Source organism: Macrobrachium nipponense, chromosome 32, assembly GCF_015104395.2.
Source record: "Macrobrachium nipponense isolate FS-2020 chromosome 32, ASM1510439v2, whole genome shotgun sequence".
Classification (NCBI taxonomy): Eukaryota; Metazoa; Arthropoda; class Malacostraca; order Decapoda; family Palaemonidae; genus Macrobrachium; species Macrobrachium nipponense.
This window is the reverse complement of record NC_061094.1, coordinates 38,902,154-39,024,322: the sequence shown is the minus strand read 5'-3', so window position 1 is coordinate 39,024,322 and position 122,169 is coordinate 38,902,154. Positions and strand designations below refer to the sequence as shown.

At 37.5% G+C, this 122,169-nt stretch overlaps 1 protein-coding gene across 3 annotated transcripts; it reads left to right on the top strand.

Annotated features, from left to right (window-relative positions):
- Positions 1-1,743: 1,743 nt before the first annotated feature.
- LOC135207354 (breast cancer type 1 susceptibility protein homolog) lies at positions 1,744-64,000 on the top strand. 3 transcript variants are annotated; one of them, XM_064239082.1, is made up of 14 exons: positions 1,744-2,109; positions 6,451-6,556; positions 29,317-29,537; positions 33,833-34,033; positions 34,459-37,753; positions 39,296-39,442; positions 43,052-45,033; positions 49,510-49,637; positions 49,754-49,829; positions 49,979-50,144; positions 54,086-54,386; positions 56,087-56,221; positions 59,485-59,599; positions 63,150-64,000. In XM_064239082.1, exons 2-14 carry the CDS (start codon positions 6,486-6,488, stop codon positions 63,338-63,340), a joined length of 7,029 nt encoding a protein of 2,342 aa, XP_064095152.1. In that variant the 5' UTR covers positions 1,744-2,109; positions 6,451-6,485; the 3' UTR covers positions 63,341-64,000. The 3 variants fall into 3 exon arrangements, with proteins under 3 accessions (XP_064095152.1, XP_064095151.1, XP_064095153.1); XM_064239081.1 differs by having other exon boundaries at positions 49,507-49,637; XM_064239083.1 differs by lacking the exons at positions 54,086-54,386; positions 56,087-56,221; positions 59,485-59,599; positions 63,150-64,000 and adding an exon at positions 50,401-50,482 and having other exon boundaries at positions 49,507-49,637.
- Positions 64,001-122,169: the final 58,169 nt, after the last annotated feature.

Sequence of the window (122,169 nt, the reverse complement as noted above, 5' to 3'; positions counted from 1 at the left end):
TATATATATATATATATATATATATATATATGTATATATATATATATATACATAAATAAGCACACACGTACATATATATATTACCCAACCCACTCTCACAAACACACCATATAGGCATATAATAATCCAATATATATCTTATTATTAAATTACTATTATTATACTATATATATCTATTGTATAATATATAACGGTAATATATAATATAAATTAAATATACTTAATATCTTATGATATATAATATATTATAATGTATATATATATACGGATATATAATATATAAATATATTATATATATATATTATATATTATATCTATATATTATATTAATATAATATATACACACACACACACAACATCTTAATAAATATATATAATTATATATATATATATAATTATAATATATATATAATATATTAACACAAACACACCACCACATATATTTTTATATATATATTATTAATATATATATATATATATAATATATATAATATAATATATATTATAATATACCCCCCTCCCTATCAATATAGCAGGAAGCCAGGTACTATGTCGTACCCTCTGTAAATGGGGATACAATCCACAATGAAGAAAATTCCTCTTGTAGTTTAAAATATATATTACTTGTATAGGTTCTTGTTCACTTTAGTGAACAAGACCACAGTTGATGGGCATAAGCTTTAATCCTTATACAAGTAATATATATTTAAACTACAAGAGGAATTTACTTCATTGTGGATTGTATCCCCATATATATATATATATATATATATAATATATATTATATATATATATGATATATATATATATATAAACATACATATGTGTGTGTGTGTGTCTGTATATATGTATATATTTAAGAGATGCTACCCTGAGTCTGCTGTTATGAATATAGCAGCGACTATGTTCAAAATAAGTAAAGAGAAACCTCTTCGGATGTGGCAATGTTAATTAAAAAAATCCCCCATGAATACTAATGCAACACTCAAGGACGTGTCATGAGTGCACCAAAGTCGCTCGGTAGTGGTAGGAAATCTTAATATAAATGGTGACCAGATTTCGTAAGTAAACTGAAGTATTCGTACTCAATCTTATACAATATTTTGCGGTCTTATCTCATTTCAGAATTTTTGTATCTCGGGAAAGAAATAATCATTGTGGTTTATTACTCTAAACACGTCATCCACGACAATGGCAGCGAAGCAAAAAAGACTGCTGTAACCACCTAATTACTTCAACTTGTGGCTTAGCAATAATCTCATCCTTCATCATCTTATTTGAAGGGCTCGCTAAATGACTCATAATTTTATGGAACAAAATCGTAAGGCGGGGCAGTGTTATGTAATTTGCACGAGGTAAACAAAACGCCCTTTTATTCTACTCAGATGAACGAGGACGTCGTAGTCGAGTACTGACGCACGGCCGCCTTGGGAATGTCATCGTTTATTATAAATAGGATTCAAACACATGTTGATGAATTATTTAAATTTATTTTGTGTTTAAATGGAATGGTGTGTGATGACTAGGGGCCATTTAAGCGTTGCCGAGTTCACAAATATCGGCGTTTATTATAAAATGAAATTCAAACACACGTCGATAAATGCTTTAAATTTATTCTAAATTAGAAATGAATGTCATATGATGATTATGAGCTATTTAAATGTTGCAGAGTTCGCAATTTTGCAACAAAACTGAGGAGCAATACAACACTTGCAACAGATAATTCTGCTCAGTGGTATATCGCCAAGGGTTACAAACATTGAATGCTCCGGCGTATTTTACGGCCAATTATTTTCAATGATTTACAGTTAAGCCGATTGCTTTTCATGTTGAATGGTCGAGATACAGTAAACAAATTACCGGTGAGGGCGGGGAACATGAAAAATGTGAGATGTATGAGCTGTGTCCTTAATACGGCTGCGTATTGTATCAGCTGATCGTGATTGTTGACCATCTTCGTTGCAGCGGAGATTATGAAATTTTTGGCGGGAAGCAATTATTATTATTTCTCCTCGGCTGTGGCTGCACATAACCAGGCTGTGCGAAGTGAATAAGAAACACGGCTTTGACTGTCGTTGAGAGGATTCCTCAGGGCTTGCAGTTATTCAGGTAAGCTGAACCAAACACGTCTCGGGGGTTCATGTCCTGCCACCAGGTGACATGTCGGCAGCAGGAAGTTCTGTGGTAGCTGTTGATGTCCGATTGATGTTGCCGCTCGGCCTCGGCTGTGTGGCTCTGTGTTTCTTTCACATTAACCCTTAATGAGTTTGTTTAATATTCGGATGATGTGAAGCGGATGCAGAGTTAGGGAGACATGGCTGGACGTGAGAAATCCGATCGTAAAAACGGGTCAAAGCAGACCTTACCTTCCCAACCTAACTTAAGGCCCGTACGGTTTAGTCAGTCAGCTTATAATACATTCTAGGCTAAACAAGGCCAAAGCCTATGGATTGGATTGCCATCCTACAACTTTAGGCCTGGATAATCCTATCCATAGGTTAGCCTAATCCCATCTTATGTTCAAGGGTAGAATACCGAATGGCCAGCCTAAACCGTAGCACGACCCCCTTCCTGAAAAAGTACTTTAACACTTCCTGTAACCCAAGACATTAGTCAAGACCAAGCATCCGTTGAAGCAGCACCTCAAGACTACTACCTACTTCCCTCTTGAAGTAAGTTTTTTTCTCCCAAGTCACAAATGAAGGCTATAGGTAGGTAGGATTTCTACTCCTAGAATGGGCCTGTAGGCCAATTTAGTCAAGCTTATAACAACAATGAATTTTGGCAACTGTATGGTACGATAGGCATAACAAGTCTAGCCAAGACCAGGAGCGTTGACCAAACTGCCACATGCGGTGCACTGTAGGCATTACTTAAAGTTCTTTTGTTCCTTTTACTGTATCCCCTTCATATTCTCTTTCTTCATCTTACTTTCCACCCTCTCCTAACACTTGATTCAAAGTAGTGCAACTGAGAGATTTTCCTCCTGTTACACTTTTCAGACCTTTTACTGTTAATATCCATTTCAGCACTGAATGACCTCATAGGTCCCAGTGCTTGGTCTTCAACCTAAATTCTACATTCAACTCAACTCATTGACCAAACTGTAGTCGAATGCTGACAGCTGTGGGTAATAGAATATGAGAAATGAAAGTTCTGAATTAAAGGTGTCCACTGATAAACACAGTTGTAAAAGGGTTGCTTTCAGGATTGATTAGGCTCGACAGCCCGGCGGTTGTTCTCGAGTTTAAGGTGGATTCTTGTAACTTGATGCATCTTCAGAGCTTAGAAAGTTAAACTGGCTAAGCCTATCATAAGAGCAGTCAGTGTGGAAGTCAGGTTTTGTTTGGTTGTCAGCGTTGAAAAGATAGGTATTAAGGCAACAAACTGCTAGGAGTTGGAACTGTGTATTGTTAGAAGAGAACACAGTTTTTAAAATTTGTACATGTATCTATAGCTAGTACCTACATCATAAAATAGGACTGGGTGATCAGATTATACCTAAATAGAATCCTTTTTGAGATAAGTGTGTAAATTCCTAGAACTTCTATAATTAACAATGCGTTATTGAACAGTGGTTTTTCTGCTGATTTTGTGGAGAGGGCCAAAGTTTAAGTTTTCTCAGTCGGCTTCATTAGCCTAAAATAGGCAAATGGCAACTTATAGGCCAGGTGACATGTGTATCAAAGAAGTTGGTTATTCTGATTATAACCAAAATTATCTTTGATTTGTAGTACTATGGGTTGCTGTAAAAGCTGATAACTGCTGAACTTAACATAGTCACCGATAACTGTAGAAAATACACAAAATAGTTTTTGGCTCTTAACAAGGCTTAAAGTTAAGATTAATCACTGTAAACAGACAAAATTTGTCTTTTTCGCAGCTTGCAATAATAGAATAAGACTCAATAGCAGGCAGGGATGTGCATTACCCCTGCAGGGCAGACACATGAACCATTAGCAGTTATGACAAATGATCGTCATAAGCCATACCTCTCTCATACATTACCATGCCAGGGAAGATGCATGTGAGTTGGCACATCAGAGTGGCTCATATTAGGAGGAGTCATTTTAGCTCAAAGATAGAGAGAATATAGGCTCAAGCCTAGATTGCATCAGTCTTTCTTCCAATCATTATTCAGCACTATATATCTAGTCTGATTGTTCATGTCCAGTCTGACAGTGCGCACCAAGATATAGTACTGCTGTATTAGCCTCACTTATGGGGGATAACAACTTTTGCTCTTGGGTAGGCTATCTGTTAGGACCCAAAGTTGTATCTTCAGAACTCCTCCAGGCAGAGTAGGAACAGAGAGATTGTTTGGCTCATTATGTTTAATGACCTCAGGAGGTAACCTCAGTCCCTTTGTTGAGACCATGTCATCTTTAGACCTGTCTTTTTGATTGCCGTGTTAGCTACTTGCTTGTGGCATCTTGGATCAGGTTAACAACCACTGCCACTGTTGAGTCCATGTTGTCAATAGAGTGCACTCTAGCATCTGATTTGGAGGTGACACATTTCTTCTGCTCTCCCTTTTTAACAATTGGGCGTGAATGGTTAAGCTGTTACATGAACCCATCAATTTACAGGTGCCCGAACCAGGTCCCTCTGAACAATGGTTAAGCCGTTACATGAACCCATCAATTTACAGGTGACCCAGATACCAGGTACCCTCTGACATGGGTAATTTATTTTTTTCTTTTATTTTCACACCTCACTCAACTGCATAGTTCCTGATGCTGAAGGATAAAGTGCTTTGTGACACCATATACCACCAGTTACCTACCATGTTGCCGAGTTTCAGCGACTGATTCCAGCTCATGTCAGGCAATACTCATACCTAAAGGACTGTGGTTTGTACACAAGAAAAATTCGAATTGTTATAAACTTGTGGTTTTGCACTGATATGGAATCACTGAAAACCTCACAAGAAGAATGAATAATCCATTGGTATACACTATTCACAAGACACTTATTAGAGCGCAATAAGTCCACAATTTCAGAAAACCAACAAAATTTACATGATGTGAAACAGGGTAATTTAACTTCATGCCCAGTTGACATACTGAAAATGAGGATTACAGTAATTGTAAAGGTAAGGATACCCTATACTGAATGGAAGAATAAAGTTAAAATGTAATGAATAATGAAAGTGAAATACACAACACCTCAACATACTACAAAAGAAACACCACTCCTAATGAAGTTGTTGGTAACAGTGAACAATGGTAATTTTAGGGTTATGATCAAGTTTATTAATGAAGATTGAATGGCAACAAGAAGGTCCTCACAGCACTGACAAAATGATAAGGGAAAACATTCGCTGTGATTATTTAATCAACCATCATAAGATAACTATTGAAAGCCTAATGGAAATAAAGTCATGAAATATAAAAGTTATACAATGTAAGTGCTTGAGTAGTCAACTCTCGAAGGAAGGTGTCATTTGCTTGATGCAAGGAACGAGCAAGATGCCTTCCTTACCACAAAGGCACTATCAAAGGGATACCTGGCCAGGTGAATAGTTCATATTTTTTTCTTGAATGTGTCTAAGGAGCTCCTGACTGTAGTCAGGCAGTTACACTTAGAAGTAAGAGAAGTAGCTGTTGTTACCATTTCAAGGCAGCAACTAGTTTCAGCCCCACCTTCCTTGTTGAAAAGGTTATGTAACACACATGGACTAGGTAATTTGATTGTAACTACAATAAGTGTGTACCTTTCACAAGCAACAAAAGTCCAGAATTATTTGCATTTTCTGTTTTTACACCTATATCTTTTCCTCCTCCTCTTTGATATCTCCAAGGAGACTAAATGAAAGATAGGTTGACTTGACTACACTGCCATCTGTTGGTGAGCTATCATAACCCCATCTGGTGATGTATATCAAAAGTATTATAAGTTAACTGTTAGTAGCTTAATATATCTTAAATTATATTAGTTACTGATTGAATTTCACTATAACAAAGTACTTGTAAACAGAAAATGTACTTGAAGTGGTTATTTTTAAGAATAATAATTTGTTGTCATATTCATTTTCATCCCTCTCATATAGTGTTTTTGATGTGTATTCATATTGAATTTTTATAAAAAAAAAAAAAGTCCCTGAATTATGACGTGTAGGTTCTCTACCATCAGATGTAAGGTGGAAGACCATTTATACAGTATGTATTAGCTTTCATATAGTGTATAGTATATATAACTCATCAAAAATTATTTTTGCATTTTTTTTCATATTTATAGTATGCACATTTATATTCATGGTTTTGCTTGTTCATAAATAGTATATTAGGTTTTATATGCAAAGCTATTTTAGTTGCTCTAAAGAAAATTTATCCATTAATGTCGATAGACAAGAGCTGAACTCAGGTTTGGGAGTATGTATCAGTTACTCTATTAAATAGAAGTTTTCATGGAAGTTGTTCTAATTTAATTCATATTTTTCTCTTGTAGATACATTATTGTGAGAGGAATGGTGGAAAGTCAAGATGGAGGACCGCCTAAACCAGATGAATGCCGTCATGCAGTCAATGCAGAAAACATTGGAATGCAATATATGGTAATATATTTTTGTTTGCTTGTATTCTTGGGACAACACAATTAGGTATTGTTTCCTAGACAAAAGTTTTGAGGCTCTCGTAGAAGTATGTTTTCCTTGTGTCTCTATTGGTATTTCTGTTACTGGTTCAATTTATATATGAAAGGGTGGTTGTTTATCCTTTGTTAATTCTTTTTTATCCTTTCATCATGGAGAATCATAGTGTCTGTATAGTAATTTCATTTATGAATAGATTAGTGAGTGTGGGCTATGACCAGTAAAAAATTAGAAATAAAAATAGTACTTTTGCTATTGCCTATTGGGACCAAAAAGAAAGGTAGACATTCTTATAAGTACCACTTATCATGCTCATGTACTTAACACCAGTAATTTTTGCTTTTTTAAACTACAGTATGTTTTACTTTATTTGATCTAAGATCTTATAGGAAATTTTGCCCATTATGATATTTTTATCCTAAACAACCTCATGTTTTTGGAAGAAAATACAGTTTTGCCTTAAGTGATCTAGTGATCTGATTTTCCCAAGTTAGCCTTAATTGCTTGATTAATGATTTCACTTTAGCAAAAAGCATGCACCCAAATTGGTTCCTGAGGATGAGAGAGGACAACTCAACACCAGAATCAGTATACAGTTGGCTGTACATATATAATAGAGTTGCTCCACTATGAACAAAAAAGTAAAGTTAGGTTGCACTCCAAGTAATCATAATCCTCCTACCCATCAGCCTTGGATCCAAATGTAGTTGAATGCCTTACATTTCAAGTACAGTATCAAGCATACAAGAAGAGGGAAAAAACAAAAGTAAATATAAATTTATGCTAACATAATGTTTTCAGTCCAGGAAAAGTCATCAGCTACTCTTCTCTCCCCCCACCTTGGGGACATTTGTTCCTACGCGGTATACTAACCATTGGTCCTTTACAATAGGAATTACTTAAGGTGGAGCCTGGACGTGGCCGCTGAGCTTTTAACAAGGCAGTGCAGTAGTTAACTAACCGTCCGGTTGTTGGTTATGCCAAGACTGGGGTTGAGTGTTTAATTTGCTTTCAGCCGTCGTCGAGTGAGGACGTACCTCTGCGCTCTCTGCCCGACTGTCTTAGCTGAACTTCGCTGTTTGCCGGTGGGAAATTTCTTGTTTGTTCTCTTTTTATTCTTTGCTGCTTTTGACGGTTTGCTTGAGTATCATGGATTCTCAGCAGTCCCTTGATTTGCAGCCCCTGTTGCTGTCTGCTCCTGTTAGGCATTGCCTGGGAGTAGACGGTAAGAGTTGTAATAGGTTTCGCTCCCTGGCCGAAGTGGACCCCCATTTGATATGTGCTTTGTGCCAGGGAGTGGATTGTGATGGAGTTATTACTTGTGTGGAGTGTTCCTTGTGGTCTGCTGCTTAGCAGGAGAAGTTCGCTTGCAGGAGGCGCTATGTAAGGAGACCTAAAGCCCTGGTGGGGATTGTTTCGCCCCCTTCCACTCCTGTTAGGGATCCTTCTGCCTCGTTCTTGCCCCCACATGACCGACCTACGTTCGCTTCTATCCTTATGGGGGAAGCTTCTCTCCCCTTGCCCTTCTGACGAGTCGGGGGCGAGGGGGGAGCTTTTGCGGCAACTTCAAGGGATGCTCTTAAGGGGATCTCTTCCTGCCCCGAAGGTCCTTTTTCAGATCAGGGATCAACCCCACCCTTAACCCGACTGTTCCCCCTGCAGGTATTATGCCCAGGTTAGACCAGGCCTGGGTCTCCCTGGGCCTCGGGGTCCCCCTTGGTGCCAGCGCTGCTCGCTCATCTGATCCATACCCCGACCAGCGCTGCCACCCACTCTGTCTCCACCCCTACTAATCTCTACCATGTCCCAGCCCTGCTACTTGGCTCCCCCGCACCTGGTCTGGTCCCACCACCCGACGAACATCTCGGCTTCCACGAGTGGCGGGCATCAACTGCCTTCCTTTACTCCCTATATGATGCTGCCCCCTGGGTTCCTGCCATCCCTGGTGTCGCCAGAGGTTAGGGCTTTGCCGGCCCTGCCGAGGATGGGACCTGTCCACTCATAGTTTTCTCTGGACCACTTCCTGAACCCCGCCTCACCTGCTGGACCTGCTGTTGTTCCCGGACCGGCTGCTGTTCCTGATCCTGAGCCCCACTCTGGACCTGCCGCTGATGTTCCCTGGAGTGCCCTTGTTTTGTTCTTGGAGAAGGTCTCAAAGAAGTTGCATAGGAAGAGAGGAAGAAAGGTGTCATCATCTTCCTCTTCGGAGTCATCTTCGTCCTCATCTTTCCCTTCATCTTCGTCTGCCTCCTCCTCCCCTTCTCCTCCGAAGGTTGCTCGACCTAAGAAGGAGAAGGTCGCCTCTTCCCCCCCAAGAAGCCTTGTGCTGAAATTTCTAAGGTTCTGCTCTCCTCCTCTGGGAGGAAGGCAGTTGGCTCTCTTGTCGGCTCTCCCTCTCCTTCGGGAAAGAGAACCGAGGGTCTGCCTTCCGAGGCCAGAGCCTTGGCGGCCGTTGGAGAACGAACCACGGTTCGCACTCCAACTCTGAGTTCTGATGGCGCTGACGGAGGAACCGGAGCCATGTCAGGGTGTCTTTCGCGAGTAACTCCGAGTGTGCTGCCTCTCAAAGGGGGTACCACATCCACTGGTGGTGGCACGAAACGAGAGAAGGGATCGAGCCACGGCCTGAACCCTCCTACGAAGACCAAGACTGGCTCTTCGTCAGGAGCCAAGACCGTTGCACCTCCCACGTCGGAAGGAGCAATGGGGGAGACGAAGATGTCCCCTGTTCAGTCCTCTTCATCAGGGGCTTCGGCCTCGAAGAGCACTGTGACGTGTCGTGGGGGGGATGCACGTTCTCAGCAGGTGGGGGACCGGGTCTGCTGATCACAAGAAGACCGTGGCTCCCACCAGCACTGCTGCAGAGCAGAGAGAACAGTCGCATTCTCCTCGGGAGTCCGCATTGTTGGAACGATCGCGGTTTCCTAGACATACGTCCTTGTCATCACAGTGGGTTGGTGCAGGGGCGTGGCTCACCCCACCTGGCAGTACCGCTGCTAGGAGGAGTGATGGCGTCTGATCCATCTCTCCCATTCCTTCTACTTTCTCGGGATACGCTGGGAGGGGCGAGGTGAATGGTAGGAACCCTGTAGAATTTTCTCCATGGGATTCGGCGCCGGTGGCCTACGTTCCCGGAGTCCTAGAACCCCAACGATCGTACGCCAAAGTCATTGAGTATGCATCTAAGAGGTCTGGTTTGGTTCCTCCTGATGGAGGAGCAGATCAGGAAGACTGATCCCTTGAAGGACTTGGGCCTTTACCAAGGGACTCGGACACCCCCGAGATGCAGAGGATGCTCGCAGAGATCGTTGCGCTGATCCGTCAGCACAATGATCTCGGGGGAAGCAGCCGCGACATCTTTGGGAGATTGTCCCTCCCGTCTCGAATCCTTTTGGGGTCCCAAGAAGAAGCCCAAGGCTTCGACGGGACTCCCTTGGTCATCTTTGGCTAATGGAGTACTGGGTCAAGTGAATGATCTTGTCTCAGGACAGGAGAATTCTCTTCAGTCCAGCCGTTCGGACCGGTTGCTCCCCCCTCCTCTACCTCGCCAGAGGCGCTTCTTCGCACCGACAGACAGGCCTCTACTGACCAAGCAGGTTGACCCGGACCTGGTTTGCCTCTGTTCGGGTATGTCTCCAACACCTGACTGCAGAGAACATCTCTCTCTCGCAGCAGGAGGCAGTGACGTTGGAAACCACCGCCATTGCAGCTTTCCAAGCAGTCTCCTGGTTGGACCTGTGGTCTTTCACAGTGTCCAAAGTCGCGGCTTCTTCTGGGGCCATCACCATCGGCTTTGGGAGACTGTGCCAGTCTGGGGGTAGGGCAGTTACCTACCTGGCCCACCAAACTGCAAACCTGTGGGCGAGCCTGGTACGTAAGAGGTGCGACACCACCCTCTCCCGAGTATCCAGGTCTCTGCTCCGAGTTGGTCTTTGCCTTACGTAATGGACCGTTGCTGGGATCTGCTTCTCTCTTCAATAGAGAGCAAGTAGATGCTGCAGTGGACAAGCGTCGGGACGAGGATAAGGACCGGCTTGTCCACCAGGCAGTAGTGAAAGCCTCTGCGCCTTCGCATCCTGCTGCGACCTGACCTACGAGTCAGGCTAGCACTTCCTCGGCTCCCAAAAAGACTTCTACTTCGAAGGGAGCCAGGGGGACATCCCAGCCTTCTTCTTCCACCTCCAAGTCCGAGACTTCCCGTCCTTTTCGTAACGATTTCCACTCAGGACGAGGAAGGAAGGGGAAGAAGAAGTCCAAAGGGAAACGCTAGGGCCGGCGTTCCCCTCTAGCTGCTGCCACTGGTGGGGGAGTGCCTATCGAGCCACTGGGCAACTTGGCAGTGATACGGAGCGGTGACCTGGGTAGTGGATGTCCTTAGGGAGGGCTATCTACTCCCCTAGAGTCTCCGCCACCCCTTACCAACCATCCGGTCCGGCTTTGATCCTACTTAGTTGGATCAGAGAGGCATCAAACATTACTGCAGGAAGTGCAAGCAATGTTGCAGAAGGGCACTATAGAAGTCATGTTGGATGGGTCTCCGGGCTTTTACAGTCGAATCTTTTGCATAGAGAAGGCTTCGGGGGGGATGGAGACTGGTCATAGACCTCTCTCCCCTGAACCGATTCGTTTCGCCAGACTCAGTTCAAGATGGAAACAGCACTCTCAGTGCTGGCTTCTATCAGGGAGAATGACTTTATGCTTACGGTAGATCTGAAGGGTGCATTTTTATACATTCAACTTCCCTGCCAGATATATACTTAGCTATAGACTCCGTCGTCTCCGACAGAATTTCAAATTTCGCGGCACACGCTACAGGTAGGTCAGGTGATCTACCGCCCTGCCCTGGGTGGCAGGACTAGGAACCATCCCCGTTTTCTAATCAGAATTCTTCTGTCGCCCGGACCATCAACATTGTTGTTGGTTCCTCTCGATTGGTTTTTCTTTTTTCACCGGCAATTGATCTTCTTGACCGACTTTTGGTGACGTATCTGGATTGTTGGATTGGCATACGCTTTTGTGGACTGTTTTGTGGACTTGGTTTTGGAATTTTCTTTAATAATGTCTGACTCTGGTATGGTTGTGAGACGTTGTGTGAATGTAGGCTGTAAGGTGAGGTTGCCGAAAGCTTCGGTAGACCCTCACACGGTATGCAAGAGGTGCAGGGAGTATGAATGTTCTTTTACTAATACTTGTAAGGAATGTGAGAACTTGAGTGAGAACGAATGGAAGAATCTAACTAATTATTTAAAAAAGTTAGAAAGAGAAAGAGTGAGGAAGGCTTCTCATAGAAGTTTAAGTAGTTCTAGATCTGAACTAATTCCAAGCTTGGGATCTTCCCCAAGGGTAAGTATTGCTACTTCTCCTTCCATTGCAGCCCCTTCTCCTATTGCAGAACCTGTAGATCCAGCAAAAGAACTTGCGGATCTAAAAGCAGCCTTCAAGTTGATGGAAAACAAAATGGCTGCCATACAAGGTAAGGCTAGTGAGTTTTCCAGTGGAACAGGTGATATGAGTGTCCCCAGTGTAGTGGAGGGGGCCATCTGGTCGGCTCAGCAACGCTCCTAGGTCTAGACCTCTTCCAAGCTCACATGCCCATAGGAGGGAACGGAAATGTCGAAAACGGCCGAAATGGAGGTTGTGGAGAATCCCCACCGATCAGGGTGGTTCCCTTCGGCGGTTTCTGTGACACCCCAGACTGCCAAGGACCGCTATTGTAAAAGCGTCCTACGTGAGTGTTTCTCGTCGTCGGGATCTTCATCACTGAGACGTGATTGGAGAGATTCAGATCGATCTCGGCCTCTCAAGAGGAGTTGGAAGGCTCCGAATATTGACTCGAGCCCTGAAAACTTCCCTGAGGAGTCTCCATCGGGAGTGAAGAAGGCAAGAAGAGCCATTCTTTCAACTAGAGTGAGAAGGAGGCAGGAGGTGGAGGCTATGGACTCCTCCCCTCCTCCTTCCCCTCCTCCCGAAGAGGATAAAGAGGAGGCTACAAAGAGGTTCATGATGGCGATGCAGGAACAGATTTGTCGTTTGTAGGAGTCCCTGTCAAAGGAGCCTCCTAGAAGGAAAGACACTTCCCTTCCTATTAAAAGATCCTCCAGACGTCATTGGAGGTATCTGCCTCCAGGGGATCGATACTCCTACTCGAGGTGAGGTTTCCGTAACGAACCTGGATGAAACGATCAGACGTCTGGCACCGGCCAGGAGTGAGGAGTCACCCAGGAGGCAGGAGCCAAGAGCCAGGAGTGAGGAGTCAACCAGGAGGCAGGAGCCCAGAGCCAGGAGTGTAGAGGCATCCAGGCAAGAGGCAGGAGCCAGGAGGCAAGAGCAGGAGGCAAGAGGCAGGAGCCAAAGGCAGGAGCAGGAGCCAAGAGGCAGGAGCCAGGAGGCAGGAGTCCGGAGTCAGGAGGCAGGAGTCAGGAGTCAGGAGGCAGGAGTCAGGAGGCAAGAGTCAAGAGCCAGGAGGCAAGAGTCGGGGACTCGTTCCTGGAGGTTATGACTCTTCTCCAAATAGGAGCTCCTCTCCTTCAGAACATAGGAGGTCTTGGAAGGACTCTCCCTCCAAACGTGAACTTTCTCCTTCGTCTGATCGAGGGTTAGACGAGTTGTCTGATGACGAACCTCCTGCTAATGAGGGACTTTCTAGTTATAAAGTCTTAGCCTCATTACTACTTCAAGAGTTTGGAGATTCTCTTAGTCCGGCGGCTCCTCCTTCTCCTCGTTCGCTCTTTTCGAGCTCAGCTACGGCAAAATCGTCGGCCTTTTTAAAAATGAAGCCTGCGATATCTATGAAGAAGGCACTCCATTCTTTAGATTCTTGGATGGACAAGAAGAAGGAGTTAGGAAAGACGGTATTCTGCATGCCTCCTTCCAGATTGCACGGGAAGAGAGGTATTTGGTATGGGACAGGAGAGACTATGGGTCTCTCTACCTGCCTCTGCAGATGCCGACTTTTCCAATTTAGTGGAGGCCTCTAGACGTCACTCCTTAGGATCGGTCAGAGCGACGTGGAGCACTTCAGAGTTGAACCACTTTCTAAAGGGACTTTTTGTCACTTTAGAGGTGTTCAATTTTCTGGATTGGTCACTCGGAGTTCTGGCCAACAAATCTAAGGATCCGGAGTTTCTGAAAAACCCAGAAATTCTCCATAGCGTCCTGTCCTGCATGGACAAGGCAGTACAGGACGGTTCGGGTGAAGTGGCTTCCCTTTTTGGTGCTGGTCTCCTGAAAAAGAGATCAGTTTATGGATCCCTATTATCGAAAGGGGTTTCTCCGAGCCAGAGGACTGCCTTACTGTTCGCTCCTCTATCAGATCATCTGTTTCCATTCAGTTAGTGAAGGATATATCTCGCTCGCTAACTGAGAAGGCGACACAAGACCTACTAACGCAAACGTCCAAGAAAGGACGCCCTGTAGGTCGACGGTTAAGAAGGAATCTCGTCCTCCTCAGCAGCCCTTTCGTGGAGGTGCAGCGGCTCGTCCCCCTGCCAGAAAGAAGAGCTCTGAAAAGAGAGGAAGGTCTTCATTTAGACCCCTTCAAGAAAAATCAAAGTGACTTGTTGCTCCTCCAAGCACCAGTGTGGGCGCCAGACTCCTGAACTTTGCAGGAGTATGGGCAAAAAGGGGAGCCGACCCTTGGTCAGTGTCGGTCCTGAAGAAGGGATATGTAATCCCCTTCGACGACAGCCCGCCCCTAACATCTACGCCTCGGGAACTGTCAGCGAGGTACAGAGACCCGTTAATGAGAAAGACTCTCCTTCAAATGGTGGAGCAAATGTGGGAAAAAGAGGCCATCGAACTTGTGCAGGATCCACACTCCCCGGGATTTTACAATCGCCTTTTTCTAGTACCAAAGGCATCGGGGGGGTGGAGGCCAGTTCTGGACGTAAGCGCTCTGAATCGCTTCGTACAGAAAAAAGAAGTTTCGCATGGAAACGTCCGCCTCTGTAATGTCGGCTCTTCGTCCAGGAGATTGGATGGTCTCTCTGGACCTGCAAGACGCATATTTCCACGTTCCCATTCACCATTTGTCAAAGAAATATCTTCGCTTTGTAATAGGAGACAAGATCTTTCAGTTCAGGGCTCTGTGCTTCGGTCTGTCTACAGCCCCACAAGTATTCACCAACCTGATGGCGAATGTAGCAAGATGGCTTCACCTAGAGGGGATAAACATCTCCCTCTACTTGGACGACTGGCTGATCAGGGCCAAGTCGAAGATTCAGTGCTTGGAGGACTTAGAAGTAACAAGGAACATGATAGATTCGCTAGGGTTGCTCGTCAACCTCGAGAAGTCACAACTGATCCCCAGCCAGAACTTGGTCTATCTGGGGATTCAGATGGATTCTCGGGGTTTTCGGGTATATCCTTCGCGAGAAAGAATCGCTCGAGGTTTGTCGAGAATCTCGAGCTTCTTAGAGAGAAAGAAACAGCTCAGCGAGGGATTACCTGAGCCTTTTAGGGACCCTGTCCTCATTGGAAAAGTTCTTCTCGCTAGGGAGACTTCACCTTCGCCCTCTTCAGTTTTTCCTCAAAGAGGTGTGGAGTTGGAAGACGGGTCAACTCTCGGACATCTTCCAACTTCCACAAGATGTAAAAGATCATCTGTAGTGGTGGATCCCTCCACTTCAAAAGAACGAAGGCGTATCGCTTGCTCTGCAGAACCCAGACCAAGTGTTATTTACCGACGCTTCGGAGTCGGGATGGGGGAGCAACGCTAGGACAAGGGAGGTGTCAGGCACCTGGACAAAGGAACAGGTGTCCTGGCACATCAATTGCAAGGAACTTGTGGCCATACACCTAGCCTTAAAGTTCTTCGAAGAGATAGTCAGAGACGGGGTGTGATACAGATAAACTCGGACAACACCACGGCTCTGGCTTACATACGCAAGCAAGGAGGCACGCACTCTTTCTCCTCTATCAGTTGACAAGAAACCTGTTAACCTGGACGGAAGAAAGAGGCATATCTCTCCTCACAAGGTTTGTTCAAGGGATCAAGAATGTGAGAGCGGACAGACTGAGCAGGAGAAATCAGGTCCTTCCCACAGAATGGACTCTACACGAAGAAGTGTGTCGAAGTCTTTGGTCCCTGTGGGGGAGACCTCACATAGACCTGTTTGCGACGTTCCTCTCCAAAAGAATAGAGATCTTTTGCTCTCTAGTGGAAGATCCGAGAGCCTTCGCAATAGACGCGTTTCTCATGGATTGGTCGGGTGTGGACGCATACGCCTTTTCCCCGTTCAAATCCTGGGGGAAGTGCTCAGGAAGTTCGTAGCTTCGAAGAGCACGAAGTTGACACTCATAGCCCCATTTTGGCCAGCCCAGGAATGGTTCACGGAGGTACTGGAGTGGATAGTGGACTTCCCCAGATCGCTTCCAAACAGACACGATCTACTCAGACAACCCCACTTCGAGAGGTTTCATCACAACCTCCCAGGTCTCGCTCTGACTGCCTTTCGACTATCGAAAGACTTGTCAGAGCGAGAGGCTTTTCTCGCAAGGCTGCGGGCTCTATCGCTAGAGCCCGCAGAGCTTCGACGAGAAGAGATACCAGTCAAAGTGGGAAGTCTTTAGGAGGTGGTGTAAGGGTCAGAAGCTGTCCTCCTCCAGTACCTCTATAGTGAATATTGCCGATTTCCTCCTCTTTCTGAGAGAGGAATCACACCTATCTGTCTCGACAATAAAAGGATACAGAAGCATGCTGTCTTCAGTATTCAGGAATCGAGGCCTGGACATTGCTAACGACAAAGATCTACACGATCTAATTAGATCTTTTGAGACTTCGAAAGCAGCTACTCCTAGAACACCTAGTTGGAATCTAGACGTGGTCCTGAAATTCCATTTCATCGGATAAATTCGAGCCTTTACATCTGGCGTCCTTCCGCGACGTCACTAGGAAATGCTTGTTCCTGGTGGCTCTCGCTACAGCCAAGAGGACGAGCGAATTACACGCTCTGGATTCCACGGTGGGGTTCAAAGGAGATGCTGCCATCTGTTCTTTCCAGACAATGTTTCTGGCAAAGAACGAAAACCCGTCAAAACCTTGGCCCAGAAGTTTTGAGGTAAAAGGCCTATCTAACCTGGTAGGCAGAGAGATAGAGAGATCTCTCTGTCCAGTGAGAGCTCTTAAATACTATTTAGAGAGGAAGAGGACAGATGGGAGCTTGTCAACAAGGTCTTTGGTGTGCGGTGAAGAACCCCAAAAGACTCATGTCCAAGAACTGCGCACCTTTTCTTTGTGAGAAGCGTTATTACGGACGCTCACAAGAACTGCTCGGAGGAATCCTTCGGTCTTCTAAAGGTCAAGACTCATGAAGTGAGGGCAGTAGCAACGTCCTTGGCGTTCCAAAAGAATATGTCTCTAAAGAATATCATTGAGACTACATATTGGAGGTGCAATTCAGTGTTTGCATCTCATTATCTGAAGGATGTGAGAGTGACCTATGAGAAGTGCTTCTCGCTAGGTCCTTTTGTATCAGCAGATACAGTACTGGGTCTTGGAGCAAAGACTGATCCTTAATTTTGTGTTTTTATCGTACATAAACCCTCTTGTCAGATATGTGCTTGGTTTTCTATTAGCAAGCTCACTACTGTCGCACGGGAGCAGAGTGTCCATTGGCTGGGTAGGGGATCAAGGGTACTGTATGACTAGTAGGGGAGTACAAAATTTTTTTTGTATATTTTGTTAATGAAAGTGTAATTATGTTTCGAGTTTTTGGTTGTTTGTAAGGAGTTCGGGGATAACTCCTTACAATCTTAGAACTAACATGGATGTTAGGATCAGGTGATCGGGATCGGTTTTGTGCTCCTTGAACAAGGTGTATTGTCATGTTAGTGGAATAGCACCCAATGACAAAGGCCTTTAGGCTCTGCCGAGTAAGTGGATAAGACCCCATTGGCAGACCCACAAGAACTCTTAGCCATAGATCAATATCTCGCTGAGGCTCTTGAGGCTAAGCAGACTCCAAGGCAGTAGCCGCGAAGTCTTCAGCCTAATAAGGTAGGAACCAAGGTTTATTAATACCTACAACATATGTTGTTTACCTGTCTATTTCAGTTGTTAGCTGTCTCTTACCCACCACCAATGGGTGCTAATCAGCTAAGTATATATCTGGCAGGGAAGTTGAATGTATAAAAATGATATTGTCATGTTACAATAAAGTTTTATACATACTTACCTGACAGATATATACGATTAATGGCCCACCCAGCCTCCCCGCAGGAGACAGGTGGAAGAGAAGAATTCTGATTAGAAAACGGGGATGGTTCCTAGTCCTGCCACCCAGGGCAGGGCGGTAGATCACCTGACCTACCTGTAGCGTGTGCCGCGAAATTTGAAATTCTGTCGGAGACGACGGAGTCTATAGCTAAGTATATATCTGTCAGGTAAGTATGTATAAAACTTTATTGTAACATGACAATATCATATTTCCAAATACCCATCCACAGGTCTTCCCGCAAGTACCTCCACTTCGTCTTGAGGGGGACGATCTACCAGTTCAAGGCTCTATGCTTTGGATCGTCGACCGCTCCCCAGGTGTTCACGAGAGTGTTCACCTTGGTTTCGGCTTGGGCACATTGGAACGGGATACGTCTTTTGAGGTATCTCGACGATTGGCTGGTCCTGGCGAGCTCTTGCTCACAGTTGCTACAGGAGAGGGATCGACTCCTCGAGTTTTGTCGGAATCTCGTGATCCTGATAAACCTGGAGAAGTCAGATCTTGAATCCAAGCAGAGGACATTGTATCTGGGCATGCTAATAGATACGGTAGCAGCTAGAGTCTTCCCCTCGGACTCTAGTATCAGCAAGTTCAGAGAGGTAGCACGATGGTTCCTGTCAAGACAGGAACAACCTGCCCGGCTTTGGCAAGTCGTGATCGGTCACCTGTCGTCCTTGGAGAAGCTGGTCCCTCACGGTCGGCTACACCTGCGGTCTCTTCAGTGGAGACTCTGGGACATTTGGTCCCAGTTACGAGATCCTCAGTCTCTCCTTGTTCCTCTTTCACAGGAGGTAAGGGAGGACTTGGATTGGTGGACAGACGACAGGAACCTCACAGTAGGAGTGGATCTGACCACTCCCCCTCCGGCCATGCTCCTGTTCTCGGATGCATCGAATGAGGGGTGGGTCACACACCTGGAGGAGTTGCTGACTGCAGGTGTGTGGAACAATTGCAACAAGCACCTTCACATCGACGTTCTCAAACTCAGGGCAGCCTTCCTGGCTCTTCAAGAGTTTCGGGAACGACTGATGGGGCACTCGGTGGTGTTGGTGAGCCACAACACCATGGTAGTGGCATATATCAACAAGCAAGGGGGACTTGTCTCCCTTGAGCTCCATAGGTTGACGATGCAGGTGCACGAGTGGGCCTTGGCTCATGCAGTGGAGCTGTCAGGCAGATACATTCCGGGCAAGAGGAATGTAGTGGCAGACAAGCTCAGCCGCCAGAATTAGGTGGTGGGAATCAAGTGGTCCCTACACCACGATGTAGTGGCAAGGCTCCTCAGCCTATGGGGGTGTCCAGTCTTAGACTTGTTCACCACCCGGTACAACAGGAAGGTGGAGATCTTCTGTTCGGTTGTACTGGACCTGTGGGCGGCTGCAGGAGATGCATTCCAACATCCATGGGACAACCTGGAAGCGTACGCCTTTCCCCCGTTCTGCCTGATCACCGTGGCATGGCCTGCGGTCTCAGCCATACGTAGAACGGTACCATCCAGCAGTGGAGTCCCTGTGTCTTCACGCTCGGTTATCCACCATCTCTTGTAAGCGAGAAGCTTTTCGCGACGAGCAGCCACAGATGGCTGGATACCTCGGGAAGCCCTCTGTGGCTGTTTACCAGGGGAAATGGGCCATCTTCTGTGGTTTGTGTCGTAGACGTGGTATCTCTCTGATCAGAGCCACTATTCAGCAGGTCATGGACTTCCTAGTCTACCTTCGTCGAGAGAAGCTCCTCTCTGTTTCAGTGGTAAAAGGCTATAGGGCTGCCCTAGCCTTAGTCCTCAAGCTGAAAGGGACAGATATCTCTTCTTCTTTTGAGATTTCTCTCGTGAGGAGCTTCAAGAGGTCTTGCCCACCCAGGGACCTCAGGTCCCCTGCATGGGATGTGACTCGTGTTGCAGAGCCTGACTCGTGCCCCGTACAAGCCACTCCGAGGGTCATCGTCAGATAGGGATCTGACCCTCAAGACCGTCTTTACTGGCCCTGGCATCAGCGAAGAGAGTAGGCAAACTTCATGGCCTTTCCTTTGATGTTAAACATACGAGAGGGTGGGGATCGGTAATGTTAGAATTTTTCCTGGAACTAATAGCGAAGACTCAGAATCCTGCAGTCCCTGACACCCGATTCGAGTCCTTCTCCATCCCCTTTCTCAATGACTTCGTTGATAATGATCCAGATGAGATGCTACTCCGTCCAGTTAGAGGGCTACGCGCTACCTGAGGAGGACTTGACATCTTTGGCCTGAGTGTCAACGACTTTTCGTTAACACTGGAGGCCCCAAGAAAGAGGTGTCCAAGAGCGCTATCTCTTTCTGGCTTCGTGAGACAATCAAGGAGGCGTATTCTGCTGCAGGCGACGACACTGGTGCCCTTCTTCAGATAGCTCACGAGGTCAGGGGTATTGCCCCTTCCCTTGCGTTCCGGAAGAACCTGTTGGTTCAACAGGTTTTAAAGGCGGGGGGTCTGGGCGCGCCAGACTACCTTCACCTCTCATTACCTTCGGGATGTTGCCCACAAGTCCTTGGACACCTTCTCCTTGGGACCAGTGGTGGCTGCTCAATAAGTTGTGTAGCATACAATTTACTTTAAAAAATTGTGATTTTTAAAATGTTAACAATATCAAACACTATACAGTTACACAGGAAAACTTATTTCCTTTGGAAATCACAGTGCAGGTGAACAAAATTCTTTTTCATAACGCATTCAGTTACTTTAAGTTCCTAGGAAATGGCTCAATACTGTAACCCACTGTGAAATTGAAAATGGCATAGGATAATGTGATATCAAGTAGATTGGAGTACTGCCGGGTATCCCCGTCAACACTGACCATTGCCATACTCTGCATAATGCAGGTGTCACTTTATTCAAGAAATTAGTTCCTCCTGGTTGGTTCCATGTGCAATATTTAGAGAACATGGTCATATAGCCTCCCAAGTACAAAAAGAAATTTGTATAATGGTGCTTACCAGGAGTGTGCAAACTCCCCAGATTTTGTTCAACAACTCCTCTTTAGTATGGTGAGATATTTTTCATGCAGACAGGCGAATGGCAATAAGCTCTCGTTCAGTTGATGATTAGTTTATGTGGGTTACTTATGAGAATTTTAAGGCATTCTTTTGTCATTTGACAGTTTTTTAACATTAATTACGTTGCCAGTCAGTAACCTTTACATTATTCAATATAACAATGGTTGCACACTGAAGGAACCTAGGAGTATCATTTCCCAGTGTTTGTGAACTCTTAAAATGGTCTCACCATCCTTTGATTTCCAGAGGAGCTTCCCTTTTGAGGCCATTCATGTACCCATGTTCAAAATGTTAAAAATGTTACCCACAAGGAAAACTGCTTACTTGGAATGTGATTTCCTTCAAACAGCTTTTAAGTGATCTGGAAACTTATGGTTTTCATTTTTAAGTTTACTTATGTATGTCAGACTGAATATAAGTGCTGTAATGTTAAAATGACTTATCAACCAACAGGCCCTAATAAGCCTCCCCAGGAAACTACTGGCAGTTCCTGGTTATTGGCAGGGGTTCCGTTCCGACGGCCTGATGATAAGCGAAAATCACCGATAACCAAAAATTGCTGATTTATAGCGCTTGTGGTGCTAATAACCAGTTAATGGGGCCTCTGTTAAGTATGTATTGTTGCTGATAATTGGAAATTAGTGCATTATGGCGCAGAAAATCAGTGATTTTTGGCACTTGGCAAGCTCCATAAAACTGGATCACCGATAACCGAGTCCGCTGATAACCGGGAAGTTCCTGTATTGAGTTTCAGATTTTTTTATTATTAAATGGAAGTTTCCTGCAATAGGTATAAAATTTTTACAATAGAATACACTGAAAATATTGATGAACTGGGCAAATTTCTTTATAGGCATTGTCTTCACCACTTTTCATTCAGTGTTTACTGAAATTTGGCCATTCTCTCAAAATATGTTAGCAGCACCAGAAGATTTGATACACTGGGGTCTTCCATTTGTACTAATGTTAAATGTGATAATTTTGCTCTCTCTCTCTCTCTCTCTCTCTCTCTCTCTCTCTCTCTCTCTCTCTCTCTCTCTCTTCTCTCCTCTCCTCTCTCTATCTCTCTCTCTCTCTCTCTCTCTCTCTCTCTCTCTCTCTCTCTCTCTCTCTCTCATTTCATGTAAAATTTCAAATAAAGGAGTTTCTATTGCAGAATGGCAGCTGGAAAGATGGTTGATGGTAGTGCATTCTGTGTACTGTAGTATAGTAGTAGAGTACTAGTAGATATCAGTCTTGAAAATATTGGTTTTGTACATGAACTTCCCTGTCAGATATATACTTAGCTATAGTCTCCGACGTTCCCGACAGAATTTCAAATCTCGCGGCACACGCGACAGGTAGGTCAAGTGGTCTACCTTACCCGCCGCTGGGTGGCGGGTGTACGAACCAATCCCCCTTGCTTGTCAGATTTTTCTCTGTCGCGGGAACGATAACAACTGTTGTCGGTTCCTCTCGATAGTTTTTCGATTCTCGCTTGCCTGGAGTTAATTTGGACTTCTTTTGGTGACGTATTCGCTTTGTTTGGCTTGGCATACGCTAATTGTGGACTGTTTTGATTTTGATTTTGATTTTCTTTAACGATGTCTGACCTAGATTCAGTAGCTAAAACTTCTGTTTTGTTTAGGGTTTGCGTGAATGAAGGATGTAAGGTGAGGTTGCCGAAAGCTTCGGTGGACCCTCACACGGTTTGCATGAAATGCAGGGGGAATGAATGTTCTTTTGCTAACCCTTGTAGTGAATGTAAGGTATTGAACGAAGAAGAATATAAGGCTCTCTCTTCTTATGTTAGGAAGTTTGAACGTGATAGAGTACGTAAGGCTTCCTCTAGAAGTTCTAGTAGGTCTAGAATGAGTGAGTTGGATGTGGATCCTATGACTAATGTAGAAGTAGAACCTTCTCTCCAAGTTGCAGCCCCTGCTCCCCGCACCGAAGCCGAAGATTCGTCTTCGGAGGCGGCGGCTCTAAGAGCCACGATTCTATCTATGGATCAGAAGATTCGTCAGTTGGAAGGTAAGGAGAGTGTTAGTGATCAGTGCAGTGTCCCCAGTGTTGTGGAGGGTGCGTCTGACCGGCTCCTTAGTGCCTCTAGGCCTAGACCCCTTCCAGACTCCCAGTTCCAGTGGAGTAGGAAAGTCGAAAGCCGCAAGAGGGCTAGGGAGAACCCCCACCGGTCAGGCGTCCCCTCGGCAGATCCTGAAGTACGCTCCCAGGCTGCCTCGGATCGCTACAAGAAGGAGCTCCTACGCTAATGCTTCTCCTCTTTGTTGTCTCCCTCTCCGAAGAGAGGTTGGAACTCCCCGGATGCGTCACGCCTGTTGAAGAGGGCTTGGAAGGCTCCCTGCAGTCCTTTGGCTTCTAGTCCGGAGGCTTTCCCGGAAGAATCGTCGGTGGAGGCGAAGAAACCCAAGAGATCCTGCGATCGTTCTTCTTCTCGCGCTCCTCGTTCTGCGCCTGCTTCCGAGGAAGAACAACAAGATTCTCCTACTAGAGTAACTCGTGGACTTAAGCTCAGATCACGGCGCTGGCAGATTCTCTAGCATTTAGATCACGTAGGAAGAAGGACGTTTCTCTTCCGATCAAGAGATCTAGGCGCTGCTCTTCAGAGGATCGTTCTCCTCTTTTTAGGCGGTCTCCTTCATATGGGGAGTTTTCGTATGAAGGTAGGGGCTCACATGAGCGCCCTCGCTCTCCTGGCTCTCTTTCAACTTCAAGGCGCCAAACTTCGGTCGGACGCTCTATGGAGAAAGAAGTTTTTTCTCCAGATTGGATTCCCGCTTCCGGTAAGCGCACTGCGCCTGCACATCACGCTATTTCTTCGACTCCCTCGCGTGGGACTTCTCCTCAGCAGCCTCAAGAACCTAGAAGGCGCCCTTATCCTAACAAGTAGGCGTTCTTCTTCCAGCAGCTCAAAACCTAGAAGGCGCCCTTCTACAAGTAGGCGTTCTTCTTCCAGATGTCGCTCTCCTCGAGTTTCGGATCGTGACTTCTCTCCTTACAGGCTTCAAGAGTCTGGTAGGAGCCGTGCGCCTGATAGGCGTCCTGCTGTTAGCTGCTCCCCGCAAGGTAGGCGCCAAGAGCCGACTGCACGTCGTTCTCCTAGTAGGCGCTCGTCTCTTTTAAGGCGTCCTACTCCTGATTATTCTCCTCGGGGCAGACAACAAGAGTCTTTCAAGCGCCCTTCTCCGTGTAGGCGCTCTCCCTCTTCTAGACGCTTTACTCCTGACCGTTCGTCTCTTGGTAGGCACCAGGAACCTCGCAAGCGCCCTTCTCCAGGTAGGCGCTCGTTAGCTTTGAAGCGCCCTTCTCCTGAATGTTATCCTCTCGTTAGAGGTCAAGAGTTTCGCAATCAGCCTTCTCCTAGTAGGCGCATTTCGCCTTCCAGTCAAACTTCCGTTGATCGTACTCAACTGGACAAGAATAGAGAGCCGCGCAAGCGCTCTGCTCCTGATAGGCGCTCTTCTCCTGGCAGCCGCTCGCCTCAGGATAGGTGCACAGAGTCCTGGTAGCGGCCGCTCGCCTCCTCGTAAATGCCCTGTGGATGTATCCAAGGATTCTCGGGGTAGGAGCCCTACCTCTCCTGCTGAGATTCCGTCTACCTCGAAGAGGGAGTCTCATTGTAGACAACCCAGATCTTCTCATCGTTCTCCAGTGGATGTGAACTCTTCTACGAGAAGGCGCTCTCCATCCTCTCGCTCAGCTCCTACTAGGATCCCTTCGTCACCTAAGGATCTTCCGCGCTCGCCTCGACAAGATGTCCTAGAAGGTTCGGATGAGGAACCGAACACTTCTGCTGCTGTGTCTTCTTACAAGAAGCTTACAGAGCTACTTTTGCAAGTTTTTGGGGATTCCCTTACTCCTACGGCTCCTCCTCCTCACTCACTTTTTTCAACGGCGAAGACAGCGAAGAGTTCTTCTTGTGTGAGGATGAAGCCAACTCTTTCAATGAAGAAGGCACTGAGGAGTTTTGGTTCCTGGATGGCTTCCAAAGAAGAAGCGGGGAAAACGATGTTCGCTTTTCCTCCTTCGAAGTTATCAGGACGCGCTGGTTTCTGGTACGAAACAGGAGAGTCCTTAGGATTGGGTCTACCGTCTTCGGCTGATTCGGATTTTTCGGCGCTGGTAGATTCTACGAGGAGAGCTGCCCTTAACTCTGCAAAGATGACTTGGGCAATGAATGAAGTAGATCACATGCTGAAAGGCATGTTCAGAGTGCTGGAGGTATTTAACTTCCTTGATTGGTCGTTGGGAGTCCTAGCCAAGAAAATTGAAGTGCCAGAGTCCTTTTCTCCAGAAGATCTCATGTGTGTTTTGTCTTGTATGGACAAGTCGGTAAGAGACGGAGCGAGTGAAATCGCCTCCCTGTATGGGGCCGGGATCGTGAAGAAGAGGTCCGTTTATTGTTCCTTCTTAACGAAGTCTGTCTCTCACGCCGAGAGGTCTTCTTTGCTGTTTGCTCCTCTGTCCGCTCAGTTGTTCCCTAAACATCTAGTGCAGGACATTTCGAGATCGCTTTCGGCTAAAGCCACCCAGGACCTTTTGGCACAGTCGGCAAGAAAACCTCGCCCTTCCTTCCCTACCAAGGCTAAGAAGGAAAAGTCAAGTGTTTGAGAACCCTTTCGAGGGGCTTCTTCATCAAGAACCTCTACGTTTAGAGGTCGTAGACCTTCAAGAAGGGGTAAGACTTTCGCCAAGTCAGTTAAAGCCCCCAAATAACTTGCAAGTCCTTCAAACAACAGTGGGCGCCAGACTTTTAGAATTTGCAGAAGTCTGGGCCCAGAAAGGAGCGGATCCTTGGACCCTTTCAATTTTGAGGAGAGGTTACCTCATCCCTTTCGTCGCAAGACCTCCCTTGACGACCACCCCAAGGGAGCTGACGGCCAGGTACAGAGACCCCATCATGAATCAAGCTCTTCATCTAGCAGTAGATCAGATGCTGGAGAAGGGGGCTATCGAACTAGTGACAGACCATCGTTCATCGGGCTTCTACAACCGCCTTTTCCTAGTTCCGAAGTCCTCAGGGGGATGGAGACCGGTGTTGGACGTAAGCGCCCTGAACTTCTTCGTAGAAAAGAAGAAGTTCATGATGGAAACACCTTCATCAGTGCTGGCAGCACTTTGTCCAGGGGACTGGATGGTTTCCTTGGATTTACAGGACGCTTACTTCCACGTACCGATCCATCCTTCCTCGAGGAAGTTTCTCAGATTCATGATGGGGGGGAAAATTTTTCAGTTCAGGGCTCTGTGTTTCGGCCTCTCGACGGCCCCTCAAGTGTTCACGGGGATCTTGAGAAATGTAGCTCAATGGCTTCATTTGAAAGGGGTGAGGATATCCATGTACCTCGACGATTGGCTGATAAGGGCCAATTCAGAAGATCGTTGTTTGAAGGACTTACAAGTAACACTAGAATTGACGAAGGCGTTGGGACTTCTCGTCAATTTCAAGAAGTCGTCACTAATTCCCGAACAAGAGTGTGTGTATCTCGGGATACAGATGAACTCTCTGAGTTTTCGGGCTTTTCCCTCTCAGGAAAGGATAGCCCGAGGATTCGAGAGAGTAAACAACCTTCTTAGGGAAAGAAGTATGCACAGTGAGGGAGTGGATGAGTCTGCTGGGGACGCTCTCCTCGCTGGAGCAATTCGTTTCCCTAGGAAGGTTGCACCTGAGACCGCTCCAATTCTTTCTTCATCGGAATTGGAGTCGTCGTTCTCAGGATTTGACGTTCTCCCTGTCGTTATCCCAGGACGTCAAGTAACATCTCTTATGGTGGACAGATCCCAACCTCTTTGCGAAGGGACTGTCTCTTCAATCCCAGACCCCCAACCTGGTGTTGTTCTCAGACGCGTTGGACATGGGGTGGGGGGCGACTCTGGGATCCAGCGAAGTGTCAGGTACCTGGGTGGGGGACCAGGTAACCTGGCACATCAACAGAAAGGAGTTGATGGCTGTGTGGTTGGCTTTGAAAGCTTTCGAGCCCGAAGTCAGAAGATCGGTAGTGCAGGTCAACGCGGACAACACTACAGCTCTGGCATATATCAGGAAACGGGGGGACGCATTCCTTCTCCCTGTACGAGACAGCAAGAGACCTTCTTCTGTGGGCAGAAGAAAGGGGAATCAAGCTTCTCACCAGGTTCGTGCAGGGAGAAAGGAATATAAGAGCAGATCTCCTCAGCAGGAAAGATCAGGTCCTTCCCACAGAGTGGACCCTTCATTTGGATGTATGCCAGAGCCTGTGGAAGTTATGGGGCAGGCCACACATAGACCTCTTTGCCACGTTGAAGAACAAGAGACTGGATCCTTACTGCTCTCCGATATCGGATCCAGAGGCATTAGCAATAGATGCTCTTCTTCTAGACTGGAGCGGACTCGACGTCTACGCGTTTCCCCCCTTCAAGATCCTGGGGCTAACCATCAAGAAATTCAACGAGAATGATCTTAATCGCTCCCTTTTGGCCGGCCCAAGAATGGTTCACAGAGGTACTGGAATGGTTAGTGGACCTTCCAAGATCGCTCCCGCTAAGGAGCGATCTACTCAGACAACCCCACTTCGACAGGTACCACAAAAATCTCCTCGCTCTCAGTCTGACTGGCTTCAGACTGTCCAAAGTCTGGTCAGAGCAAAAGGCTTTTCAGCAACAGCTGCTAAAGCAATCGCAACAGCGAGGAGACCTTCCACCTTGCGTGTATACCAGTCAAAGTGGGATGTCTTCAGACGATGGTGCAAGAGAAAGAACATTTCCTCTTCCAGTACCTCTGTGACCCAAATTGCGGATTTCCTAATCTTTCTCAAAGAAGAGTGTCATCTTGTTGTGTCAGCTATTAAGGGATACCGCAGTATGTTGGCGGCGGTATTTCGGCGTAGAGGCTTAAATATCTCCGATGATAAGGACCTGCATGATCTTATTAGATCATTTGAAACCATTAAGCGTCCTCATGTTGTACCGAACTGGAATCTAGACGTAGTTCTACAATTCCTTGCATTGTCTAGATTCGAACCTCCTGGCTCAGCCTCTTTCAAGGACCTGACGAAGAAGGCTCTCTTCCTTTTGGCCCTAGCTACAGCTAAGAGGGTGAGTGAGCTCCAAGCTATTGAGGGCAAGGTCGGGTTTAAGGAAGATTCTATGGTGTGTTCGTTTCTTCCAGGGTTTCTTGCAAAGAATGAAAACCCAGCACGTCCTTGGCCCAGGAGCTTTGAAGTTCGTGGTTTATCTTTTCTGGTAGGGGAAGAGCCTGAAAGAACTCTTTGCCCTATGAGAATTATGAAGTATTACCTTAAGAGGAAGGAACAACTTAAGGCTAATCAAGATGTGCTTTGGTGCTCTGTAAAGGACCCCACTCGGCCCATGTCGAAAAATGCTCTTTCCTTCTTCCTGAGAAGTATTATTACAGAGGCACATGTTGCCTGTAAGGAAGAGTATTTTAAACTACTGAAAGTGAAAGCTCACGAGGTGAGAGCCATTGCAACTTCGCTTGCATTCAAGAAAAATATGTCTGTGCGGAACTTGATGGAGGCGACTTTTTGGAGATGCCAATCGGTTTTCGCAAACCACTACCTACGTGATGTAAAAATCACGTATGATAAATGCTTCGCCTTGGGCCCTTTCGCATCGGCGGATTCGGTGCTGGGGCAGGGAGCTGAAACTTATCCTGTGTAAATTTTTTATGTTACCCTATATTTTGTATTTGTGTTTTTGGTTGTCTGAAAGAGGTTGCAGGAGGTACCTCTTTTTGTCGTAATATTAACCCTTTGTATTTTGGTTAGGTGGTCTGGTGGGTTTTGGCTCCTTGCAGGGGTAGTGGTAAGGATCTGTTATGTAAGCGGACAAGGTCCCTTTAACAGGATCCGACTTGGATTCTACCACAATAGGGGATCACATATCCCAGTGGTAGATCCGAGAGTCTTTCAGCAACAGGTCACGTCCTAGCTGTAGCTCTCCAGGCAATGCAGACTCAGAGACAGTATCTATGAAGTCTTCATCCTGAAAAGGTGAGAACCAAGGTTTTTATATCCTACAACATTAGTTGTTTCCCGTCTTACCTGTATTATTTAGCTGTCTCTTACCCTCCACCAAGGGTGCCAATCAGCTAAGTATATATCTGACAGGGAAGTTCATGTACAAAAATGATATTGTTAAACTACAATAAAGTTTTGTACATACTTACCTGGCAGATATATACGATTAATGGCCCACCCAGCCTCTCCTCAGGAGACAGGTGGAAGAGAAAAATCTGACAAGCAAGGGGGATTGGTTCGTACACCCGCCACCCAGCGGCGGGTAAGGTAGACCACCTGACCTACCTGTCGCGTGTGCCGCGAGTTTGAAATTCTGTCGGGAACGTCGGAGACTATAGCTAAGTATATATCTGCCAGGTAAGTATGTACAAAACTTTATTGTAGTTTAACTATCATTTTTAGCAAACCAGTATGGTAGATGACTAAAGGTACATGGTATTTCAGATTTTAATTATGCATTTGTTTTCAGCTTAGACCTGTTAAACCAACCTCTCACTACCAAGTGTGGTCATTCATTCTGTACTGATTGCATTCACCAAGTGGTTAAAAATTCACGCAATGCAGCCCAGTGCCCTCTTTGTTTGCGTCATGTTACACGACGTTCGTTAGGGCACAATAGAAAGATTATTGAATTAGTGGCAGCTGTGAGGGATATTATAGCCAGCATTAAGAGGGACTGCTGTTTTGAAGGTAAGTGTGATTGGGAAAGTTTATTTGTCAACTGCAGTAAGTCATAGCCTCATTGATTCACTTCGTAAATCAAGGTTATATGATAATCCATTCAAGATTTGGCGTGATAATTTTTTTGTTTTTGTGTGTCAAGGATCTTGCTTTCAGTTACAATTCGCTGGAAAAATGGGAAAAAATAGTAAAGAACAACAACTCAAAAAATGTGACTAAGTATTTTAAAGGATAATCCTAGTTAAAAAAAAAAAACCTAGATTAGAATGCATTAAAATTAGTTATGGTTGATAATTATTATCATAGGTAAACAGGCTTGGCGTTCATCTAAAAATTTAAGTTATCTTGTACTGAATCATTACAAAAAGAAAGGGGAATTTTATATTCTACCATTTCTTAGGATGCTTGAAATTGTTAATGGATCATGAACTCTTTGTGGCTTTTGTGTGATCCATATATTTCCCTGAATATTTACCAGAAATCTTGAATTGATTTTTCATATTTCATTAAAAATGTTTTTGCCGGATTTTCCCTTTATGGTTTTAGTTGTGAAATGAGTTCTTTCCACTCTCCTCTGTCCTTTATACTTTCTGTCTAACATCTACCAGGTATATATATATATATGTCTTTATACTTTTGTTTAGATCTATTCTTGGGCCATCCTACATCATTGTTCAGCGATTATTGTATCTACTGTTTTTTATATAATTAACTCACCAAGTAATTACATAGCTCTAGTTTCATCTCGCACGGCTGCTAAAATTTTGAAATTTGTGGTATCGCTTCTTTTATTTTTTGTAGGTGACTAGCCCTGTCCACTTTCAGGGAAAGAGGAACAACTCAGCAAAGAGCTTCAATTTGTAGCTGTCAGCTTGCGACTGGGGTTTAGTTGTGAGAAGTTATGGGGCCATTGATGAATTGGTTGCATTTGACAACATTCCCAAGGGTTGCTTGAGAGAGAGAGAGAGAGAGACACTGGTTGTTTCGTCTGTTTTCTTGTTGGATTGTTTGCGTTTGTTGGAAATGATAGGAAGGGTCTTGGATGTTTTGCGTATTTATTATATTGTATTTTTGTTTATTATTGTTAAGATAGCATGGGGAAGGTTGTGCCTTTGTGCCTGTTTTTTTTTTTTTTTTTTTTTATTTTTTTTTTTTTTTTTTTGAGAGAGATTTTTTTTTTTTTTGAGAGAGAGAGAGAGAGAGAGAGAGAGAGAGAGAGAGAGAGAGAGAGAGGGTGTGAATGATGAATGGGTGGTTGACGTGTGAACTGCTTGTTTGGTAGGCGTTTTGGCTCGTTGAGTGGTTCGGTCGCAGAGCATTTGGAGACAGTCAGGAGCAGTCAGTCAATGAAGGCATTCAGAGTGAGAAGTAGTCAGTCAGTACAGTCTGTGTGCATTTCACATAAGTTTTGGGTGTTCAGTAACTGAGTTCTGTTGTGCTTGTGTCCATCTGTGGTTTAGTTGGTGAGCTATTTGTCATGTCTGATGTTTGTGAATTGGTGTGTAGTCTTGGTGCTTGTTTGGTGTTTTTTTGTGTTGGTATTCAGCAGTTTGTTGGTGACAGTTGGTTTGGTGTTTGGCAGTTTGCTAGTGGTAGTGGAGTTTGTTTTTCGATGGCTATACCGCATTGAAAGCACAGCTTCTTGCCCTGATTGCGTCGAGTTTCCTGGTGATTAAATGTGTTTGAGATTTTGTTTTTTGCCTTGCTGAACCAAGTGTCCTATTAATAATAAAAGTAGCGTAAAGGGGAAAGTGTGGCTGGGGGAAATTTGTAAGCCAGGATTGGTTAACGTAAATGTGGGGAGGTCTTGCTTGCTTGTTTAGCTTGTGATCCCGCCGCAAAGTCAGCTTTTTTTTTTTTTATTCTGTCGCTTTTCCTGTTAATGGTTCTTCCAATTGGTGAAGTATCTTTGCATTTGGTAGCCTTTGGCACAATAAGCAAATGTTAGGTTTTCATTTTGAGACAGTTTCACAGATGTAAGACTTTTTTTTCAAGTTTGGAGGCAATTTTTCCTTGATTATGACTTTTTGGATAGTTGACTTGTTTGAATGTTAGTAGTATTGACTGTAGGGGCCAAGTGTATTCTGTAGATTTGACATGTAATGAGTGTAGGGACTGTGATAGTAGGAAGTGGAAGGTGTTAAAGTCACATTTAGCTAAGCTGGAATGAGACAGGAAAAGAAAGTGCAGCTGTTAGAGCCGATAGCAAGACTTTAGCTAGTCAGGACCACTAACTGTCATAGTGTTGTTAGTTTTCCTATTATCTCTACTCCTGTTCTTATTGTGTCTCCCATTCCCAATCCTCTAGTTATATCACCGCCTTTACCTGGCTCCCACCGTTCCAACCCAACCCCATTGCCAGTCTCAAATCAAGGTTTGACTACTATGGCCCAGTTAGGGGCATCTTTCAGTCAATGGACAAAGTGAATGATAGGAGTGCCAGTGAAATGTTAGTGGACAAGGTGGTTACTTGTCCTGCCGATTCTCCTAGGCAAAGGTTACTGTCATACTCTCTTAAACCTGGGAGGAGTCATACTGGAACCCCAAGGGAGGTTGGTGGGAACTGCCCACAGGTAGTCGCCCCTCAGTCGAGCCTGTTGTTATGTCCCAGGTTACGACAGACAGCCATTGGAAAGGCATCTATATGAAAGTGTGTCATCTGTCCAAGAGCTCATTTTTCTGCATCACATTTTCAAACCATCTCAGTTTTTTAGGTTTTATTTTTCAGCTACTGAACACCACATCCTTGTCCGTACTATAATCGTCCTACCCACTCTTGACAATAATCTTAGTGTTCCATAATCACACCTTTTCATAATGTCTTGTATTTTTTTTTCATTTTCAGTACTGTAGTACTCATGTTTCCACTGCATAAAGTAGTATAAGCCTTGTGTATGCACAACAGTCTTTACTCTGTCCACTAATGAGATTCATTTTTCAATAATTTAGCCATCCCTTTCCATCTTATCCAGGCAGCTACCCTTTCAGTTCCTGCTACAGTCCAACTAAACCTTTCATATATACCCAGGAAGAAAAGGAGTGATCATTCAGTCAGCTGTGTTAACTTTATAAAGTTAGGCTATCTGTCGATTCTTCTCCTTCAGCAATTTTCTGGGGTTATGACAAGCATTTCTTTCCATTTTTGCTTTTGATGCCTGCATGTGGTTCAGTTACCTTCAACTCAGAGGGAGATATGCTTCATGTCTTCCCTTGGAACCTGGTACCAAATGATTTGGGCTTCATACTCTGGAGCTTCTCCCAGGTTCTGTGAGGTCAGTGTCTCTGTTGGATGCTAGATGCTGATTCCTCACAGCAGTGGCCAAGTAAAAGGTGACTTTGACTCTTTCCCTTCTGATTCTGTGTCCTTAGAGCAGGCACTCCAGTTTTCTAGCACAGCAGAGCTATTTTCCTTCTTGTTCAGTATACACATTAGGTGAATCATCTAGCCCTTATTCAGTTATAACTATTGATGTTTGGTATTGAGGTTAGGGTTCTTACAGACAGGCAGACTTCCTCTTTTCCAAGCATAAGATCCCTGCAGACCTTTGAACTTTTCCCTGGTCCCTATGTTCATTGCTGAAGCAGTTGTGTAGCTACCCAAATTTAACTTTTTGCATAAGATGGTATCTCACCTAAGGTTGATGGTGGGCTTAGATTTGTGAAGCAGGTGTAATGGATGGCTGGTCTCTTTCCCTCCTTTTTCTTTTGATACACATAACTAGGAAGCTTGCATTTCCAGGTGACAATTGGCCATCTTATCAATCTCTCACCATAAGCACAAACCGTATGGGATAAAGAGAAAATAAGTACTCTCATGTTCTGATTTCCTTTAGAACAATATGAGGCAATTTCAGTGAGAAAAACCTCTCATTTAAAGAGTAAGTCTTATGTATTAAGAATGAAGATTTGTACTCTCATAGGAACAAATTGCTATTTTTAGGATAATTTGTATTTATTGATATACAAACCATCCCCATATTTGTCCCTGTTTGTTGAAGAAAAATATGAGGTTGAAACACCCTATCACCTGCCTGCCATTACTGATCTATATTCTTAACCACCTTCAGTGATTGAAGCAAATTTTGCTAAGGTCAGTTCATGTGAAAAACTTATGGTTTGTATGCCTAGGAAAAATGCAGTTTTATCTTGAAAAATTCAATATTTTCTTTGTAATTGCTTCCTCTGAAGATATGAGCTATACAAGGCAATATTTTAACTTAAAGATAGAATTAATTTTTTAAAACAAAGATAGAATTAATTTTTTAAAACTCAAATATTTTAAAATAATTCTCGTTTTCATTCAGTCACCCCATCAAAATACAGACCAAGAAGGCAGCCAGTGATACCTTGTGAGGAAGATGACTCAGAAAATGAAGAGAATGATGAACCCAGGCGTGGGATGAGAAAAAGAGCAGTAACAAGCCACTACAATCCAGAAGTTTATGTCCCTAAACCAAGGGCTAAACCTGCTAAACAGAGAATTTTAGCCTCCAGTAGTGGTGAAGGTAAGATGTGAACTTTTTAATTCAGTGTTAGATCATTTTGACTAAGTAATTTTAATGTGGAGGCTATATCCTGCAGCTTTATTTATTCCTAGTATAAGCTACATTCTCTCTGTGTAAAGAATCTATTAGCTTGTGATTACCATAAGTATTAGTTTGGTTAGGAGTAGTAGCTGTAGAAACATTAAGAGTTGATCTATGTCATTTTGACATAGAGCCTCGTACTAACCATGGACATAAAAGAGTAGAGGAGAATGCTGAATATTAGGAGAATTTTGAGAAGTAGAGTAGATTGTCAACATCAAATTCATGTGCGTAATGGTAATTTCTAAAATTGATTTTAATTTCCTAAATTTAAAATAAATTTTTCAACTACTTTCTACATTGCATGATGAAATGTACTAATATAAACTTTATCTACATTTCAGAGTTAAACCTTTGTATAGATGGCAAAACTGAAATGACAGCTGTTAATGCAGCACCATTGCATGGAGAGACAACCCTTCATAGTTACATAACCCAAGAGCATTCTTATTCATCTCCTACTAAACAGGAACCACATGAAAGGTCAGCACAGATTAAAGGAAGTCAGCCTGGTAAATCTAAAGGGAAAGTTGCATCAAGAGGGAAATCAAGATCTCTGGCTGTGAAATCAGGAAAAGTTGTAACCAAACCAATTCACACTTACATGAATAAGGTTAACGATGATGATCACATTTCTGCAAGTCAGCAAGCTGACAATAAAATGGACTTCAATGAAGCAGTCTTGAATGGTGGAGAAGGAACATCAGCTTCCCTAGGGTGTAAATTAGATCATGAAACAAGCACTGACAAAGTCGAGAAATGGCTCAATAACAGTAGGGAAGTGGGTTTTCGTATTGGTCTTAAGCAGTCCTCTGATTCCATGTTTGTTCCTAGTTCTGAAGGTTCGCAGTCCCTTCATGTAATTGAAGACCAGAAGGCTGTGAAATCATCAGCAGCATTATCATTATCATCCTTAAAAGTGCTAGATGGCACAAGTAGCTCAGATAGCAAAGTAATTAAAGGTAAAGCTCCTTGTGATATACATGTTGGTGCATCTGACTCTGCAAATGATAGTGGGCACACTTCATCACATTCCAAAATGCCTAAATTTTTTAAATCAAAAGGAAAAAACATATTTGATGCAGATGACAAAGACTTTGATAAAAATGACTTTCAGAAATTTGATGTTGATGATATAGAAACAGTAATATTTGAAACAAGAAATCAATTTAAAGGGACACCTGATGACCCTTATAAGTTTATTCCAAGCCAGAAAACTCCAAAACAGAAAGTACAGTCAAAGAGAGGAAGAGTTACAAGGTTTAAAGCTCGGGGAAGTTTGAATATTACCAGAGGAAGAATGAGGGTGCGTGGTCAGGGTACTAGAGCTTCGGTGCCAGGGGTTATGGAAGATCGTAGGGATTCAGTAGCTGACTTTGGTTTGCAGAGTAGTACTGTTTCACATACTCAAAGTACACCTGCTGTCAAGGGAAAGAATCCTGTACAGGAGTTGAATGTCAGTATTATAAAAAAACCTGATGTTACAATAAATCAGAAAGGTCCACGTGAATCTACAATTGTTTGTACAAGAGACGATGATGATGATGATGACTATTATGGTATACCAGATAGTTGCCCTGTCAATACCAAGGATGAATTTGATGAAATGGTTAGTGATGTTAAAGAGAAAACTTTAAGTATTAGAGAGGAAAATGATCCCACTAATCTTCAGAATGATGAGGAGGAAGAGAACCTGTTATTTATCACTCCTGCCCAAGGAACAGGGGATTCTGAAGCCAAGGATGGTGCTTTACCAGATGTAGGTAAAGCGGAATGTTTAGCTGAGAGCATGCAGATGAAAGAAGGTACAAAACGCAATAAATCTAAAATTACTGAAAGTAAGAAAACCATAGTGGCAAATAAGAGCAGTAAACTATCAAAGTCGAAGAAGGAAAGTTCAGATTCTGAAAGCAGTAACCATAGCAACAAGAGCAATGTTGCTCAAAAAATGTCCAAAGCTGTGAAAGCCAGAGAGGAAATAGAAGCTATTAAGGCCCTGTTTGATGAAGTTGATGAACATCAGCTAAGCACAGTGTCAATTGATGAAGATGAAAAACAAAGAAAAATTAAAGACACAGCAAAAGATCATAAGCTGAGGCAAGATATATCTTGGCATAATCAAACTTTAGAAAATACTGAATTGAATAAGACAATAACAGAGAAAAAAACTGTACCCATGCCTCCGCCAAAAGCCCCCTTACGAAGTAGAAAAGTCAAATTCCTCCCTGATTTGTCAAAAACGCATCCAGTTCCAAGTACTTCTCATGGAAATGAATTATCTACTTCATCTAAATCTGTCACATCTGCATCAGCATGTGTTGCCAAATCCTCAAGAGGTAGAGGCTTAAATAAGCCTTCAGTTAAGACAAATGTTCGCTATGGTTCTGAAGCAAAGCAGAAGATCTTGGAGCCAAATAAGATTCAAGCTGTTTCCATAAACATTAAGGACACAAAATCCCCTGGGTGGTCACATGTCACAGGAGCCCAGAAGGATCTCAAAACACGTCATACTAGCCTCAATATAACTGGGGGAGAGCAGCGGAATGAAAGTGATACAAAATCTGAAAGTGTGACACACAATCACACTTCTTATATCCCTAGTTCATTGGAGACCAATTTAATAATTGATGATCAGACTCAAGAAAATGACATAGAACATTTACAGTCATCTCAGAGTAAAGTTGAACGTGCTAAAAAACTGAAGCGTATAGTACAACAACTGAGGGAAACTGAGGGTGATAGGGCAGAGGTACCCAAACTGTGTGAAGACAAAATTCCAGAATCCATCCAGGAACAAGTGCTGGATCAGCAGAATGATGTTGACAAAGAGGAAAGTGTTGAGAAGATACTTGTAAAAGAAAGAGAAATTGAACAGGAATCACAAGTTGGAAAGTCCTCAGCAAATTACCCAACAGAAACAGAACCGTTTGAGTGCTCTGACTTACCCATTGATCCTCCAGATCTAACACCATCTTGTATTACCAGTATTGGTAATACCCAACCAAAGAAAAGGAAAGCAGATGATGCTTCTTCAGAAGACATTCAAAGCAGACAAACAAAGAAGCCTTCAAAGTTGGCTAGGAAAACATTTGATCTTAGGGGAAAAAGAGACAATGGCAAAGATGTGGAAAAACATGTGAAAACAGCTAAAAATGGAGCATTGGGATCAGCTAGAATTTCAGCAAATTTGCCTCATAAAGATAGAGAAATATTAGTAACTGAATCTCCACTTTGTGCAGCAAACCCTCTTCAGAAAGAGAAAGCATTAGGAACAACATCTAAGCCTTGTGATGATAGTCAAGCAACCTCCATTAAAGATGTAACTAAACCAGCTTCAAGTGCTCCTTCAGAATTTCAGATTTCCCCAGCAGTTAGTGTTTCTTTAGAGGTACAACAATCTGCAGCAGTCAATGCCCCTTCCAGTTTTCGGCCTTCACCACTGTATCCAGATACTTTTCCAGAAAAACCACGACTTCCTCATCATACCATAAGCCCCAGCATGGCTTCAACATCTCGAGCAAGTCTTCCAGAGGAAGTAATTTTAGATTCTGCCTCAACCTCAACATCATCTCTGGGTATTCAAAGTTTCACTTCTCATGTAATCCCTTTCAAAAAAGTTGGAGCTTTAAGCACAAAAAGGTATGTGGTTGTTTTAAATTTTTCTCTTAAGGTTTCATTAATATTGGTTTCATATTGTAGGAAAAATTGCAAGTGTTGATAACATATTCATGAAATATATTAAATTGTGTTTGGAATACATATAAGGCTTGAATATTATATTAACATCATAAGAGAAAATCTGTTACAATTGCACTGTTTTTTTGCACATGAGTTGGATGGTTTCTATTTCATAGATGAAAAATTTGTGTCCATATAAATTCCAGACCTTAAACTTTGTGATTATGCAGTCCAGAAAGACTTAAAACTATTGTTAAAAAATGATCATTTACAACAAATTAAGCTTACATTCCACAAATTATATGAAGTTTGTGTAAAAGGACCCATATGTTGGACCCCTGCTTATATGAGCATAAAGAGAAATAAGGATGCTGATAAAGCAGCCAAAACTGCAGTTCTATAACCATAACAAATGTAACCATCCTAGTTAACCAAAAGTATAGGATGGAATACTACATGGAAATGTTAGTTTCAGCAGTTAGTTGGATTCATTGTTTACCAGAGTAACTAGAGCATATCACTTGAATCTGATATTTTTTGTTGATAATTAATATTTTTAATAATCATAGCCAAGTATTCAATGTAGGTGGATGTAACTTAAATGAAAATTTTTTAATTTTTTCAATAAAATGCTGTCTTTGTATTTACCCATATGAATGTTGATAAAGGAGGTTCATGCACATTCAGCTAGCTTGGTCAGATTTTAATCAATCCACTAGAATCTAGTTAAACATAGAGTACATAACTCAGTGAATAATCAAGGGTTTCGATAGTGGATGTCATCTTAACCTTAAAGAGCCGGGATAAAAACATCATATGCAATACCCCAGACTAGGCAAACGTGGAGCCTCATTTACAGGTAATTGTAAGTTTTACCAAGTTACAAATTTTTTCTAAATTATTTTATTTTATTTTGTAAAATTATAATTACACTCCACAAAATATCATAACAGATAAGAACTAAAATCAGTAACAAATTCTGAGTATATTTTTTGTAAAATATTTATGTAAATTTACTGAGATCGAAGTTGTAGTAACTTTTTGGATTATATTTCTTTGTACTTTTCTTTGCAAAATTACATTTATAACTGACATACTATCATAAATGATAAGAACTAAAACCAACAGCAACCCCTGGGTATATTTATGAGCAAATGTGTAAAAAGACATCATGTGAGAGAGAGGCAGTACATGCTCCTTTGAAATCAAGCTCGCAACTAACTCGAGATGCTTAGAATCGACGATCTAAGCCAGTTTGAAAGCCGCCATTAGTAAATATATGGGCTATTTAAATAATGGAACCTCTTTCCTGCCTGATTTCACCAAATTGATGGTGCATAATATTGTTAGTGACCAGAAGGTAATTTGTCCACCACTCTAAACCTGTTCTTGTTACTCATGTGAGGGTATCCATCCATTAAGGATTTAGGTGCAAAAATATTTAAAAATTGTAGGTAGTACATATATTCATTTATCTAGATGCATACATTTTTGTTTTTTCAGATGTGTCACAGCATCAGAAGAGGCTGCAAAACTTGAGTCATGTGGTAGTTTTGTTAAGGATCTGTGTCTTCATTCTGTCCCATGTGAAGTGTATCAAGTTCTTATGAAGTACATGAATTTATTGTTGACAGAAAAGGAGCGTCACAGGTAATCATGGAACACTATGCTTAATATTTTTTTAAGGTGTTCAGAGGTTATTTTGAAACCATTTCATGTTGCCATTTCCAGAATCATAACACTTGGATTTGAGTGTAAACTATACCTTTATAATCTCTGTCATTGTTCAAAAGTATATTCATAAGTAACTAGTGTTCTATTTGAAGTTATGAAAATATTTTAAATAATCATAAAGCAGAATAGCAAGGACCAACTGTTCATACTTGTGTGCCACTGACCCATCAGTTGGAGGCTGAAGCTGTCCACCTTATAGCTCTGATTGGATGGGAAGCGGGCATTCAGTAAACTGGTGATTTTGTATGAAAAGTACTGTTTTATGATGTAAAACTTGATATGTTTATAAATCTATCAGTTGTATAGAGCTTGAATAGTAATTTAGGTTGAAGGTGAATCCACTCATGAACAGATTAAATCAGGAACCAAGTGCCAAGAATTTATCATGGGATACTGCATGTAGGTGAGTATCCCAAAGAGTAAAGCATTTTTCACTTTTGAATATATCAATGGTGGAGCAAGGATCAACTAACACCCAGGTTAGACTTCATCATCATTTCAGCCTTCAAAAGTTCTGTATTGAATGTAGGCCTTCCCCAGGTTCCTCCACAGATTTCTATCCTCTGCTGCTCTGTGCCACTGTCATTTAAGTTGGTCTAAGTCATCTCGCCAGTGAGTGTTTTGTCTTCCTTGGTTTCTTGTGTATCATCGAGGCGTCCAGGTTGTTCGTGATGTCCATCTTTTGTCTGTCATCCTGGCAATGAACCCCCCCAGTTCCACTTGAGCTTACTGATGGTTTCTTGGGTTTCAAGGATATCCTTTACTTTAGTTTTTTGACATATCCATTTAGCTGTTTTTCTGTCCTTCCTTCCTAGATCTAACTTGGAAGGTGCTTATAACTCCAGAATACTGTCTCTTGAGAATGAAGGAGTGAGCAATGGAGTGATTAAGGGGAAGAAGACTGTATAATCTGTTTTGCTGGCAGTGAAACTAAGCATAACTGCGAATGGTTCCAATGCCTACAGTCCCATTCTATTGTATTGTGCAAGTATTCCAATGGGAAGAACATGCAAAAGTTGGTTGACGTTTTCATACACCTGAATTCGTGATGCATGTATGTTTCACATGAAGGGTAGGAAAGTTGAAAGGGCCATTTTCTTGTGTAGTCACTCTTCTTCATTGGCCTGCTTATTCTCTGGAAAGGCAGAGTATGCCAGAAGGATGACCTGCCGTAGCCTGGAGGAGGATACTCATTGATGTATTGACGAGGTTAAGTGCCAGTTGTCTGGGTCTTGTCCATGATGCCTTGTGACAAGAAAGTGAGCTTTTCAACCATGTTAAATTATCCACGAAGAGAAAGATTTCAGTGGCTTTAAGAACAAGAGGGACATTTGTTCTGGGTTCTGCCACCACTGGAGATCTAGTAGAAATGTTACCACATTTTTTCAAAATCAATATCTATAGCTATTTTCTCACTGTTCAAAATGGCTATATATGAGTTATAAGATGATGATAACTTAACCATGATAAACACTGACAAGTCTGGTGCATTTGTAGTTTTCAGTTGAGGGATTATTTAAAAAAAGAAAAGGAAAGTACAGTTAAATAAAAATCCCATAGGTGTACAGTTGAACCTCTTAAAACAGGCATTCTATGGTCCAGTAACTCCCGTGATTCGGCTTGAGTTTAAGTTCATTCCGCCGCTACCAGGGACGCGCCACATATTGTTTACAATCCAGGCAGCACAAATTATGCCATGTATCCTTTATTTATATGAAAATAGTTGTTAATAATGTAAACATGCAAACTCAAATATGTTTTTGATATTAACCTTGAAGAATAAATGTATTTTTTTTAAATATTCCACTTGAGAAGGCTCAACCAAGCCAAACCCTTTAACTTTTAATCAAAACAAAGAAACATTTGTCAGGCACAAATTCCGTACTCTGTATGTGCTTGAGATACAGTTTTGATAATTTCTTTTATGTAGCTGTATTTATCTATTTGATATGCCACTCATGAAATTATATGATGCTAGAGGCAAGAAGTGCAAGCATAAATCTTTATCCATACTAGAAAATCTTTATTTCATTAGTAATAGATGGCGCCGTGTGCTTTGTTTACGTTTTGACGGTGACAGAGACGGTGACATTCAAATGCACAGTTATCGCTGAAATTCATTCATTATTTTTTCATCTCTTTATCCTCTAAAATAAAAAATAAACTAATAGCGATAATTATGAAGCTACAAAATTTTGGATATGAAAGTCACTGATAATAATATGCAGATTCTGAGAAGTTTAGTACTGTAGTTAGACTTACAATTGGGTAGGCTAACTCAGGAATGTAGGCTAAATGTGCTAAAGTACACTATTTTAAAGAAAGTTATGCAGTATAAAGTTATAAAATGATGAAGTTAAAATATATGAGTAATAAGATAATAAAAAGCAGTGTCAGAACGTAGCTCGTAGTTGGCTAAGTCGGAAACTAGGCTATTTGTAGGTGGAATTACCTAAGGGCTTAATTTTTTATGGATTTATTCTATATTCCGGGATTTTCTGTGGTCCGGCAGTGGCCCGGTCCCAAGGTTTCTGTATTTAAGAGGTTCAACTGTAGTGAATTTTAATTTCAACCAAAAAATGAATCACCAAAGGGAGATGAAACTTATTTAAAATTTTTGCGTTCTTTTGCCAACTTTTCACATTTAGTATATGAATTCATTTACACAAACATGCAAGACAAAATTTCCACCATGCCAGTAATTATGTCTTGGCTCTCCTCATTACAGTTTATCAAAATACAGCAAAGCTTTGGTAATATTCTTAACCCACTGGTTGATACCATTTCAGATTAGTATAATAATGTAGACTTAATTACAGTACAGTAAATTGAATAATGTATTGACCGATGATGCTTTTAGGCTTGAATTTCTGTTAGATATGTTAAGAGTGCAGACAACAAGATATAGCTTGATATAATTGATTAAACTTTGTATAAGAAAAATGTGTAATTTTGATTTCAACAGGAAATATCACTCAAAATGTAAAATTCAAAATTGTATAAGTTAAAGATGTCATCAGACGAATGGCTGTGTTCAGCACCCAACTCTTAATTGGTAAGCAGTAAATGTCAAACTCTAGTCTCTCAAGTCTCATGATTATGGTGTTAAAAACAAGATTCAGTTACATTATTGTCTGTCAACTGAGCATCAGGAAAAGTTTTTGAAGCACAGGCTACAGGAAAGAGGATATTAGAGCCACAGAACATGTAGCTTTATTGTGGATCATAGATTGTGATGAATGAATTGTATATCTTTACATTCACGATTCTTGAAAGTTTGCACATAAGGAATGTGGATATTATTTTGATTTTGTATACAACCAGATGTGCCTACACAAGACAGATATGTAAGGTTGCAATTAGCTGTAAGATCAATGATGTCTGGTATTGTAAAAATACCCATTATTGTTATTTCAAACACTGCATCTTTCAAGTTTCCCATGTAATAGTTAGGTGTAGTATTTTATCCTATTATGACATGTTACTGAATTGATTTATGTGTTAATTGATAATTGTTCATTTCAGTGAATGCTGCAGTGGTAAGGTTGAGTTGTCTGGGAGAACTTGTTCTTTAGGATCTCAAGAACTGCCTAAAATGGGTTCTCATGAAAAACAAGTGATGGTCAAAGAGGATGTGAATGTTATGACTGAGAAAGGTGATGATGAAAATAATTCAGGGTGTGTAAATAATCATCCATATGATAGTGAAGTACCAAACAGTTGTGATACAGAGGAATTAGAAATGGCAATTCCATTACCAGTGTCAGGTATTGCCACTCGTTCAGCACGAGACAGGGGAAAGAGTAATATCATAAGACATTCTTTTGTAAAAGAGACGAGAGAGAAAAAGGAATTGAATGAAAAGATAGGTAGCAAGTCATTTTCTGCTACTGATTCATTGAAACCAAAGAGCACTGGTAGAGATAAGGAAAATGTGACTAATAACAGAAGGAGTACAAGAGACTCGCAATCAAGTCAGCCCACACTAAAAGTTAGTCAGAGCAAAGAAGATAAGTCTGGTTGTCATAAAGAAACTAGCCAGGATGAAAAAGAGGTAGTAGATCAGTGTGAAGCAGAATGGGGACAATTTGAAGAAGCAAGTGAACTTATGAAAACAGATGAACCTGATAACAATTGTATATCAGAAATTTCTAGTAGCATTGGTAATAAAAGTGTTAAGCCATCAAGTAGTACAAAAACCTCTTCCCAAGATAGTGAGAAATGTATAGAAAAAGAATTTGATCAAGTAGAAGATTGTGTACCTTCCAGCTGTGAAATTGATTGTAGTCAGCAATCAACAAGTCTCTTATCTGCAACTGATCTGAACAGCGTGAAATATAATCATGTTTCAAAAATTGAAGAAAAGTTACAAAAGCAAAATCCAAAGAATAAAGAAAGAAGTGCATCTCTCAAAATTAATGCTGATGTTGTAGATATAGAAAAAGAAAATTTAAAAAATAGGAGCAACTTGCAGTTAGCTATAAACAGACCCAAAAGGAGACCTCTGCAATCTGGGCTTCCTGATCTTCAAAACATTATGTCACAAGGTTTCAGAGATGCTAAGAGTCCAGTAAATGAGAAAATTGAAACATCTCAGCTTGGACAGTTGTCACAGACAGGTTCAAAACTCTTATCACAAAGACCCAGCAGTACCAAGTGTTTAGTTGTAAATGATGTAAATAGTTCAGGTAGATCAACAAGGGGAAATGCTCCACTTGATAATAAGTCTTCTAATTCCTTAGAAGACAGAGAATTGATTGCAAGTGGAAGTGCTTTAGAAGATGATGATAATTCTACACAGCGGAAATTTAAAAGAATTAAGAGGCCCGTGAGTAGCTCAAGCTCAGAAGATAGTGACTCTGAAAATATTACAGTAACACGTAAGAGAAAACTAAAAGTTGTCTCAAGTGGTAGCGACAGGTCATTTTCAGGTAAAAAAGCAAAAATTGATAGAAAGGGAGAAAAACAGGAAGGGCAACATATCCTTGATTCTGAGGAAATGACAGTCATGGAAAGATTTGATCAAAATGTATGGGAATATTTTGGACACCCTGACATGGACTTAATGGAGGGTAAAGAAAAAGGTCAAGAGTCACCAATAACCATAGAAGATGCATCACAATCAGATAAACATGTTGACCAACTTATTCCATCTGATGAAGATATTCCTAATACTGATGATGTAATGAGAAATGTTGAAGCAGATCTGGCCTTGATTAAAAAAATGCGCGAGAATAAAAATGATTCTCAAATAACAGTTGACTTATCCTCTCAGGTATCTGATCATTCCTCATTAAATGTTCCATCTCTGTCTGTGAATACAAAGAGCTTATTAAACAAAGCAGATGGGAATCTTTCAGTCGCAGAAAATCTTTTGGACTCTGAAGATGCCTTGTTACAGGATTTCTGCACCCCTGTTGTTAAAGGAAAAAAAATTTCTGTTAAAGCCACATTAAATAATGTGGAGAGGCCCAGCAAGTCTTTTAGTACCAGTACAGTAACCAAAGGTATGTCATTTGATTTGCCATATTTTCTTAGTATTTCACCCTGAAGCTTATTCTCTCTTTCCAAGTCACCAGTTTTCTTATACAAATATAAAAAACTTTTTTGGTAAACTAGCCTAATTGGAGTAACTTTAAAATGCCCTCTGTGTATGCACATTTCTTTGATTTTAAATAATCTTTTCACTTTGTCATTGTATGGTTTTGAGGTTTGCTTGCCGACTGCCTTTTATTCTTTATTATAATAATGGTGACGAATTATTGTAATTTTTCTAATATTACAATTTAGCACATTACTTAACCTTTTGTAGTTGTTTCCCCAGTAGACATTTGTTTCACTGTATTTATGCCTAGTGTTAATGATGGTAATACATAGAAATTCCTTGATACTGCTTTTGCCAATTTTGGCTCCAGGTATGCTAGTGTTGTGCATAAGTCTTCAAATTAGCAGTCAGTGTAGGTGACACTATTGGTAGGTTAGCTTCTGTTTTGTGAATACTTTTAATACCATTTATGGTTGATATCTATGATGGTGAGGTAAATAAGAATGCATTTTTGATATCCTTTATTACAAAAGGATTTACTATAGTTTTTCCTTCTCTTTCTCCATTTTTCTGTCAATAGTCCTGATGGGTTCTGGCACTTGGTCCTCAAGACCTAAATTTCATTATCAGTCAATCAATAATTCCATCTTTCTGTCTCAGTCACTTTTACTGTGCTATTTAAGTACGTTCTTACTTTTTAAAAGGGATTCTGGTCAAGCTTAATGCAAAGGTAGATCAACAAAGACTTTATGTTTATGAAGAAAGATTGTCCATCAGATGTTACATTTACCTTGTCTCTGTACACCCCCCCACATCTTAAAAGTTATTTCTTTAAAACTTGGTACAAAGGTGGATCATTTTGCATGTGTGCATGGAGGGAGATTGTTTGTGTTCAGTTATGCTTACATCCAAAGAGATTTCAATCAAACTTAATACATGGGTAGACCATTGTGCATAGGTGTGTATGAAGTTAGATCATCCCTCTGTCTGTCCATCAGTGTGTTTGTCACACGTGCCATGTCATTTTAATTTCTATGCTGTTGAAAGGATTTCAGGCAAACTTAGTACAAAGGTAGACATGCATCCATATGGTTGTCTGTCAGTTGGTTAGTGCATCTGTCTCGCTTACCTTGTCATCACAACTTGCACAATTGAAGAGTTCTCATTTAGACTTGGTACAAATGTAGCTGGAACATAATGAACAGTGTTGCATCAAGGAAAATCACCTGTTTGTCTCTCTGTCTGTCTGAATATGTTTGTCATGCTTCCTGTTTTATTACAACTCCTTTTACAAGGTTGAAATGATTTAATTAAAGCTAGGGATTTCAGTCAAAGTTGGCATCAAGGTTGAGCCTCATGCATAGTTGTGCATAAAGGAAGGGAGTATGTCTTATCTGTCCAATATTGTGTTCATCATGCGTAACTTGTTGCAGCCTATGCCACACAGTTGAAGGATTTTAGTCAAAATTGGTCAAAGGTAGACCATCATACATACAGATGTGCATGAAGGGAGATTGTCTGTCTGACTGTGTTTTCAGGGATAACAGGAAAGCTGAAAATTAAAAAAAAATTTATTTCCCAGACAAATAACTTTAAATACATTTACTCTATTTCTTTGATGGATCTAAATAAGGTTGTTGTACCATGTGAATTTCTTTTATTCCTGTAAAATTTACCAAACATTCATTTAGCAATAGATTTACCAATATGGCAAAGAATCAGTTTTGCTGTTATACCTGGTTGGTTTGGTAGGCCATCTATTTTTTACTTTCTCATGTGCAAGTAACTTGAGTTTTCTCATTTTCCAGTCATTCTTTGCTTTGCCACTATTATGAGAAGTTCTCTTGTCAGGGTGATGCCATTGGATTATGGTGTGCTGTTGAGTTTATATTGTTAGTGACTGTCATTATATTAGAGTTCAGTGAGTGCTCACACACACACACACACACACACACACACACACACACACACACACACACACACACACACACACACACACACATTTTGAAGGTTACATTGGCCAAACTTAAAGTTTAGAAGACATGTGTAAGGAGTGTGAAGGCTGGGATACAGAGAAATGAATGTTTTGATAAAACGTGAAGAAATTGTTTCAAGAGAGAGTAAATGCAGTTAGAGAAAGCAAGAATATTACTGCTAGTGTATGTGAGGATGATTAATGGAGGATCCTTTGCTAGTTAATAATCTTCCATTCTTTATGATCCCATAGCTTATTCCTTCTGCTCCTGCAAATTACTCTCTCTTAACTTTCCTAGGGTTCAATCTAATTTAACTAGGAATGTAGGTGTTCTTAGAAAATTATCTTGCAGATGGTTAATATAATAAAGGGAAATTTGAAAACTATTCACGGTAGTCTCTATCATAAGATGCATAGACTGTTTTGCATTCCACTTTGACAGCGCCTCAGTGGCGTGGTTGGTATGGTGTTGGTGTCCCACCTCGGTGGTCGCAAGTTCGATTCTCGGCCATTCCATTGAGGAGTGAGAGAAATGTATTTCTGGTGATAGAAGTTCACTCTTGATGTGGTTTGGAAGTCACGTAAAGCTGTTGGTCCTGTTGCTGATTAACCACTGGTTCCATGTAATGTAAAAACACCATACAAATAAACAAGCATTCCCCTTTGAGGGTGTGATAGATTCTGAAGACATACACTGAACCAAACATGCATGGTGTAGACTTGTGAGAAGAGTAACCATGGATAGGTCATAGCCTTTTGCATCCTTCCTTTACTCATTTCAGCTCGACTATTCAAGGGCAATAGGATAAGATCAGACTCACAGGCAAGTAGGTTCAGCAAAATCAGTCTCTTGATACTGTATTTCTTGATACTGTATTTCGAATTTGCCTTTGGATTTGGACATAGCATTCCTGGAGACAACTTGGAGAACTGATAGATGTGTTGTTGCTTCATTTGAATTGTTTGCTCATAGGTCTAGCTGTGGTAAACATAATAGGGAGAAGAAGAAGAATTTGCCTATTGATATGTAACTTTAAGTGGTAGAGGTAAGTCGGTTGTTTTTGATGAATGTACAACCGAATTTATGCACCTTCAGGATTTTGTCATTCAGTCAAGACATTGGCTAAGGAGTTGGAAGATTCTTCAGCTTCATTTTCTTGAAGGTTGATGCAATTATTTGACCTCTTTCAAATATAAAACAGCAAACAGCCTGTTATAACTGAGACAGACAACAACTGAGTCGGAAGATGAAGATGAACCATTCATGTCTATGCTTAGACAACTCATTAAGTGATATGATGCATTGTATCCACAACAGAATTTAGAACCTGCGGAATAAGATGACAGATGAACCCTCCTATTAGATTTTATGGAGCTGCTTGTAAGCAAATGGTCCATTTTGATGGCCAGGTCAGTTTTGGCCAGTCTCTGATTGCCTTTGTCAACTCGTTTGGTAGACTACTAGGTGGAAGTTATTCAATCAGTCAAGTTTTAGTGGTCATGGCTGAAATGGACCATTTCATTAAAATATTTTATTTAGAAATTTGGTCCTTTTTAGACTGGTATTTAGGAATGGTCACTAATAAACTTAAGGAAGTGGTATTCCAATTGTTACTGGACTTTGAGGATTTAGGAGGAGAAACATGGTTTTCTCAAGTTTGTAGATAAGATTCATAATGATGGAATCGGAGGGACAGTAAATTTTTTTTTAGAAATTTATCCTGAAGAGAAGGAAAGAATTGGGCGGAGAATTTGTAATGTTGCTTTTCAAGCTTTCTCCAGCCTTAAATTTTTTTTTTTCGTTTTACAAAAGGAGACCATATAAAACTTTTCACTCAGGCTTTTCTGAAAGATATTCCAGTAGAGGTTTCCAAAAGGAATACAAACAACTTGAGTGTTTTCATTTTTAAGCCAGACGTTTAAGGCTTCTAACCAAGAGAAGACATTTCTCCCCAAGTTATTTGACCTACTTGAAGAATTTTGACACAGTCCTCTTGTGCCTTTTCCCAGAAGAGAGGCCCTTTCAGTGTAGAAGTGCCTGTCGCTAATAGAAACGAATATAGAGGGAGTAAAGAATTGGGTGTGATTTTTTAAAATTTTTTAATATATATTTTGAAAGCATGTAGTACATGTCAGTGATAGAGGTGCACAGGAAAAGTTCAGTGAACATGTATCCTTTTTTGATAGTGTCTTCCCTTGTCCTCAAGGAGTTTTTTCCATGGTCTACCAGAGCTCCATGGCTACCTGGTAGACTATGAAAAGGTAATTCCTTGAGGACGAAACAAGCAACTACCAGAAGTATGTTTTTCCTATGTCAAAACCTGTTTTTTCTCTGACATATTCATGCATACTATAGATGAAATATATAAATGGTAGCAGCACTTAAAAGATTTAATAAAATTTTTTGTACAAATAATATCTTTCAAAACTGGTTCTGATTTACAGTACTATCTCTCAAAGCAGGATTTGACGCGCAAGTAATAGGAGAGTCAGATGAAGAAAGTGAAGGGGATTTGGATAATGTCAGTCATGGCAGTGCACATTCATCGCAGAGTGAGGCAATAAGCACTCAGAAACACAAACAAGTTCAGGTTTGTTTTTCAAGTCAGCTGTTGCAATAGAAGAAAAATAAATATGATTAATCTAATTTATATGGCCTATTTGATAAATAAGAATTGAAGATAATGTATTTTTTCCAAATTTACAGAGTGAGGTTGAGGTCTTAAAAGCACGAGTACGAGAATTGGAAGCTGAAATGAAAAAGAAATCCAATGAAAAGCAAAGTAAGTTCTTTCAGCAAAAGAGGTTCTCATAGTTAGTAAACTCAAAGAAGTGTGTTAATTCCTTTCATGCAATACCAAGGCTCAGTTAAGCATTGGGGAGCATTACTAGAAATGTTTTATGAGATGTAATATTTATATTTTGGGGTTAGTTTCAGATAAAAATTCAAAAGGATCAGAACAGCCAGTTAACCACAAGGAGACTAAGGATGACAAAGGTCATGAATCTGAGGAAGAATTGTTCTCAAGTCTTCCAGATTTTAACCCCTCAACAGAGCCATCTTTACCTCTAACTAATAAACCCAGCAGTTCAGTTAGGTAAGTAAGTGTGTTATGTATTGTAGACATTTTACTTTTCTGATGCAGTAAATCAGAAATGACTACATTTTTATAATAATTCTAGTAAATGATATTGAATGATGATTGCTTAATATAATTTTTAGCTGTTTTCTTTGTAGCCAGTAGTGTCATTTTTCCAAGGTTACATTTGTGTTTGAGGCATGGAGATGTAAAGACATGCTGTATTTTCATACAAGACTTTTTTTTTTTTCTTTATCAACTGTCCGTGAAATAGTTTTCATGAATATGAAAGAGACAAGTTATGTGTACCTGATTTACAGCACCAAAAGATGGCTTCTTGATGTAAGAGTTAAGTATTTTCAATTTTTCTTTCAAGAAATTTATATTTCATTACATTCTGTAAAGGTTCGTCATTTTTAGCAGTTGCACTTATAATGGCTAGATTCCATAGTCAAATTATCAGCTTCTCTCTTTTAGTTGAATTTTAGTAAAATTACGAGTTTGGGGAGGCTGAAAATGAAACTGTAAAGGGCACTTCTCTCATTCTAGGTAGCCTAAATTATAGTAACCCCTTTTGCTCTTGTATGATAAGTAATTATAATGATCTGGATTAGGTATGAATGAACTTGACCATACATCATAGAAAACCAAAGGAAAAATAATACTGAAATTAAGCATAGGTAACAGTTGTGTTGGCTTGCTTTTTAAATTTTTTTTTTATTGTAGACTATGAGTGCAAGATATACAGTTCAGCCTCAAATACAACTTAAAAGAAAACTTGGATCTAGTTCATAACGAGAGACTCTGAGTATGCACTGAAGCTTTTAAGGTTTCCCCATACTCTTCTTTTCAGGTTAAAAATTTTTTGATCAAAGATATATATTTACTGATACTTACTTACCATCTTTCTAATTAGAGCCAGTAGACTGTTTTAGTCTAAAATCAAATTGCTCCACTAGTAAAACTGCCTCCTCTTTGGATTAAACAAATGGTACAATATTATTAATAGGGCTTAGTTTTTCCAGACCTCTGAGTCTCAAGTAGACTCTTCTCGGGCTGGTTCTCAGGGATTAATCCTGAGAAAAAAAATTAAATGAATAAATAAATAAAAAAGAAAAAAAAATTAGGCTATTTGAGAAACCTGTCTTATTTAAAAATTTATGATGGTATTAATTGAAAAATCTATGCTTTCAGCAAGAATACTTTTTATTTTTGAATTCTGTAGATAAATAGATCTTTGCTGGGTCCAATTTTGGCACTCAATAAGTAAATGCTGTACTGTCATGGGTGTTTGATATCTGTTACATTTTATTGGGTCAGCATGTGGTGTTGACATTAAGTGACCATGCGAGAATTTTGTGTCCTATATGGAGCCTTGTTAGGATCACCTCTTTTGATCTTTCCTCCTGTGAGGATGTCCTCCATGCATACACTTCAGTTTTTGTGTTTTTAAATTTATTTGTTGTTGGCACTGAGGCCCGTTCTCTTTTCCAATCCCGGTAAATCAATGGTGTAACAGATGTTATCCAGTCTGACACTGGGGCATGTGTAATTGTTGGAGGGATAGTGCAGGCTGATTTGGCAGCTGAGTCTGCATTTTCATTTCCTTTTATTCCCATGTGTGTTGGGATCCAACATATTTCTGTTGATAATCTGGTTGGAGGAGTTGACGAATTTTTATTTGTATTTCCTGCACTATTTGGTTTACTGATTTATACTGTCTTATAGCATCTATAGCACTATGTGAGTCACTGAAAATAACAGAGACACTTGCTTTTGCCTCAGATATCATATCAAGAGCCATCTGTATGGCTTTGACTTCAGCAGTAAATACTTATGATATTAAAGGTAGGCTTTTTTTTTTATTAACATATTTTTCGAATATGCAGATGCTCTTACTCCAACATTATTTTTGGAGCCATCTGTATATACCATAAATTTGTTTCCTTATTCTTCTAATGTGCTCCAAAGCATGTTGGCGGTACATTTCTGTACTTGTCATTTGCTTTTTGAGTAGGTAAGACAGGGAGGTACATATCTTTATTCGATTTAAAATCCACAGTGGTGGCAATTCCATTGGTGGGTGAAAAATTGGATCCATGTTATACAAGTTTATTATGTATTTAGCTCTCTTTGGGAAAGAGCTAGTACTATTAACTGCTGTTACTGGATTACAGTTTAGAAAGCAGTCAGCTGCAGGAGACGATCCCGCTTGCATTGAAAGACCTTCGTATTATCATCAAATTACGGTGATGTTTTAAGGGCAACACACCTGCCTCTACCAGAAGCAAGCTTGTTGGTGACGATCGGAATGCTCCTGTGCACAATCGCACGCCTTCATGGTGCACTGCATCGAGAGTTTTTAATGCAGATTCTGAGATGGAAGAATATATTGGACAGCAGTAATCTATTATGGATAAGACTGTTGCCTTACATATCATTAATAAAATTTCTCGCTTTGCTCCCCAATTAGTGTGTGATAACTTTTTTAATATGGCAAGGGCTTTGATGCCCTTGGCTTTAATGTATTTGATGTACTCTTTCCAATTTGAATGTTGATCAAATATCACTCCTAGATACTTGATTTTTGTACAGAATTGTATTTCAGTGCTATAAAGGTGAAGTTTGTTTGTTTGGCTCTTCATCCATCTTTTGTCTTTGTAGAAGACAATTGCTTTTGTTTTATCAGTTGAAAATTAAAACCAACTGAATTTGTCCAACTACATATATTTGCAATGGCAGTACTGAGAACTCTCTGAGCATGTCTCAAATTACTACTCGTATAGTAAATAACAAAGTCATCAACATATAAATTGTTTTTTGCACCACTTGGTAAACTTATAGTAATGTCATTGATTGCTAAAGCAAACAATGTACAGCTCAAGACACTACCTTGAGGGAACAAATGGTACAAATTTGTTTACATTGAAAATAATAAATTTAAAACATCATAAACAATATGCAATAGAAAATATATGTAACAGCTCTGACTAGGCATTATACTCTGATGAGTCCTAATCTTTATATAACTAGCCCAAAAAATATACAAATATCCCTTGTCTAACAATAACAATGCTTCTGTTTTCACAGCAGGATTATATGCAATTGGATCAGCCATGTAAATGATTAGAGATATGTTACCACAGAAATTTGGAGTTTTCAGTGACTAGAAATGTTATGGAAACCTTTTGAAATTATAATGTGAAAAATACCCATGGTTAATTAACTATTTTCACTTGACAAATTATATATAGGTTGGAAAATAGTAGAAATATGTTGGATTCTGGCCCATGTAAGCATTAAAGAAACTGAAGAAGCCAATAAAGCAGCCAAAGCTGCAAATACTGTAAAATCAAATTAAAATATTCCTGTAAGTGTTATTAGAATATCTGTAAAATGTGTTAGAACCAATACAGTTGACTATATGGCCTAATGAACCAGGTAATAACAAATTAAAACATACTGAGCCTAATTTGGAATATGGAATTTATCATATCAAAAAGAAACAATATACAAAAGTAATTGTGACATCTTAGAAGTGGTCACTCTAATTTGGGGAAGGTGTTTTTATTGTCTGCTGTACATTTACTGGTATATTTAAGGACAACAAAGATGAGGAAATTAATAGATCATTAATACAAGATGGGAAATCAGGAGAAATTGGTCACTGCTGGTCAGAGTGGAGAGAACTCATTCATGTTCAACCTGGCAAATGTAATAATAAACCTTATTGATGATGCCTATACTTAGTATTTCATTTGTGTATGGTTGTGGATTCTTATTAAAAACAAATCTTGTGAATCATGAGATTTGTGAACAAGTAATTCTCATAAACTGCACTGATGTGTAAGAAAACAATTGGCTAATGCAAGAAATGACCTGTGTTGATATTGAGGTAGTATCAGATTATTTTATATTTTTTGCCTTAATTGGTAATTCTGTGTTCTTTTTGTATTCAGTTCCAGATCCACTGGAAAGGCTGTATGTCCACCTGTCCGGGAAGCTTATCATCTAGTTTGTACAGGTCTCAATTCAAATGAAATGTTGAAAGTAGATGAATTTATCAAGAGAGTAGCTACTGCTGGATCATCGTTAAAGAAATCATGGGCATCTAATGTCACACACGTGATTGTTAAAACTGATAAAGATATGCTTGCTCAGCGAACTCTCAAGTACCTTTATGGTGTGGCAGCTGGATGTTGGGTCATTTCATTACAGTGGGTGTTTGACTCGCTTTCTCTCAACAAAGTTTTACCAGAGGTTTGTGCTAAATATGTCTCCTTTTGTTTGTTTTGTTGGTTTTTTAGTGTTTACTTTTTATCCCTGTTTGCATTATATTATTTATAAAATTAAGTGTTGACTAAAGGTCAGCCAGTTTTGCAACACTACAATATACCACATGTTATCCTTTTCTATACATACATGAAACCTGTTTGTTTTATTCTTTTCTTCATTCATTATGATTTCTAGATATTTTAGTATTAGAACTAGAAAGACCAACTTGGTCATGATATATATATATATATATATATATATATATATATATATATATATATATATATATATATTAATATATTATACAGTATGTATATATGTATGTATAGATAGATAAATCATAGAGATGAGTGATTTTTGGTAGTTGCAGTACCAGAAAGACAAGAGTTGATGAATTTCACAGATGCCTGATGCTCTCTGCATGGCATTGGAGGTGGTGGTGGTGGTGGTTATGATAATTTGGTGATGATTAAAAGATGTGTATTACTTAGGGCAGTGGATACATGGGGAATTGTAAAGAACCAGTGAGATTTTGAAGAGTTGTGATTACAAAATGATGATTCATAGTTTGAATATGGTTGGAAGACCTTATTACCAATTATGGAATTCATTGAGTTGTGTCAAGTAGTTTGAAAATCAAGAACTTGAAGATTTAGAGGGTTTGGAAATATAGAGTGAAAAGTAGTAGATATGGAATTAGCATGACAGATCAGCAGTAAGGACAGAAAATAATTGAAAAAGTACATAGATGAAGACCTAGAAAGCACACAAGACAGAAGAGCGAGAGAAAACAATTGACGTGTAACCTCTTCAAGGAAAATGAGATGTAAAGTCATTGATGATAATTGGGATTACAAGGTAAACTAACTGTATGGCAGTAATTTTTTCAAGAGTGCTTAGGTCACTGCAAATGTTTTCCAAATATACATGCTGTAATCTTATGAACAGTTTAAAAAAAAATATGAGTGTTGATGTAAGTTCTGGACACTGTTGTGAGGTTTAAATGAAACAAAGAGTTGTATGTGGATCCGTAGATGTAGATGCTAAAACCCTTGAGCTCGTAAAACCTTGAATGATTGGGTACATGTGTTGACTAGGCTGTGAAGACTCTGGGGAAGCCATAATAAACCAAAACAATCACACAACACACTGAAAGAAAGAACATGGGCACAAAACAACCGGCTTGGAAGTAGAGCGAAAGCGCAAGTGTCTACTCTCCAAGGGGGTTAAGGAAAAGACTGGTGTGTCATGAGGTCCAGTGTGCAGTCTTTGACCAGCTATCACCTCGTACATGCAGGAGTTGCCAGATCTCACAGATTCCTTGTTTTTAAATCTTTGATTGTGGTAACTGGTTACCAGCTGGTGCTTGGAAAGTTATCATATTTTTAAGACCTCAGGTTTGTTAGCTATGAAAAATACAAATTGATTACAAATTTGTCATGTTATCAGCAAGACCACTTTGGCTGGATAAAGAGGTATTATAGATATTGTATATGAGGACCATAAAAAAAATATGTTCTGTTAATTATAGAACCAAAACTTTTCTATACATTTTTTAGTTTTTATTCTTTTCGATTGGTACATGGAGTTATCATATAGTGGAAGACTGCACAATTTTTTTAATACTACCGCACTGTAATATGTATAACATAAGTGTCTTTACAGTATAGGCTTTTTATTTTCAGATTGATTATGAAGTATTAGATTGCACTGGAGCTCCTGGACCACGTCGGAGTCGAACGTACTTTAAACCTATTTTTGAAAATTATGAGTTTTTCCTTAAACCTCCCTTTCTTGAAGTCTCTGTTGACCAACTCAAGGTATTGTCAAAGATAATATTCTAATGTAAAAATATTAATAATTTAAAGTGGGTAAACTGTATGGATGATATAACAGTTTGTTTATTCATAATTTTGACAAGATTGTGTCATATGTTAAATATGTCACAATATTTTATATACTTCATCACTGTCATGGAAAGTATAAAATTCAAAATATGAAATACAGTGAGTCAGTGGACAAAGTATCTTTTGATAATGGTCTTTAGTATTAATAGTTTGCATGAATTATTGACCTGCTTTTTTCATGAGTATATTGAAGTTAGGAATATAAATCAACATCTTTTTAAGTTAAAATTAAGTTTATTCTATGATACTGTATTTGATAGGATCACAGTTCTGCCCTTCCTTAATGTATCTTTGCTCTTCTTATTGTTGCATGGAACAGGTCAAGGCACAGAATGTTTTGTTGTAAAAAGTATAAGACCCTGCTACTGATAGAATAGTATTTGGTTTCTCTTTAGTGTCATCTATCCAGGGAAATTCCCCTGCAACAGCATCTATTGAGCTTTCCTCTGTAAATGTATTCCATTTAGCCTTTTCTATTTTTTTTAACGCTACTGTAAGGTTAGCAAATTGGAATAATTTAAAAATGATTGCTGGCAAATTGATCATTCATATATTCCCAATTAGAATCAGTGATTGCATCATAAATATGTAGATCATTGACTAATAAGATATTTGTACATGTTAGTTATCAGTGATTCAGGACAGGTTGAATACTGACTGATATACATCTAACCAGACAGGGTGATGAATATTCATGTTACCCAAAATTAAAAAGATGGAAAATGATGATCATTAGTGTAGGAGTAACATTTTCAAAAGAATTTGAAAGCGGCAATTAAAAAGAAAAAATTTTCTGTTTCACGTCAAAAATTAATTGTACTGTTACTTGTAGATTAAGTTACTTGGGAAATGATGTATGTGTGACATCTTTATTCGTACAATAGTAATGCACCACTATGACCCCCATTTCTGGGATTGTTAAGTGATATAAGGAATATTCCGTTCAGCAAGGATTTTTACAATTATCTAACAGATGGGAGAAATTTTGTTAACTTTTAATTCCACCCATTTCTTTGTATGTCCTTGGAATTCCATTGGGTGATTGATGGAAACTAAAGTTTAGTGTCCAGACCATTAACCCTTAAGAGCCAGGTTAAAAAAAAAAAGATATGCAACATCCTAGACTTGGCAAAATTTGAGGTCGGCCAGTTTAAGATAAAAACATATCAGTGGAAAGAGGAAGAGATGCAAATGCACGTGGTGTAAGAAAAAATTATATAAAAATTCTTCCTACCTTCCACATTAAGTAGAAAGTGACCATATGTACAACCCCTTTTTGGGTCTTTTACCAAGTTATACATGTCTTTTTTTTTTTTTAATTTTTTAAAAATTTTATTTTGTAAAATTACAATTACAGCTCACACAATATCAAAACAGATGACTAAAATCAGCAACAAATTCATATATATTTGTTGTACTGTAAAGTATTTTTTAGAAAATTTTTCATTTTTGGGTTATACATGTTTTTTCTAATATTACTTTGCACTTTTCTTTGCAAAAGTATGATTATATTTACTTACTATCATAAAAGATACAAACTAAAACCAACAACAACCTTGGGTATATTTATGAGCAAATAAGTAAAAAGATGTCATGGGAGTAAGAGAAGTGCAACATGCTCTCTTGAAGTCAAATCACAACTAAGATAAGGTTATAATCATAATTTTATCAGACTTCATTTAACATCTGTGACATTGACATTTTTTTAAATTATAGCTACCCAAACCAATCTACCCTCCCGCAATCTTAACTTGTCACAAACCCTACTTATCATTGTTGGTTTCAGTAACACATGAGCTGCCTGCAATCACTGATCTGAGCCAGTCTAAAAGTTGCCTAAGGTGAATTTATGGGCCATAGGAGTAATGGAACCTCTTTCCAGCCTGATTCCTCCAAATTGATGACACGTAATATTGATGCTCACCATGAGTGAATCAGCCCACTACTCAAAACCTGTTATGTATTGTTACTCATATGATACTATCTGTCCATTAAGGGTTAACACATGGTTTCTTTTGAATGACCGGGTTTCCTTTTTCCTGACATAAGTATAACTTTTTGTTAGCCAGAGCAGTAAATTTTTATTTACATGTAATTTTAAATATCCACACTTATTAATCCAGAACCATTATTATTGAATGGTATTTAGGCTCAAATGAGAGAACATATTCCTGCACAGTCAGATGTAAAACTGGCTGGTTTGGATTTTGTACAATTTCACATTTATTGTAGACTGCTTCATTGTTCTTTTGTACCTTGTATCATAATATTTTTAAAAATTCTTTTTTGTGCCAGTTTTTTCAGGATTTTTGTGAACACACTGAACTATCTGCACTGGAGTCTTACAGTAGAATAAAAGATATTGAAAGGTTAAATAGGTTTTAAAGAGTGTATTTGAAAGTCAGCAGAAGTGCTTGTTGTGAGATTTAGGGAGTGACAAAGATGAGATATAGTGGACAGTTGAAAAAGAATAAAAGTAACAAAGAGCCCAAGGCAACGGTCAGGTAGGAAAGGGGGTAGGGTTTACAAGGAGAAAGAAGGGAGGCCAAAATGCATCTGGCTATGGCAAAGCAGATGTAGGAAGAATGGAATCAGAATCATACAGCAGGGGAAAGAGGAAATGTTTGAATATGCAATGAATGAAGAAAGATGGAAAGGATGTCAGATGAGCAAAATATCAAGTCACAAAGAGAAGAATAATGGATTGATTAAGCAAGAATCTATGGATTAAAATAGAATGATTGTTAGTACTGTCATCATTGACATTTATTTTATTTAATCATGAAAGTACACTGTTATATGCAATAGATTTCCATCACCAGGGGTGTTTTGTTTCCATTGCTCTAAAGCTTTGGATATTTCCCGTCACTTGTATTTTTGTGTGAAACCACATAAATTTGAGAGGCTGTGGCATAACAACTTAATTGGACATACTGCTGCATTTTTTATATATTTCCACAGTATTGTAGATAATTTTCTTCTGTAAAGTACCCAGCTACTGTATTTTCTTTTCCTTTAACTTTCTTTTATTGCATGTGGGCTCTCTGTTTTGTTGAAAACTTGCTGTAGAAGCTGATTTACTTTATCCTTTCTTTTGTAAATATGCAGATTGCAGTTGGTAAAAAATTAAGGTAAAACAGTTATGGATGATTTTGAAATTGTTTTATTTCTAACAGGATCTACTTGAACTTTGTGGTGCAAGAATCATAAAGTCTCCAGGAGAATTCAGTCAGAACAAAAACGTAATGAAGTTAATTATTGTCCAGACAGATACTAAACATGATGTCCAAAGTAAGTTCTTTTAATGCTGTGCAAATGTATCATAAGCATAAAAGTTATTAAAAATATGAAGGGATTCAATTTTGTTCTGCTCATTTGTTTCAGTTTAGCCATTATATGATACTAAGGACTATTATGCATGATTTGATGATGGAATTCTTAAATAAAAGTAGAATCATTACCATCATTAATATTTTTGTAATGTTTTCTCATTTATGTTGAGATCCCATCTTGGAATTTGTTTTGAGACGTGGTGCTAATGAATATTTCATTGGTTATTGAATGATAATGTTAATGGCAACATCTGGGTTAAAGAATTAGCCAAGCTAACCTGAATTAACATTTGGCATTTGCATGATGCTTGTAATTTACAGATTGTGCTTGCCAATTGACCAGGTTTAATGAGTGAAAAACTGTATATGTAATCCAAGTGATTCTTTCGGAGTATAATTTTTTCTACTTGTATTCCGAGTAGGCAGTGCTAAAGTTACCTAACACATTGTCTGTAAGCCAACTTGAAAATCAGGGGTTAATAAGGATTGTTGAGGCTTATTACATTCTGTATTTTACTGAGGATGATCCCACTAAAGAAAACAATGCAGATGTAGAATTGTCTTTTATATAATAAATCACTGAAGCAGCTACGAAAGCTACCGAGGATAAGATAATAAACTCATGCTACTAAAACTGGTCAAATTGTGTCAATGACTTCACTAGATTTACCACAGAGCCTGTCAATTATTATTATTATTAATAGGGGTTAGTTTTTCCAGACCTCTGAGTCTCAAGTAGACTCTTCTCAGGCTGTGCAGCAAGAATACTTTTCATTTCCGAACTCCGCAGACAAATAGATCTTTGCTGGGTCCAATTTGGGCACTCAACAAGCAAATGCTGTACTGTCATGGGTGTTTGACATCTGTTACATTTCACTGGGTCAGCATGTGGTGTTGACATCAAGTGACCATGTGAGAATCTTGTGTGTCCTATATGGAGCCTTGCTAGGATCACCTCTTTTGATCTTTCCTCCTGTGAGGATGTCCTCCATGCATATACTTCAGTTTTTATGTTTTTAAGTTTATTTGTTGTTGGCACCGAGGCCCATTCTCCTTTCCAATCCTGGTAAATCAGTGTTTTAACAGATTTTACCCAGTCTGACACTGGGGCATGTGAAATTGTTGGAGGGATAGTGCAGGCTAATTTGGCAGCAGAGTCTGCATATTCATTTCCTTTTATTCCCACGTGTGCTGGGATCCAACATATTTCCATTGATATTCCTGATTGGAGGAGTTGATGAATTTTGATTTGAATTTCCTGTACTATTTGGTTTCCTGGTTTATACTGTCTTATTGCATCTGTAGCGCTACGCGAGTCACTGAAAATAACAGAGACACTTGCTTTTGCCTCAGATATCATATCTAGAGCCATCTGTATGGCTGTGACTTCAGCAGTAAATACTGATGATACTGAAGGTAGGCTTTTTTTAATTAACATATTTTTCGAATATGCAGATGCTCCTACTCCAACATTATTTTTGGAGCCGTCTGTACATACCATAAATTTGTCGCCTTTTCTTCTAATGTGCTCCAAAGCATGTTGGCGGTACATTTCCGTACTTGTCATTTGCTTTTTGAGTAGGTAAGACAGGGAGGTACATATCTTTACTCGATTTAAAATCCATGGTGGTGGCAATTCCATTGGTGGGTGAAAAATTGGATCCATATTATGTATGTTCATTATGTATCTAGCTCTTTTTGGGAAAGAGCTAGTACTATTAACTGCTGTTACTGGATTACAGTTTTGGAAGCAGTCAGCTGCAGGAGACGATCCCGCTGGCATTGAAAGACCTCTTTGTATTGTTATTAAATTACGGTGATGTTTTAAGGGCAAAACACCTGCCTCCACCAAAAGTGAGTTTGTTGGGGACGATCGGAATTGTGACAATGGCAAAGAAGGTGGATGAGGAAGGATTTCAAGATTTGGATATTGTGGAAAATCCAATATTTCATTTACCCCACTTGAATTGAGTTAACAGAAAGTGACATTTGAGCCAACCCAGATGGATAATGTACAAGATAAAGAGGACAAAGAAAAAGACAGTGCCATAAAACAAGTTTACATTAGATATCACAGCATCCCTCGAATGGACTTTATTATTTTGTCCCATCATTGATGCAAGAGCTGAAAGTGAAGGAAATGGTAGAAGATGCATTGCACCATTAAAATTAATATCCAAGGAAATGAGAAGGCAAAAAACAGTCAGACAGTAATCACAGTGTATTTCCTGAAGGTCAGACCCAAAATCCTAGCCCCTCCTATCATTCCCTGCCTAAATTCATGGAACATATAGACCTGCTACCCTTTGCCTTTTGTGCATGTTTTAAGAATAAATGGAATAACTGTAAGACAAGAACTGCACCAGTGTGTTTTTGTTGCATCTGCAAAATTACACTTTTAACTCAATCATGACAATTCAACAAGTAGTAACTTAGATCTAAAATTGTTCTTTTGGTCCCCATTAAGGATTTGTTGGCGATTTCCAGCCTAGATACCAAAACACTTGTAGGGCTCATGAAGTCGCCTCGTATTTAGGTAGTTGTATTTCACTTGTAAAAAAAAAGTAACTGGTTACTAAATCATATGACGGCTTAAAAAATTCAATGATTTCTCATATAGATAACATACCTGTCACTTTTACCTGAAGTGTCCTCTCAACCCTGCCAGTGTACAAAACTTTTATAAAGAGATGGCTTTTGGCAGGTTAAATATGACTTTCAAGAATGTTGCTTCATTTGCATTAGCTAACAATTCATCATGTAGTTTTGGCCGAATAGGCATAAAACTAGTAAATGTCAGTCTATGAAGTATGAAATAAAAAAAGTCTTTGTTTTATAAATTGTCCTCTTTTGTTTCCTGATGAATGTTGAGATACCTCATTGTTATACAAATGCAACATAATATTGACCTAGACTTTTGGTTAGTAAACTATAATTCTATCCAATAAATGGTTCATAATATTAACATTCATCCATCCATATAAGAATGGTGTTTTTAAAAGTAATGATTCTTGCCTCCAATGAATTCAATTGGAATTTTGACAATTTTCCTTAAATAACTACAAACCAGTTCCTCTATATTGGCTGCTCTATATCCTCCCCTACCAATTAGTTCATATAAGTACAAGATAAGAAAAGAAAACTTGTGGGTAAAGGAGGAATTTTCTCATTATTGTTAATACCTCACCTGCTAGTGACTTCTGCTTATCACTGATTAGTAATTTGGGCTTGATGTTTTCTCTTCAACTGGAGAAAACAGGGTTTTATAAGGGAAGGTTGTATTAATGCAACATAATTTAAATATTCTTTCTTTCCTCCTTGGTTTAGAATGAGTGTTGTTGAGTGACCATTTTGAATGTGTTTGAATAAAAAAAAGTTTACGAAAAAATATTAGTTTTTGGTATACAACTTGAGAATATTGAAAATATTTATTGATATAATACTATATAAGGAAATGGTTCTTGGTATTGAGTATTAATAGTTAACAATGTTTGTAATATTTGTTTCAGGTTATTTAACAAAATATCAGAAAGTTACCCTGGGACATGACTGGATCATCGAATGTGTTGGAATGCATTCTCATGTCTGCATTACCCCATTTGTGGTAGGAAACCCACGCAAGCACCACTTTGCATCTTCTGGAATTCCAGCAGCACTCTTGGAAGAAAGTCAGGAGTTATCATGTTCACAGGTACTTTAATGATATCTGTGATAAGGAGCATAAATAAATAATTGCCTTAATAGTGAGTTCTTGTGATACTAACAGTGGCAAAAGCTTTAGTCGTATTTTTGCTTTTGTATTTATAGCCTGATATGGAAGGCTGGAAACAGTGCAAGTCAAAATTTAGTCTTTTGATACACTATACAATAGGACTGTACTATTTATTTAAGTTTTGAAGATATAATCAGTGAAATTAAGCCTTATTTTAAAAGGTGAAGGTGCAGATAGTTATATATATATAGGGAGCATATCAGTGGAAGTAAGGCTGAAGAATCCATAGTGCTTGAAAAAGGATACAAGGATACCCTTCTTACAACTGCATAGGCAGCAGATATTCATATTGTTTTGTGTACATGTTGTAAATAATGGCAAAATTATTTATAGATATTTTAACCCTGTGTATTGAAGAATTTACTGTATTCCTTGTAAGTGTGAAGTTCAGATGTATACGGTAAAAGTTACTCATTTCTTTAGTTATTGATGTGTAGTATGTGATTTTCATTTTATATTCATACTTTATAAGGAATATTCTTACTTCTTTCTTTCCTTTTGCTTGTACATCTGTTCTGTCTTTGATAAGGAAAAATATATTTTGGTGTGTTTGCACAATATTGTGTTTTGAAAATGAGAGAGAAGGCTGGATATTTGGTAAGGGGTATACTCTAAAAGTTACTCATGAATCATTATTTATGTGTATAGAATTATGTCCTGCTCATATATTTTATAAGGAGAATTCTTATTGCTTTCTCTTTGCTTGTGCCCCTCTTCTTTCTAAGTCAGGATTTATTTTGGTGTGTATGGAATATTACTATTGTGGAATGAAATTTCACTGTACTACTATTAGCTACTGGAAATAATTATCTTTCATTTGTGTGAAAGTTTTTGTACACTTAGGCCCTTCTCATGACCATATATACAAAATTTCTTTTTGACTGTGTTAACTACCTCTATACTTTCTATCTTGATGACCAAAGATATTTTATGTAAAATTGTCATAATTACTCAAGTGTTCTTGAGTTTATTGTTTTGTGTTCAATGTGTTTAAGTGTGTACGTATTTGTTTTCGTGGTAAACTTTTCAGGATGGAAAGAATTTGTTTAGATGATTTACATAAACTGTAACCTTTCATTGTGTGAATTATTCAGATAACAGTAATTAAAGATTGGTTTTCAGTGCAAATTAATGTGAGAAGACTTTTTCGTAAATAACTTGTCCTGGAGCAGCTGTGAATTTAATTATAGTAATGGTGGAATAGCAGACAAATGAAACCTGAGGCAAACCTGAGGTGTTTGAACTTAATGAGGGAAATAAACTGAACTAGAAGTTTTATGGCCAAGGGAGAAGAGAGTAAAGGGAATGGTTGAATATTAAAAAACGAAATAAAATAAACCAAACAGCTGGGTTGTAGGGGATGTTATAATGGACTTTAGTACAGCTTACAGTGTGTTGTGTAAGGTACACTTGTTGGCAATATATAGGAAGATTTGTCAGTTGTAGATGTTGTTAGGCTTATGAACAGTTGTTTTCATTGTATGGGAATTTTTAAATGTGAATCCTCATGCCTAATTTCATGAGTCCAACATGGTGCTCAACAGTCTGGTTAAGACATCACGAAGTTAACAAACAGATTACTTTCCTTGCACGGTAATTTTCATACTCAATTAATCAACCTAAAATTAATTTTTTTTCTGGAGAATTTGTTTTCATATTTTATTCATCTTCTACAACACAAATGAATAGTACTAGATACATATTACTTTTTAAATGAGATTGAAAGTATGCTTCTTAAAGAAACAAAAAAATTGAAGGTAGTTGTGAGGCAGAACTGTTACAGTCATTTAGTTTGCAATACAAACAGATCTGCTACTACAGATTCCAGATCTGCTACTACAGATTCTAGAGATTTATTCATCATTTGTTGCTTTTTATTTATGTAGGTATCTGATTCTTTAACACTCAATCATTTCTATCATCAGTATTTAAGAAATGTGAATGGAGATTACTGTATCTCATATGTAAAATGCACAGTAATTACCATTTGAGGGATATGTACAGTACTTCTTAAAATCAGATTCACTGCACATTCATGGAAAGTATTTGTCAAAGGTTTTCTTGGGTAATGGCAATATAAAAAGATTGAAATCCCAAGAAAAAATCCGTAAAGCTTGGAAAACTTTTGTGAATTGGTAATTTTTTCTTGTCTTTTAATTTGAAAAGTAACAGTGTAAAAGAATAATTTTTTTGCATATGTTTTTGACAGGTTCTGAAAATCCTCCTCAGGATGTATGTTTCATATGCAGTGGTGTGGTTCAGGTGATATTTATACATGCAGCTTTGCTTAATTACCATATATGTACAGTTTGAAAGGAGTGAGTGGTCTTGTTTTTGTTGAAAAAAACTTTTATCAGCAGAAAGTGTTTTTAGGTGAATTTTGTAGGGAAAGGGCTTTCATATTTATTATCTTGCTGCTTGACCAAGTTAATATAGCCACTATATGTTTCCCTATTCATCTCAGAATGTCATCCCTTAGCATGGTTTTAAATAGGTGACAAATAACTTGGAAACTAAATGGGCATATCCAACAAGTAATGTATCAATATTTTTAAACAACTTCATGTGATTTTCTTTACACTTTATTATATAAAACACAGGTTTTGGAGTTAACAACTCAGCTGGATTATCTAATTATTTCAGCTTTTTTGTGAATCTTTGATTTTGTTGGGATTGTTAGCATGGATTTTTATATATGTACTAGTTTGATACACAGTTTTTCAAAACTTGAAGGGTTTGCTATGAAATACCTTAATTAATATTTTCATTGACTTCATAAAGCCCTGAATTGAATATTTACCAAGACTTGCCAGCAGCTATAATACAAGCCTTCTGCAACTTTTAAAATAACTCTGAACTTGCTTAGTTTAATCTTGGGTAATTTTTGGCAATATTTTCATTACTGTAAACTTTATAACAATGTATCATATTTCCAGACTCCAGGTGTGTGCTAAATGGTCTGTTCTTAAATGAGGTAATAATAAGCGTGGGATACAATTAAAGAAATTGCATTTCTGGTTAAGGTAAAAGATAGAATGGATGAAAAGCAAAAGCAGAAAAGAGGGCTCTTGGGGGATTTATTGGTATGATGCCAAAGATCTTTCCTACTGTGCACCCAGATCAAGTAATACAAGAGGATTTTTTTGGTTGGACTATGTTTCCTACATTTCCCAAATTGTCATTAATGATAATATATCAGTTAATATGTAGAATGAGGGTAAGATTAGAAGGCATGCATCTATGCTTATTGAATTCAATTATATATGATGTTGAGCAAGAAGGAAATTGGATTTGTTATAGGGCGTGATCTTAATGGATTGATTATTGACACTTGAGAGTTAAATGTAAATCCCATTAGTTCATCTCGGGTTAGCCAACTGTGATGAGTAGATGGTTTTATGTATGTAATGGAAATGGTTCCCAACAACACTAATGGTGCACCATTAGTAATACTGAAAGCTATTTGTAACATCCATTTGATTTACTGGTAGATGGCTGTCTATATTATTTTATGTATTCTCTTTGGTCTCCTCCCTCATAGTTGTCCGTCCCTTCTTGCAATTTGCAACTTATGAACAAATTCTGAGAGCTAACCTAATAAGGCCTGGTTAAACTCCATCTTAAAAATGATGTAAATATGGAAGGATGAATATGATATTATGGCATTCTGCATCACAATAGTAGCGCTTATTTGGCATTCTGCATCACAATAGTAAAACTATACTGATGTGCTAAACTGTCTCCAAATTGAATACTTATTTAATATGGATATTTGAAGGCAATCCCTTGAAGTGGTTCATTAGTGTTGTTTGCACATTAATTGTTTTTGTTTATTTGCTCATTTACCTATACAGTAATACTGTACGTATAAGAAAAATTCCTTTGTACTAGCCGTATGATAGTATAGAATTGGTCTTGTTAAATTAAGTGATAATAATAAGTCACCTAAGTTTAATTCAACCACCAAGTCACAGTTCTACACATACAGCTAGCTTGAAGGATTTTTTCTTAAGTGAAAATTGGAGCAATGAAAAAATAAAGGTTTGCAAGATTCTTAAATTTTTCGGTTTAGGGAATGATGTTTGGGAGATTAAAAATTTCATTTTAAAAATATGATGCTGAGCAATGTTTTAAGCATTGTTACTGCTTCTGTCTGTAGATTGCTTTTGCAATCTGCATTACTGTCAACATTGTTCCAGTACATGACACTGCCAGGTGCACTGCCCATTTTTATATTTTAGCACAGTAGCGTAAAAGTGATCATGAAATCTCAGTGATGGTTGGTGAAGGATATTTTTTCTTAATTTGTTTAACTAAGCCTCACCTTGAAAGTGAGTGTGTGTGTTGAAGGAACAATGCCGGTTTTTAGGCTATAACTTTTGTACAATATGGTATGTAATTTGTAATTGAATGCTAGTGCGATGATTACCTGAGGATGATTTTCACAAGACATTAATTTGAAGCCTTCACCGGTATTGTGTTACCAAGTTATGACAAACAAAATCTTATTTTTGGTAAGTTCTACAAGTCTTAACTCAATATGGTAAAGTTACATGTACAGGTATCATTCAACTTTTAATAACATCTGAAGTATTTTATCTTTTAACACCAGTTTTATGGAAAAGTCCTGAGAAAACTGAAGTAGATCCTACAAAACAAAAATGTCACATCTTTGGGATGTTTTGTACAAAGTTTTTGTGACTTTTGTTCAATGACATTGTATGCGTACTTAAAGAGGTCAAACTGAATTTTGTACTTTTTGTTTTAGCTGTAACTGGTTCAAATTATCCATTAATTTGTACCTATGTACCCCTACACAGTATTACATTTTTCAGTCTTTTTCTCCATTAATTTTGTTTTCATGTTTACCATTCCATTTTGTTGGACCAGTAGTGCCCTGAGGCAGTGTATTCTTAGTAGTGTGTTGTATCTTATTACTGTACATACTAGTGTATACATATGAATATTAAAATAACCATTTGTATATCTGTATATTTTGGGGCATAATTCTCTTTACTGTTCAGTTTTTAGTTTTCTTTGGAATCGGTGTATTTGTCATAAGAATTTGTGACGTTATATACTTATTATACTTCATGCTATTAAGGAAAGTGCCTCCCCTGTTGAAAATTAATGAAGATTTATGTATGTCAAATAACTTGAGTATATATAGACAATTTCTAATTCTTAGTTTACTTTTTACCCCTATGACATATACTTCATAGACTATGCCCTGACATTGTTGGGACCATTGGGAAACAGCAATGAAACTAGCATAACTATAATTTTCCATTCACACTGCCACTTCAACTGAGCTGGGTAGAACTGTTTCTCTGAAACTCCCATTTCCCTGTGTCCCCTTTTTCTGACAATAGATAATGAGGTTATCTGAATACATATACAGTAAGGTTTTCATTACCTGCTACATGGTTGATTAACAAATTCATGGTAGAATAACTTTGATTCCATAAAAATAGATAGAGTTGTTTACTGATGTTGGTGCTGCCTGAGTAATCATAGTTAAGATACCTGACAACTGAAAACGAACAACCAGTAAAAATAATGAGATATCTGGCAAAAGTCTGCTGGTTTGTGTGTATTTAATCATGCCCAAAGAATTAGACATGAATATGGTGTAAAACATGGAGTGAATTAAGATGAAAATATAAACGACAAAAAGAACTAGATGAAAAACCTCAAACTCAGAATTACGTCAGCCGATATTTGCAAAACTAATGGTCTTGACACTGAAGTCACTGAAGAGAGCCGTTTTTGATTTTAGCCAAGCAGAGTATTTTGTTGGTAGAGCACTCATATTAGAAGCTAAACTGGAACTCAGTGTAGGATACCATAACTCAAAAATTTAAAAGCAAAATAATTTTAACAGAAAACGAACAAACGGTAAAAATAAAGAAAAAGTGAAAGACTTGATGAAGAAAATAGTCCATCAAGAATATAGCAGTAGGGAGAATCCATGAGACTTAAAACCATAAATGAAACATGAGAATATAACCAAAGCATCATCGAAAGTGCCTCAGTGGCGTGTTTGGTATGGTGTTGGCGTCCCACTTCGGTGGTTGCGAGTTCGATTCTTGGCCATTTCATTGAGGAGTGAGAGATGTGTATTTCTGGTGATAGAAGTTCACTCTCGACGTGGTTTGGAAGTCTTGTAAAGTCATTGGTCCTGTTGCTGAATAACCAGTGGGTTCCATGCAACGTAAAAACACCATACAAACAAACAAAGCATCATTGGTGGATATGTATAGTAGAACAATGTATTTTCAATAAATCATTATAGCAAAAAGTTGCCTAATGATTATTACAACAAAAACAATAGCTACTACTGTAAAATATTTACAATGATCATATTAGGCCGAATAGGAAGACAGGCAGGTTTTAGAAGCAGGTATTCAACAATTGACCATATTCTTGTAATTAACCAGCTAAAGGAAAAATCAACAGATTGTAAACTGAGAAAGCTTTTGATTGTCAAAACTTCAGCAGTAATGAAAGCTTCAAAAGCAAGGAATAGATGAATCTTATGTTAGAACACTTGAAGATATCCTAACTTCATGAAGACAGAGAGAAATTTCCCATTGAGAAAGGAGTTAGACGGGGAGACTCCTTCTCCTAATTATTCACAGCATACCTAGAAGTTTTTAAGAATTGAGATTGGGAAAATGTAGGAGTTCACATTAATGGGGAATACCTTAACAACTTAAGACTTGCAGATGACATAGTTCTACTAAGTGAATCAAGAGAGGATTACAAAAGATGACAGAAAATTTGAATAGAGAGCAGAAACGTAGGACTGAAAATGAATGAGTAAAACTAAGATAATGCTCACTGAAAATGCAGAGACAACAAATAAGGGTTACGAACGAACCTCTAGAGATTATTAATGAATATACTTATTTAGTACAGACAGTAAGTGTTTCCTCAGGACATGAGACCGAGATTAAAAAAAGGATAAGCATGGGATGGAAAGAGTTTGGTAAAGAAAATGAGATTATGAAAAGTAAAATGCCACTTTCTCTAAAACGAAAAGTATTCAATCAGATGGTCATACCAGTATTGACTTATGCATCAGAAATTTGGAGCCTTACTAAAGTCTTAGAACATAAGCTAGTTACAACTCAAAGAGCTATGGAAAGAATAGTGATGGGAATAACACTAAAAAACAGAAAAAGAAGAACATGGATACGAGAGCAAACTAAAGTAGAGGATATTCTAACAACAAGTAAGAAAAAGAAATGGACGTGGGCAGGACATATAATGAGAATGTCAGATGTATAGATGGACAAAAAGAACAACAAAATGGGTCTCTAGAGATTGCAAACGAAGCAGGGGGAAGGAAGAGAAGACTATGGATTGACGAGCTAAGAAAATTTTGCGGGTGTAAAATGCCATACAAAGACCACAAAGATGAGAGTGGAAGGACATGTCTGCATAAGGCCTTTGTCCTGCGTTGGAATAGTAACGACTGATGATATATTATATATATATATATATATATATATATATATATATATATATATATATATATATATATATGTGTGTGTGTGTGCATATATATATATATAATATATATATATATATATATATATATATATATATGTGTGTGTGTGTGTGTGTGTGCATATATATATATTATATATATATATATATATATATATATATATATATATATACATAGTATACTGGTAATCTTCTTAGGCATGAAGATATGGTAATTCAGTTGTATTCCACATAGGAAAATGAAAATGGTATATCTCAGAAAATGCCCAACAGTTTCGTCCCCCAATGGACCTCTTCTTGGAATACAACTGAATATATATACATATATATATATATATATATATATATATATATATATATATATATAGTTATATGAAAGGAAGGCGGTTCTATCAACCAGTAGACATCAGTCGATGCAAGGGGTGAAGGACAATCCTTTATTCCCATTATTTGTACTTTATTGTCGCGACGTTTCAAGACATAAAAGTCCCATTATCAAGCTAAAAAAAAGATAAAACAAAAGTTAAAATCATGAACTCGGAATACATACTAAAAGATTAAAAAGTTTACAAATATAAAAAGCAAGTACAAGAGTAGGGAGGAGTCAATACCATAAGGTGCTGTAAGCACAGACCGAGTAACAATTCGGGCCGGGTCAGCTTCGACTTGAACTCACGAGAGATACAGAGGTGTTGAGGAAGACTGGGTGTTTAACTGCGGAACGAGTTGTTTAATGAAAAGTGATTCTAAAATAGCTAAATGATGTTCGTTAGGGATTGGCCTATAATTTTTAAAATCTTTGTAATTCAAGTCATGTTTACATTTCTTTGTATGCTCGCGTATACATGAAAACTCAGGATTAGTTAATTTGACACCTGTTCTATAACTAACGCCTCGATGAGAATCTAATCTCACTTTGAGTAACCTCCGTGTGGAGCCGACGTACTTCCCTAGATTACATCTAGGGCAATTAAATAAATATACGACTCCTGAGGTCATCAGTGGACTGAGTTTCTCCTTGTGTTTAAACAGAGATCTGATATTCATTGGGTTGCAAGGTATTAGTTTTAATTCAATTGCAGGAAAAAAACTTTCTATTGACAGTTTCAATTCATGGGTAGAAATTTTGTTATGAATAAATGGGACTCTTGCAAACAATCGTAATTTTGGCACTGTTGGCATTTTAATTTTAGGGTGGAAGATATTGTTCAAGAATTTGTACAGGTGTTTATAAAAAAGTTTCGATGGAAAGCAATTGTCAGTGAAATATTGGTGGAGATAGGTTATTCATTGTGAAAAATGATTCAGTTAGACGTTATGTTAAAAGCCCTATGAAAGAGGGTAGACATGGAGTTTAGTTTAAAATTATAAAAACAGTTGCTATAAAAATTCGATCCCAGGCCGGTAAACGTTTCCTTTCTAAAAACCGTGGTGTTAAAACGATCATCATATCTAAAAACGGTTACATCCAAAAATGGCAGTTTATTTTCCTTTTCATATTCAATTGTGAAATTAATGTTAGGATGTATTTCATTGGCATAATCAAGAAATTTGTCAGCCTGATCATTATCTCTGAACAGTAAGAAGGTATCATCCACATACCTATTATAAAATAATGGATGGTAGGCCAAAGGACAGTTGTCCAGTATGCGTTCCTCCAGGGAGCACATAAAAATGTTTGCAAAGATTTTAAAATTATAGGCCAATCCCCTAACGAACATCATTTAGCTATTTAGAATCACTTTCATTAAAAAAACTCTCGTTCCGCAGTTAAACACCCAGTCTTCCTCACACCTCTGTATCTCTCTTGAGTTCAAGTCGAAGCTGACCCGGCCCGAATTGTTACTCGGTCTGTGCTTACAGCACCTTAGGTATTGACTCCTCCCTACTCTTGTACTTGCTTTTTTATATTTGTAAACTTTTTAATCTTTTAGTATGTATTCCGAGTTTATGATTTTAACTTTTGTTTTATCTTTTTTTTAGCTTGATAATGGGACTTTTATGTCTTGAAACGTCGCGACAATAAAGTACAAATAATGGGAATAAAGGATTGTCCTTCACCTTGCATCGACTGATATATATATATAATATATATATATATATATATATATATATATATATATATATATGTGTGTGTGTGATAATCCTAAGTGGGGCCCCTTATGAAAGATTTCTAGATCCGCCACCTGTTAAACCATAATCAAAATCTAAGTAAGACGTCAACAGTTATCAAGAAACAAACAATATTAATCCACAAACTTCACTGATAAGAGTCCTAAATTAGATAATACAATGTGAGGGAAGACTAAATCAACCCATCACAAGATGACTGACTTACCATAACAATAATTCATAGGAAAAAGCAAGAGACCGACGCACTAATAATGAAAATGAAATATGCCGAAAGATTGTCTAATGAATACAATTAGAACTACAATAAAATATAGACATAATCGACAGGTATAGAAACACACGGAAAAGGATCAAATTGTTCAACCTTTTGATATGCTGTAAAGAAGAATACCTAAATGTTGTAAATAGATGAATAAATAAATAAATAAAATCTTGTAGGGGGTTAGAGTCATCTGTGCGTCTCAAGTGGTGTGGTGCAGTGAAAGTATTTTATTACTCGAGGGGGTTTGAAGGACAGCCGAGGAAACATGTTTGAAGACTACTGGGTTTCACATTAGAGTGTATGAGTTGCGAGATTGTTTACATAAGAATCAAACAGCAATGGCGCCAGGTAGCGTACGTCTCAAATTGGTTGGCTATCATAGTCTGTCCAGTCTCTCCCTCTATATCTATGGTTTGTAGCTTCCCCTCAGCCCTTAACTGCATCCACTTTTATAGCCTCTACTTTACCTCCATCCCCGCTTCCTTTCTTTAGTCTTACTGCCCCACATCTCTTAACTGTTAAGGTACTTTTTGGTGCAAGAGCGGGGGTTTCTCCCTGCCCCGCCTTGAGATCCTGCTACTTCATCTTGTTTATTTCCTAGTTCTCTTTATCATGTCCAATCGGTGAGTCGCCAAAAGCACCCCTGAGCTTGGCTTTACCGACCAAATTTCATAAATTAATCAATCCACAAGAAACAATTCCAACGAAAGATCCCCTGCCACCCCAGAAAATAAGAAACAGCTATGGAATCTGTCAAACCCAAGAATACTAAAGAGTTAAGAAAAAAATGAAATGTCTAAATAATAAAAACACAACGCCAGCTATAATAAGGTAAGTCAAATAATTTTTTTTTCTCAACCATAAAAATCTCACCCCTCTTACGTAAGACATTCAATGATTATTAATTGTAATAATTATTATAATCTAGAGGAATGGCAATGGTCTTCCGAACAGATTACATACTGCGGAAGTACAAAGATTATGAAACACAAAATTTCTAAGTTGGCCACTTGTTTATTTACCTTTAACGGTTACTACCAGGCTAACAATTTTTAACTTTCATTGCTAGTCTACTTTACACAGCTTTTTATGTCAAGAGATTTTAGTCTCTCTATGTTAGCTATATTATGTCAGGAGCCTTTATTTTCATTAGTTCTTTATTAGAAGAAACTGCAAACCCTATCCTTGTATTTCCCTCTTAAGTTCGCCTTCTGGTCCAGCATACTGAGTCTAACTTTCTTTATCCTTTGCTGCAAGTTCTTAAATAAAGTACTGATTCATATTGAAACTTCTTTCATTTCTTTCCTCTTTTAAATGGTCTTTTCTTCCTCCATATCAATTTTTTTCAATACTTTATCATATTTTCTCATTTTCTATCGCTATTATATTTACTACATATCGATATTGTTAAATACTCATTTTCCAGCACTGCCCGTAGGAGAATCCTATCTTATAATCTATTTCCTTTTTCCTCAGTTTACATTATGGGACATCGTTGATTTTTTATACTCTTTTCGGGTGGCCGCTGGCCATATTTCATACCTTTTTTTTTCAGTGATGATTAAGCCGTATGTAGAATTTTTTTAAAGATTAAAACTTATATATATGTGAATATACATACGTCCCAAGAAGTGCAAGTGAAGCACTAAAGTACCAAGTACCCATTCCTCTTTTGAAATCACTCGTATTTGTACATTAACTTGGCATCGCGATTTTTGGAAATGTTTCCAATTTGATATGCAAGGATTTTTTCTGTTAAGCAATGACAAGACAAAGTCTTCAAAAGCTTGATTGAATGTAACAGAGATGACGAGTTAGAACCCAATCACTCTTGTTTTCTTGACTTACTGGAAATATTCAAGCACTGAATAAAAGGGTTGAATAGTCTTTGTCACAGTTTAATGTTAAACAAAGGCAAAAATAAGTATTATGACTCCAGGATTTTAGACCGATGTAAGGCAGGTAAGACCTTATGCTAAAATTATAGACCTGAGCATGTAGCTTAATTTACCTGTTTTTATTAGACGAATACCAAACTGTAGTGATAATAAACAACTTCGAGGAACAAAAAATATTTTCACGGGTGGTTCCGAATCATCACATGACTTAAAATTTAGTATGGAAAAATAAATATTCATGATGTCTCGAAACCAGGAAATTCCTACAGTCCTCAAACTAGTGGCCTTTTTTTTTTTTTTTAATGCGTTTACCATTTATTTACCACTTACGGAAGAAATTCTGAACGATCATCAAATATTGTTTTCGGCAAAGAGAATATTAGACTTGGATAAAAAAAAGTTGTGTTTTACTTTAATGTAACTTGAAGTAACTATGTCAGTTATAAAGTTTTATTGCATATATCAAATTTCTTTCCATTGTGATGAGGGGTTTTTGCTTTATTCAGGGGACAGTCAAACTAAGATTACAGCAGTAAACTAAACAACAGTAAATTAAATAGGGTGATAAAATATACTCTAAAATCGTTCGTTAATTATTCGTTAAATACAATAAACTCTAAACGACTGTAACTATTAAAATTGCCTTTTATTAACCCACCTATCTGCTGGATAATTCAGCTACCTCATTTTTCTTCGGAATCTATTCCTTGACATTTTAATAAGGCAAGTTTCATGGTTGCTACCGCATCCTCTCGGCACTTCGAAAAGCTAGTGGAACATTCCGTGGGTGGAATGAACCTTTCTTTTAGAACAGCGAGAGACGGAACGTAAGTATTTTCACTATAAAGCATCATGGTGTCCACAATTTTGTTGTGGAAGAGTTTCAGGTATAGAAGATCGCTGTACAAGCCATGTCCCACGAGAATGGTCTGTTCCCCAAAGAGGTTTAACAGCTTTTCATGTAGGTCACTGAGTTTCAATGTCACACCTACGAAGGCCATCTTTGCCAGACGGGAGTATTCTGTCAGGTAATCGTGAACTGGATTATCGGGCAGAACCATCGCTTCATAGGCGAGTTGGCAGTTAGAATCCACAATGGAAATACTGGCAATCTCCAACCCTGCTTTCGTGCACACCATTTCACAGTCTATTGCGTACACATTCTTCGACGTCACCTTTTCATTACATCTAGTTGTCACGAAGCCTGTGAGATTGTCTGGGTCTATGTCCTTGCTGATATGGAAAGGCGCTCTGGTACAAGGCTGAGTTCCAGGGGGCCCCTGGCAACATGGATGCATGGGAAACATTCCTTTCCTGAGTTTAAAAGGGTGGTAAAAACATTCTTCCGTGATGACTGGCAGCCCATCAGGTTTTATGACGTATACTTTGAAACAACGTTTGCACGTTCTATGATAAGGCCCAGGGACGACTGTGAAGTAACTGTCCTGTATATTGAATATCAGTGCTTTGCCCATTATGAAAGGATGAGGTCGTGGAAAATGATACTTTTCCAAGTCATGCTCTGATAGAATCATCTTGATCAAACTGGAGTAACATTTCGCTTCATCCATCTTTAAAGGCGAGGGTTTTTATCAAAGGCATACGATTCATTTGCCTCCGTCCTGGTGAATGGCTCCTTCCAAGGGGCGGAATAATCTTCACTTAAAGGATGGTCAGCACTCTCCAGAAGACGGGAAAATACCGCTGGCCTGCGTCCAAGCCCTTGGCTTACCCGGTTGTACTGAAAAATGTTCAGATTTGTAAAGGCTACTTATATAGCGCTTTTAAATGGGAAAATTGAACAAAAAGGAGAGGCATGTCCTATTATAACTCCATATCTAAGTATTTATAAGAAAAATCCGAGACAGGTAAAGAAACAAATTGGAAATTTCAAAGCATATAAAGAATACGATTACTGTATCAGCAACACAGACCATATGTGTGCCCATGTTTATAAGTAAATGGACTGTATACAACATTTGAATTAAACAGTTACTATCCAGTATTGATGAATAATTATCTAGTTTAAAAAGTACTTTTTATTACCATTGTTATTATTAATTTGGCATATATATACCTATGGAACAAAATGACCATCAACATGTTTAGCAAAGCGATTAGAACGCACACAATTCAGACATATTCCCCCCCCCCCCCTCACATACACATATATACGTTAAAGCACACAATGATTAAAAGCCAAAATCCAAATTGCCAGTCGAAGAAAATTACAATTGAAAGGTTCGGCAAGCGAAGAATTTCAAGGACAGTCTCAGAGGCTAAGGGGCAGCCAAAGGTTTGAGTACATCTGCTTTCTGATCACTGCCCAGCGTAAGGTACCTAGTAATATGATACTTGTTTTGAAGTCACAGAGGCCCAGATACTCAAAATATTATTGAAAGCTAATTAAACAGAACTACGGAGAATAACCAACCACCCGCGTCTTAAGTGTAATGCTTTCAAGGGAGTACTTTTTTGTCCCATTCATATCATATAGCTAACAGGCTTGAGTGATTTTGTAACTAATCTTAAAATGTAAAAACTAATGAGATCCAAAACGCTATAAATAACAAATCTCTCTCTCTCTCTCTCTCTCTCTCTCTCTCTCTCTCTCTCTCTCTCTCTCTCTCTCTCTCTCTCTCGTTAGGTTAAAACATGATACTATATAACTCAAGCTGTGATCCGATTTACTGGGCTCTCAGTTTTGGAAACACACTCAAGTTTCTGTTGACTGACAAGTATCTAAAAACTCTTCACGAGACGGAATGATTTGCAAAGGGAGAGGGCCTTCAGTGTTCATCACTTATTGTTTTAAAAAAGAACTTTGAAGTAAAAACAAAAATGCTATCAATAGGTGTAATAGCTTAAGTGGCTGAGCAAAATCTACAATGATTTTTCTCGATACTTTTAAAACAAACAGCGATGCATAAGTTACTTTTACGTAAACATACAGTTCCTTACCTCTTACATAATATGTTTTTCGTACTTCGACCTCTACCTCTAGCAGATGCAAGACCAACTTTCGGTTTGTCTTTTAACACGAAAAGATCCTGCAACGATTTCCCAAGACTAATTCGCTTAAAGTTGAATTAGCAATGAATGACCAACTCTTGTGGGTAGAATTGAATCAGTTCAAAATATAGAAACGCCATCCTATGTTGGAACTTGTTCATAGGCTTTTTGTTTTTAAGTGAAAATTTATGAATCTACGAGCCAACTGCAGTTAAAAGACCTATTTAGTATTTTCGGAACTCTGTTGGTAAACGGCTAATGGGTAGTTATAATTGTAACGATGGGATTTGATGAGTAAATAATTTCATGTTTAAGGAGGTAACAATTACAGTAAAAGGTGTATCTTTGAGCACAACGCCATACCATTCAGTTTGTTGCCGCCCCCAAAACATGATAAATCGCGACAGTTTAGAGACCTATTAATCCCGAGAGACAACACTGAGGAAGAAAGCAAACTATGACTGACAAAACAATGTGATGAACATTGACGGCCATTTCCCCTCGCAAATCATAGACCAACTGTTTGCCGACAGGATACCCAAAATGAACTCGTGAGACATTTCGTCTCTCAAATACCGCATGACACTCGAAATATGCTGTTTGTAGAAATTCACAGGATTATATACACAATTATTTTACAGTTGGAAAAACTCGCTATGAACGGAATGTGTACATATAATATATATATATATATATATATATATAAATTATATATATAATATATTTATAAAATATAATATATATATATATAATATATATATATATATATAGTATATATATAGTATATAACAAGTACTCACTTTGCCTGTCTCAGTCGATCGAGTTCTTAGGTAATCGAGTTCATAGTTTTATATATAAAAGAAAGTTTTTGAAGCTTCTTATATTTTCTCAGAAATTATCCATTCCGGAAAAGGTTGTATTCGAAAAAAATAGTCAAAATAAGCTCTTCTTTACGGCTAAAACTCATTAGGAAAAATATTCAGGAACATTAGCACGAAAGAGGACAAAGCTTAATGTATTTTGTACTTAATTATTTAACAGTTCAAAGGGTGGGTTCAGTATTAATTGATGTTGCAGTGCCTGGGTAGGGGACTGCATCCTTCATGAAATGTGGTGAGGGTTGCATTGACACCGCACGTGAATTAGCTTTATTCCCCGTAATCTATGGCTTGGTGAATCCTGGATGAAAAAAATATTATAGGAAGAGAAAATATAATGATAGGATGCAGATTTGCATTAAAATAATTAGAAAAATGTCGGGCACTCAACGATGCATCTTAGTGTTCTTTCTCTCTCTCTCTCTCTCTTTCCCTTGACAAACGTTAGTGTATATAATATATAATAGGCTATATATATTATATATATATAATATATATATATATATATATACATACATACATACATACACATATAGTATATGAAATGGCTTAAGTGGAAGCTTTCTTCACGTGGGTACATATTTGATTCAATGATTAAATGAAGGCGGTAAGTGAAAGTGGGTCCTGGTCACCTAGTACTAGGGCTAGGGTACGGGGACACATGGAGTGTAGGACGGTGAAGTTTTTGGGACTCTCTCCGGAACTGGATGATTTGGGGATAAGTATCCTGGTCAGTGAAAAGTTTTAATGATCGTTGTTCTGAAGAGTGAAATATGTGTTCAATCTTCAACCAGTGTTTCAACCAGTTTTTGGATGTACTCATACCCAAATATAGTATACTGAAGTTTGGTTCATTTGTAAATCTAGTGTAGGCCAATGGGTTAATGGGTGAAACAGCTAGCAGTTTGGGAATGAATAAATTGCACAATATTGTGGTAATTTTTTTTTCTCTCCTGAGGACTGGAAGAAGTTACGAACTCATACCGTCAGAGAGAGAGAGAGAGAGAGAGAGAGAGAGAGAGAGAGAGAGAGAGTGAGAAATCATGTCACCTCCAGTGTGACAAACTCAAGCCATAGGGGTTGTATAACCCCCCACAAAGTTAAAAATAAGCGTTTGGTGCATGTATATAAGACTGTTAGAACATCATGTGACCTTGTTACCATGGGATTATGACGTCATAAAATGGCGTCGCAGAGTGTGAGAGCGAGGCAAATATGACCTATCTGGCAGCCATTAACGTGAGACAGCCATGAGTCGAGGTCTGTATGGCCCTCATAAAAGATAATATCTTGCAGCGTGATTTCGATGACCCAAAATGATATTCTAGAGAGAGACGATGAGAGGAGAGAGGAGAGAGTCATGGGTAGAAAAGGGGGAGGGAAGTACAAAAGTAACCCTTAACAGGGAAGTATTATAATTCGAATACGGCTTTAGTCCTGGATACATTTCACTGATACTCAAAAAGAAAGAAAGAAATGTCGTGAGAAAGAAAGGGATGATGTGGACAAAATCTCTCTCTCTCTCTCTCTCTCTCTCTCTCTCTCTCTCTCTCTCGCTGTAACCCATAACCTCCTTGTATCCGAGTCTGTGTACCATCATCACCCGCCTATAAGTAAACAAAAGACATCAAATAAACTTTTATAATTCAGATTACACGAGTAACTCGAGTGGTTTAGGCAGAAATCAACTTTCATTATGTTAATTAAATGAATGATTTTTTAAAATCATAATAATGTTTTTGAAGACAACTCTTGTGAAAGGGGATCGATGTTGAAATTGTTCGCAATGCGACAGTTCTTAAAAAATATTTACAAAAGATTAACATAAAACAAAATACAGGGCTTGGGGACCACAGAATACAAGAACGATGATGCTACACCATGAATAAAAATCTCCTCGGATATATGTGTAAATGAATTACTTACAAATGATAAAATTGAATGCTTAAGATTTGACGCGCGGCACTCATGGATTCATTGAGTCACAAAGGATTTCTCTGACAGCTGTGTGGAAAGTTCAGCCGTTGACATTTGTTGAGAGGGAGAGTAACGAATGTTGTCCCTGCCACCGATTCTCACGAAACTGAGCGAAGCTGCGGACTTAATTCTTTATAAGATTACGGAAGCTATAAAAAGGCGGGGCATCACAACGTATACTAATGATTAATCGTTCTCCAGTCTAGGGCTACGCCTTTCAAAACTCGAGACATCTAGTACATTTAAATCAACAGGCTAAGTAGGAAGTCACGCGTCGTATATATATTTTGGAATTCTTTATTAATCAAGGAAAACTCCATAGAGAGAGAGAGAGAGAGAGAGAGAGAGAGAGAGAGAGGGGGGGGGGGACTGAATGAACTAGTGGAAAGCGCGTTGTCTTATCACCCTATCACGCTATCTGGGCCTATAAGGGCGTTATCTGATAACGAATGATTTTTAAACCATATTCAGCGAGCAAAACTTATTTCACTGACTCTGCCGCGAATTTCTGGTTCTGCGAAATAGGCAATGACCTTTATCGCCGCCATTTCCCTTATTCTGATATCTGATGTGAATGACACTTTCTTGTCCTCAGTGTCATGTTGAAATGTTATCGATGTAATAAGTTGTCCTATCATTACTATCATTGCTACTACCGTAACAAGCGTGGGTATTACTTGTACTTTGCTTTAAAATTGTCGTTAATTGAAATAAGTCATTTTCCAGACTTCATCATAAAGAATAATAAAATTAATGATAATAACTGTTATCATCATTAAATAATTCCATGTAATATGCAACATCTTTATCATCTAATCTGAATGAATATTAAACTGGGTATCAATGAATCCTCTTGAGTGATAAGTACTAAACATAAACAACTTTAGAACATATGACATTCTTCAGAAAAAGCAATCTGAAATACTTGAAATTTCTGATCTGTACAACTGTTAGCACTGGCGTTAGAAACATTTAGAAACTTTTATCACTGGACAGTTCTGCAGTTTAACTGAACAAGGATCATAGACTGGTGGTACAGACTGTCAGCAGCTGAGTAATGGCAAGAAAATTAACTACTTGAAAAGCAATTAATGTTCAGACACTGCAGTAAATAAGTGCCATATCAGAAAATATAACTGAAAATCTGAACTGAACAACGTGATAGACTGATAAATTCAAATGGAGAAGACGAACAGTGATAATCCAATGAAGGTGCACAGGAAGACGAAATGCAGTATTTTTGGAAATGCTTTTACCTACAACTTTCGTTCAGAAAACTAATATAATTATAACTACTAATAATAATGTTTTCAACTGGTTGTTACGTATGTAAATCAGGTAAGAAGGAAGACTTTTAAAATTTTACCTCCCTCACTTCTTTCCAAAGAAAACGTCATTTAATCACTACATGACATATCAAAACAAATATCATAATAATTTATTTGTTAGAGTATAATGGAAAGCTGTAACTGATTACGAATAAATATTCTGTGATCAATATGGTTGCTGAACTTTTAATTGTTCAAAGCTTACCCCTGAAAGTATTCCAGTCACGTCTGGATGGGAGAAATTTTCCTGAGAAACAACATTTGGAGAAAAAGAAAATCTGTACGTTGGTGGTTACCTCATGCTATACAAGTTACAGCAAGATGTCAGGGGGTTAGTCTAATTTTGAAATTTTCTCTCAAACGTGCGTGGGTTCATTTTATCAGCCATGATTGTCTGTCTAACCCCAGCCTAAACTTTCTTTTCCTCTTTGCCGTTTCTTTGCAGGTCCGAATTCTTAAGGTAACTACTTATTAAAAAAGCCAAACAAAGAAGTCCTTAAGATTGTCGAAACTGATGGTAATCAGGATATCTGAAAAAAGCCAGAGACATCCTATGCCTATGTCAAGGAACCTAAGCAAAGTAAAGACCTAAGTAGGTTATAAAAGTTAAGGATTTTATTCATAATGGGCTGTCACATACCACATGATCACTATGGATCAATATGACCAATAATAGTATGATTACCTATATTTAAGGTATTTAGCCAATGTTTTTTGTTCAGTAAGGGCATTATGATTAAGCCAATGTTATTGTTCAGTAATTCAAGTTTACATGTATATTGTGGCTGCATATAATTTTAGATGAAAACAGGCATTTTTCCCAATATACTGGGATGGAAGCTATAAACAGCTCATCGGTAGGAGATCTCCATTTGACTTCAATAAGATCTGCTGATGTGTCTTTTCCTTAAATATTGTTAATTTTTTATTTCTCAGGATGAATGAAATCTATGAAGGTTATTTCATGAACGATAGGTCACTAAACTGCAAAGAAGCTTGTTTTTATATGTCTGCAATTAAGTTGAAAAAACTGATGACTTTAAATGACCATTATTTATGAATATTCCAACAAATCAAATGAGTCTAATATTAAATAAAAGAAATGTTCAATGTTCCTAATAGTAGCACGCGTTACGTAATTATAAAGAAATAACTGTTGTTAGCTGGGGTTTTCCTGATGCAAGAGCAATTCTCTGGGTTTTGGGACTTGACTCACTTTGAAAGAATAAAAAAATGGGACAGTTATCAGAACTATTCTAATATGTATTGAAAAACATTTCAGGTTGATATATGAGACACCCTAGATATAAAAGGAAACTCCACAGTTATTTTGGGGATGATGTCAAATGAAAGAGCTGTCACGAGATATTGTTTTTGTCATACAGCAGTGGTTCTTAACCTTCTTATTACCACGTCCCCTCTAAGAGTTGGTCCTTCCTTCCACGCTCTCTTCCATCTATGAGTAAAATTCCCTTCTAGATTTAAAGGAAAATATACAAAAAGAGAAAGAAAAGGGGTTTCGAGGGATAGATAGGAAGGTAAACAATTACAAAACATTGTAAGACCAACGAGTCAAACTAGAGTAGTAGACTATAGGACACTAACGTAATAAGGCGGCACTTTTACATGTTTCATAAACTTCTGAATATTAGTTCCCCACTCTTATTAAGAGAATAACGAATATAATTAGACAATTCAAAGTTTTTCCCTAGGATCTCACGTCTCCCCTGGAAATTACTGACGGGCTAAACGAACTTGGGAAATATTAGCAATGTTACACTACACAACAGGATTTCCACCACAAAACTCTGAACACTAGTGTCGAGAAGAATTGATTCCGTTTATTTATTACTCTCCCGCCATCTTCAAGCTCTGGAATTCTTCACTGAGGTTTGCATTCACTATAAATAACAAATCCTAGTCGTTTATATGAGAAATATGTCGCTCGTGAAAGGTAGAGAGACTAAACTCTGTTTTTTTTCTATCTGTCCATCCACCTGTGGTGTTTGCGTATGGTAACACTGCGTCCCGGGCTTAAGATAGTTACATTCAGCTTACATTCAACAAAAATAACAATATCCTATTTCGAATATTAACAGTGTAATTCGCATACAGTAAATTATTAAAACACTTTTCAGTTGCAAATGTACACCCAGATATCCTTTTATTTACCTAAAACTTACAGCATAACTATCTAAAGCCCGGGACGCAGTGTTACCATACCCAAACACCACTGGCGGGTGGACAGATGGAAAAAAATAGAGTATTGTGAGCATATTTCATTATGATCCAGCTAATTATTATCTTGAATTCGCGTCACTTGTTAAGGAAAGATAAACTAATTTGCTTATTTTAGTGTGATCCAACTAAGCATTACCCTAAATCCATGTTACTCGTTGAAGAGAGATAAAGCAATTGGCTTATTTAAGTGTGACCCATGATAAAATCTATAAATCTTATGTCTAAACCCATGTTGTTCAAAAACAAACATTTAATTTGCATATTTTAATATGATCCAGCTGAGCATTATCTTAAACCCTTGTGCTCGTTATAAAAAGTAAACTAATTAGCATATCTTAGTATGAAACAGTTAATTATCATCTTAGCCCGCTCGCGATCTATTAATTAGCATAAAACAAAGTAAAGCAAGAAACGCCCACCGAGCGCTACTCTAACATCTGCTTACTTGCCTCCAGAGATGAAGCGGATTTTTTTTTTTGACTCGACTCGTACCACAGTTTTCCCTGTGAAAAACAACCCAATTTACGCTGTGCAATATATAAACGCGGCCAGAAACCAAGTAGTGGAGCTTTTTTCTCTTTCGCACAAGAGCATAAATGATAATACAAGTTCCCTCCTAGACTTCTTTCTCGCATTTTTTCTTTTTTTGTTCCGAGTCTGTTGATTACGCATACATTGCTGAAAATGAAGGCATCAATTATTCACTCTAGCAGGGGATGTGGCAGGAATTTCCCAAAACCAGCTCTGTTACAAATGTTTGTCATTGGGAGTGGAGGGGAGAGGACTGAAAGAAACTAGGGGTATATTCATACATATTCATAGAGAAAAGCGTTTGTTAAAGGAATACGAAAAGCTTGGTTGAATGTATCTTGACGTTTCTAAATTTCTGATCAAAATGTATATATCTCCCGGGAATTTAATTCAACATTCTTAACGACGAATCCATGATTAAAATGTACTCGAGGATGCACCAAGGAATGAACAAAAATTCATTTTGCTCCACATAATCAACCAACTCGGGTTACCAAGTGAGAGATAGTGTGATTCTTTGTCATGATTTCAGGACAGTATTCACACAAGCTGTTTCTTTACTTCTCTGAAGAACGCCAGATGGTTTCCAACCATAAGCATTTTACCGTGATGAGCCAAGCATGGCAGATTGGTTATCCAAAACAAGAAAATAATGAACACGAACACTCGAACACTCAGACGAGAGCATACGTCACAAGACGTATGCTCAACATCTTTCAGCTAACACGAATGCAAATTGTATCAATATATTCATAAGACCTGTGACTTTGACACTGTCTTTCAAAGAAGAACAAACTCGGGAGTCTTGATTTTTAGGAAAATAATGGCCTTACTATTGATATGAAAAGGATAACAAATATGTGCAGCCTACTATGAAGAATTTTAACCACCAAAATCTGTGACCTCTACAGGAATTTTAGGATAGGAAGTTTATGGTTTATTTATTAGAATGAAAATGTGAAAATTAATAATGTACATGTTAAACAGTACTGAAAAAGTATTTCTAATAAAATATAGCAGATTTACTTTAATTTTCGTGGTGAAACAAGGCTCTATTTGACCGTAGATTTTAGCATGTTTTAATATACGTTAAAAGTTAGGATTATAATGTTTACCACTTATGGGTGAAGGGAGAAAATCTTGCACCCATCCCGAGTAAGCTGGAGGTCGGATCACTCCTTGTTACATTTTCATTCTAATAAATAAATCATGAATATTCTATCCTAAAATTCCTGTATCTTTGACTCAACGCGAACCACCTTTTTCAGACCTTGTTAGTTTTTTTGTTTTTGTTTTGTTCTTATACGACTCTCCTACTCACAAAACCAGGATTAGTAGAGCACTCTAATAATCCTGCCCAAAACAAGAACAACAACAACAGCAAAGTAGTTTGTAGGCTTACTCCACGAGTAAGTGAAAATGCATACTTGGAAGCATTAAGAGGAAAGGGATAAGAAAGACGTAGAGAGGACTGGATTCTAAAGTTAGGCCTCGATCTTATTCAGAAAGCATTTTAATGGGTTTACCGGAAACTCGGGAGCGGCATAATAATACTTTCAGACAAAAATGGCTAACTCGAATCTCAATGTTTTTCCTAAATGATCGGCAATAGTTTCAATACTTACGGGCAAATTGAATAATTTTTCACAGCTGTCCAACGGCATAAACTATAAAGGCGTTTGGTCTAATACGTCTACTGAAATACCAAAGTTTAAGTTTATGATATATTTTACGTCTTTATGTTAGAAAATAGTAGGCCAGCCATGATGTTACATTTATATTACTATGCATACAACAATTTTAGTGCATTTAACAAAACATGAAATGCATTATTAGAGGTGTGGACTTTCTTTGAAAAACAGATACTATTGCTTTTCCAGAAATGTTTTTTGTTTACGTGAAATGTTATTCGTGTCACGTCTCGTTTTGCATCTATCTCCGCCCACAGTGTCGAAAATACGAAAATAAAAATACGGTAGCTGACAGATGACCGTAAATATACGTGGAAGGTACTGCGTACGAATTTTCAACGTTTGTTGTCTGATACACTTTATGTTAGACTGACATACATACATACTACATATACATTCAACATACAAAACACACACACACACATATATATATATACATATATATATATATACATATAATATATATATATATATATATATATATATATATATATATATATAGAGAGAGAGAGAGAGAGAGAGAGAGAGAGAGAGAGAATTTTTGCACCTCAGTATTCGATAGCGATAATGATGAAACGCTAGACGTTTTAAAGTTGCTGGAGTAATTTTGGGAACATCCATATATATATATATATATATATATATATATATATATATATATATTATATATATATATATATATACCCTTCTACATATTTACCCATTTATATTTTCTAGAAATTCACTTTGACATCAAATCAACCAGTAATGATATTTAAATCTTTGCAATGGCAGCGTAAAAAAAAAATACTAACAGCTGTTGCTATCGGTATTTGGTACACAAATTTCTCCAACCGATACCTGAGGGAAAAGATACCACTTTCCCAGCATGAAATTCATTAATCTGTAACTTTATAATGCCATAAAAACAATTGATTTTGGTAAGTAAAAACATAATGGTACTCGTATTTAAGACGACTGCGCTTTGGAAGGAGAGAGAGTTGTAGAAAAAACAATTATAAATGCCCTTTTCAACGAAATTTGAAAAAAAAAAATATGCGACATGTTACCTAAGCCATTCGGAATCGTCCCGTTAAAAATTGTGATTTATGAGAAATTTCGAGGAGTTTGCTCGTTTGCATGATGAATAAAATTAAAATTTCTCTAGCATTCATAAAGTATATCGAGAGCTGCAACACTTTCCTACTAACAGGAGAGCTCAGTCGTGAAAGGAGTCATTTGTGTGTATGTGTTTTTTCTATGAATGACAGTAATTTACATATTACTGGGAATAACAGTAATATAAAATTAGCAAGACTGCGACTCGTCACCTAGGCACACATAATTTGATCTTCAATGCAAAGGTGTTGAAGTGCCATAGGGGGCGCTTCATAACTTTCACTTCCTATCTTAGTCCAATTTCGAAACTATTCAAGGTCAACTTTGGAGATAAAAACGACGAGAATATGAATAACAGTAATCTGAGCAATAACAATAAAGCACCACGCAGAGTGAGGATCAGTTTGAGACAACGTGTCAGTGTTTAAAATCATCTGAAAGCATGATCATCGGTTTATTGCACTTCAGTTTGCATGTTCGTCGTATCAGAAACCTTTTACACTTCCACCGTAGCTTGACACGCACGTGCTTAGGTGTGGCAATACGTGACTGGGTGATGGTATTGTTTCTAATGTTATTCACAGTGAATATAGTACATTCTTGTGGAATAAGCCGGAATGCTATGACCTTATGACCTTGTATAGGAAACTTCCACAGTGCAGGATGGTCATGTAAAAAAAGAAGAAGAAAAAGAAGAAGAAGAAATAATATATATATCTATATTATATATATATATATATATATAATATATATATATATATATATATAGTACTTTGATAAAAAATCCTTAAAGAACGGCATGACGACCTCTAGTATTTAAATGTTTTCAAGTGACACTAAACACAGCTGACTTCCTAATTAATAGCACGGTACTTAAGTTAAATATCATTTTAGGTTTTCTGCCTATTTTCAATAAAACGTATAATGAACTAAAAAGTACTCGTAGTAATTCTAGTGCACATAAAGGACAAATGAAAAGGGCAAGAGGGCAGTGTGAAGAACGAGGCATACCTACTACGTGTGCCAGTATATAAATCCTCGTCTTTTTTTACGTTACACTCCAACACTGCATAATTGTGTTTCGAATTTTATATTCCATCTTAGGTTAGTAACTGCTAAAGAATAAATTGTATTTTGCCATTTTACGAATTCGGTTTTGCTTTGCATATCTTCATCCATTTGACGGTCCTTCAATTTTTCATTTCTTCTTGATTGATTTAATTTCGTTCTATTATATTTGTCTTTTATTTTCGTGTTCAGTTTCCTTTTCCATCATCATCATCATCATCATCACTTGATTGTCATCTTTTGTCAGAATGCGGATTTTTTTTACCGTTTTATTTTGTCCCACATTGTCCCTCTAGTTTATTTTTGGGGATATTTCGACTGTGCGGCGACTGAATATTGTCACTCTAACTCTACATCCGAACTTTGCATCCTGACTCTATACTGAAGTTACCAGACTGCAAAAATGTCTTAAAAGTTTCAAAAAAGTTGTTCTCTGCATTATAAAAAAAAAAATATCCGCTCCCCAAGTCATAAAATGGGTGGAAATCAAATACGGGTTCGAAGAGCAGTTCAGAATTCAGCGGAGAAAATGTAATTGGAATTACATTGGTGAAAAATGTATTCATATGCAAACATTCCTTTTTATGACCTGATATATTTTCGGGTGGCTTGAAAGTTGATTACAGAAGGGCGAGTCAACTTGTACTAGAAAAACAGGGGTCAGTGCCTCAATGAACTTTGAAAGATTTTTCTTATTCTATGTCGAGTATATAATCTTATATATACGTGCATATATATTGTATACAGTATTTGCGTGCATATACACACACACACACACACACACACACACACATATATATATATATAGATATATATATATATATATATATATATATATATATGGGCTTGTGCCTTGTATGATAAGGCGCCCTATGAGGTAATGTTAGACTAGCGATAATCTATACGCTAAGTCGGTTGGTATTGCACTTCCATCTTCAATGGAGTGTCTGGGGTTTTGTAGATCACTTACGAAGTCGGTATTATCTTTACGACGATGTGTGAACTCATGGTTCGGTGAGTTCTTGTAGAAAACACAAGGTATAAAAATAGTATCTTCTTCTGAAGTTTTACATGATGAAGATCAGGTATGATCGTACAAGTCTTCTATGACGATAGCTTGATCGCTGCCAATGATGATGGCTAATCCTATTCCTCTACATGATAAAGCTTAGGTAAAGAGGTACAGGTCTTCTAATGACGATCACTAACTCTGTTCTGCCTGTCTACCATCTCCGTTACAAGTTATGAAGGAACAGACAGTAGTTCGAACATATGAACATACTATCAGATGACATAGTTTCATACGAACACACAATCGAATGAGACACGCTACAGATCACGTAGGCCGTTTGAATAATAGGTCGGGGTAGTTGTCTTAAGCAGGGAGCTTGGACTAATGTTTATAAACAATTGAATGACTACAGGTGACGGCATGTTATCTTAGCTTACATACTTATTGTATACGTCATCTTTAGCGTCTCTAGTCTGATCACATTCCTGCAAGCAATCTGGTTGACCTCTTTAGTTTTAGACTTTTATATATATGGACTAACATTCCATATTTTTATTATGTAAACACTTACATTAGCTCGGTCAGCTACCAAAACCAACTACTGAATATTACTCAAACTTGACTTGCATTTGACTTATAGGAGTGTGATACAGACACTATGTGATTATATATATATAATAAGTAAATAAAATCATGGTGTACATGAATTGATTCAAGTAATAAAATATAAAACAATGATATTGGTAAATAATAGTGATCACATGATATATAATGATACAGTTTTTTCACTTCATCTCTTTCAAGATACTTATGCTACAGAAAATACTAATGTACTCTGATAATTGCATAGAATGAAGATTAACATGATAAAAATCATATTTTAACTGATAAAAAATATCATATATGAATTGATAAAATTATTAATGTTTATGCTGATTGATTCGTTGATTTCTGATTCATTAATCAATATACTAACTCATATATAACTGCAGATATTGGGAAGATAAAAGGTAACAGATTGATTATAGGCTACCTGATTTGTTTATACATTGGTATATGGATTCATATAATTATGATTAATATATGTGCACTTTAAATAGATTCCTATTGCGTACACGCAAAAATATATTTAGATTCTGTTATTTATGATCATTTATATAAGAGATTCCTATTGCGTACACGCAAAGATATATTTCGACTCTGTTATTTATGATCAATTATATATAAGATACATGATACTTTATATATATAGGATACATGACACTTCATATATATAGGATACATGACCGAGGTTATACTACTTCACTTTTAACTAGCTTTCGAACAACTTTTCGTCCATTACACAGTTCCAGACAACCACCTTTAGCCAATTGAAACGGCCTTTTTCAATGGTTAAAACAAGGGGAAAATTTGCCTGGGCGGGTCCAACGTTCTATTTTGCGCTCATACTTATTCTCTGCATCCTAAGCTACACGATTCCGTTCGCGATGAATAGATCATCCCAGCACGAGTCCTTCGCCAGCAAAGTAGAGTTGAATATCCCTTCGGGTCGTAATTGTCGGAAGTATGTCCCTTTTTGTAGTCGAATTCCGACAGCCGCTGGAGCGTTCCGCATTAAAACGAGATTAACGACGAGATACGGTGTCGGTCGAAGAAGTCCATGAAATTCCTTTCACATTGTAGGCGGTTGTTACTTGACTGTAGTCGTCCGCTGCGACGAACGATTTTTTTGAAGTTGCTATGTGAAACTCTCGTACTGCAGGATACTGTAACCGGTTCCATTAATCAGCCTGCAAGTGAAATTATACTTGTCACAAGGGCAAAGTAAATTCAGACGACATCCAAATACAGGGGAGGGAAGAGAGCTATTTAGACCAGACTTAACCCACATGAATTCGCTGATATTTCGGAATTCAAAAGAGTCCGCTGTACAAACTTTTTTATCCATGGCATTAACAATGAGTGAACCTATCCAGGTCTATGATGACTTGTAAAAATATCCAGAATTATAAAAAATAAATTGATATCATTACGAATCTCAAAGAAAATTCGATATTACTGGTAGTAAGTTACTAGACAAAGAAGTGGAAAATGGAGCTATTTGTAAGATTGCCAGGCAACATAAGAGTCAAAGAGAAGATTAATCATGATTCTATGTGCCCTAACAAAAGTTTCATATTCAATTTTCTCGTGCGCATCCTCTGAGGTTAACTTTTAAAACATTATTAATAGATAGGAGATGCAACGAAAAACCCACTATGTAACTAATTTCTATATAAACTTTGGGTTTTTCAAGAAAATGTGACATTTTCCCATGAATGTTTACTTTTTGTAATAGGCTAATGTTGCAAGTAAATATTTCATATACATATCTGGATACTTCTAAATGTCTTGAGGTTCAGAAAAAAAAAATTAATTCATTTTGTTGTTATAGAAATTCTATTTGCTTATATTGTTCATTAATTTTAAAATGATTACAAGTCCTTAACTAATTGCATTACACACACGGATAAGAATATGTTATGTGGCCTGTCATGTGACCTATGAACCACATGTGAAGTTCATGAACTAAGCATTCCTTTCTCCAGTCAATCTGCTTTTGCAAGCAGAGACGACACACAGATGAAGCCTGTGTAAGCAGATTATTGAGGTTAAAAGGAACAAATGCTGATACGGCAATGATGACGTCGTCACTTGGCAGGAGATTGCTCTCAGCCAGCTAAGAGTTACGTTACTTGCTGTAAGAGATACGACTTTAGTATTTTCAAATGATATTTTAGTGTTTTAATTCTCCACCCGCATGAGAAGAATGTCTGAAAAAAAAAAAAAAAAAAAGAAACAGTACCAAAATTGAACAATATATTCAGTTTCATGTTGGCATTATGTTAAATAAATATTCCTTATTCAAACTATATGAAAAAGGTTTCCATACAAATTCTATATATATTATTAGCCCTGTATAAGATTCATATAGGATTATTCCATAGATAACATTTTCACTTCTAGACTTCCTGACTTTAAAATCTCTTTTATTTTATTTACTTTATTTATTATTATTTATTTATTTATTTATTTATTTATTTTTTTTTTTTTGCATTGACTACGAATATAAATTACCGGGACAGACAATATGTCAGTAGATTTTGGATATGTGTTTGAACTTTTAGCTTATTTGTCATTACTAAAGCGTTAAGTTAGAGTTCAAATCTTTACGCATATATATTTGGATATTTAATGGTTACGTTTTGCTTATGATATTATCGTGATTCCTTTTTTATTATAATTTTGTAACCCTTCCGACTTCTTACGGAGTGTATTATATTGACTCCACTTGTATCCATATTTATTTTATTTTTTTATATTTATTTATTTGTATATTTTTTTTTTTTTTTTTTTATATATTTATTTGATAAATTAATGGTTGGCTTTGAATATGTGGAAAAGTGTTCTAGCGGCGTACCGTATAAGGCTACTTGCGGCATCAATTCTATAGATACAAGATATAAATGATAAAAGGTATTTAAAAACCGCGAGAACCGCTATAATCCGGTCGGATCCAATATCACGAGTTGTAACTCGTAAGACATTGACACTTCCTATTTAATTAATGATCCGTTATCTACCAAACCGATTGATCTGGGTGATAAAATATATTATTGGTTTTTCTTAATGGAAAGGAATTCACACAACGTGTTAAGGAGATTATTATTGATTTACACCACCCGAGTCACAGATTATTATGTGTTTGAATTCCATGTTTACTGATTTAGCACTCATAAATATTCCTAACGCACTCCATTGCGGTGTTTTGTTTTTAGTGCTATAATTCTATATAACGTGTCAAGGAACTATTAACACTAAGAAGTGTTTATTCCCTCTGTCAGACTCGTAATTCTGTTAATAATTCTACGTATATTCTTTCAAGGATTGATTTGGCACAGGATAGGCTCCTAAACTGACAGGTGTCTTAGTGTATCCCTTGTTTTCATGACACGTGTTACAATTAGTATGTGCTTTTTATATCTGTAAGCTTTGTAGGCCAGTAAAATAGTGATTTGGCTTTCTGTGACATAGTTAGAGAACCCTGGATGACGGAATGCAACCAGTTTATGACGATTGGTATGAAAGAGAGATTATTATACTACCTGGTCGTTAGTCATCTGCTGTGTTCTTCGGGTTTTCCTCGTCACAGACCTACATATAATATTACATTTGATTACATTATTCTGATAACACATACTTTAAAATGTACTTTTGCTTTAGGGTTTCTGCTCAAAAGTGTTTAGTGTTTTTTGCTTAGCCACTGACCCTGTTTCCGTTTCGAATTTAAAGTGTTTATTGTTTGGTGTTTATTGCTGCTGACTCTGTTTCCGTTTCGAAGTGTTTATTGTTTGGGTTATGTCTGTGACTCTTGCTTTGTTCAGTTTGAGTTTGTAACAGTTCTGCGCTCCAACCCAGATATTCAATACTCGCGATCTCTTGGGTTAAGGGATTTTCTTGTTTAGATACGGTTTTAACAATAGGCACGGATGTTTCTATATCATTTAGTCCAATTAATGGTCTTTTGCTGTATGGTGCGGGATTGCGGGATAATGCGTCAGCTATGATATTTGCTTTCCCAGGTAGATATCTTATCTTGGCTCCAATAACCTGAATGATCATTTGTCACCGAGTTCCTTTTGGACTGTGATAAAGCCTTTGAAAAACTCGGTAAAGGACTCATGTTCAGTAAGGACTTTATCAGGATAGCCATAGATTATGAACTTAAAATGTACTAGTGAGTTAAAGATACCTAGCCCTTCCTTGCTTATTACTGCATATTTACTTTCAGAGGGCTTTAGTTTACGTGAATAAAAAGCTATAGGGAAGAACTGTTTTATCATATTGCTGAAGTAGTATCCCTTTTACCCCTTGGTCTGAGGCGTCTGTTTGCAATAAAAAAAAATTTTCCTTATTTAAATCAGGGATTTTTAAGTTAGGTGAGCTGCATTATTCCGCTTTTAAGATATCGAACGCCTGTTGATGCTTTTTAGACCATAATCAATCTACGCTCTTCTTCGTAAGATCTGTTAAAGGAGCTGTCATGATTGAAGAGTTACAATTACATACGATTGTAATACCCACTACAGCGCAAAAGTGCTGTATCCCCCTTTTACGTTAATAGGTACCGGAAGTTATGAATAGCCGACACCTTACCATGGACTACTTTTAAAGACCTTGACCAGACACATAAAAACCTAGATAAACATGTTCGGTTTTAAAAAACTCTCATTTAGATATTTTACTCTGAGATTATTTGTCTTTGTCTCTGTAGCACTAGCTCTACTTTATGTGAATGTACTTCTAAGGTATTAGAAAAGATTACAAGATCATCCATATAGGCATGTAGGTTATCCCCTAAAAGTCTCCAAACACTATATTATAATTTGGGGCGCAACGTAAGCCGGAGGCATACGTAAAAAATTGATAATGTCCCCCAATGAGTGTGCTGAAAACGGTGTATGAGGTACAATCACTTAGGTAATGGTATCAGGTAAAAAACTTTTAAGTAAGTCCAAGTTGGTGAAAAAAAAATTTATTCTAAGCTAACAGAGATAAGATGTCGTCGGTACATGGCACTGGAAACTATCGGAAGTCGTTTCCTTGTTTAAGCGACAGTAATCTGCGCAGATACGCCAAGTCCGATCTTTTATGGCATGACGTTTGAGGGAAAGATTATATGGGCTTATTTGATTTCCTAATGACTCCTATTACTTTCATTTTTCAACTTCGTCATTTATCTCTATTTTAAAATTTCATGAGAAATCTATACGAAGGTACGTAAATAGCTCATGTTTGTCCTTAGACCGTGTTTGTTTTCAATGACATCCGTTTTTCTCCCAGAGATCACTCGCTAGTGGAGAAACTTCCTGGTATTCAGGTAGAAGATAAAAAAAAATTCTGCTGAATCACTCTGCTTGAATGACTTTACGGATATTATTTAGATAGATTATCAGAGAGATTCATCCACGACTGGTTGGGCGTGATTAAAAATTAGCAACAATAAAAAATGCGATATTTATAACTTCCGTATCCACGATATGTATACTTTTAGGGCTTTGTTCGCGGAAATCGTTATATTTCAGAGTGTCGGGAAGGATTAAAAATTTAAAACATTTCCCAGCAAAGTCTTTTTACACGCACTAAGACATTCGAGGGTGCATGCTTCTCGAGATTTTTGCGTGCAAAGTACGACTGCGGTTGTGGGAGAATTCTGTTGGGTCATTTGAACAATGTTACGATTATGAGACAAATGATAGTTCCTTTATATAAGTTATTATTTGATTAACTGTCTCATTTTTGTTCAAACGGATTTTACTATGTTTGAAGGTTTATAGGATTTTCCTTTGATAAACACGCCTTATTTTGCAGGATGTAAGATAATATTTTGTATACCCCTAGATGGATCTTACAATTACACTACTACAGATCAATGTTTTTTATAACTATAGAGGTATCTGTAAGCGCTCGCTTATCCGGACTTCTCGTTAGGGAAGTTCGAACAACAGACGGTGAGTCCGTAAATACAAGATATTGCGTGTACTAAAGAAATAAAAACAAGATATTCTAATTTTACGGCGCGTACAGTTGGGCTTAATCCACCAGTATTTATTATAACTTAATGTATTAAAATTAAAACGAAAACCTGCATCTGATTACTTATACGGTCGGTGTGTTTCATAGGAAAAATCCTTTTTAATTCAAAAAGATATTGGTATGAAACCAACATCGCTTTTCCCCACTCTGCTAGAGTCGCTTATTGTGTGGAATTTGCTATGTTTTGAACACTTCGGCAGTTTTTGACTAACCTTGACCAGCTTGACTAGGTGACACAGTAACCGAGTTTGCTTGTTTGATTCTGAAAGGCTACTGTTTCTATTTCTTCTTGTAATAATTAGGATCTTCTCTTTATTACCATCGGCAACGTATTGTGTGTTTTTAGCATTATGTTGCTGGTTACGTATAAAGCAATGAATGACGAACTATTAGGAACTGAGCGATTACTAATAAGACAAGTTATCACTACTGCCTACAATATTAACTGTTTTGTACTTCATTCTTTGCTAAAATTTGAAATAGTGAGGGATCCTGGTCAGCGCATTTAGCCTGATGAAAGTTTTTTACAGACATGTTATTCCTTGCATCCAGCCATATTTTTAAAGTTGAGTTGAGTCATTGAGGTTCGATATTTATATAACCAAAAAAACTCAAGGCTAAAACTGCGATCGGGACTTGCAAAGGAGCATTTATTGTCATGACCCGAAATAGTGTTACCTCTAATTTATATAGATTTGTACGGGTGTTCCACTTGTGTTTTGTGTGTTTTCTAATCACTACGGTGCTTAAACGACCCTATCCATGCATCTGTATAAATACAGACGTCCACTGCGTAAACGCATTATTCACTGTTTAATATGATTTGTTACGTAAGGGATTAATAATCACCCAAAATGATAAAGTTAACATAGTATATGATTATGATATTTCAGTAGAACACTTCTGGAAACAGACACTCAAAGATAAAACTCGCAGTAGCGAAATCTCAATGATATAGATAATTTCTGTAAAAAAGTAAGATTAAGAATGTCTCGTAACTTCAGCCACAGGAATAACGAAATTCGACCTGCAAAGGAAACACTCAAAGTTACTCCAAAATGAATAAAAAATTGTACTTAGCTTGCTTTTGTGGGAAGTCACGGTGTTCCGATAACGACACACGGCCTTGGTCCTCCTCTATTTAGCGGACGACCTGGTTTGGCTTCAGTTTCCCCCGTGCGCGTTGTTTCGATGATTCGAGCCCTTGAAAATCCGATGCTGCAGACGCGTTCGGTTTGTTTCTTGCAGTGCCGGAAAACGCTCACTAACGATGTTTTCTTGAATGATTCTATTGAGAGACGAAGCTTCCGTTGCCGTAGGAAAAGGACACGTCGGTTTTGTTTCTTGAAGTTATTCACTAACGATGATACTAAGTTGCTTGACGAATCTTGTTGTTTCTGAAGTCGCTACTAATGATGATACTAGGTTGCTTGAAGAATCTGCTGCTTTTCGTCGTCGTTGACTTCATGATTTATTATTCTGTTTTTTCTTCGTAGGACGTTTGTAGAGTTTCTTGGTTCTGGTCCGCTGGCCACCAATATTATGGGCTTGTGCCTGTATGATAAGGCGCCCTATGAGGTAATGTAGACTAGCGATAATCTATACGCTAAGTCGGTTGGTATTGCACTTCCATCTTCAATGGAGTGTCTGGGGTTTTGTAGATCACTTACGAAGTCGGTATTATCTTTACGACGATGTGTTGAACTCATGGTTCGGTGAGGTTCTTGTAGAAAACACAAGGTATAAAAATAGTATATTCTTCTGAAGTTTTACATGATGAAGATCAGGTATGATCGTACAAGTCTTCTATGACGATAGCTTGATCGCTTCTGCCAATGATGATGGCTAATCCTATTCCTCTACATGATAAAGCTTAGGTAAAGAGGTACAGGTCTTCTAATGACGATCACTAATCTGTTCTGCCTGTCTACCATCTCCGTTACAAGTTATGAAGGAACAGACAGTAGTTCGAACATATGAACATACTATCAGATGACATAGTTTCATACGAACACACAATTCGAATGAGACACGCTACAGATCACGTAGGCCGTTTGAATATAGGTCGGGGTAGTTGTCTTAAGCAGGGAGCTGGACTAATGTTTATAAACAATTGAATGACTACAGGTGACGGCATGTTGATCTTAGCTTACATACTTATTGTATACGTCATCTTTAGCGTCTCTAGTCTGATCACATTCCTGCAAGCAATCTGGTTGACCTCTTTAGTTTTTAGACTTTATATATATGGGACTAACATTCCATATTTTTTATTATGTAAACACTTATATTATATATATATATATCTATATATATATATATATATATATATATATATATATATATATATATATATCGAGCTACAATGTCCTTTATGTCTAATTCGCTCTACTCGGAATTATTATTTTATTTTTCATATATGCTTAACCGAAGGGGAATTTTTTCTCGATAATAGATTTGCCTGGACCGGGGTGCGAACCCATGGAGCCTTTCAAATCCAGGAACGTCAGTGAAGCTTTTACCTACTACACCACTGCAAGAGGCTAAAAGTTCATGTCGCCTCTCACCCTCAAATACCTTTCGCGCGCAGGTAATTCGTTGGTTTGGAGACGTCAACCCACCTCGACTCCGGTAGCGTTGTAGCTCGATATAGTATATGAATCACGGAAATGTGATATGACTTATATATATATATATATATATATATATATATATATATATATATATATATATATATATATATATATATATATATATAATACGTATATTATTATATATTGCTACTTTCAAAATGTATGTTTTCCCCTCTTTGAAATGTCTTGTAGATTGTGTAACATTTTTTCAGATTCCTAGATAGCTTAGAATAGGATGTTTTAAATGTGTGTTGAGATTTCGCATTACTTAATATAAAAGAATATATATATAATGTAAAAAGAGAGAGAACTTTGTCTGTTCGAAACTGTGAATGTTTATAACTTTTATGTCGACACTTTAAGATTAGAGTCTGCGAGATCCGTTTGCTTCCCTACTTTGTCAGCGCGTTTGATAGCGAGCTCGACTCAAGCGTTGTCATCAAAACATGTCAATTTTAATTGTCGCCCAGCCTCCGTCTCGATCGAGTCGGGTACGTCTTTCTTTTTTTTTTTAACAGACTGGACTCATACGCGTATATCTTTGTCAAGTCCCACGTGGGTATTGCACATTATGTATGTAAGATTGAATCAGATTTCAGAACTTTCTGGAAGCTTTCGTGCCAAGAACGTTTTGACATCTGCTCTCTCGAAGTTCCGTAATGGAAGAGATTTCATTCGATCTTAGAACCTCGAGGCAGTTAGATCTCCCTCTCTCTCTCTCTCTTTCGACATCATTGAGATTATATTAACGTAACGTAACTTGGTCACTCGTAACTTAGAATTTCATGTTTGATATTTCTTAGAGTTTATTTAGTTTTATTTATTGTCTTTTGTGGAATCTGAACAAACATTTCGTAACGGCGCCTGGTTTTTTGTGAAAGTGTAATATACAAGCTGATTTTTTTTTTGTGTTTGTGTCTGTCCCATTGTTTGTGCATTTATTCATTTTCTTATTGAAGTGTGTCTTTTTATTTTATATTTTCGTTTGCATTCACAATTTAGTTGACTTAGTTATTTTCATTGCTTTATCATTACACATTTAAATTTAACACTTGTGAATTAATTGTATTTACTTAGAATTCTTTTCAACTTTATTGTTGTTTAGCACTTGTGAATTAATTTCAAATTTTCAATATTGCCACTAACACTTTTGTTGAATTTCAATTGAATTAATTTTCTTGAATTTTGTGATAAATTAATTTTGATTTAATTTTACTTAATTTGATTCAAGAATTAATTAAACTTTACTTTGTTTTCAAGTAACAGTAATTTTCCCTGATATTGTGAATTTCACTTATAAATTTTGAATTTGATAATAAATTTTTGTATTTAAAATTTTTATAAGTGTTTTAATTATTACACCAGTATAATTATATTTGATTATGACTATATTGATGATAGGTAGAGACATAGAGTGGTAATTGATTTGCTTTCCTTCAAGTAACTTGAAGTGACTTAGAACCAGGGAAGTACTTAGACTTCTGAAATCAGGGAAATACTTAGAGTTTTAAAGTTGTTGAAGGAGTGATGCCCTTTGATTAATTTAATTACTTACAAGATTACCTCACACCTGTTTTGATGAACTTAGTCTGATTTTCTGCAATACTGGTAAGTGTTAAGGGATCACTGTTGACTTTAGAGTATTCAGTCGTTTAAACGTGTTATGAGGGTTCAGGTGTCTGCTTTTTGTGAGGTAATGTTTGATGCATGGTAACCAGATACTTGGCACTTTGTAACAATATATATATATATATATATATATATAGTATATTATATATATATATATATATATATACGTATATATATATATATATATATATATATTACTGTAATAATTTGCTTAATTCTTATTCGTGACCTGTAAAGTAAATTTCCTTCAGTTACTTTCATTTTAATTTTCTTTTATATGCCAAAAAAAGGAAAGAAAAAGCTAGTTAAGGTTTTTCTCGCTCCCACCGAAGGTTGTTATTATTTAAGTGGTACCTCGCCCATGAAGTTGTTTCTCTCTCTCTCTCTCTCTCTCTCTCTCTTTCTCCATGTATTTATTCGGCTGGATGGTTGTTTGGTGATTTGCCGGTCGTTGCCTCACTTTTGGTGGGCACCTTTGTCTGAGGATAAGAGTATGTATTCGGCTCCTTTTCTTGGAGGTTCCGCTGACCTTATTCAAATGTATTAAGGAGGACTTGGATGGTGTTCCTCTCTGACTGAAGTATAGTCGTTGTGGAAGCTGCAGCCTTGTTGTTTGTGAGACATCTCCTGCGCCCTGATCGGGCGTCCTACCTGCTTGCTGTGGAGGGTACTATATGTACTCCCAATGATCTACGCTCCGTAGGGGGTGTAGTACCATCAGTGCACTGTAGGCATTACTTAAGGTTCTTTGCAGCTTTCCCTCGGCCCCTAGCTGCAAGCTCTTTCATTCCTTTTACTATACCTCCGTCCATATCCTCTTTCTTCCATCTTACTTTCCACTCCCTCCCAACAATTGCTTCGTAGTTGAACTGCGAGATCTTCCTCCTGTCACACCTTTAAAACCTCCTTTACTCTCAATTTTCCTTCCAGCGATGAATGACCTCATAGGTCCCGGTGCTTGGCATCAGGCCTAGATCTCATATTCCAATTATCTACGTCTCTGCATCCCTGCACCTGTCTGCTGCCCTTGGGAGGGCATCCTGTCTTTTCCCTGCGTCTCGAAAAAGCTTGATTCTGTTTGGATGGCCGGTAAAGATACACAAACTGAATTATTCGTAATTGACGTTACTGACGCGGGTCAGTGTATTCTTCGGCTGCAGACACAATATTTGTGATTCCGGAACAGTTGATGGACAGCCGTGTGTGTGTGTGTGTGTGTGTGTGTGTGAGTGGTGGTACTACCACCCATATACATAATTTCTGCGTTCAACCACCTTTGATGTTAGGGCCCGTCCACACGGTCGAGCTTTGGTCGACGAACTTTGTCCGATGTGGCGTCAGAAGTGGAGAAACAGTGGGAAAAGTCAGAAATTTGCTCCATTTTCTCCGCTTCTGACGTCACATCAAACAAAGTTCGCCGAGCAAAGCTTGGGCGTGTGGACGGGCCTTTAGATCAATTGTGATCTGTGTTAGAGAGTCATTTATGTTTATGTATGTTTTATATTTTTGGGTTATTACAAAATCTAGGATTGAGTTTTTTCCCCCTTTTATCATCTCAAGTTTTCAGGGCTTTCTAGAAACAAGTTGTTCTACTTCCTCCTCCAAATTACTGTTTCTTGTTCTAACGCGTGAATGAGGGTATTTTAGGGTAATTTTTTTGGTGGGTTGAACATAAGATTTATTTGTAATAAATACTCATGTTTTACTTGGCATTCTTGTTATCCTCTTTGAGTGTTATTGCTGTGTTTTTCACTGTTTGGAGATCTTGCCCCTTGGCCTGCAATGTTATCCTTTGTGGCACTTTTCGTAAAAAGAAAAGAGCCTGTTCTTGCCACTTATAATTTCTTTTAAATAATTGTTAGTAATGTTCATAACAATATCTATATATATATATATATATATATATATATATATATATATATACACATATATATATACATATACATATACATTATAATGAAAATGCACGTTATATAATTACCGTCAAATAACAATACAAGAAATTAAACACATACATTCAAGAATTAATCATTTTCGGCATATAACAGTAAGTGTGGATATACATAAGAGCAAAAAGAAAAACAAAGCACGCTTTTCACTATTTCCAGTACAAACTTCGCCAAAAAAATAAAAGTCCAAAGTATTCCTCGGTTCCTCGTGCTACGCCCAAAGTCCCAAACTAAAGACAAAGAAAGAAATAACAGAACAAAGCAGCTTAAATCCTTCCCGGGACCCCTGGACGGGAGGGAGAGGAACACTTGGAGCGTATTCGTGGCTTTTGGCGGTTTTCTCAAGAACTTTCCACGGGGCTCAAGTTTTCTTTTGCCTTTTTAATTTTTTTTTTCCATTTAGCATGTTACGGTGGAATGTTTTAGGAAACGCACGAGGAAACGTAAAATCACTTCTGAAACCGCGAGGAGTTATTCAGGCATTCTCTTTCCGGCGGTTTCTGGCTTTGCATGTTTAGAGAGAGAGAGAGAGAGAGAGAGTCATGGCTCTGAACCAACTGTTATCATATTAATCTTTACCACTGTCAAATTTTCATATACTTTATTACGATGAGAGAGAGAGAGAGAGAGAGAGAGAGAGAGAGAGAGAGAGAGAGCTACGGCTCTGAACAGACTGTTATCATATTAATCTTTACCACTGTCAAATGTTCATGTATTTTACTACCATGAGAGAGAGAGAGAGAGAGGTGAATAAACTGACTTCTAGTGCCCTTTTTATTCATCTCGGTAATCTTTACCATGTGATTGATTGCAGAGAAGCAATAGAAATTGTATTTTATAACGATTATATTAGTAGGATTGAATCTGCTTTTATAAAGACGCTTTCCAGAAAACTTTTAAATCTGAGTCCTGGTATATAGTATAAATTAGACAATCTTATCATAGTAGATAAAATAATAAAGAGTTTCAACATTATCCTTTAATTTGTGTACTAGTCAATTTCCTCTTTTGTGTATTTCTTATTGATATTAATGTTAATTCAGTTATTTTGATATTATTTGTTTCTTTTATTGGTGATGTCTTCTTATGTATGTTGTTATTGCCGTTATTATTGTTACTATTTTATAATTGTGAATTCAGTTGTTCTATTAACTAGTCGGCAAGTGGTCAGCTTTTCCCATTTCTGTAGGTAATGCGGTCACAGGGCAATTACTTTCCTTCTTTTGACTTGTTGTGATGTTACGTAGTTAAGTGATTTGGACGAATATTGTTTCTGTTTGTAATGGTCTTATAATGCATATTTTCAATATTTTTGTTTCCTTCACTCTGCTTTTATGAGAGCTTTCTTGCTCACTCTTTTTGTACTCTGTATTACTTCGTGCCCAGAAAATGTGTTGAATACACGAAAGTACTTGGCACTCTTGTCTTTTCATTTAGAATTTTCCCAGTGGCTTCAGCTAATGTATACATTGATATATATTCGTCAAATTGTAGATTCTGTATATCCACGACGTCACATATGAATAAGATAATAGCCTGTTCCCAAATTCGCACACATTTCTGGCCGCGCGCATAAACGTTTATCTGATAGTTACAATATTTCTGCTCCCGTAATTTCGGCAAGTGTGGACGATGAAACACGACAGAAATAATAAAACAATTTCGTGTAACCTAAACGACACGTTTGCGACAAAACATGAGTTTGTTTATTTTGGAAGAAAGCGCATAAAAATTAATTTCGTTTCAATACATTCCAGACACACAAATATAAAGCTAAAAATTTTCTACAGGCTACATTCATAAAATCATTGTGCCTTAGAATATGGGTGTTATTCGATATCTCAAAAATTACGAAAAATATCTTACGGACTTGCTATTCCGGCTCGTTTGTATACGGGCAAATTAGAATGGATTAATCTGAAAGTTATGCACCTAAAACAATAAAAAAAATTAGTCTATGTTCAAAGATACTTGAGACATTATCCGTTCTCTGTCGGAAATCTGTGAAATATAAGTCAGACACTTGTGTGGTAATATTTAAAACGCATTATTATTATAATATATACTCATATAAATATGTATAATATATATATATATATATATATATATATATATATATATATATATATATAGACCGCCTAAACGCTACAGTTTTGAATTCAACAAAAGAACTCCCAGACTTAAAAGTCTTTACTCTCGATATTGAAACTATGATACACTTCTTCGGTTTGGTTTCAAATGTACCATATCTTAGAACATTTGAAAACTGCAGCAGATCATTAGAATTAGAAAGAGATGCCATTTTCGCATTATTCTGCATATCCTTCATAAACAAATAAGACAGAAAGGCACCATTACACAGATAAAAAAAATGCATTAAATATTGCTGTGTTAGATGCAACACAATGGCCCTTACGTCTAACTTCAGTGAAACTGAATAATGATTCTAATAAATTTTATTGTGTATCAAAAGCTCCCTAACAATAAACAGTGAATCCATGTCGATAACGGCCCGATAAACAACTGCAATTAAGACCAGAGTTCACGAATTCGGCTGAATTGTCGAAAACGAATATACCTAATTTACAGATATCAAAAGTATTCTTTGGTTGTTACTTGCCAAAGTCAACTAAATGTACAGTTCATGATTTTCCGCTTAGGTTAAGACGTGCAATATTATCAACACTTTCAGATTCCGATGATTTCAAATACATCCTGAGATTATCAACTGTTGAAAATGCGACGATCTTCGATTGCGTCATCCGTAAGAAATTGAACAATTTATTTTTTAAAAAATCTGTGCACTTGGAATCATCTGTACGATGTACGTACGAAGATGGTCTGGAATGGAATTGAATATAGAATTTAGGCCAAATGCCAAGCACTTGGACCTATGAGGTCATTCAGCGCTGACACGGAAATTGACAGCAAAAGGTTTGAAAGGTGTAACAGGAAGAAAACCTCAAAGCAGTTGCACTATAAATCAATTGTTAGGAGAGGGTGGAAAGTGAGATGGTAGAAAGAGAATATGAAAGGAATTACAGTAAAAGAAACGAAAGGGGATGTAGCTAGGGGCCGAAGGCACGCTGCAAAGAGCCTTAAGTAATGCCTATAGTGCACTGCACGAGGTGCACTGAGGGCATTACCCACCTACGGGTAAAGCTGGTCTGGAGAATGTCCAACTAAAATTAATACTTTGTCACATCAAATAAGTTTATCATAACGACTCAAAGTGAAATCTTTTTAGTAAGGGTTAAATGTGAGGTACGTACGGTACAGACAGAATAGTCCTCGCCTGGGATTTTATATTTATGTAATTAATATTAATTATTGCTTGCTTGAATAATTACAATCAAGTATGAAATAGGTCAATCCTAGTCCAACACCCTAAATTTGACCAACTCTTTCATCTTCAGAATTTTTCTTCATTCCACTAAATATCCCGCTCCCCCGGCCCGCCGCCCCCCCTCCCCCGCCTTCGAGAGACAAAACAAAACCTTACTTTCACTTTATTTCTTTATCAGACACCTAAAAAAACAAAATAACAGAATAAAGGGAAAGGGAAAAAATCTCATCTCAATTTTCCATGCTCAGTTTTCCACAACTCCTGGAAAAACATCCTGGAAGACAAAGAAGCACCTCAGTATCGAGGTCCCGATAATTCCAGGCAATGGAGAAAGATTGCCTCAGCGTCGCGTTCATCATGAAAGATGATCCTGGAGTGCAAGACTTGTATGACCCCTAATGACCTCAGATGATGCTATTTGTGATGTGCGTTATCGTGCGTTGCGCTTCTCCTGGGGTGTGGTTTCCCACGGGGTCTCTGGGGTCGTTTGAAGGTCCGAGGTAAAGAGAACGAGCTGGGGTTATCTTAAAAAAAAAAAATAAATAAATAAAGTGAACTTTGACCTATTTGCCAGACCCCCTGTCAGTCATTCGTGAATTTTAACAGATACGCAGACACACACACACACACACACACACACACCTAAACACTTATTTATCCATCAAAATCAGCAAATACACTTCTTTTTTACATTATGATTATTTCATATCCATCAACTAACGTACTTGTTTCCTTACCAAAAAAGCTAAAAAACAGATAATTTGAAAAGTATCTACGAATTAAAAAGTAAACGAATATGCAGCGCTTCAACATTCCTTGAATTTCTTTTAAGTGTTTAAAATGCGATTACTTTCATTTGTTACTTCGTAGCTAATGAATTTTCAGATGAGCTCAATTTCTTTCTTGCTGCTCAATGACTGTAAATTAAGTTTAAAAGGAATTTAAACCTAAAAATATTTTCCTTTGGAGTTTGGATTCTTAGTCCTGACTGATGACGTAATCTCTGAATATATGAGCGTTTTAATAAATTTTTTAATGCTTTTCCTCTTGAAACACTTCTGGAGAGAGAGAGAGAGAGAGAGAGAGAGAGAGAGAGAGAGAGAGAGTGTGTCATGGCTCTGAACCAACTGTTATCATGTTAATCTTTACCACTGTCAAATGTTCATATATTTTATTACCATGAAAGAGAGAGAGAGAGAGAGAGAGAGAGAGAGAGAGAGAGAGAGAGAGAGAGAGAGAGAGAGATCTGAACCGACTGTTATCATATTAATCTTTACCATTGTCAAATGTTCATAAACTATATTACGATGAGAGAGAGAGAGCGAGAGACGGATCTGAACTGACTGTTATCATATTAATCTTTACCACTGTCAAATGTTCATATACTTTGTTAGGATGAGATATATATATATATATATATATATATATATATATATATATATATATATAGAGAGAGAGAGAGAGAGAGAGAGAGAGAGATCTGAACCGACTGTTATCATATTAATCTTTACCACTGTCAAATGTTCATATACTTTGTTACGATGAGAGAGAGAGAGAGAGAGAGAGAGAGAGAGAGAGAGAGAGAGAGAGAGAGAGATGAATAAACTGACTTCTAGTGCCCTTTCCATTCATCTCGGTAATCTTTACCATGTGATTGATTGCACTGAAGCAATAGAAATTGTATTTTGTAACGATTATATTAGTAGGAATACAATTGAATCTGCTTTTATGAAGACGCTTTCCAGAAAACTTAAATCTGAGCCCTGCAAGGTAGTATAAATTAGACAATCTTATCATAGATAAAATAATATATTTTCAACATTATCCTTTAATTTGTGTACTAGTTATTTTCCTCTTTTGTGTATTTCTTATTGATATTAGTGTTAATTCAGTTATTTTGATATTACTTGTTTCTTTTATTGGTGATATATATCGTCAAATTGTAGATTCTGTATATCGTATATCCACTTCACATATGAATAAGATAATAGCTTGTTCCCAAAGTCGCAAACATTTCTGTTCGCGTGCATAAACGTTTATCTGATGGTTACAATATTTCTGCTCCCGTAATTTCGGCAAGTGTGGACGATGGGTTACGTAAAATGAAACACGACAGAAATAATAAAACAATTTCGTGTAACCTAAACGACACGTTTGCGACAAAAACATGAGTTGTATTTTAAGGAAGAAAGCGCATAAAAATTAATTTCGTTTTCAACACATTCCGGACACACAAATATAAAGATAAAAATTTTCTACAGGGTACATTCATAAAATCATTGTGCCTTAGAATATGGGTGTTATTCGATATCTCAAAAATTACGAAAAATATCTTACGGACTTGCTATTCCGGCTCGTTTGTATACGGGCAAGTTAGAATAGATTAATCTGAAAGTTATGCACCTAAAACAATAAAAAAAATTAGTCTATGTTCATAGATACTTGAGACATTATCCGTTCTCTTGGAAAATCTGTGAAATATAAGTCAGACACTTGTGTGGCACTATTTAAAACGCATTATTATTATTATATATACTCTCATATATATATATATATATATATATATATATATATTATATATATATGATAGTATAGTATGTATGTATAATGATATCTATATATATATATATATATGTATGTATGTATAATGTATAATATATAATATTATATATATATATACATATACCTATATATATATATATATATATATAAATATACATGTACCATATATAAATATACGATAATATATATATATATATATATATATATATATATATATATATATAGTTATATATATAGTATATACACACACACACACACACATATATATATATATATATATATATATATATATAGTATATATATAGTATATATATATATATATATATATATATATTATATATATATACATATATATATATATATATATATATATATATATATATATATATATATATATAATATATATATATATATATATATAGACCGCCTAAACGCTACAGTTTTGAATTCAACAAAAGAACTCCCAAACTTAAACGTCTTTACTCTTGATATTAAAACTATGGTACACTTCTCGGTTTCAAATGTATCATATCTTAGACTTTTGAAAACTGCAGCAGATCATTAGAATTAGAAAGACATGCCATTCTCACATTATTCTACATATCCTTCATAAACAAATAGGACAGAAGAGGCACCATTACGCAGATAAAAAAAAAATGCATTCAATATTGCAGTGTGAGATGCAACACAATGGCCCTTACGTCAAACTTCAGTGAAACTGAATAATGATTCTAATAAATTTTATTGTGTATCAAAAGCTCCCTTGCAATAAACAGTGAATCCATGCCGATAACGGCCCAATAAACAACTGCAATTAAGACCAGAGTTCATGAATTCGGCTGAATTGTCGAAAACGAATATGCCTAATTTACAGATATCAAAACTATTCTTTGGTTGCTACCTGCCGAAGTCGACTAAATGTACAGTTCATGATTTTCCGCTTAGGTTATGACGTGCAATATTATCAACACTTTCAGATTCCGACGATTTCAAATACATCCTGAGATTATCAACTGTTGAAAATCCGACGATCTTCGATTGCGTCATCCGTAAGAAATGGAACAATTTATTTTTAAAAATCTGTGCATATGGTATCATCTGTACGATGTACGTACGAAGATGATCTGGAATTGAATTGAATATAGAATTTAGGCCAAAGGCCAAGCACTTGGACCTATGAGGTCATTCAGCGCTGACACGGAAATTGACAGCAAAAGGTTTGAAAGGTGTAACAGGAGCACAACCTCGCAGTTGCACTATAAATCAATTGTTAGGAGAGGGTGGAAAGTGAGATGGCAGAAAGAGAATATGAAAGGAGGTACAGTAAAAGAAACGAAAGGGGATGCAGCTAGGGGCCGAAGGCACGCTGCAAAGAACGTTAAGCAATGCCTATAGTGCACTGAGGTGCACTTACGGCATTACTCACCTACGGGAAAAGCTGGTCTGGAGAATGTCCAACTAAAATTAATACTTTGTCACATCAAATAAGTTTATCATAACGACTCAAAGTGAAATCTTTTTAGTAAGGGTTAAATGTGAGGTACGTATACGGTACAGACAGAATAGTCCTCGCCTGGGATTTTATATTTACGTGGATAATATTAATTATTGCTTGGCTGAATAATTACACAAGTATGAAATAGGTCAATCCTAGTCCAACACCCTAAATTTGACCAACTCTTTCATCTTCAGAATTTTTCTTCATTCCACCAAATCCCGCTCCCCGCCCGCCCCCCCCCCCCTCCCCCACCTTCGAGAGACAAAACAACCTTACTTTCACTTTATTTCTTTATCATGACACATAAAAAAAACAAAATAACAGAATAAAGGGAAAGGGAAAAATCTCATCTCAATTTTCCATGCTCAGTTTTCCACAACTCCTGGAAAAATATCCTGGAAGACAAAGAAGCACCTCAGTATCGAGGTCCCGATAATTCCAGGCAATGGAGAAAGATTGCCTCAGCGTCGCGTTCATCATGAAAGATGATCCTGGAGTGCAAGACTTGTATGACCCCTAATGACCTCAGATGATGCTATTTGTGATGTGCGTTATCGTGCGTTGCGCTTCTCCTGGGGTGTGGTTTCCCACGGGGTCTCTGGGGTCGTTTGAAGGTCCGAGGTAAAGAGAACGAGCTGGGGTTATCTTTAAAAAAAAAAAATAAATAAAGTGAACTTTGACCTTATTTGCCAGACCCCCTGTCAGTCATTCGTGAATTTTAACAGATACGCAGACACACACACACACACACACACACACACACACCTAAACACTTATTTATCCATCAAAATCAGCAAATACACTTCTTTTTTTACATTATGATTATTTCATATCCATCAACTAACGTACTTGTTTCCTTACCAAAAACGCTAAAAAACAGATAATTTGAAAAGTATCTACGAATTAAAAAGTAAACGAATATGCAGCGCTTGAACATTCCTTGAATATCTTTTACGTGTTTTCAGCACGATTACTTTCATTTGTTACTTCGTAGCTAATGAATTTTCAGATGACCTCAATTTCTCTCTTGCTGCTCAATGACTGTCAATTAAGTTTAAAAGGAATTTAAACCTAAAAATATTTTCCTTTGGAGTTTGGATTCTTAGTCCTGACTGATGACGTAATCTCTGAATATATGAGCAATTTGATAATTTTTTTAATGCATTTCCTCTTGAAACACTTCTGGTGGAGGAGAGGAGGAGGAGAGGAGCGAGAGAGGTACGAATAGAGAGACGAGAGAGAGAGAGAGAGAGAGAGAGAGAGGTGAATTAAGAGTATTACTTATCATTAATAAAGGAAATGACTTAGTTACGGAGATATACTAATTAGCGTTCTACCATTTGTGCTAGTCACGACGACCATATGTCTACCATGGAATTAAACTGAATATAAAAAATGCACGAATTAAAAAAATAGATCGACTGTTAACATATTCTTCTAAATGTACATGTCACAAGTATATAACTGTGTTACAAAAATCAAATGCGATTTATGTTTATGTAAAACAAAATTAAAATAAAAGATGTTTAAGTAATGTAAGAATGATAAAGACCAGCGAAGAGACGAACACCCAGGCATAACAGACGTCATTTAGACCTCATCCTCTTCTTCCCTTATGCCGACTTTATTTATCTTTCGCCCATATCTTCACTTCTACTTTATACCAGGCATTTACTGGGATGGCTCGCTTTACAACGTTCTTAATGAACCAACTTTATGGCGGGGAGAAAAATTTCACTCGAGTTTATGTTAGGATCGCGGCATCGCAGGAGACATTAACGTTCAACTATCTGAAGGAATGGGAGCTCCAAGTTACCTGAGGATGCGAGTTCTAGTAGGATACTAGGATTTAGAAGGCCCATTTCGTGCGCCGTAAGACTGTTGAAACGCAGCATCATATAACGTGTTATTTTTTAAATGGTGAGGGAAGGAATGACGTCGTATTTATATTGGATAGTAAAGAATGGCAGTTAAACCCACTCGAATTTCGTGGACCGTTTTAATTTCGTGGACCGTTTTCCGACGAGACGTGAAATGCATTCCAACTGCAGCAACATTATCTGCAGATTTACGGGAGCATCGGAATTTACTCGAGGGTCAGTCGTTCTCAGGCTCATTTCGGTGCTTTCTCAGCAGTTTCTACTTTTCTCCAAATAATCCAGCAACGATTTAAGCACAAGAGAAGAGACTGGAATTCAGATCTAGTTTCCTAGAAGACAGAATTGCGACAGCCCCATTCAATTACGATCACACATATCTAGTTTCTCTTGTAAATTGACAGACAAAAAGTATACAAATGCCAACTAAAACCGAGTAAAAAATGTGCCGAAGTTTCTTGGGCGCGGTCGAGTTTTCTGTACAGAATATAGCAATGCTGTATGAAACTCTTAGCCACGGCCCACGAATCTCTCAGTCGCGACCAATGAAACTTTCAGCCGCGGTCCCATGATGGCCTTTGTTGTTGGCACCTATAGCGGGGACAGACGTGCAATCATGCTAACTTTAACGTTAAATAAAATAAAAACCACTTAGGCTAGACGGCTGCAATTTGGCATGTTTCATGATTGAAGGGTGGATAATCAACATACCAATTTGCAGCCCTCTAGCCTCATTAGTTTTTAAGATCTGAGGGCTGACAGAAAAATGGGACGGATAGACAAAATTTCCTTTTGTAGAAAACTAAAATGAGCACAACAACGTACTTTTGCTGATCGACGCGTCTACAAAAAATCATTAGATTACAAACGCTATTTACCAACTGTTAATCACTTCACTGACCACAAACAAACAAATCAACAATTAATCCTCATCTTCTGTACAAATTAAGAACTGCAGCAACAACTGAACTCAATAAAAAAATATGCCATGTTAAAGGTAAAAGGTATAAAACTAACCTGGAGTGTCAAAAGTGGAAACATTCCAGTTTAACCAAAATTCCAACTACGGTTATAAAAATGAAAATAAATCAAGATAAAAAGGAAAGAGAGCTGAATGCAATTGCCTATATAATTTCATTACGTGAACGGTACCTCAGTACACTCAAAAATAAACCATCGACAGATTATATATGACTTCGAGGTCCCATCTCAGCACAAAGAACAGATTCAGCGATATGAGAGAGAGAGAGAGAGAGAAGAGAGAGGGAGGGGGGGGGGGGGGGCGATGATCACTATATACCCATGGGACTCCCATGACCAATAACACATCGAGTTATTGGAACGCCAGACCAACAAAGACCCAGTGAGTTCATCTAGCATTGCAGGTATTAAATGTATGTATGCATTGGTAAGGCCACAGAAACACGTACATAAAAACTGAAGATCTCGTCACCCGAAGGAGACGATTCCCCTAATTAAAGCCCCATCTCTTCCCACACATCCCCTTCAACATCGTTATGCCACTTGAAACCCACAAATCACATCTCATCACATCCATCATCAGCCCCTCGGCGAGTGACACTGGTTGGAGAGAAGACAAGTGCCTCGTTATCATCTTTCTAGCTCACTGAGTGCCATTGCTGATCGACTCCCGTATGTTTTTGGATGTATTCGTCGTCTAGTGGATAAAAAGAAATAAAAAAAAGTCTGTTAACTAGCTAATCCACCCCAACCTCCAACCCCCTAGAAAATTCTCCAAAATAGAAAATTTTTTGACAGTAGGATGTAATGAGAGATGTATTTTTGTGGACGGAGAAACTGCAGATATTAATTTTTTGAATTTTAAAATGTGAACTAACAACTGAAATATTTTAGATATACGTTACCTCAGCAATCATAAACCAAATTATTTCTCCTCTCTTCACCAACCCTCCGTTTACTTATTTATCTTTCCATGTATGCATCACAAAATCAAGTGCTTAGTTGGTTAAAATTGGAGATTACATACACACAATATATATATATATATATATATATATATATATATATATATATATATATATATATATACAGACACTTGTACAGAACACATCTGACCGATTACTTTGTATTGAAGACTTTGCAAGTTCGTGAGAACCTGCACATTTATGTGCGTTCATAAATACGATATTTTGCAATGTGGAAATTTATATACATGATCACCCACCGAGTTGCTAGATTAAACGAATTTGGTAACACTCATAAACAACTGTTTGCGATGTTGCATTTGCTTCAGTGTGAAGTGCGTATAATAAAGTATATGGCCTTCAAGACGATGGTCCCAAATGCCTTTGGTATAAAAATTCAGTAGGAGCTCTAATGATTACCCATACACGTATAGATAAATATACATATATATATATTATATATATATATATATATATATATATATATATATATATATAATTATGGTGGCCTCCTGTTCACTATAAATAAACAGAACTAATATGTTATAAAAACTTTCAATAAAGGACTATTCTCAGAGCCTTAGACCTACCATAGGGTATCCTCTCTCACACAATTCTCGTGTAAAACCAATATTTAGATCCAGGTTGTATGAATACCCAAAATTTCTTACGTGAAAAGAAAAAGAGAATTTACCATTCCCTTACACATACTCTTTAAATAGGCAGCTTTTCAAAAATTATCAAATATGACTTCAAAAGGGCTATTAAACCCCAGGAGTCAGGATCTCAGCAAAACACTGTTCATTCTAAGAGGAATTAGAAAAAGACCAAACTTTATAAAAATAATAATATTAATTTACGAATTAAAGATAGCCGTAAAAGATGGTTGGGGCTAGAAACCGCATTCAGCTACAACACAACACAAGCATTCCCCATTCTCCTATACTAACAAGTATACAGACAGGAGGAGAGTAAGTCATAGAGGGAGGAAAAAAACAACAAACTCACAGTGGTTTAAAAACACAAGCATACGACAGTAGAAGGCAAAGATAAGGAAAATAACCCTTAATTCTACTTATAACAATCAAATTTCTAAACCTAACTTAAAGTAATGACAAATCTCTAGCTAGTACGCTTACACATATAAATCCAACACTGTCGAGTATATCTTGAAGATTATTCTGTCGATTATCATCAGCAACTCGAAGTCTCCAATACACCTGAGCGTTACAGGTCGATAAAATACTGTTTCTTATGTGCGCTTACCGGAGATAAGTCTCCCTACGTCCATAACAGTTTAAGTGGACTCCGTTGAATACCATCAACAAATCACCGTAGAGTCAGTGGCACGACAGCGTCCATATTCACGCTAAATGACTCTTATTTGATAATTACGCTTATCGGAGGTCAGTCTCCCTACGGTTGATGTAACGCTTCACAACAGCGAAGAGGTCCGAAGAAAGCTGCTACAGGGGTGAACGTCGAGATCAAAGCTTGCACAATAAATGATGAGAGTGCCCTCATACAGTAGGGCAGACACAGACGACGAATCGCTGAATATGGTCCTGCCGCAGAACACCCACAGAAGCGGCCAGTAGAAAAGCAGAGTCCAGTTGTAATGCTTTATATATATAATAATATACCTGACGAAAGGCAGTCCAAAGGGCAGGCAACGGCAAGGCTCGAACATGCAGCAGACCTCTCGCTCAAACAGACTGGGGCGGAACTCTTTGTAGAGGCGAAAATTCCATATATCAAACCTTCGCCGAATCACCCAACGACTAAAAATATGAAAATAAGAGAAAATTATCCCCCGTGGGTGTTACCAGTAACAAGCGAAATATCCAGCGGTGGGAAAAAGAAAGAACAGCCCAAACCTTCGTTTAGCGGCAAAAAGTAAACAAAACTCGAGTATAAGAGTTACGTTACTGGGCTTAATGATTTACGTTAACTTGACATGATAATATATATATGTGTGTGTGTGTGTGTAATAGTGTGTATATGTAATCTCCAATTTTAACCAACTAAGCACCTGATTTTGTGATGCATACTATATATATATATATATATATATATATATATATATATATATATATATATATATATATATATATAGTGTGTGTGTGTGTAATATAAATCATTGTAAAGGCAAGTTGCAATAATATACCTGCATCTTAAAATAACAAATTTGATGGCAAAAATTATAACAACACAAGTATCCTAGCAAGACGCTAGTTCAACACTGACCTACCAAAGAGAAATATTGAGAAGCATCGTGGTCACAGGTACACACCAAAAAATGTAAAGAAACATTTTGTATTTAAATATATGTACATTTTATATATACATATATATACATACATATATATATATATATATATATATATATATATATATATATATATATAGTACACAAATATATATATGTTTACCTTTAAGGAAAAGTTCTTCTTCCAAGGTAATGAAACTGAAGTGAGAGCGAAGGAACTTTTGCTTTCTAAACTGATGACTTTAAGAACAGGAAAAAACAAAAGACTAAAAAGTGCCGAAATAATCTGGCATAATTCAGATAATTACTGAAAACGATTCTGAATCCAGCCATTGAGGCTGATCTCCGATAACCGGGGATAATTTTCTTTTCCCACGTTCGTTATTACCATAATTTATGACATGTCGTTATCCCGGCCGTGACAGCCGATAATGCTAATGCATTTTTCAGAAGTAGAAAATCCGGAGTAAAGGGATTATCTCTCCCAAAAGCTGTAGCCAAAGGTCAGGGCTGGCAAACACAGATATTCGAGGCCGGGCACAAACGTAATTTCTTAACAGGAATCGTGCCTTTCATGCTGAGCAAATAGCCATCTATGCTTGTTGATTATTATTATTATTATTATTATTATAATAATAATAATAATAATAATACTGTTAAAAAGAATGGCAGAATTAAGCGAGTTGATTTTATATATTGTTTTTTCTATTTTCCTTACAATTCGCTTCTCAGGCTCAGCGATGTTTCTGAGTAACTGACCAATATTCATATTGGGAATTTTCAAAAATCATAAATGCTGAAGGTAATCTTTTATTGGAACAGGATATCAGGTCCAGGTCAAGCAGGGGTCGTCGTCAGTGCTGGTATTATTCCGTAGGCGTAGTTCAGTTCGGTGCCGGGTTCGTCTTCGGTTTAGGGGCTGGTATTGGTGCTGGTATAGCTGGTATATCTGGTATTACGTAACGTTTCGACCTTCTCGCAGGTCATCCTCGGACGAGTCGTTTGAAGAGACTGTAGCAAGGAAGTCTGTGGGGCGGTATTTATAGCGGCTCGGACCTAGAGTTGCATTCTCATTGGTCGGGCCGGTCTTGGGCGAAGTCGTGGATCTCGCCTCGAAGGTCTCGGGGATTCTCTCGTGCGAGCGCCACAGTAGTGTGCCTGGGGATGAACGGCAGGAATAATACCAGCACTGACGACGACCCCTGCTTGACCTGGACCTGATATCCTGTTCCAATAAAAGATTACCTTCAGCATTTATGATTTTTGAAAATTCCCAATATGAATATTGGTCAGTTACTCAGAAACATCGCTGAGCCTGAGAAGCGAATTGTAAGGAAAATAGAAAAAACAATATATAAAATCAACACGCTTAATTCTGCCATTCTTTTTAACAGTATTTGCCTAAAAGAGGGTCTTCTACCAAAATAATAATAATAATAATAATAATAATAATAATAATAATAATAATAATAATAATAATAATAATAATAATAGTAATAGTAGTTGTTGTTGTTGTTGTTGTTCATTGAAAATCATCTACATCAGCAGAGTTTAATTCACAATAATATCCAGGCATAATTTTTTATGGGACATGTTTATGAGAGGCTCCCTTTCCTAGTTATTATTATTATTATTATTATTATTATTATTATTATTATTATTATTATTATTATTATTATTATTCATGACATACATGCATTCATACGAAACAAACCAAGAAGTTCATGATTTGGTCAATGAAGCTTTTACCAAACATAAGATTAGCATGAGAAAAGTAATCAATGAAGAAAGTAATAAATAAACTTAAAGCACAACATAGATATTATCAATAAATAAGCATTAGCTAAAGCAAAGGCTTAAGGCGTTTTGGAAGAAATTTAGCTCATTTGTTCATAATCTAATTACAGCAAGAATAATGACAGGATATAATACATTAAACACTAACCTTTTATACTGAAAGCTTTCCCCCGTTTGAAAATGGGTTTACATGCACGGAAAAGTGATTCTTTTATTTATTGATAGAAGTTAACTTCGTTTCACTTCAAATAAAATTGCTTTTGCAAAAATTCGATATTTTCTCTCTTTTGTCTTATAAACCTTTTATGCGAAAAGGTCAGCATCATATGCCGTGAATGGCTTCTCCAATAAGTCAATATTATTGTTTATTATGTGGTACCATTATCCTTATAAGTTGACCTTTCTTCCGCCTCCTCCTCCTCCTTTTCCTCCTCCTCTTCCTTACGGAATCAAAGCCTCTGGTATTCTACCCCAAAATAGGATTAACTCAAGTGCTGAATGCAGCTGGAAATGTCCTGTTGTGTTCGTATGAACCAAACAGTCTCTCTCTTCGGGCAGGTAAAGACTGAGAAAAGTTACAGAAAAAGCATAATTTATACCAAGAGGTCAGCCGTTAAGTCACCCCGGTTGACAATTTATCTTTGATCTTCTTAATCGCAGGTTGGAGGAACATTTTATCTAATATAAAATTTGAATCCCACAATCCCTTTGCAATATTCATTGTGTTTCCTTCTTTAATCAAAGCTGGTTCTACCATCTGGCTTCTGAACTGACAATTGCCGCTATAAATTATACACAAATTCCAGTTTTTTTTTCTATGATTATGGTTATTTATGGGTTTGAAAATAGCTGAGCTCTGTAGTCCATACCTGAGTATTTATGTTGTATTAATCTTTGGGGGAGTGATTTGCCTGTAAAGGCAATGTAAAATTGATCACAATCGAGGCGAGGGATTTCATATACTCCTGTGTCTTTGAGCATTGGCTTTTGCTGGACATTAATCAGGAATTTGGCAAAGACACAGGAGTATATGAAATCCCTTGACTCGACTGTGATCTATTTTACATCAGTTTTACAGGCAAATCACTTCCTCAGAGATTAATATAACATAAACGTTCAGTTAGGTATGGACAATATTGCTTAGCTATTTTTAACCATATAAATAGCCTTAATCATAGAATAAACTGGAATTTGTTATGTATAATTTATAGCAGCAATTGTCAGTTCCAAAGCCAGATGGTAGACTCAGCTTTGATTAAAGAAAGAAACACAACGAATATTTCAAAAGGATCGTTGGATTCAGATATTATAGATAAAATCTTCTTCCAACCAGTAATTAAGAAGATTAAAGAGAAATTGTCAACCTTTTGGTATAAATTCCGCTTTTTCTGTAACTTTTCTTCTTATTCTTTACTTGGCTAAAAAGATAAGACAGTTGGGTCTCTGAAACATATTATTTACTTTCTACATTTTGGCGTTTTTATATGCATATATATAAATAGGTATAAATACATACATACATGCATACACACACACACATACACACACACACACACACACACACACATATATATATATATATATATATATATATATATATATATATATATATAAATGCATTAAAGTTAGACGGACAAGCCGTTGCTTTTATACATAATTGTAAGTGGCATTGAATCTAAATTCAATAATGCTGGTTCCTTGTTAAATAGACACTAAACCTAACGCTGGCAACACAGCGCTAAAAAATGAGGTCACCAGGGATAATCCTTGATGAGATTCAAACATTGAAAGAAGTAATACGACACAAGCGGACTTACTTCAGAGGAACATTCCACCACAGATTACGTGTGTACTTTTATCATAGGCAATTACCGACTTCCAATAATGCTACAAATCATAAAGTTAAATTTATAATTGGTCCTTTCCTAGATAGTGACCCCACATTGGTTTTAACCTCGTTACGTAACCACCTTTGCGGAGTGTTTATTACAAGCCCGTTAGGGATAACCGTAAAAAATTAAACAAAAGACTGTAAATATCATAAGGATAAGGACCCCAAAAGAATACTAGTCCTAGATCCTTATAATTTTGCGAGTTAGTTTGGGTATAAACAAATGTTAATACATATAAAGTATATACCACTATGCAGTGGTTGATCTATAATCTTTGTTCCGCTTCTCTTCAAGATGTTGTTGACGTTCAAATTATGGGCACTCCCTATTTCGGGCCCTTAATGATAGCAATTTCGTCATTACGACGTCAGTCTAATACTACAGGTTTTAACAACAGACTTGCGTACCGCAATTTAATCTCGGTTAGTCCCGAAAGAAAACAAAAGCACCTTTTACCTGTATTGAGAGACTAGGCTCCCTTCGATTTGACCTGAAAGATTTTGAAGGAATATTTTAAAAGAAACTTCTCTTCACTGCGACCAGTAAATAAGATTAAACTTCCAGGAACTATGGTTGCTGTTACTAAAAGCATGCATATCACAATAGAAATGAAGGAATATTTTACATTAAAAAAATCTGGAGTAGGACTGAATATATATACTATATCGATATAATGCTGTTGATGTATATTCATCTGATTAAGCAAACATTACTAATAAACATAAATCTCAATAAATTATCGTGAAAATGCAAATAAAAAGCATTAAAAAATAACTACAAAATTTTTTCAAACAAATAGTTATTGGAATGACTTGAACTAGCTCAAAAAATTTCGATCTTGTGACTTGTCAAATCAGACCTTAAAAACAGGAATCTGTCTGTAACCAAAGCTTAGAAATATCTGAATACATTTAAAATGTATTGGGTGGTCATACTTAAGGACTTTTTTCACTACAACAATTCATTCGTCCGTATTATTTATATATATATATATATATATATATATATATATATATATATATATATATATATATATAGTATATATATATATATATATATATATATATATATATATATATATATATATAATATATATACACACACACACACACACATATATATATATATATATATATATATATATATATATATATTATATATATATATATATACGGACGAATGAATTGTTGTAGTGAAAAAGAGTCTTCAAGTATGACCACCCAATACATTTTAAATGTATTCAGATATTTCTAAGCTTTGGTTACAGACAGATTCCTGTTTTTAAGGTCTGATTTGACAAGTCACAAGATCGAAATTTTTTGAGCTAGTTCAAGTCATTCCAATAACTATTTGTTTGAAAAAATTTTGTAGTTATTTTTTAATGCTTTATATTTGCATTTTCACGATAATTTATTGATATTTATGTTTATTAGTAATGTTTGCTTAATCAGATGAATATACATCAACTGCATTATATCGATATAGTACGTATATATATTCAGTCCTATTGTATATTACTAAAAGGACCTAATTCAACCTGGATGGCATCTATTTTGAATGAAGTCCTTTTAGTAATTGCACTACCTCACAGAACAATTTTGTATGTGATATATATATATATATATATATATATATATATATATATATATATATATATATATATATATATATATATATTCAAACTGGACTATAGTAATGTTCTGTACAAAGAACATCGCTGGTTGACTAAGAGAGAGAGAGAGAGAGTTAAAAGCAAAGTGAAATGTCTCTCTCTCTCTCTCTCTCTCTCACACACACACACACAAACAAACAAATAGATGCTTCACAGTGAACTTCAACATACAGCTAGGTCGATCATTACTGAATAAGAGTTAGAAAAGTAACAAACGGAGTTGAATCACATGACATTTAAACGTATTCTAGGAAGAGTAAGTTTTGTTCCAGGATGCTAAAACTAAGAGAATTTGACCTTCAAGACAATCTGCATCCCCTCTCCCTCCAAATGGCCCTCACCAGTATTTTATATTAGTCTGATGAATGAACGAACTCGTAAAGAAACTCCGGACTAAATGTCGGCCA

Coding starts and splice junctions, on each gene's coding strand:
- LOC135207354 (XM_064239081.1), top strand. CDS start 6,486: ATGGAGGACCGCCTAAACCAGATGAATGCCGTCATGCAGTCAATGCAG. Junction 34,034..34,458: donor AGCCTCCAGTAGTGGTGAAG/GTAAGATGTGAA, acceptor TCTACATTTCAG/AGTTAAACCTTTGTATAGAT. Junction 45,034..49,506: donor TACCAGTACAGTAACCAAAG/GTATGTCATTTG, acceptor TATCTCTCAAAG/CAGGATTTGACGCGCAAGTA.